This window comes from Chenopodium quinoa, unplaced genomic scaffold, assembly GCF_001683475.1.
Source record: "Chenopodium quinoa cultivar QQ74 unplaced genomic scaffold, ASM168347v1, whole genome shotgun sequence".
Lineage (NCBI taxonomy): Eukaryota > Viridiplantae > Streptophyta > Magnoliopsida > Caryophyllales > Amaranthaceae > Chenopodium > Chenopodium quinoa.
Genome location: NW_018742541.1, coordinates 1,364,054 through 1,508,232, shown reverse-complemented (window position 1 = coordinate 1,508,232; position 144,179 = coordinate 1,364,054). Strand labels below are relative to the sequence as shown.

The 144,179-nt window shown below is 34.3% G+C and overlaps 9 protein-coding genes and 2 pseudogenes across 11 annotated transcripts in view; 7 read left to right on the top strand and 4 right to left on the bottom strand.

Annotated features, from left to right (window-relative positions):
- Positions 1-4,005, top strand: part of LOC110720223 (protein FAR1-RELATED SEQUENCE 5-like) — a 22,216-nt gene extending 18,211 nt beyond the window's left edge. The window contains exons 3-4 of the mRNA XM_021899229.1: positions 3,674-3,805; positions 3,965-4,005. Of these exons, the coding sequence (XP_021754921.1) occupies positions 3,674-3,805; positions 3,965-4,005 (173 nt within the window). The remainder of the gene's footprint in view (positions 1-3,673; positions 3,806-3,964) is intronic.
- A 10,738-nt stretch (positions 4,006-14,743) lies between these two features.
- Positions 14,744-18,114, top strand: LOC110720150 (annotated as a pseudogene).
- A 687-nt stretch (positions 18,115-18,801) lies between these two features.
- LOC110720222 (putative nuclear RNA export factor SDE5) lies at positions 18,802-20,721 on the top strand. Its single transcript, XM_021899228.1, has 2 exons — positions 18,802-19,405; positions 20,699-20,721. The coding sequence occupies exons 1-2, from the start codon at positions 18,802-18,804 to the stop codon at positions 20,719-20,721; spliced, it is 627 nt and encodes a 208-aa protein (XP_021754920.1).
- A 1,254-nt stretch (positions 20,722-21,975) lies between these two features.
- Positions 21,976-33,554, bottom strand: LOC110720149 (choline transporter protein 1-like). 2 transcript variants are annotated; one of them, XM_021899154.1, is made up of 11 exons: positions 32,988-33,554; positions 32,182-32,351; positions 30,034-30,392; positions 29,717-29,862; positions 28,858-29,041; positions 28,627-28,700; positions 26,933-27,046; positions 25,795-26,151; positions 24,634-24,894; positions 22,759-22,986; positions 21,976-22,315 (listed from the first exon to the last, which is right to left on the bottom strand). In XM_021899154.1, the coding sequence occupies exons 2-11, from the start codon at positions 32,331-32,333 to the stop codon at positions 22,130-22,132; spliced, it is 2,061 nt and encodes a 686-aa protein (XP_021754846.1). In that variant the 5' UTR covers positions 32,334-32,351; positions 32,988-33,554; the 3' UTR covers positions 21,976-22,129. The 2 variants fall into 2 exon arrangements, with proteins under 2 accessions (XP_021754846.1, XP_021754845.1); XM_021899153.1 differs by having other exon boundaries at positions 32,182-32,348; positions 32,988-33,553.
- A 36,647-nt stretch (positions 33,555-70,201) lies between these two features.
- LOC110720148 (DNA repair protein XRCC3 homolog) lies at positions 70,202-74,709 on the bottom strand. Of its 2 annotated transcripts, XM_021899152.1 has the most exons (3): positions 72,744-74,709; positions 72,107-72,197; positions 70,202-70,482 (listed from the first exon to the last, which is right to left on the bottom strand). In XM_021899152.1, the coding sequence occupies exon 1, from the start codon at positions 73,857-73,859 to the stop codon at positions 72,918-72,920; it is 942 nt and encodes a 313-aa protein (XP_021754844.1). In that variant the 5' UTR covers positions 73,860-74,709; the 3' UTR covers positions 70,202-70,482; positions 72,107-72,197; positions 72,744-72,917. The 2 variants fall into 2 exon arrangements, with proteins under 2 accessions (XP_021754844.1, XP_021754843.1); XM_021899151.1 differs by having other exon boundaries at positions 72,107-74,709.
- Positions 74,710-83,680: 8,971 nt separating this feature from the next.
- LOC110720146 (probable F-box protein At1g60180) lies at positions 83,681-89,442 on the bottom strand. The gene is made up of 4 exons (XM_021899150.1): positions 87,796-89,442; positions 84,972-85,980; positions 84,582-84,755; positions 83,681-84,475 (listed from the first exon to the last, which is right to left on the bottom strand). The coding sequence occupies exons 2-4, from the start codon at positions 85,962-85,964 to the stop codon at positions 84,083-84,085; spliced, it is 1,560 nt and encodes a 519-aa protein (XP_021754842.1). The 5' UTR covers positions 85,965-85,980; positions 87,796-89,442; the 3' UTR covers positions 83,681-84,082.
- Positions 89,443-89,550: 108 nt separating this feature from the next.
- Positions 89,551-101,842, bottom strand: LOC110720147 (annotated as a pseudogene).
- A 6,467-nt stretch (positions 101,843-108,309) lies between these two features.
- On the top strand, positions 108,310-119,568 carry LOC110720145 (3-deoxy-manno-octulosonate cytidylyltransferase, mitochondrial-like). Its single transcript, XM_021899148.1, has 8 exons — positions 108,310-108,777; positions 115,353-115,398; positions 115,512-115,598; positions 115,725-115,849; positions 118,124-118,263; positions 118,351-118,402; positions 118,523-118,633; positions 119,079-119,568. The coding sequence occupies exons 1-8, from the start codon at positions 108,553-108,555 to the stop codon at positions 119,169-119,171; spliced, it is 879 nt and encodes a 292-aa protein (XP_021754840.1). The 5' UTR covers positions 108,310-108,552; the 3' UTR covers positions 119,172-119,568.
- Positions 119,569-122,823: 3,255 nt separating this feature from the next.
- LOC110720144 (thioredoxin 1-like) lies at positions 122,824-128,765 on the top strand. The gene is made up of 2 exons (XM_021899147.1): positions 122,824-123,374; positions 128,155-128,765. The coding sequence occupies exons 1-2, from the start codon at positions 123,134-123,136 to the stop codon at positions 128,466-128,468; spliced, it is 555 nt and encodes a 184-aa protein (XP_021754839.1). The 5' UTR covers positions 122,824-123,133; the 3' UTR covers positions 128,469-128,765.
- A 2,326-nt stretch (positions 128,766-131,091) lies between these two features.
- Positions 131,092-134,858, top strand: LOC110720143 (E3 ubiquitin-protein ligase RMA3-like). The gene is made up of 2 exons (XM_021899146.1): positions 131,092-131,482; positions 134,172-134,858. The coding sequence occupies exon 2, from the start codon at positions 134,174-134,176 to the stop codon at positions 134,762-134,764; it is 591 nt and encodes a 196-aa protein (XP_021754838.1). The 5' UTR covers positions 131,092-131,482; positions 134,172-134,173; the 3' UTR covers positions 134,765-134,858.
- A 6,386-nt stretch (positions 134,859-141,244) lies between these two features.
- LOC110720086 (expansin-A12-like) lies at positions 141,245-143,600 on the top strand. The gene is made up of 3 exons (XM_021899086.1): positions 141,245-141,454; positions 142,260-142,569; positions 143,172-143,600. The coding sequence occupies exons 1-3, from the start codon at positions 141,295-141,297 to the stop codon at positions 143,485-143,487; spliced, it is 786 nt and encodes a 261-aa protein (XP_021754778.1). The 5' UTR covers positions 141,245-141,294; the 3' UTR covers positions 143,488-143,600.
- The last annotated feature ends 579 nt before the right edge of the window (positions 143,601-144,179 follow it).

The following is a 144,179-nucleotide window of genomic DNA, read 5'->3' as shown; positions in this document are numbered from 1 at the left end:
ATGACCGAAGTCAGCACTTCCTTATATAGGCAAAGTGAGAAGGCGAAGGGTCGCTTCCAAATTCAAAATTTGGGCGGGAAAATCTCTCGGCCATTTGCAAGGTGACACCTGTAGCAGGCCGTCGCCTGTCACCGTGCGACACCTGTCACAGGTGACACGTGACCAGTCACGCGCCACCTGTGAGGGGCAAATGATTAGGGGATTTTTATCCTCCAATCACCGTTTGACAAGTGGACCAACCAGGTTCCGCCACGTGTCCTTCACGAAGGCCAATAGGAGCCTGCCACGTGTCAATCACAGATACGTCCTCTACGGACCAATTGAGACACGCCACGTGTCCACCCATGCCAAATGGGAAAACCGGCCAACAAGGCCCAATCCTGTCTAGAGGCCCGGTCAGCCCTAGGTTAACCTTAAACCTAGAGAGTGGCACGCTTCTCAAGACTATAAATACTTAATTAATCCTCATTAAAGGGGATCAAGCAATTAATCTCACCTGAAGAACGGAACAGAACAGAAACGTTACGGAAGACACTAATAACCGGCTAACCTCACTAACAACGCAGATTACCAACATTAAACACTCTCACCTAGAGAGATCTTATTACTTTAATTTCCGTATTAATTACTCCTTAATCAGGTACTAACTTGACCGTTGGAGGCGGAGCTCTCAGGAGTCTCCGTTATTTTGCAGGTACAGGCGTCCGGTTCCAGTCTCGGAATTGTAACTCTCCCGCAGGACATCAGAAAACCCCGAAACAAAAGCCATATCCATTATGCCTCATAATATCAGTTGCAAGCCACCACCTTTTACTGGCTTGCCTATATCTAACTATATGAGGAATCCAAGTATTTAAGTACCATAATTCATTCCAATGCCTACAAACACAATTACACATCGCTTGCGCACGAGGGGTGCATTTAGGAAAAATATACATGCATAAGATTTCAGGAACAAATAATGCATGTGGGGCATCCTCTAGAGCAGCCATGTAATGAGGGTCGTCTATTGGATCCATTTGAAATACTACGTTACAAATCTTACAATATACTTGAATTCGAATAAAAATTGAACAAAACTGATAAATATTCTTTGTTGAAAAACTGGAAATGGATTGTTGTTTTTAACACACAGAAGAGATATATGAAAGGGTGTATAGATTTTTTTTTAAAGTATGATGTTTGAAATACTTTATTTATATCAGTTTTCACTGCGCGTTTTCCCAAGAAATTAAATTCTAAATCATTTAATTCATCATTTCCTGACTTTTTATCTGCCCACGTAATAATACTCAGTCCTAACATAAAATATTGTTATACAATTACTGTTTATAATTCTATTTTCTGATAAATTTAAACCGTTATATGAAAATTTAAATCTATTATGTGACTAAATATATAAATTTTTACTAACAAGTAAATACCTATATTATTATAATTGACATTATTAATCTAATATCTGAATAAAATTTAACAAAATTGATAAACTAGAAATGAATGGTTTTTTTAACAAACAGAAGAGAAATATGAAAGGGTATATAGATTTTTTTGGGAATATGATGTTTTTTTGGGAGTATGACTTTAAAATACTTTATTTATATCAGTTTTTACTGTGCATTTTCCAAAGTAATTTAATTTTAAATCAATCAATACATCATTTCCTGGCTTTTTATTTTCCAACGTAATAATATTAAAATTATTGAAAAAAATAACCTATTATATGAAAATTTATATATACTAATATTTGTCCAACAAGTATTTTACTAAAAAAAATAAAGGCAATACATGAGAAACCAAAATAAAATCAAAGTACATTACTGAAATATACTTGATTTCATATACTATTTTGAAAAATATAATATATCAAAATAAAATAAAAAAACAAAAAAACAAAACCCTAGAATCTTAATCATCTTTTAAAGATTTTAAACTTGTTTTTTCATTTGATCTTCTTTTTCTTCTTCTTGTTTCTTCTTTTGTTGATCGTCTTCTTTCTTTTTTTTGTTTTGTTCTTCCTGGAATTTTTCTTTAACCCTCTTTCTCTTACTCAGTTCTTCGATTTTGTTCTTCTCAAAATTTTCATACAGCTTCATCAACCCATTCTTCACTCTGTCTCTTCTCTCAAGTAGATAATTTAATCTCTTTTCAAAATTATCAAAAACATTTTCTTCTGGGTCGTTTGATGAAGTAGAAGACTGAGAATTGTTTTCCATAATTGAGGAAAAAAGAAAAAATGTATGTTTTAGGAGAGAGAATATACAGGAGCACAAACATGCAAAATGTATGACCAATTCTTGGTTTTATAGACAAATATAAGAGATTAAAAAAATAATTTACTTTTAGAAAAATTTTCTACGAATAATTCTTATTTTTACATTTTTGTCATCTTTATCCAAAAGAGTTGGTAAATATCTTCATGTTAAATATCTTTATTTTGAATATCTTTATCCAAACCACAAAGTACTGAGAGCAACTCTAAGTAAAGTCAAACACTAGTAAATTTTTGCTTGATATAAGTTGTCTAATATATGAACAAAATGTGCTAATTTCTGTATTAAAAATGTTTTCCCTGAAAAAAAATCCTACAATACTTGATTTAGTTTATCTAATATCTGATTAAACAACTCTATTTCCTGACTAATAAATTGTTATGCCTGACAAAAATTTATTTATTACTGCCATTATATACCTAATATCTGACTATATAATTCCTAATGAATATCATGTAATTCCTGATAAATATAATCTAAACACTGATAAAAATATATCAAATTCTTCTATAATTGTTGAAGAAAATAAATATATAATTGACATTATTTGTTTAATATGTGATTAAAATACTTTAATTCCTGAATAGTAAATTGTTATGCCTGACAAAAATAGATTAATAACTAACTTGAGTTATATAATATCTAACGTTGACTCTTTAATTCCTGACAAAATTTTATTAATTTCTTCCATTATTTTTCTAATATCTGACTATAAAATGAAATTATTTGATTGTTACAGGTTTATCCAAATTCAAGACATAGGCTATGTCTATGGCATTTGCAAAAGAATTTTGTATCACACTTTGGAACTTTAAAAAACAACCCTGAATTCAAGAATATGTTTCACAAGTGCTTAAGTGGGTGTGATTCAGAATCAGAATTCGAAGATGTCTAAAACAAGATGGTTCAAAAATATAGATTAGAAAAAAAAGAGTGGTTTGATAGGTTGTTCGGGCTACGAGAAAAATGGTGCACTGCTTTGAGCAAGGATATTTTCTCTGCGGGAATCCTTTCATCTCAAAGAGTAGAATTAACAAACAGAGCAATTTCATTTAAGGCTAACAGAACCACTAAACTTTTGGAGTTCTTCCATATATTTGAAGCTACTGTTAGAAGATGGAGAAGCACTAAAAAGAGTGGCAACTTCAGATGTACTACTGAGAAACCAAAAACAAAAACAAAAATCTTGAAACGCGCTGCTGAAGTTTATACTCTGAACTTATACAAGGATTTTAAGTTGGAGTTTTAGACCAGCCTAGGAGCATATGCAAAGGAAAAGCCAACTTCAATGCAATACGTCAAATTCTTTGATGTTTCTCTTGATGAAGATTATATGCACACCTATCAAGTCATATATCACTGTCAAAACAATGAATTTATGTGTTCTTGTATGTGCTTCACAGAGACTGGATTGTTGTGCTTTCACATTATCAAGATAATGCAAATGTACAACATACATTCTATACCAGAGAGATACATTCTGAAACGTTGGACCAAGCTTGCTAAATCAAGGATATGGGATGAGAATGAATCAGGTACGTACATACTTTGTTATTTTAAAATTTTTTACTTTCTTATTTAGTATAAAATAAAAATATCTTTATTCCTGAACTAAATATTTTAATTACTAACATAAATAATTTCCTGACATAGAAATGCAACAGCTGACTTAAATAGTATAATACCTGTCCTAGATAATCTTATTCCTGATATATTCAATCTAATTTCTGATTGAAACAATTTTTTTCCTGAAATATACAATCAAATTCCTAAAATATTCAGCTTAATTCCTGATTAAAATATTTTAATATCTGACATACAGAGTTTAATTCATAACAAAACAAATCTAATAAATGACAAAAATAATCTAATTCATGAAGATAATTTACAATGAACAACATATTATAATCAGATTCAAATATTATTATTTCTGATAATCATAGTTTAATATCTGATACAGATATTATTATTTTTGATATAAAATCAGATTTATTACAAACATAATCTTAATATTAAAAAACTTAAACATTGCTACCATTTTCTGCTTCATTAGGAAGCTTTTCAGTACCATCAGCATTAAAAATTCTAATGTAAATGGTATCACGATCATGGTAAATATCAAGTCTGTCTCCAGGAACTATGTTGTTTGTAGCTACAAAGTTTTCCCATTCACGATCAACCAACATACCACCATACCCTGTATCTTGTGGTATGCTTATGACTCTTACTTCCCAAAATCTATCTTCTCTGCCATTATTTCCAGCATAGACTCTAACATGATGCCTGAATTTTAGAAGAAATAACTTCCATTCTGCAGGAAGTGGCTGAAATTAAAAAAAAAATGAAATCATTAAGTTTTTACTAAAACACAAAACAAATTTATAAATTTAAAACTTAATGTAAAATATATTTACCATACTAAGGCGATGAATTGTCTTGAAAGTAATAGTGCATTTTTCTTTATTTGCGTAGAAATCAGCCATTATGTTAGAACTCTTGATTAGATGAAGAAAATATAACTTATTGTTACAAAACTGTAACTTTTATAGAAACAATGTATATATTAATATAACTCTTTTAATAGAAAAAACTTGATTTAGAACAGACTTTAAATAGAGAAGATTTATGTATGAACAACAATAATTAATCTGTAATTTAACAGAAAAAATTATAATCTCAGTAAAATTTAAATGACTTTTTAATGATGCAATAAATTACTTTTTATAGATTAGAATGGCTTTTCAATGATGCAATAAATTACTTTTCAGATTTATAGAACTTTTTCATGACTTTATTAAATTTTGTATGACTTTTTTAAGAAATGCAATAAATTTTGTCAGAAAACATATGACTCAAACAGAAAAAAAAATATCATGGCATAGCTTATTGATGACTTTTCTGATACTATAATATTGTTTTAGCAGAAAATTATAACATTATTCTTGAGTAAAATTTTTTTTATTACAAAAATGTAGTAATCTGTTTTTTTTTTTTTTTTTGGTTAGGAAATTCAACTACAAATCATTCATTAATAAACACTCCTTGGAGGCAATCAATAACAAAGAATTTTTACAACCTTGTGACAATATGTCAAGGGAATGAAGAAGCATAAAAAATATGTGATGATGCTTTGGAACAAATGTACAAATCTGTAAGGAAAGTGTTCCAAACAAATGAAGAAAAAATTCGTGAACTTGATGAAGAAGAAGAGAGAAGAAATACAGTAAAAGATCCTAAACGACCAAAAACAAAGGGAAGGCCAAAGAAGAACAAAAGAATTAGAGGACATTTTGAAATAAGAAGAACATCAACAAGAGATCCAAATGAGTTTGGAACAATAACTCCTAATCCACAACTCATTTAATTCATCCCTATTGCTGCATTCTTCTATCATAAAGCCAATCTTCAAATTTTTTATTTTATTATTTAAGATAATTTTAAACAATACTATATTTTGGCATTTTAAGGTTTGATTACTTCTGAAAAAAATTATTTTATTTTCTGATTAGATCAATGTTATTCCTGACTAACCTTACTTTATTACTGACTTTAAAAGTCTTATTGCTGAGTAACTGAAGTTTATTCCTGACATCCAAAATTTTATTCCTGACTAAACTAATTTTAATCCTGATTTACACAATTTCATGCCTGATTTAATATCTAATAACTCAATTTTATTACTGACTATTACATTTTAATTTCTGATAACTGAGTTTTAATTCCTGAGTTAATTCTTGACTTCTAGAATATTATTCTTAAGTAAACTAATTGTATTACTGACTAACACAATCCCATTCCTGACTTTAAAAATCTTATTCCTGATTAACTCAAGTTTATTCCTGACTTACTCAAGTTTATTCCTGTCTAAATGAAGTTTATTCCTGATTAACTCAAGTTTTTTCCTGACTAACAAAATTTTATTCTTCACCAAAAGAATTTAATTGCTAACATAAATAAAATAATTCCTGAGAAGAGTAATTTAATTTATGACAAACATATTCTTCATTTTAAGTTTGATATTTAAAATTTTTAAAATTAACATTTGATATTAATTTCTGACACAAGTATTTTAATATCTGACTAATATATAGATGTATGATTAATAGAAATTTGATTTAATAGAAAATATATACATATATAAACCAAATTTATAAGTATCTATACAAAAGAAAACTAATGTCTAACTACAAAAAAAAAAATATATATATATGTCCATGTATGATTAATTGTTTAAAAAAAAAATCTAATCTTCCTCTTCATTTTGCTGAAGCTGTTGATCAATTTCCAATTGTTGCTGCTCTTTTTCTAGTTGTTTTTGCATCAACTTCCACTGCCTCTCTTTTTCCTTTTGAATGGCTTCCTTTTCTTTCTCATATTGGGCCTCTAGCTTCTTTCTTGCAGGTTGAGCTTTCCAAATTTTGTGCTTGTTAATTGAAAACTCAATGCAATCATTCCACAATTTCTTCCGCAAAAAATTCTCTTCTCTAGTAGCCATCTAATAAGCAAGTTGGCATCTATATATCTTCCGATTTTGCTTCTACAAATTTATATAAAAAACAAAATAAGAACACTAAAAAACAATAGGTATAAATCCAAAAACAAAGGAGAAAAAATACTTACATATTTTAAGTCAACAAGACCTCCAGCTATACCATTGTAATTTTTCATACACATTAATGCAAAAAGGCCACAATCCCCATTTTCATGGCTTGTTTGCCATGTAAACTTAGGTTCATGCCATTCCAATTGTTCCAAATTTGTGTCACCATGTCGATGTTCATGCTTTTTCAAAAAAATACCAACATCTCTAATCTGTAATTATAAATATATAAATTTTAAAATTTAAAAGCATCTAAAAGTATAATTTTCACAAATTTAATTTAAAATTATCTTACCAGCACTCTGTCTATTTCATTTAATTTATCTCGATCAATATCAGTCCTATTATTTATCCAATCTATTCTTGGACCAATACCATCAATGAAATTGAAAACCAGCAGAGTATGATGATTATCGAACGCAATGGGAAAGATTAGCTACAAAATAAATAAAACATAATTTTCACAATATGTAACACATTTATTAACTGACTAAAAGAAGCAAATATCAGATTAAAAGATCATAATATCTAAGTAAAACATTTATATTCCTGACTTACAGAATTTTATTACTGACTAACACAATTTATTTCCTGACTAAAACAATTTTATTCCTGGCTAAAACAATATTATTCCTGACTAAAACAATTTAATTCCTTACTATACAATTTTTTTCCTGACTAACACAGTTTAATTACTAACATAAATAAGTTATTTCCTGATTAAAGTAATATAATTCCTGATTTAAAATAATATAAAATCTGACTAATAAAAGCTTGTATCATACTAGGTTTAGCTTATTCCTGAATATACAATATAAAAAGAAGAAATAAAGTTAAAAATTTACCAAATCGGCTTCGGCTATGTTGAATGAAGGAAAACGCTTAACCCACTTGCAAATGCTGTCATAAATGTCCTCACCTTTATGCATATTCAATTGACAATCCATCTCCATTTTTACCAATTCCTCTTTACACTTATTATACTCTACTGATTTATTTTTCAAAGTTTTCAAAATTGCCTCCTTTTTCTTTATGTTAGCAACTTCTTTTCTGTAAGTTGCCCTTTTTTCTAAGTATCTCCATGTAAGATTCTGCAAAACAAAAAAATATATTAAATACAGTATATTATAAATAAAATTTATTTCTGAGTGAAGTAAAGAAAGAAAAAAAAAACTTACAGCAACTTCAGTTTGAAAAACAAATCTTTTATATTGAAAAACTCCTCTGTCAGTTTTTTTACTCTCTTCAATGTTGAGCACAGTAGCCCAAGTATCATGAATAGCAGAATTAACCCACTCAGACGGACGTAGGGAACAGAACTCCTCCTTTACCAAAATAAGATCACTCTGTTCAGGATCTTCAGTGCGAAACTGACAGATAACAGTACCTATATCTTCTACGTAAAGACTGTTGTTACGCCTCTTAACTCCCTCATCTTCACCAGTAGGATCTAACTCAAGCTGCTCAAAATAGTGCATAAAAAACAAGTAATCACACATGCATAGTTCATGTTCAGTCAATCTTTTTAGATACAAAGGCTTGTTTTCTTGCAAATTCCTACACACAATCTTGTCTTTATTTTAAATTGGAATCTTGTGAATAGGTGGTAGAACCCAATCTAAACCACCAGCTGCTACCAATCTCTCCTACTGCCTTTGTCTTAATTCATGAATTCTCTTCTCTTTTTTTCCAGAATATTTATCAGCTGCTATCATAGTAGATTCACCAGGAACATCCGTAGAACTAGGAATTCTATCAACATCAATTAACTCAATGTGTGTTTTGGGAGGCTGTTTTTCTGATACTATAAACTCATCATCATCAATACTAGGAGGAGCAGGAGTTTTATCTATTAGAATAGTGTCACCAGTAGCAGCAGTAGGAGAATCCAAAGGAATAGAATCAATAGGAATAGGAATAGATTCAGCAGCAACAGTTTTATTCCTCAGCAATTCTAAAACAGCACATGCATCTCTAGGCTGAGGTTGTTCTTCCTACAAGGAAAAAAAATATAATTATCAAACAAAAGTCTTCTAAATCATGACAATAATAATCTATACTACATAATATAAATTACTGACTAACACAATCTAATTAATAACAGTGACTAGTTTATTCCTGATGAACTCAATATAATTCCTGAATACAACAAGTTTATTCCTGACTAACTCAATCAAATTCCTAACATAAAGAATGTAATTCCTGATATAAGTAATTTAATCCCTGACAATGACAATTTTATTCTTGACTTACTCAATCTTATTCTAATTCACTCAGTATTCCTTAGAAAAATATATAATTTTTGACAAAAACCATTACCTGATGACCTTGATAAATAGCTAAAGCAAGTTCCTCTGTAGCTTTAGACTGAATAACATCATCAGATTTAGTAAAAACCTGAAAGCATATGAATAATACAAATAAAAATAAATACAATAATATAGAATAATAAACACATTTATTTATATAAAATATGATAGCTAAATACAATAACTATTAAAATAAATTCTTGAGTTAAAATACAAATATTACACCTTAGATGTGTTGTCATCTTCCTTGTTTTTATCATTTTCTTTTTCAGAAGTTTCTTGAACTTCTTTTTCAGTAACTTGTGCATTTTCTTCTTGGGATACTGGTGTATCTTGAGAAGTAGGAGGAGTAGTAATTAAATGAAATCTAGGCAAAGAAGTATCTCCCTTGAGGAAACTCCTCCCTTCTTGCACAAGCCTAGCCTGATTCTCATTCATAGCAGATGAATAAATTTCATTGAGTCCCTTGGGTTTCTTTGGTGTTCTTTGAGGTGATGTGGAACTAAGTAGACCTTCATTACTAATTGAATGCACCTCTTTTTCTGATGGTGTTGTGCCTTCAACTAATTCTGGTTCTGCGGTTGTGTCTTCAACATCACTTCCTTGAACATTATTCAAACCAAGATCATTTGCCTCATTCTCTGGTTCCGTGCTTCCTTGTTTTGCATCCTCTAAATTTTGCTCTGCATCTTCAATTAGATCTTTTTGCAAACCAAGATCAGAAATAACATCATTCACCTATACAAAATAAAGAATAATATCAAATATATATCTAATATGATTTTAATAAGTATAAAAAAATGATAATATATGTAATCAAACTTACAATTGCATCAGCCTTAAGTTTTATTTTATCAAACTGATCCAAATCAGTAGCTAAAGTTTTAGTCTGCATTGCAACTTCAACTATTGCATCAATTTTTGCTAAAAATTCAGCATTAGAATAGAAATCATCCTCTCCTTGAGATTGAGATTCTTGTGAATATGATTTTGCTTCATCCTTCAAATCAATAGCAAAGTCTATTTGGTTCTCTGATACAATCTTCAAGTCTTGACCAAATTTCATCATTTTCTTCTTCACAGGCTAATCAACAAATAAAATAAAAAATGAATAAGTAAAATGTAAGAAAGCAACATAATTGTTATTCCTGACTAATAGTTTCTTATTAGTAAAATGTAAGAAAATAACATAATTCTTATTGCTGATAATAGTAATCTAATTTCTGAGAGTGTTTATCTTATTCCTGACTAATAGTTTTTTATTCCTGACAAACAACTTAATTTCTGATAAAAGGAATTTAAATCCTGACAAACAGATACTAATCAAAATAAAATAATAGATGTAAGGATAATATTAGATAATGCTAATTTTTGATAGAAAAAGTATAATTCCTGATAATATGGTAGAAAATCCTGACAATAATAATGTATTCCCAAATTACAGCAATGTAAATAAATCAACAATAACCTTAATATATTAATTTCATTTCCTGACCAAATTTACCATATTCTTGACTAATAGTTTCATATTACTGACTAATAGTTTCTTATTGCTGACAAGTACAACTTAATTTCTAATTACTGATAATTCCTGACAAACATATACTATAATCCAAATAAAATATTAGAAAATGATAATTACTGATAGAAAGTACATAATTCCTGATAATATAATGTTAAATCCTGACAATAATAATATATTATCAAATCAACAACTTTAATATATTAATTTAATTTCCTGACAAAATTTACCATATTCCTGAATAACAGTTTATTATTCCTGATAAAAGTATTCTAATTTCTAATTAAAGCAAATTATACAAAATCTTAAAATATAATAAAAAGATAGCAGTTTAAACTTACATCGATATCCATATTATCAATTTCAGCATCAGTAGGAAACTCTTTAGGAATCTTGTACATTACATATCTAGCTTTGTCATCTATATCCTTCAATTCAAAGCTAGTAGATTGTACAACCTGATCTTCCTTCTTTCTTTCTTTTTTTTTATCCAAATATTCATCTTCATCACTGTCTTCAATTTTAAACTCAATACTGTCCAGCCTTAAACTTTTAAGAAGAGCCTGTTCAGATTTGCCAGCATATTGTTTTGGTGAGGCAGCAGGGTACAGTTTCACAGTACCATAATCCATATTTCCAGCAACAGACTTAATCCTCTGGTTCAAACTCTCACAGGTCCAGTTCAAAATAAACGGCTTGCGATGTAAAGTTGTCCCAAACTCAAACTTTTGTAAAAATGCAATTACAAAAGCAACTAAACAGCCATTTACTTGTTTAGATTTTGTTTTCAACTCCTTCCCTTCCTTTTTTTTAAAACAAAGGCTTGAAAATATGCTATTGACGCACATAAGAAGTCCATAACATAACCAGCCCAGTTGAAAGCCTTAATGAAACGCACATCTTCTAAAGATTTGATGATATTAAAATTAGGAGACTTATCACCAATTGGAGCCAAAAATGTAGACACAACAAACATAACAAACAACTTTTTAAAATCAGCACTACCATCTCTATATTTCTCAAACATCATCTTATAAGTAATAATATTCACATATGTCTTCTTCTTCAATTCTTCCTACCCTGAACTACTTTTTCTTCTGTTTTCGTTCCTCTTCTTTTGCTTCTGTGCTTCAGCTTCATTTCCCTGTTCAGAGTCATCCTCTATATCCAAACCCAAGAACCTCCTCCACTCTATCTTCAAATATTCATTAGGATTGATTGATTTCTTTATTTTAGAAATCTCTTTCACATGTATAGTAAAAGGAATACCCAACACATCAGCAATATCAGAACTATCAATATGAATTGCATGTTCCTTTTTACCAACAATAAGATTTCTAGCATGAGGATTAAAATGAGTTACTATATAGTTGTACAACTGATGACTGATATTGTCCTGCAAATTCATTTGAAGCAATCCACCAAAACCAATGTCTATAACATCCTTCTTTTGCTCGTCACTAAAATCTTCCATAATTGTACAAAGATAACTAGGACCAGATTTAGTACCAATTTCAAGGTCTGAAATATCATCTTCAGTAAGAGCACTGAAAAATAAAAAACATGAATAAGACACACTTATTCCTGAAAAAAATTATGTTATCCCTGATAACAGTAAACTTATTTCTTAGCATAATTATCTTTTAAAACATTTAATTCCTGACTATTATAAATTTTAAAACATATAATTAATGTATGTAATACTGATATTACAATTCCTGAGTATAATTATTTATTTTCTGACTAATATTATCTTAAACCTGACTGAGTTATAATATATGTGAATATTATTATCCTAAAACTGACTATCCATATTTATTTTCTGACAATAACTATCTAATTCCTGACTAATATATGTTAATTCCTGAGTGTTATAAATTTTTAAACATTTAATTACTCTATCTAAATATTGATATTAAAATTCCTGAGTATAATTATCTATTTTCTGACTAATATTATCTTAAACCTGACTGAGTTATATTATATGTGAATATTATTATCCTAAAACTGACTATCCATATCTATTTTCTGACAATAACAATCTAATTCCTGACTAATATATGCTAATTCCTGAATGTTATAAATTTTAAAACATTTAATTACTGTATCCAAATATTGATATTACAATTCCTGAGTATTATTATCTATTTTCTGACTAATATTATCTTAAACCTGACTGAGTTATAATGTATCTAAATATTATTATCCTTAAACTGCCTATCCATATCTATTTTTTGACAAAAACTATCTAATTCCTGACTAATATAATCTAATTCCTGGGTATTATAAATCTAAAACATTTAATTACTGCACATTATATTGGTATTACAATTCCTGACTATTATTATCTGTTTCCTGACTAATATAATCTTAAACTTGACTGAGTTAATTTTATTCCTGAATAATATATCATAATACCTGATCAAAAAAATCTAATTCCTGTTTAAGATATGCTAATTCCTGAGTATGATAAATTTGAATACAAACAACAACAACTTAATTTCTGATGAAAAACATCTAAATCCTGAAAAACATATACTATTATCAAAATAATATAATACAATTAAAGATAATATAATAAAATGCTTATTTCTGATATAAATAATATAATTCCTGACTATATAATAGTCAATCCTCAAAATAATCAAAATTACAACTAATGTAATTACATCAAAAATAACATAATCCTACACAAGAATATTCAAAGTAAAAACAACAATTTACATTTCATCGAACACCTAGCGTGCATCTGAATATACAAAACAATATTTTTCCGAATTTAAAAGCATTTATTTCGAATATCACACCTCACAGATCGACTTCTTTTAGAACCTTGTTTAGAACCACGCTTCTTAGGATGCTGTGAATCATCCCTACAAAACAAGAACAAGAATAAAAAAAAAATTACTGACAATTTTTTAAAAAAAAAACGAATAAGCAAAAAATAACTAAAAAATTTATTAACCTTTCTGGCATTTCAACTATCTTCGGAGGCTGTTTTGATGATCGTTTAGTTCGTTTCATATAAACTTTTAAAGGAGAATCATCAACAGGAGGAAGCCAGCCATTAATGTAGGTGAGGAAGACGGAATTTAGGGTTTATGTAAAAAAAAATAAAAATTAAGTACATGCAAGTAAAATATAAGCTAGAAAATGAAGGAGTGATGCGAAATTTTAGGGAAAATGTAGTTAAGTTGAGAGTAATGGAGTGTAATGGAGTGTAACTGCAGAAAACGTGGGGAAGAAGAAGGAGGAGAAAGGCGGAACGTTGGAAGACGTTTTTTTTTATAAAAAAAATCAAGAAATGATTGATAATTAATAGTCGGGCCGCGCGCGGGCCGAACTATTAAAAAACGGGCCGCACGCGGGCCTGTAAGTAGACCGGACTCACATAGTCCGTTCTACACAATATTTTTTCTTATTATTATTTGTCAAAAACAAAAGTTATACAACCTAAAATAAATTAGTGGGAAGCCGAGATATAATCTGGGCTCCCACTCCTCTAGCTATAGCAAAACCTACTCTAGTAAAAATATGAGCTGCAGCACGCGCCCCAATGTCTTGAGTCTTCGAGAACTTCTGGATCCACTTCAGCAATGCAATAACGTCTTTTTCTAACTCCCCAAGAGAAGAGAAAGGAAGGAAGCCATATCCAATTGCTAGACAACTGGATTCGTACTTGATTCGCTTCCGATTGGAAGCATCAGTCACTACCCGTCCAGGAACAAAGCCAGAAAGCCCAGATTGTGTCAATGGAGAAGGCCCTGTCAAGTCAACACAGACATCGCGACCATGATTAATAATAATAATAATAATAATAATAATAATAATAATAATAATAATAATAATAATAATAGGATAATGACTTATGCGAACTGAAATGATATGAAAAGAATATTTTAAGAGAAGGAAATTAGAAGGTGAAGTGAACTGAACTCTTTAGAGCTGAGCTGAACTAAACTGAAAATAATTATACGAAAACAAGTCTTTAGAAGGTTAGTTTTAACTATACTAGAAAATAAACACTAGTTTGGTCAATAATACATTTCCATGGTAAAATCAAACGCCTTGCAACTATAGAGATTTTTTGGCGGGGACATTTGTGTGTAGTATCTGAAATAAAATCCCGTTACTTATCTAATCTCAGCAACTAACCAAACACACCTTGTTCATCTTAATCCGCCATTTCTGCAAACCTTCAAACCTCCATTTTCCCCAAATCATAACAATGTCTCTCAATCTTCGCCAGAAACAAACAGGTATATAAATTCAAAACCCTAAAATCTCATTTCCAACTCCAATTTCATTTCAATTCAATCTACAATCTTAATCGATTTTTGTGTTTGATTTGCAGAATGTATAATCAGAATGTTGAATCTGAATCAACCAGTGAATTCACCAACAGGAATGGCAAACGAAGAAGTATACAAGATCTTGATCTACGACAAATCTTCTCAAGATATTCTCTCCTCTAATCCATGTCAAAGACTTACGTAAGCATGGCGTCACTCTCTTCTTCCTCATCGACAAACCTGGTCGGAAACCTATTCCCGATGTTCCCGCCGTTTACTTCATCCGCCCAACTCCGGCCAACATTCAACGCGTCGTTTCGGATGCTGCTGTACCTCTATACGACACGTTTCATCTCAACTTCTCGTCTTCGATTCCTCGTCCTTTGTTGGAGGATCTGGCTTCTGGGGTTCTCAAATCAAACGACGCCGTTTGTAGGGTTTCTAAGGTACATGATCAGTATTTGGATTTTGTTACTTTAGAGGATAACTTGTTTTCGCTTGCTTATAGTAATTGTTATGTGCAATTGAATGATCCTAAAGCTGAACAAACAGAAATTGAGGAAATTATTGACGAAGTTGTTGATGGGTTGTTCTGTGTTTTGGCTACATTGTCTGTGGTGCCAATTATTCGGTGCCCGCAAGGCGGGGCTGCCGAAATGGTGGCGTCTGCCTTAGATCAGAGGCTTAGGGACCATTTGTTGGCTAAGAATAACTTGTTTAGTGAAGGTAGGAATTTTGCCTCGTCGTTTCAGAGGCCGGTTTTGTGTTTGTTTGATAGGAATTTCGAGTTGGCTATGGGGATTCAGCATGATTTTAGGTATAAGCCGCTTGTTCATGATGTACTTGGATTGAGGCTTAATAGGGTGAGTGTGAAAGGAGAGAAGGGAGGGACTAAGTCGTTTGAGCTAGATGGGTCGGATCCGTTTTGGTTGGCAAATGGAGGGTTGGAGTTTCCGGAGATGGCAGTTGAGATTGAGAATCAGTTGACCAAGTATAAGAAGGATGTTGATGATGTGAATAGGAGGACTGGTGGCACTAGTGGGGCAGAGTTTGATGGGATGGATTTGATTGGGAACACAAAGCATTTGATGAGTGCTGTTAACTCGCTGCCTGAGTTGACAGAGAGGAAGCAAGTGATTGATAAGCACACTAATATTGCAACCGTGTTGTTGGGTGAGATTAAAGAGAGGTCCCTCGATTCTTATGCCAAAAAAGAGTATGATATGTTGGTTAGGGGTAGTATTGATATGAATGAGTTGATGGGTGTGTTTAAAGGGAAGGGTTCCAAGATGGATAAGCTCCGTTTTGCTATCATGTATCTTATTTCTTTGGAGACTGTTCCACAATCTGAAGCAGAAATGGTGGAAACGGCACTCAGAGAAGCTGAGGTTGATACTAGTGCATTTCAGTATGTGAAAAAGATAAAGTCATTGAATGTTCCTTTGACTTCTGCTAGTGCTGCAAGCAGAGGTAATATAGTAGACTGGGCTGGAAATCTTTTGGCTGCTGGTATGAAGAATCTTTTGGCAGGTGATCGGCAGCTGGCATTGGCAAGGATAGTTGAAGCTTTGATGGAAGGGAGACCTAACCCAGAGGTCGACTCCTATGTGATGTTTGATCCTCGAGCTCCTAAGTCTAGTTCAGGTAGCCATCTTAGAGGACCATTTAAGGAGGCTATTGTGTTTATGATTGGGGGAGGGAATTACGTGGAGCATGCAAGCCTACAAGAGCTTGTGTCCCTTCAGCAGCCAGCCAAGCATATTATATATGGAACAACAGAAATTCTCACTGGGGCAGAGTTTGTTGATCAACTTGCCTTACTGGGAAAGAAGATGGGATTGGGATTGGGAACTAATCCTGCACCTTCAGCTCATTGATAAGTGTGAGGAGTTCATTTGCTTTTCTGAAAATTGGCGGACTTGGTTGGCATCTATTCCCATCCTTTGTGCAGGGAATTCAATCTAAGCTAGAATACTTTTGATTTTTGAAGCATCAGTCATAATTGAATACAGTGATATTTTGAAGATGTATCGAAATAGTTATATTGTTTGTAAAAATGAGTAAATTTTTGCTCCTGAATACTCTTCATATTTAATCTCTTTTGATGTATATGTGTGCTGAACATGTCATTATTTTTTTCTTCTAGCTTCTTTTTATAATATTCATGTATTCTTTACATTTGGAATTCGTCTTGATTCAAGTAATCTTGAGTAAACGACTTCTAGCTTTAAAGGTGATTGTTTTTATTTTTTTTATTTTTGAACTTGTTAGTTCTTCACTCTCTCTTTCTCCATTGAAGAATCTCTATATTTTTTCTGTAAGTTCTCTTCAGTTTATTCTTATACTAAATTTTAAATCTTTAACTAATCTGCATTGTTCTTTTGTGTTGTTGATAATCATCTTTTTGTTGAATGTGATTCTTGTTTCTTTAGTTGATTTTTTTTTAATAATTTTTTTTGATGTTTGATTCTCTAAAATATTGCACATTTGCGTTTATGATAGAATTATTGGTTGATTATGTTGTTATTTATTACAAATTTTGTCTTTGGTTTTTGAAAGTTTTGAATTTTTAGGGTGTTTATTACTATTATTTTTTTCAAAATTTGTGAAATGTATGATTGAAATAGTTTGTCGTTAAAATTGTTTATTAGGTATGGTGCTTGAGCTCTTCATTTCACCTAAATTACCTGTGTTGGATACTCGACACTCTAAAATGGGCATGGACACTTAATTTGTGGCCAAATTTTATTGAGAATTTAAAAATAATTAGCCGAGTTGGAATCTTAGATGTTTCTTTTGTATTCAGAAATTGTATTATCATCTATAGTACCGTAGTTTTTTATTTATAATAGTTGAATGAAGTGATTATTTAGTTAGTTATGTTATGTGCTCGAGCTCTTTTATGAAAATCTAATTTGCATGACAAATTTCATAGTATTTTTCTTGATGTTTACCTTCCAGTATACGAGTAGCTGCTGATTTACGTGGTGGTTCAGGACTGTATCTGGTGAACTTTCGTAAACCTTCCATAACCATGTAAACCTCCTACTGTAAAATTGGCCTTTTCTGTCATTTGTGCTCCCTTGCTTGAATTAGTTTGTTCGTGTGATATGATACGCACAATATCTTAAATTAAAGGAATTTTTGTTGCTATATATTCTGATGGTGCATGGAGATTGAAGAACAATACTGAACTGAAAAAATACGTATTTGTTGATAATTGGTATTATGGGTTTACTAAGTGATATTTTGGATATTTAATTCTATTCTGACGACTCTTGAAGCTCTTGTTTGCTTGCATTTTTCCCCCTTCAAATGGTCATGACCTCTATGTATCTTTTTAGTTCCATAATTACTTTAATTATTACATGCTAACATTTGGTTTTGTGTGACTTTGGGGTGACGGGGAGAAAAGATACACGGAGACCTTTAATCCGTTATTCTAGTGGCTTGGAACTTTTTCAGAAAGAGGTGTCTACCCAGAGGGATAATTCTAGTTTTTTTTTAAGGTTAATGCTTGTGGAAATGTGATTAACTATTGTATGCTGCATTTTCTTTACTCATATGGCTAGCTCAAGCCTCAAGGCCGCGTGCATTTATATTGTGTTACAACTTAAATCCTGCTCACCCTTAGTTTATTCCACTATTAGATTCAGATGATGACGCTTTAACAAAATCTGGTAAAATTTCTGGATTGTTTTTGCATGATCTGGCTTAGGTTTCTTTAATCTAAAAGACCAGTCATACATCATGTCTTATTTATATTACTTTTTGAATGGTTTTTTCAATGTGTTATTCATTCCCAGACATGGAGGCGGCCAGCTCTTGCAATTCATCAATCAGAGATTGTAACAGGGATATGGAGCTGCTGCTTGAAGCTTTTGGGTCCTCTATTTCACTGGAGACTTTAGCTTCTGCTTACTCCCAAGCAAATAGTAATGTGGACTTGGCTGGTGTCATTCTTTACGAATTACAGGGAACTACTGCAGCGACTCGTGAATCCAAAGATGGCATAGATGCAACTTCTTTATCATCATTAGATTTATGTGCTGAAGGCGCCTCGAAGTATCTATGTATTGATGAAGGAAATAGTAAAGGTCGCGCAAACAACTATGTTTCTGAGAATTCTGGAGAAGAACGTCTGAAGTCATTAATGTCAACAAATGAATCTACAAAATTTCAATCATCTGAAGTTCCCTCAAATGAATGTATAAAAATTCGATCATCTGAAGTTCACTCAAATGAATCCATAAGAATGCGATCATCTGAAGTGCTCTCAAATGAATCATTTTCTGCCTCATTTAATAATACTGGGAAGGATGATAGCTTGCATGCAGACATGGAAGACTTTCTTTTCAAAATGCTTGGAGATGGGTTTCAACTTGACATGCAAATGATCCATCAAGTTCTTGGTGAGTTGTGTTTTCAGTTCAATCATACTCCTCTTGAATTTCTGACATATGTTAATCACATGGTCTTTTATTCTAGATGCTGCTCTACACAGCTCAAATGTCATTTTTTTCTAGAATGTTTATTGTATTAAAGGCTGGTTATAGGTGACGGTGGTTTTCTTTCTCTAAAAATTTATTGATCTCTAGTTTTGTCAAAAATCCCATTGTCCCACTGAATATCTTAACTCAGTGTAAAACACCTGTTTGAATTCAACACAAGAATATGAGGAATCTATCAATTATCCTCTATTGATAACTTCATGCCGCTTTGAATAACTAATGAAGACTAAAATTGATCTGAAGGCTGTGAAGAGATGCTTACGAGAGTTAGATGTGATTTCATGGTTTAATATTTGGAAGGCAATCTCTCTCTCTCGTTTTCATTCTCAACTTAAACCTACCTCTTGTTTATAGCATGAGTACAATGCTATTTTTCTTTTTTCTTTTTTTCTTTTCTCCTGAAGTGACTTGATACTTACTCCTCTTTCCGAGGTTCACTATTATATTAATTTGGTTTGCGATGAGGGATATATGATGTAGAGAGAATGCTGAATTTGCAGGGCTCTGTGGATATGATCTAGAAAAGATAGAGCCTTACATTTAAAGGCTGAAGATATAGATTTAAACTTCATCTTTTGATTGTCTTGTTAACATATTTAATTACTTGTATATCATGTTTATCAGTTTATGTAGCTGCCTGACCTTGTGGAAAACTATAGGTTTTGTTGCATCCAAGACCGTATTAACACCATGAATTTCTAAAGCATTTTGTTTCATTTACAGCCTCATCAAAACTAGTGCCCAAAGCTATATCTGATTATAATGTCATTACCTGAAATTTTCCTCTTTGCAAAGATATTCAGTCAATTCTTTCATCTATACCAAATTTCATTTTTTAACAAGCCATTTGAGTAGTAAAGTTAAAAATAAAGATTTATTTCATTGTTGCCCTTCAAAATATGGTATCATTGGTATGTAATACACTCCCAATAATTATATGCAAGGGGAGGATGGCTAACTAAGAGAGCCAGGACATAGGATCTAACTAGTTAGCTGCTGTCCCTTTTTTGCGAGAACTGAGATTTCCTTTGATACTGTGTAAGCTTAGGGAAAATTAACAATAACTAGTCTCTGATATATGGCAACCAGAATTGCATAAAAAGGGCCGCCCAAGTAGGCAGGACGAATGTAACTTGTGTCATTTTTTTTTTGTCTATCTGTTTGTTGATTTTGTTCTTATAATCTTGTATACAGGTTTTAAAACTGCTAGAGAATGAATCTATTCCATGCACTGAAGCAGACAATTGAAAGACTTTAGTCATTCAAATTGATGAAATCAATCCAAAGACCCTGAGCTTCGCCAAGAAGTTAAAATTTACAGTCTCATTCAAAACTTCACTATAATGGTTTTTAGGTCTTTCTTGATGGGGGTACTTATTTTTCACAACTTAGTTGGAATGTCTATATATTTGGGGCATGGGCACCCTGTTTTGAACTGAGTTTTGGTGCTGTGATCCAATAATGTTCACAGTAATAGTAAAGAATAGCCAATATCCTCATTGCATGTCTAAAATTTGGTGTTTGTTTTCGCAGTTTTTATGTGTATCTCATCTTGTTTATCTCTCTTATGTGGGTTAACAATCGGCCTCCCTTTAAAAATGGGCCATACTGAGACTTCGCAGAACTAATGAACAATCTAACCAGACTTGTGCTGTCGAACTCTGGGCTTAATATGTGATTTTTACTCCTTCAGTCCATTATATGACATCTATATCTATATCTATTTATACTTTGTATTTAAAAACACAAATCACACATTACTCATATGCTACATGTCACCACAAGTAACTCATATGCTACATGTCACCACAAGTCACTCATATGCCACATGTCACCACAAATCACTCAACCTTCTTTATCAAAAAAATAAAGTTCATGTGTTTATGCATTCCATAACTTGCAAATTTAAGTAAGGAAATTAAGTGTTTCAACTACAGCAAAATAAAGTCGTAGTCTTTCACCTCCTAAACTTTTTTTTGACACAGTCTTTCATCTCCTAAACTTAAAATAAAGTAATAGTAAAAAAAAAAAAAGTTGAGCTAATTAGTCCACATTATATAAACATATAAGGTACAATAAAACAATGCTGACTCGTATATAGCACAAATAAGCAACACATTACAAGGAAAATATTCTAAGTAATAACCCGTGCATGGAAGTATGGAACGGGCCAGAAGGCTAGTTATATATTTATATGGAATTATTGCAATTGATGATGCAATTGATGCGCCTCACCATTTTTCTCTTCTAGTCAACCAAATTTATCATTAGATTTGTGTCACATTTAACTCTCTTCATAGTTAATAGAAACTGTCCAAGCATATATTGGACAACAAAAGATAGGAGCTTAAAATTTAATTAAAATATCATCAGACCTATTTCAATTGTGTTTTACATCTTAATAGATTAATTAGTCATACCTCAAAATAAAGCTTTAGCCTTTGCTTTGATTGTATCTAGATCAAGGTTAGTTAACTAAGGAGTTGCTTTTCTAATAAATTCAACATATGTTTGAACAAGTGATGGATAAATGTTTAAAAGTGTAAAAGAAAAAATTTCTAACTATATTTACAACTAATACATAACATGCTTCATGCTTCAAAATTCTTGAGAAAAACCAGATGATCAATTTGTAAGTCTTTGGGTCTCGTTTTTGTCTGTAAGAGTCTCAAGCAGAAGGGGGGGTGCATACTGAGCAGTCCCTTGGTTTTCCTCAGCATCCTGGCAAAATGACAGAATAATACTATCGATGGACATCTCAACCACGCCAAAGAACAGCGTCGCAACAACATAACCCAGGATCCAACATGCCTGCAAAATAAAGAGCTAAAAATCAGGCAGTTGATGCAGCACTTCAACTATTTAGTCCCATGAGGAGGAATTACAATAATTTATTGTGAGTCAGCCTCATACAAAATACTCAGTCAGGTTTTCTTGAAGGAAAACAACAAAACCCTGGCACTCGAGACCAAGGATATATAATGGACAATTTATTTACGTCTATAAGATGGACAGTAAAGTAGAACATGCAGAAAAGTATCACCAAGGCAATAAGGTGTAGTTTAAACACCATCACTAGCAACTAGCAAAATAAAACAGGCACAACGATTTTACAATAATTGGATGTGTTTTTGCAAAGATAGCTTGTTAAGGTTTTCCATTTCTTTATTTGGATGGAGGTGGGTGGACAACATCTTAAGCCATGAAACATAAAATATTTATAACTTGAATCCTAGGTAAAAGATAAAACATACCAGCACTGGGAACAAAGGAGAAGTAATCTTCTTATGGGCAGACTTGTAGTCGTAAGTATCCAACATGAGGAATGCAAACATGGCGCTTGATAAGCTAACACATAATTTTCCAAGAGACAGAATGACATCTCCGACAACATTAACCTTCCCTATCCTCAGTATATTATTCATAATCAACTCCGTTGCAATAGCGGAAGACTTGAAGAAGCTTTTACCTGTAATGGCAATCTGCATATCACAATTGCCAAATATAAGCAATCGTACCATGCAAGAAGGTTTAAGGATCACAGATTCACAGTTATCAGAAACTACGCTACTCCCTCTGCTTTATAATATTCCCATGTTTTTCAAGGTAAAACTTTGACAATTAATTTCTCTTGCATACTGATATAAATAAAATATCAAACAAGTATTTTAAGTACTGAACAAAACAGAGGTATCAATATATTTCAGAAAAATTATGGTCATTTTAATCTTGAAAAGAGTTTTGCATTTTAAACCCTAAAAAGGAGGAAATGTATCGAATTTTCATCTCAAGCAATAGGTGTCAGATAAGGATACAAGGTCACAGGCATCATATCGAAAATCAAGCCTGAACCTACTGGGTGATAATTACTGATCTGATCTCTGGAAAAGGTGAGTGTAAGTGAGTTGTTGTTGTTGTTTTTTTTTGTTTTTTTTGTTTTTTTTTTGTTTTTTTTTTATTTTTTTTATTTTTCCCCCTCTCTGGGTGAGTTGTAAAGCACTGACTCGGATAGGTTCAAATTAATCATTCCAAAACAAGGATGTTAACATCCTGTATGGCATAATAGCCACATGCTAAAATAAAAGGCCATAAGCTACTGCTTTAGAAAATGTAACATTGAGATCTATAACCTGCTAATTGCTATTGGATTTCATACAGAATAGCCAGGCTGAAAAAAATATATTTCATTATTTATGAGACATTTGATGGAATCAAGAGTAACATCACACACATCGCTTAGCTACATATTAAGATAGCTTTGTAGGACAATTGACAGACATGAACCTGGCTTTAGAGGCTGATCTCTAGTATTTGGTCAAATGGTGACTTGGAGTTCATGACGTAACCATAATTCATTTGATAATGAATAACATCTAGAACAGTGAACAAAAGCATCTCCAGATACCAAAACTCATTCTAAAGACAGAATATTCATGAATTTCCTAAAGCTATTGAATAAAATTGGTAGCTTTTAATTTTTGCCTCTGTGATTTCAAGTTATATGATACAAGAATTTATCATGAAATTAAAATCTCATATTTATACAAGCCATTTTAAATTCAAAGATGGAGAACAAAACTAGAAACTGCATTTAAACTAGAAACTGCATTTTCTAGATCTGTCTTGGTTTTATTAGAGCTGAAAACTAAAAACTAGCATGAGTGCAATTTAAACACACACACACACACACACACACACACAAAGGGATGGTCATTCTTAATTCTACCAAATGAATATAACAGTATAACACAAGACATTCCTGTGAACAGCGATAGCTTCAGGCTTGACCCTTCTTTAATGTGTGGAGATCAAGATAAACAAGATTAATGTCACTGCAGAGGCTCTGAACGCATACAGAGTAGGAGGGTCAGACCCTCATGTGTATGTAGCCAAACTTTTAAAGCTAACAGGAAGGTTGTTTACAATTGATCCTTGAGCTGTAGGCAAACTTTTGCTATTTAATAAAACACTGCAGACTGTTTAATGAATCAGTTTCAGAAAGAGCATTCTACTAAAAAAAGGTAAAGAGGATTGGTCTTGAGCACTATCAGGGTCTTTCTAGGTTAGGCAGACAACTTAACAGCTTAAATGAAAATTAGAAGCAAACTGAAAAATATGTACCATCTTACCATTATATAGGCATTACGATTCACTGACTTGATGGTCCACTCAACGCACTTTAAGCAACAATTGGAAGAATTATGGACTATCTTCCCAAACCAATTATCTGGCGTAGTATAGGAAACCTTCAGCTTGCGTCGAATTGCCTCTAGTATAAAGCGGATTGACTCCACAAAAGATAGAACCAAAGAGCCAACAGCAACAGAACCCAAGTTGTATCGGACTAGCCTTTTCATTGAGGCAAAAACAGGTAAAAATGGGATTCTCGGCTGCAAAATTCATACAACAGTGAGTCTAAAATAAGTTTACTACAGAAATTTTAGGCTATCAGGAGATGGAATATCCCATGATACAATGCAGACAATTTTATATTTTTCATGCAATCCAGTCAGAACTGATTTTTTCTATGCAATTCATCTCATATAACACACATTATACCAAAGCAGAATGGCCAGTGTGACGTGCATAGACTGTCAGGCAGATATAATAAGCAATCATTTACAGCAAAATACCCCCCTTGATTGATAAAAGAACATTTCCTGAAGTTACATGGTAAACCATAGCATTTATTGGCGTATATAAATTCCAAACAAGTAAAAGCAACGAATGTAGAACAGTCAACACCAATTTGTAATCTCAATCAAAACAGACAAAACTACTGTACATCTTAGGAGATCAACAGACCATCCTTCAATAGCATGCAATGCAATGTGTGCTATGGTGGAGATAAACTCCAAACAAGTAAAAGCTATGAATGTAGAACTGTTAATATCATTTTGTAAACTCAATCAAAAGAAGCAACAGTACCGTACAAGTTAGGGGACCATCCTTCAAAAGCATGCAAAAAAATATGATTCATACTCACGCTTGCTAACTAGCACCCAAACATAATATTAACATATGAATTGAGCAACACGCCCCTCCCCCCCCCCCCCCCTCTTTCCAATGTGCATTAGAACACCACAAGGGCCCTTCCAAATTTAACTTTTAAAAAAAGTAAAATAACTGAACAAGAGAAGTTTAATTAAATATTTAAATAGGACATAAAACTGTATGTAATAAAGGACACAATGACTAATAATTTTCAAAGGGCATTCATATGTTCAAAGAATCACAAAACCACAAGTCTATAGCATATGCCTAAAAGAGTTTAGCAATCGATTGCTTACCGATGAATCACCACGAGTCCAATAATAAGAAGCAACAGAACCCGCAATGACAGTGGATGAACATGCTATAAAGAAATGTGTTGCCCAATAACCACCAAACAAGTGAAAGAGGATGGAGATTCCTATGTGAGGGGTATAATGAATGCTATAACCACAACAGCGCTCACAGCTGACCCGGCTTGAACTAAGGTTGTAAGCACAACAGTTGGATTCGCAGTTATTCTGATGAACCTCGCCAGAACTGAATATATGCAAAGCAGCAGATACCCATATCATGTAAAAGATGCCAAGTATGGCATATGGTATGACTGGAAAGGTCATTAAAAATCGAACTTCCCTTATAACTTTTGCAGCAACCTGGAAATAATTTAAACATGTCATCAGATAAAAGTGCAATATCAGGCATCACCTAGAACATCTACAGTTTCAGGTTGGCTTACCCTAGGTTAAAAACAAAAAAACGTATTTAAACTACCCATCATTTGATCTTTAAGCTAAAGTTTGTCATCTGCTAATCTAATCAAGTAGGCCACTTCCAGCAGAGTAATGTTTGGCAATAGAAGCAATGCATGCAGACTGAAAGTTCTTACTCAAGTTACAACTTTAGTATACATGTAAATACTCACTATTATGATATAGTGTATATTTGTAATAATAGTTCCCTCAAACTTGATGAAGATGCCTGATAATGCAGTGCATTTTGTGATTTTGGAAGCTTCCTTCACAGTGAAATCTAATCCCCTCCCACCCGAGATATAGCAAACAGACTAAGGTGCATAATCATTAACATGTTCCCCAAAGAATATCATGCTTCTTCCAACAATACATTCTTTAAACTTTGGCACGATAACCATAAACCCAAACCTCAAAAGTCTGCCTTTAGCTCAGTGTTCATAATTTCATTTCAAAGTAGAGCAAATAATGACAAAGCCAAATACATGTTAAAATCTGAAGACTCGAATTTCACAAGAGTGATAATTCTCTGAAAATTTCAGAGTAGTTTTGCATGAGTTCTATTTCTGGACCATTGTGACCCAAATATCCATCAAACTCAATCTTCAGGATCCAAGCATACAAATCAAATGCTAGACAAATAATAACTCAATCATAGCACATGAAAGCAGGTGATTATACTTGCCTTTAGGACTGACGTTGCCATAAGGATGCGTCTAACTATGGCAATTGATGCCAGGATGGCCATTCCCATAATGGCAGTCATCAAAATTGCAGCAACACGAAGGTGAGTCAACTCCTGGTGCACAAATAAAAAAATGTTCTAATAAGGAAATTATGCCAGCAACAGTAAATTGGTAATTACGGAATAACGAATAAGCCATATAGAGAAACAGCAGCTTGGTGCATCCTCCCTATCTTAGGCAACCAGAAGTTTGTAAGCCATCTAACAAAGCAATTGATAAGTCTTTATGCAGAGAAGAAGCTGTCTTGTTACCTTTATTCTTCCCAAGGTAGTAATGTAGTATAGTATCAATGTATCATCAAATTTTTTTTGCTATTTGCACGTTAGAAAGACCATAATATACAACCCAGTCAATTAATTTGGTAATTATTGTTCAATTAAGAGACAAATTTGTTACTTATACTCTTTAGAGGCAGCAAAGGACTATCATACCCAATATTTATTTGAAAATTTTGACACCCAATTCCCTTCCCAGATAATCCTACTCAATTAATTTCCAGAATCATTGAGTTGCATAGTGAGCTAATGCTAATCATAAGGTAAACACTAAGGCCTTGTTTGGCTGATGTAGGAAGTAAATTCCCACGGAAAATTCTAATAAATGGGAAATTACTGCCTTTATAAAAATTCCTAGGAATTACATAAAATTTGTAAATTCTAGGAACTGTGAATGACCAAGGGTGGGGTGGGTAAGTAACTTCCCATGTTTTGAGGGAAGTGGAAATTCCCATGAATTGTGACTTCCTCCATATTTGCTTTTTAATGTCAACCAAACAACATACCTAAAAGGAAATTCATGGGAGTTTTGAGTGCCTATGGAAACTTAAGGCAACAAAACAACACCTAAGTTCTGAGTTTGAGTCATTTCATTTTCCATATACACTTCATAAAATACAGAGTTCGTATAGTATTAAACTAAGGAGTATTTGTCGAATTAATTTACTTTGCTCACTGTGGGGGTTAGAGTAAAATGTTGTAATTATGAGAAAGGGATGAAAGAAGCTAGAAAACCATGAGGAGAGCACATTGGATATTAGTGAGAATGGACAGTTTGAAGATGTTGTACCCAGGGGTTGAGCCAACAAGTGGACTGAAGTATTAAACAGAATTGTTTTCCCCATCTTAGTGGAAGATTTTGGAGTAAAATCCCGTGTAGTGGAGGTTCTTCACTTCCAGATTAGGTCTGAGAAGTTTACCTTGATTAAATCTCTCACGTTCTTTACTATATCAATTAATCTTTTAAGTTTTGCAAAAGAGTAGAACCAACTTGTAGTATATCTTATGTTCAAACAATTTCTCTACTTGTAACATTTCACTTCTTTTGAACAGCTGTCAGCTCATGCTCTAATCATCTTATTTGACAAAATAACTGTTTAAACTTGATTTAGCCACAATTTTGATCACTTATTCTTGCTTCCACCATATGAGCCTGCTGGTGACATACAATCCCTTTGAATTGACAGTAATTGATCATTTGAAAGTATCATCTGACACGAGCCTTATAATCTTACAAACCCTTTAAAAGAGGATAGGTCATAGTAAAAGCAATTTAACCAAATTCTCCAAGTGATTTGCATCCCAAAACTCACATCTATAGGCCCAAAGTAAAGTCAGAATTTGGTAAAAGAACTTACCCTTCCATATACATGAACATATGGGTCATGAACGCCAACAATGGGTGTAACAGCATCATTTCCAATCCATCCAGCTGAGAACGACAAAGTGTGCTAATTAAATGTATGTAGTAATCAACAATAAACCCCCAATATAAAAATAAAACTCCAGAGTGTATAATTTGAAATATACTTAAGTTTTAGATTTCTGAACAGAAAAAGGGAGCAGTTTTCTAAAGATAGATCTCTTACCTTTAAGATAAAAAAGCATAGTAACTGATACTACGAGAATGTTGAAAAGTACAACTGTAATCCATGGCATCCCAGACACAAGATACCGGATCAACAGCAGCCAAATCCCTGACAAGAAAAGTGGCAGGAGCCCACCACAAACAAGGAGTACAAACCATGACTTTCCAATGTCAGCCATGTACCTCTGCAGAAAGCAGATATTTAAACAATTATTTGACCAAAAAAGGCCTGAATGATAAGTACAGCAGAGGTCACAACTCAAAAGGCATATATTAAACTATTATATACTTTTAAACACGTGTGAAGCCATTCACTACAAGCATTTAAGATCATGAAGACAGTCAGAACTCTGAAGTATTCTGATCTCTGAATATACATTTGTGTCAAAAGGTCCAAGGGCCACAAATTCACAATCACGGCTCACCTATAATAAGCAATTTTTGCTTCATTTATTTTAGGCCAATAGGTGTTAGACTGTCAGTCATGTCACATTTTGGCATCCATCAGACACAAGGAGCTTTTGCATGAAAACAAGAATACAAAAGTCCATGGTAAATTAATAATATTATCTTGGCATCTTTCATTCATAGACCTGATTAGCATTATTATTCCAAATACAAACAATTTTACACAAATCATTGGAAGATGTTCTTACGGAAACAATATCAATACCCACAGGTACAAAAGTTTACTTAATGGTTTTTAAATTAAAAGTATAACATAAAGATAAATAACGCTGAAGAGAAAGCCTTAAAACATCCTCATGTCAACAAATTGTGATGAGAATAAGGTGACTTTAACAGTGTCACGAACAGTCAAAAGTAACAAAAATCTCTGTAAATTATATAAGGTCCCTCACCTTTACGACAGCAGATCGTGAGTTCATTGTTTTGTGAATTGACTTGTCAATTTCAAGTCCCTCGTTGATGTTTACTCCCCCCATCTGCTGCCAATGCCGTAAAGACATGTTTGATGGACGAGCAATAAATTGGCAGCTCCAGAAAACTATTTAAAAAAAATAGTAAAAGCAAAGAATTTAGAGAAATATCCCTAAGTCCTTATCCAAGATATCTACAGCACAAGATAAAATGATCTCAACTATAGAGAAAATAAAAGGAATACATGACTGCATGAACAGTATAAAGGTCACACAATTAAAAAAAAAAATTAACATACCATTAACACTGGGAAATATGACAGGGTAACAAGGCCCTTGAAGTTGAAGTGAACTGTTTCTCATATCTGGGGTAAGGAACTCAAAATAATCATAGTTCCTGTCAATCCATTCATCTAAAGTGAGATGTATATCTCCATCAGGGTAATCACAGACCCAGTTAAGGGAATCTTCAGCTGGAATAGGGCAATCCAACAAACAAATGCTCCTTGCATCTGCCAGCTTGAACGCGGAGTTCTTTAATCCACTTTCATGCACCTGGTTAGGGTTTACCCAATATCTGAGTTCTAGTTCACGGAGATTTCGATGGGCATCTTTGTCACCACATAGATTTCCCTCATAGTCCAAACCATAGACTAACCTGAAAATGTAAAGTAACTACCACTTAAGGAAATAGAAGGAAATTGACTGGTTGAAACAATATACCTTAACATATAGAAAACAAAGATCAATTTACACCTTGTCAGGTAAGTTACAGAACTCTTTTTTTTTATTTTTTTGTTTGGGGGGAGGATTATTCAAGACTGATACAAATTATTGGATTGGCCACTATATAAAGTATTTAAAGTTAACCCATGCACAGGAATGGTGCACAGCGAGATGGGTATAACTTAAAATCCTAGACTAATTATCAAAGAGGAGCTGAGTAAGATTGTAGAAAGTTGTCGTTGTAGTCAGCTACACTGAGGAGGATCTTTATGGCCTACAGTGACTCAGCCCCACAAATTCACAAAACCCTTAAATTGCAGTATCCATAATATGAGTATTAAATGGCATAGTAGCTGAGTATTTTTGTTAAAACAAAAGTTCGAAGGTTTAAACAGAAAAAATTGATAAACTTAAGTCAAAATCCGCCACTGTCACTTGCAAGGTTGCACCATCTCCTCAAAGACCACATCATGCAATATTTCTAGATGGGCCAATTCTTCCCTGATTACTTCCCATTCTGTAGGGTCCATCTTTTGTACACTTACAATATCCCATGCTCATCTTACTCAATATACTCACCAGAGCACCTGGGTACTCTTTTTTAACATGCCCAAACCATCTACGCCTCCCTTTCCACATCTTTTCCATAATCGAGGTTCACAACTACTATTCATTTCATTTTCTTTGAACTTCATAAGAACACCTAATCTGCTGCATAAAGCTCTTCAGTTCTTGTTTCGTGCATGAATATACATTTGCTCCTTGGAGTAGCTACTGAATATTGGATTTTACACCAGATATATCACCTTCAAGGCTTCAAGCTTATTTTAATGTGAAAACTTTGTCCTAGTGCACATGGACATTCTATACCACTAATCGGCTCAGCAACTCTATGAACGCAAAACAAATTTACTTACAATGAAGGCTGCATAAACCTTTTATAGAATTCAAATCGTTGCCCCTGATGCAGTAGCTACGAGTCCTCTTAATTTTTTGTGTGTACAAAGCAAGAGCCCTAACAAATTTAATAATGGCAGCTTCATTCCAATGTAACAGCATTACTCCAGCTTCTTGAGTAAGCACACTGTATCTTTCTTAGTTTTCTACAGATTCTTGGTTATCCGGCTTATCCCACACAGCCCTTCCACAATCATGAACACTTTGATAGGCAGCAGGAAGATTTGACCAATGCATGTTTGCATAATTTAACATGAAAAAGTTAGTAGTTCAACTTTTAATTCTGTCCATAAACAGATACCAGGGGGTTGGCATTTTGCTATTGTCAATTTCCTTTATGAAGAAAAAACCAAGGTATTTGATAACTACCTAGGAATAGCATCTGACTGCAAGATTAGAATCATGATTTGTTGCATTTAACTAGACTTTACAAATCAGAAGAATATCATAGTAAGAAAACTGGGGAAAGGATGCTATAAATTTCCAATCTTTCCAGAATGAAAGGTGAATCTCACAGACCGTAGCCCATTCATGGCATTCAAGGCAAGGTCACAAAAGTTTATTCTTTACTCAGTTGAGCAATGACAAATGTAAAGATGAGATCTAAGCAAATTCAACAAAATCAAGGAACTTTCCATAAAAAGTAATAAAAGGGTCACATGACTCACATCACATGCATATCTATATTAAATAAGAAATATATAGAAAGTAAACCACTGAAAATATAACAATGAGAAAAGTCTTATGATAAATTTTTGTATTACCTTTTTGGGTTACCTTTGTTGAACCCAAAACTTGAATTGACAATCATGGCAATCCAGAATACTACGAAGATGACAAGGAACACTATGTCTCTACATTTCCTGTTCTTCTGTATAACTCCACCCAGCTGGCCGCCGTCACTTGATGGGTACATTTTAGGGAGAGCTAGCTGCTTAAGAGTGAATAATGGAGGCAGATTAAGAAGGAAGCAAGGAACTATTCAACATTTGGACTATAAAGCACAAATGAAAGTATTTTTTTATGCATTCTGTCTTTAAAATACTTATATTTCAAGGGCTTCCATAAATAACATGACTTCAGTACAAGTAAAACCAGTGGTAGATTTTAGAAATGGTAGGGCACAACGTACCAATCGACAACCAATTCATTAACTATTCCGAATTTCCAATTGTCAATGACAAATACTTAACAATTCCTTATCAAAGTAACACAAGCAAAGAATGGATTTGAATGAAACACTTCATTTGACAAAAAAAAAAAAAGAAACAAATATGGTCTAATTTCAATTCACAAGTTGACAAACAATTTCAAATTACAAACATCCTATTTCCAACTTCAATTCCAATCTCATTTCACATCAATTTCAACTTCAACTAAAAAATGCAAACTCAAACTCAACAAAAACAAGTAAACAAACAAATCCACAATTCAACATACCCAATTATTCACAATCATCTCAACAAAATACTAAAAACAACAATCAAAATCAACAACATTCCACATTTCAACTCCAAATCAACTAAAATTCAAATCAAATTTTAGAGCTACTAATCAAATGAACACTAACCCTTTAACAATCAACAATCTAAGAGTTGGCGGCGGCCGAAGCGGCGCAGATTGAAAATGGGTAAAGAACAACTCAACCCTTTTTTTCTTCTACTTTTATACAAGGGTTTTAGCTTTTTAAACAGGATTGCAGAAAAGGGTATTAATGGGGGAAGAATTTAAGAGATGGGTTTTCACTTTTCAAGAGAAAAAGCTCAGTTTTAAGAGAGAGAAAGCTCTGATTTTGGAGAGAGAAAACTCAAAAAACTGGAGAAAAAACAACAGTGAAAACAAAGAAGAAAATGAGGGAAAAGTAGCAGAAAAAGATTCTTAGCTTGGCTTAAAGAAGCAGTGTTTAATGGGTTCTTACAGTGTTACAGTAAACTACCAGTGGTACTAAGCTAAGTGTAGTGTGAAGACTGATGTATTACTTTTTTAATTCTTTAAAATTAATTTAATACGGAGTTTTTTTTTTTTTTCTTTTTTTTTTTTTTGCAAAATTTTACAAATTGCGTATTTTTAAGAGCTAAGATAGACAAACAGAAATAAAAGAAATAAACTCATATGAGAGCCCTTTCCCTAAATAATGTCGGGAAATTATCTAATTCCTTAATTACAGCTAGTCTTTTTTTAATTCCCACCATACCGTCCACGTTACCGGTTCAGTGGGAATTTTTTAAAAAAAACGGGTTTATTAGAAAACCGCTACTTCAAGTAGCGGAGTGCTACTGAAAACCGCTACTTCAAGTAGCGGTTTACATATTAGAAACCGCTACTTGAAGTAGCGGTTTGTATTTACTAATTACTGATTTACAGATATTTTGTTTTTAAAGAAAAACTTACAAAACAAACCCATGAACCGCTACTTGAAGTAGCGGTTTTAATAAACCGCTACTTCAAGTAGCGGTGTTTTGAGGAAAACCGCTACTTGAAATAGCGGTTTACAAAATTAAAACCGCTACTTGAAGTAGCGGTTTGTTGCTGGACCGAGAAAAAAAAAATCGATTTGTTTTCCTTAGCTGACGTGGACAGTATAATGGGAATTAAAAAAAGAGTAGCTATTAATTTGGGAATTAGATAATTTCCCAACATTATTTAGGGAAAGGGCTCCTCATATAATACGAGAAATATAGAGAATTTATTAATTAAAATTGAAAATAATACATCTAAATTAAAACAATCTTTATTAAATGTGTTGCATCTAAGAAAAATGGAAAAAGTACTTCCTATATTAGTTTTTAATTTGTGACAATTGACAAAGACTGTTAATTTTTTTTAACTTTTTTTTTTTTAATTTTTGTACTTTTCTTTGTTTGTTTTTTCTTGTTATTTTATTAATGAAGTATATTTAAAATTTTGTTGGGTATTGATCTTGATATTAAAGACAAAAGATATAGGGAATATGGGGTTGAGGAACCATGGACGACCAAAGTCAGCTTTGACAGGCGAGAGATGGGCAGATTTGGACATTTTCACTTTTTTAAATGAGTTTGATTGGTATTGCTTTCATTTTTGATAGATTGGTTTATTTATTTAACTAGATTAAACCCCGTACAATGAACGGTTTTCAAATAACTTTAATGACAATAAATTTTATCAAAAAAGAGTATAACTCAGGGCCTGCTCCGATTGACTGAACTGAGCTGAACTGAACTGAACTGAGCTGAACTGAACTGAACTGAACTTATTAATTAGTGATTTTTAACTACGGATTAGTAATCTTTGATTATTTATTGATTATTTATTACTATACATATTTGTATATACAAATGTACATATTAAAATATTTACGAAAAATATACTATATAATTATAATTATAAAATGTATGGAAAATATATTATAAAATGTATGGAAAATATATTAAAAACTTAAAACCTCTAAACATTTTAAACACATATACTATTTAATTTAAAAATAAAATAGTATTAGGACAAAAGAACACAAAACACTTACATGTATCTAACCCATTTAAACAAATTTTAAGTTGTGTAGTACTCTAATTTTCTCAATGAGATTAACATAAGAAATATGTATCAAAAAAATAGAACCATTTGAAAAATGAATTGTATCAATATTATTATTATTATTATTATTATTATTAATTATTGTGATTATTATTATTATTATTATTATTATTATTATTTATTGATTATTAGTATTATTATTATTATTATTGTTATTATTATCATTATTTATTGATTATTAGTATTATTATTATTATTATTATTATTATTGTTATTATTATTATTATTATTTATTGATTATTATTATTAGTATTATTATTTCAATTATTATTGTTATTATTATTATTATTATTATTATTATTGTTAATATTATTATTATTATTATTATTATTATTATTATTTTATTTTTTTTAAAACATTATTATTATTATTATTATTATTATTATTATTTTTGTTGTTGTTGTCGTTGTAATAAGAGCTTAAAAGAATGAAATTTGGCTTTATATCATTAGCAATATCATTAGACATAAATTAAGAGATGAGCTGAGCTGAACTGAACTGAATTTCTACGGAACTGAACATACCCTCAGTATTATCAAGTATGAAATATATTTTTTCAAAAAAGGGTATGAAATGTATTGTTTTTTTTTAAAAAAATGATAGGAGTATATATGTGAAAGAAAATAATTAATATATATGTAATAGTTATTATGGGCAATGTTATATTTAAAGAAGTTTGTTTTATATTTTGTACAAATCAATAGTCAAAATTTTGATACAAATATAAAAATAAGGCTTTTTTTAGTAAGTTGTTTTGGAGGGAAAACTCTTTATATTATATTGCCAAGTGTCATTTTAGGTTCGCCTTTAGTATAATGTAATTGATTAATTCTAACTTATTTATTGTTGTAATAAAATTACTACTAGTATAAACTAACCAAACCGACCTTATTTTTAACTACTAGTTAGAGAAATCCCAAAAAAAAAAAAAAAAAAAAAAAAAAAAAAAAAAAAAAAACTAGTTAGATTAGATTAGATACATTCATACAAACACAATAGATCAAGTTTTTGGATTTTAAGTTAACTATTTTTGCTTCTTAATTAATGTTATTTGTGTCATTTAGAAACAAATGAACAATAAGTAGGGAGCTTTTGTCAAAAAAAAAAAAAAAACAATAAGTAGGGAGGAAGAAAGTAAGGACATGTCTTTGATGAATTATTTTGATCAAGTGGAGTGTTGTTTATGATTGCTTGTGATTCAAATATAGTTTCTCCACTTGTTCTACTTATTAACTCTTAAATTCATTTAATATGTTTCATAGTGTGGACATAATACACGACTAACACGAGTCATTGTAAGTCATTAGGGTTGAATCTCTTTTAGGTAGAAAATCGGTGTTAGACTATAAGAACACTTATACCAATCTAGCCGAGGTTGGTCGAGTATTAAATGTGCTTTAATAAAATTCATAGAAGAATTTTTAAGTAAAATACTTCGTCCGTTCCATTTATAATAAAAAGTAGAAAATATTATTCCGTATATAATAAAAAAAAGTAAGTAATGATTTTTTTTTGGTATATGTGTATTTTATATAAGAAAGATAAAAAGTAAGTAATAATCATGTGCTATTTTTAGAAACAGACACAATATTTTGGGACACTCAAAAAGAAATACAGATACGAAATAATGGAATGGAGAGAATAATAGAAATTTAAATTATTAAGTGTATTAAATATTGAGCGATTTCTTCCTACTCCATTAGATTAAAAGTGGTATGGAGTACTATTATAATATAACTTAGATTAGTAAATTCTTCTTCAAATTATAAAGTTCATTATCTATATTCAAAACTTTGAATGTGATGCCAAATTAGCATTGAATACATCTAACTAACTTTAGTGTTACCTTATTGTAGGCACGAAAATTTGTATATTGCCACGTCGGATATGTACGGGTCAAAAGTCAAATTATTAACTCGGTGTTATGTGACTTTTTATTTGAATTAATTATTTTGGGTGAAATAAATTATTTTAACTCATTTTAATTATTTTAGTTAAATGGTTTATTTAATAGTGAAAACCTACTGAATGAGTTAGGGCATATTCTGATTTACTGAAATGAGCTGAACTGGACTGATTAGAGCTAAACTGACCTGAACATAATAGAACTGAAATAAATATTTTATGAGAGAAGGAAATTATGAACTAAATTGAACTGAAATTAAGCTGAAGAAAAAACAGGCCCTTAAGCTTTTTATAAGTAAGTCATGATAACCAAGTCAAAAACCCAACTCCAATGTATATCAAACGCACCCTGAGAGCACTATCACCAGGCCCGTTTCTGAGGAATTGGTGGCCTAGGGGGGAATAGAAAATATGAGGCCCTAATTAACTAATGTTTGAATTTATTATTATATTAGGAAAAAAAAAATTGGGTGTGCAAAATGAATAACTTACATAACCACTTAATTTAATGCATAAAAAATTATTAGCGCATAATAATAGTTTCTACATCAATATGCTCTAACGTATGTAATACTCCGTAGAAATTAAAGAATTATATTCCGTATCACCTAATCCTGCTAGTAGTAAAAATAAAAAAACCGTCTAATTAAATATTAAAAAAAATCAGTCACAAACTTTTTATTACAAAACGCAATGCGACAATGCAGAATGAGCAACACCTATAGTTTCATACGAGTAATTTTTAATGACACAAATTAGACGTTAAGTAAAATTGAGTTATACATATTTATAAATATAAATATAAAAATTAGAAGCCTATTTCTCTTTATTATGTGAGTGATAAATGCCTCTCCTCCTTTTTCTTCCTTTCTCTCTCCAAAACCCTAGCCTCCATTGTTGAATTTTGAAGGGGCTTCCATCGATTTTAATCGGTGGAAAGCCTTAATCCTTATTTCTTTATTGTTTCTTTAGGTTTATAATAATGCTTCCTCCTTTTGGGAGGAACTTTTCTCCCTCGAAACAAAGGGTTTCTGATCTCCTTCGAAAGACAAGAGTTTTTCGACCTCCTTCAAAAGACAAGGTTTTTCTCCTCTTTTCGAGGGAGAAATTTCTTAGTTTTGAATCTATGGTAGCAGATCTAACTGATTGTCGTGAAATTATTTCGTTGGTGAAAAAGTTATCAAGTCTTCGAATACGAACAGATGAATCAGAAGTGTTTCTGGAAACAGAATGCTCCTGGGAGTCTTAGGGTAGTAAAGGTGATCAAGATGTCCTAGAACTATGTCCAATGTATGTCCGAATTTCCCTCAGCTACGCCTTGTTGTCCGAGAGCTAGGCCTGCAAAAGAAAGAAGGTTAACTACCCCGGGGGTGTGACCCGGGAAAGCCCCTCCGATGCTTAAGTCAGCGAACGTATTTTCTAGTGAGAGAAAGTAGAGAGAGAAAGAGTACTTTAGAGAGATAAAGTAGAGAGAGAAGATTAGAGAATTAGGAAAAAGTTACCATCATCAATGATTGGAGAGCTATTTATAGATGTACTTTCAGGTGGCAGAAGTTGTACTTTATTGGACAGATTAGGGGTAAATCTGTACTTTGCTCTGACTAATGATGGGCTGGATCATGGAGGGGTATTTTTGTAATTCCAAGTCACTGGGCTTAGGACAATGGACTAGGCCCAAACATTTAGCCCCACGCGTGATGTGGGAATGAGATCGCATGAAGTTCGGATATCACGCGGAATAGAGATGAAAGAAGTTGTCACATATGTTGAAGTAAATCCCGAGGTGTACCTGAGGGCTAAAATGAGCCCCAAGGGTATCTGAGGGCTAAAAAGAGCCCCAAGAGACTTGCAAGGGTGAAGACCAGCCCCAAGCAATGCAAAGAAGGTACTTTAATTCAGATGATTGAGCAGTTTTGAGAGCTAAGCCTGATGATGGCTTAGGGATAACTGATGAAATTTCCATTTTCAGAGATATTTTCTTCAGGCCGAGCCCCATGTATTTTGCCAAGCATCACTTAGGCCCATTTGAACCAGGGTTTTGAGGAGTTGCCATCTCTTTAGCTTGAATCATATGAACTCCCATTGTACTTGCATTTGCTTCTCACTCCTCATTTGCCTTAGAGAAATCCTCAAAAAAAAATTCTCCCAATTTTTCTCCCAAGTTCTTTGAGAGTTTGAGTGTTCAAGTCACATCACCCAATTTCATATCAACAAGTTCATCCAAGTTCATCAAGATCTTCAAGAGGTATGTGAAAATTCTTCACTTTTGATTCGAATTTGTAGACCCCAAAGCATGTTTAGGTGTTTATGTACTTGAATTTCTGAATTTTGCAATTATTTTTTGGGGTATGCCTATGAATTTCGGCTATGAATGTTTGGATTTGGGGGGAATTTTCTTGGTAGGAATTTGAATTTCGATTTCAATTTGGTTTTCGAATTTTTGGGGGTATATTGAGCTGAATTTCGGGTTTGAGTGCGGTTTTATGTGATTGATTTTTTTTTTATTTTTTTTTCGAGGATATGCTTGGGTGAAAACTTGACTGTTAAGCAGGAATGCCGGGGGGGAGGTGAGAGGAAGGCACCCCGGGTTGGTTTAGGCCGAGGGTGTATATATGCGAATGCTGAGGGGTTAGCCTTGTGGCTGAGGGGCGTGATGGCTGGTTACCCTTAGGGATTCGGATTGTAGAGAGAGAGAGAAAGAAGTAAGGCCGAGAGTAGTGTCGATGGCTGAGGGATGTGCGAGAGAGGCCGAGGGGGTCAAGGGTGTGCCGAGGGGTAGCACACCGCACAGCCGAGGGGGGTGCTGTGCGGCTGAGGGGGTAGGCGCGCGACGAGAGAGTGAAGGGGTAGGCGCGCGACGAGAGAGGAGAGAGGGAGCTGAAGTCTTGGCTGGGCGTGCTTAGTCCGAGGGGGCAGGTGCGCAGGCCGAGGGGGGTAGTGCGCGGGTTAGCACTTTCCAAGCCCTCGGCATATGCGAGAAAACCCGAGAGAGCGCCTAGTCGAGAGAGGCGCGCAGCGAGAGAGTGCCGAGGTGGTTCTCACGCCCAGCTATCGGCTTTGATTCGGAGGGGTTTAACTTAGAATTTTGTAAGTTTTAAGGCTTAGCGGAGAGAGATAGAAACCAGCAAGGTCGGGGGGGGGGGGTATCTGCCTTGCCGAGAGGGTAAGGTGAATGCCGAATGGGTGGCATGAGAGATTGACGGGGTAGGCTTAGCCGAAAGCTTGGGGCGAAGGCTGAGGGCCCATGTTGCAAGGGCTGAAATGCTTTGCTTCGAGAAGCTAGACCAAGGATAATGCCTAGGACCTTGGGTGTTTGGGTCGAAAGGGTAGGATGCCTTGATCGGGGGCCTTTTGTGTCTGGCGCGACCATAAGGGTTGGAGGAATGCATTCACCACTCGGAATCCCCCCTTAGGAGAAGATGCTTTACTCACTCTATTTAATTAAGAGCAATTTGCAAGCGACTAGCCGAGGGGTTCAACATAGGAATTTTTAAGTTTATCATTTTTGAGTTTTGGATTTTGATGGGTAGGTGGATTGAGAGATTTTTAAGCTAAGTTTAGAGTTTGCAGGGTGGGGTAAGCCGGAGAAAGAGAGGTCGAGGGGGTTAGTGAGGAGAGTTGATGCTTGCTTTTGGCTGAGAGGGTCACTTGCTAGGCTAAGGGCCTTGGTGAGGGAGCATCGGGTTTTCTCTTTGGGTTTTTAAGCTAGGAATTTTTAGCTAAGCTAGGAGTTTTAGGAATTTCTCCCATACTTGCATGTGTTTTTTCACCTGGGCTTGAACTTTAATTTTCTAACTCTTAAATTCTTGTTGCTAATGCAGGAGTATTTCTCTCCGGGGTACACTTGATTTTGCCTCGAGAAATCCTTTCGGCCTCTCTGACCAGTTGGTGAGCCTTCAATACTTGGTTTTTATTCTCTAAGTATCATGTCTCCATGCTTAGTAATTGTGTGCCATTTTTTCCTTGTATTCTTGCTTGTTCCTCGGCTGCGCTTGTGATGATATTAGGCTTAGAGGTACGCCTGTTGTATTTTTGTATGTACATTGAGAATTCCTCGGGGTAGTCTTGAGTTGAGATATGCATGTATCATGAACGACCAAGCGACTTAATATTACCTTGACTCTCTCCCCGACCCTTCATCTTATGATTTGTTTAAGGAAATTTGGGCGGGGGGAGTGCTTGTAACAAATGTAATTGGTAGTAGCGTTGATTCTTCTGTTCTTTTGGGTGTGCCTTATCCATGTGTGCCATCCCCACCCCCGAGCATGATTTAGGCTTTGATTATTTTTTGCCTCCTTCCCCTTGGGAAGTTTCTCTTGCACGTGAACCGACTTCTAGAGGTTCTTTGAACAGATTGCTTATTGACGGAGTGGTGACAATGTCAAGTGAGGATGATACTTCGACTTCACTTGGGGCGTGGTGGCCTTTAAACCCCCTGTTAGGAGAGTTAGCCCTTCTATGTGTTACCCCTCCACTTCTTGGCTTAGGTCTTTGTCTGAGGGTACTAGACATTTGCAGACTAAGTACCATATTAGGGAGCCTTTTCTCATTTCCCCTCCTGGGGGTGATAGCACTGTAGATAACCCTCCCCCGGGGTGTATAGCTGTATATAGGCAATGTTTGGACAATGGGTTGAGATTTCCGCTACACCCTTTCATTGAAGAGTTGTTGATCGAGTATAACCTTAGCATAACTCAGCTTGTCCCTAACTCTTGGTTGACGATCAACGCGTACATAGCCACTTGTAGTTTACTTGGAGCTCCTTATACCATAACCGCCTTTAGGAACACACATAAGATTCAGGAGGTCCCGGGCAATGTAGATAGCCATGGGTGGTATGCTTTTCATGATAGGGAGTTCTATCTCACCATAAACACCAAACCCACGAGTCAAAAGGGCTTTCGCCATACCTTTCTCTTCATTTACCATGCTGGGGGTTGGAGGGTTCCCCGAGATCATAGCGAAGTGCCTAGGGTTGGCTTGAACTACAATGTTCCTGCCATGGAGGTTGATGAGGCCGTGACGGCCGTTTGGTTGCAATCCTATAAAGAAAGAGGGTCCAAAGAGAAGCTTCTAACCATGTGGATTCTGAAGGATAAACACTTTCAAAAAGAGCGGTTTTTGAGTGTGGTGGGCTTGAGCCGCACCTATGATAGTGGTAGGATTTATTTTTGTTTACTTATGTTTTTTCCACTTCCATGCTTTCTCCTGGGCTTTGTTGTTCACTAACATATTTATGCAAATGATGATTTCAGGCGTTGCTTTCAAGCAGTTGGCAAAGAGATTTCAGAAGAAGATGTCTGAAGTGAACTTTCGATCTGCCAAGGTCAAGTCTTCTATGAGTAAGGGGGACATGAGTGTTCCTCCCCCTCCCCAGGTATGCCTCCTTCTTTGAAGTTGGTTTCATGAAAAGTTGATTTTTTTTTTTAACTTTACTTGTGATTTGTTCTTTCAGAACCCGAAGAATTCCAAGCTGGGGAGGAAAACAGCTGGGAGGGGAGAAGGATCCTCCCAAGCTACCTCCAACATGGAGATAGATGATTTGGGGTCCCAGCTTGTCTCTCCGACCGGCTCCACTCATATCGAGCTTCTGGAGGCCGAGGGCTTTGGAGATCGAGGAAAGCAGCCTCAGGAGGAGGAGAGCGAGGAGGAAGGGGGGGAGAACTACGAGGACATGACCCCCTACTTCCCTGACTCTCTCCTCGGCATCACAAAGAGGGGTCGAAAGAAGACCGTGAGGCAAACCATGGTCCGATTTCCTTCAGCGAAGGATATCGAGGTGGTGGAGAAGGACCCCACCAAGGCTATCTACTCAGCCTTTGATGGCGTCTTGAAGGTATACTTTGCTAAATAACGTCAAATTTTCCTATCTTTACTTTGGTTGCAACTAACAATCATCTTCTTGTCTTTTTTGAAAATGTAGGCCGACATGACTTTGAGTGTGCTCGCCGAGAAGTACCGGAGGGGGGCCATGGAAGATGTTGAGGGTCTCCGTGCCGAGCTTTCGAAGGCTAGGACCGAGATCCATGGCCTTAAGGAGGAGCTCAACTCGGCTCGGAAGACGGTGAAGACGGCCAAGAAGGAGCTTGCTGATGCTCAGGAGGTCGGGACATCCCGCATTCAAGCCCTTGAGACCCAGCTCAAGGAGGCTAAGGAGGAGAAGGAGCTGATTGCCAAGGAGCTGAAGGAGAGGAAGGACGACCTAGCTCAGATGAAGAGCGACCTTGCTGAGGCTCAGAGGAAGGTGGAGCTAAGCCAAGAGGAGGTGATTGCTGAATGGAAAAAGACTCCGGCTTGTGCTGATTTCCAATCCGAGATTGGATATATGGCCTTTGAGGCGGGGATTGAAGATGCCCTGACCCATATGCAGGTTGCCTTTACCTCCTTCGGTCTCCAGGATTCATATTCAAAGGCACGTGACAGGGTAGAGTCGTATCCCCTAATAAAAAATAATTCCTAAGTCCTCTAACTAAAGTAGATAGGGAAGTAGGGTCGATCTCCACAGGGAAACAAGTCTTTTTAATTCTAATTAATTAATATAATCTAAATTATCTAAGTAACCAATATTTTAAATATGATTTCTATACTACGAAGGGTGAATTTAGGGAGAAAAGAATCAATAATAAAGAAACCTAGGGCACAGGTTCACCAATAATTAATATTCCGGGATAGAACGAAGTAATTAATAATTAACAATGCATAGATAATATGATTAACAGGCTCTCGCAATTTATTAACCAACATAGATTTAACAGGCTCTCGCAATTTATTAGACCTAAGTTCCTATTAAAAATAGCCTTTAATATTAAATCAACATCTGCTCGATTCATAATCTAATTGCAAAGAATTAAAACAATTCAATAGGAAATTATCATGCAATATCAACAATTAATAATAACAAACTATCCCCTCATATTAATTATGGATCCCCATGAACCCTAGAATTAAACTACTCACTAATCATAATAACTAATCCAATCAAATAAACAATTAAAAACATAAACAAGAAAATAATTAAAATAGCTGAAATTAAAGAGGGAAGAAATTGTACCAAAACAAATCTGGAATTAATGAAAGAATTAAGAACAAGAGTTTTGAGAGAATTCTAGAGAGAGAAAAATACTAAGTAGAGAGAGAAAGTCTAAGAGAAAGAGGTCATTAATTAACCGTACAAAACGAATATATATCTCTCCTAAAACACGAATTAAACAAAGCTTAATCAGGTTCTAACAAAACACGCGCCCGATCGGGCGAAGGGGGCGCCCGATCGGGCCCGCCTTTTTTCCTAAGCCCAGACTATTTTGCCGCGCCCGATCGAGCCTACGCTCACCCGATCGGGCGTGCCTCTCCTTAGCAGCTGATATGTGCGCAGCTCGCCCGATCGGGCGTAAGCTTGCCGGATCGGGCCCGACTTCATCTTGGAGGTTTGGACTTCGATTTGGGCTAGATTTCTCGGCCCAATCCATATTTCCTCTCGGGTCTCGAATAAATGGTCCAATTGCCTCGGGCTCCAAAAATGGTCGTGCTCCTCCAATGCTCGTAGTCGCTTCATAAAAATCCCGGGAAAATGCTCCAAAGGTGTAATTCCCTGCAAAACTTAACCAAAACTACGAAAACACTAGAAAACACATATTAGTAAAAAAAGTGGCCCCAAAGGGCAAAAACACTACTAATTATGACCAAGGGACGGGGGTAAAATACTATATAAAATGGACACATCAGTACGAGGCAAGGTCAAGGACCTCGTTCGGGAGGCCGAGGAGGAGGAGCAGAGGAAGCTGCTTGCTGAGGAGGATATGACCGAGGAGTAGCTTCTCCAGACCTTGGCTTTATCTTCACTTATTTCTTTTAGGATGTCTTCTTTTTTATGAAACTTATGATGTTTTTTGTTGGAAATTTTAGATTTCTATCTCGGCTTGTATATTTGCACATTTGACTTTTACTCGGGCTTTTCTTATTGTAGTAGATTTTATGTACTCAGCCTCCAGCTTGTTTGTCGTTTGATACTTGTTTTTTGCTTGCTTACTCACCCCTAGGGGCCAAAAAGAAGCCCCTAGGCTTTTCTAGTAACATAGGCGTAAATGAGGGCTAAAACGAGCCTTATGTTATTGTGATCATTCGGGGGCTAAACGAGCCCAAGTTATAATTTAACTAAGTAAACGGACTAGGAGAGCTAGGCTATCCCTGCTTGTTATAACGAAGTGAAAAACGATTTTGGGGCTAACATAAGCCCCAAGTTATAAGAGTTATGCTTTTTCAACCTTTTAAATTAGGCTGGGGGCTGAACGAGCCCCAAGTTATGAGTGATCTTTCGGCCAGGACACTATCTCAAATGATTGAGCATAGGCTAGCATCTTGCCCCAAACATTGGAACAAACTTTAGCGTTTAGCGAACCGAAATGCCTTATGCCCGGCATGCGGTGCTATGAACGTTGGTTATGCTAATGAGCGATATAGAAGTTTCAAAAAATAAATTAAGTAGAAAACAAATGCAAAATAAATGGGGCAAACATCCCAACCGGGGGTTTTTTCATTATATTAACAAAAATATGAAAGTCATTACAATGATGCGCTATATTGAAGTTGATCTCCTAGAATCGGCTCTTATTGCCCCTAGGGCATCATTGTGATGAAGATGCTTTAAACATAAAACCTCCGGAGGTTGTCTACATTCCATGGCCGAGGGAGGACCTTGCCATCAGGGGTTTGTAAGCGAAAGGTTCCCGGGCGAACTATCTCTGTAATCTTGTAGGGGCCTTCCCAATAGGAGCTTATCTTGCCCAATGCCGGGAGCTTGCCCGCAGCTTCACACTTTCGGAGCACCCAATCACCTTCAACCAGGGGCCTTGCCTTGACTTTTTTGTTGAAATAACGAGTTATCCTTTGCTTGTATGCTATAGAGCGAAGCAAAGCATCTCCCCTTATCTCTAGGAGTAAGTCCAAGGCCAAGGGCTTCAACTGATCATTCCGCTCGGGGTCATAGAAGGTAACCCTGGGGGATGGGATCCCAACTTCCACGGGGAGTACAACATCACTCCCATATACTAAGGCAAAAGGAGTCTGCCCCGTAGCTTCTTTTGTTGTGGTACGAATGGACCATAAGATCCCGGGCAAGTCATCCACCCAAGACCCCTTTGTGCCTTCCAGCATTGTCTTCAACCCTTTCAATATTGTTTTGTTTGCCGCCTCTGCTTGGCCATTGGAATGGGGTCGGCACACAACTGAAAACCTTGTCCTGATACCAAAACGCCCACAATACTCTATGGTTGGCCCGCTGTTGAATTGTCGGCCATTATCTGAGATTAAGATGCATGGTACCCCGAAGCGGGTGATGATATTCCTCCAGATGAACTTCTGAACTTGTTTATCAGTTATAGTTGCCACCGGCTCAACCTCAACCCATTTGGTGAAGTAATCCACCGCTACTATCAGAAATTTCCTTTGTCCCGAGGCTACGGGGAATGGTCCTAGGATGTCCATGCCCAACGATCAAAGGGTAGGACTGACTGAATACTTGTGAGAGCATTGGCCGGAACATGGGGCATGTCAGCAAACCTTTGGCATTTTTCACACTTCTTGACAATTCTGGCAGCATCATCCCTCAGGGTTGGCCAATAAAATCTGGCCCTCAGCGTCTTTCCAGCTATAGTCCTTGCACCTTGATGACTACCGCATGCCCCCTCATGAATTTCTCTAAGTACATAATCTCTCTCCTCCGGGGTTATGCATTTCAGCAACGGATGAGTGAAAATTTTTTTATAGAGGATCCCATCATGAATTAAGAACCACTCACTCCGCTTTTTGATCATTTTGAAGTCGGGGGTGTCTTCGGGCAGCTCCCCCTTCAAGCATTGAATGATTTGATCCATCCAAGTTTCCCCTCTATCAATGTCCATGATAGCAAGCTTTTGGGTACTTGGCTTCTCTAACACTTCCCACATGATGTTTCGGGGGTTTATCCCCTCAGCCGAGCTTGCTAATCGAGCAAGAGCATCAGCTTGCTGGTTCTCTGAGCGGGGAATGTGCCTGATCTCGAGCTTGTCAAATGATTTCGTCAAGCCTTCAGCCTTTTCAAAATAGGCCTTCATGTTCTCTTCTTTTACTTTAAATTCCTTCGTCATTTGCCCCACTATGAGCTGAGAATCTGAGCATACTTGAACGGATTTTATTTTCATGAATTTGCATAAGTTCAGCCCCAAGATAAGAGCCTCGTACTCAGCTTCATTATTTGATGCATGGAAGGCAAACTTTACTGCATATTCAAAACTTCTCTCCCTCCGGGGAAATGATGACTAGCCCAGCTCCACTCCCGGCCTTACTAGACGACCCATCCACATAAAGAGCCCAAGGGGCGGAGGTGTCTGTTGGAGTAGGCCTATGAGCGCATTCAGCTATGAAGTCGGCTAAGGCTTAGGCCTTAATGGCCTTCCGGGGTTCAAATTCGATTCCGTAATCAACTAATTGATCTGACCAATCTGTCATTCGGGATGAGTGATTTTTGCTCTCTAACACTTTCTTGATTGGTTGACTGGTGAGGACTTTGATTGGGTGTGCTTGAAAGTATGGCTTCAGCTTCCTACTCGCCATCACTAAAGCGTACACCACCTTCTCTATAAGAGTATATCGGGTTTCAGCTCCCCTCAGGGCATGGCTGACAAAATAGACAGGTACTTGGCCTTCATCTCTTTCAGCAACAAGGACCGCACTAAGGGCATAGTCTGATATGGCCAAGTACACGAACAACGTTTCCCCGGGGAGGGGACTAACAAGCTTTGGAGTATTCATTAGATGTTCCTTCAGCTGTTGGAAGGCTTTCTCAGCTTCCTCATCCCTTAAGAACTTAGGCCTCTTGAGGGCCTTGAAGAAAGATAGACTCTTGTCCGCTGATCGGGATAGGAATCTCCCCAATGCGGCTAGGCAGCCTGTAAGGCGTTGCACTTCCTTCACATTTCCGGGGGATTCCATGTCAAGAATAGCTTGAATCTTATTGGGGTTGGCATCAATACCCCGCTGATCAACCATGAAGCCCAGACACTTTCCACCTTGCACCCCGAAGACACACTTTTTGGGGTTGAGCTTCATTTTATATTTTCTAAGGGTTGTGAAGGTTTCCCTTAGATCAACTATGTGGTCCGGACTTTCCTTGCTTTTCACTATCATGTCATCAACATAGGCCTCAACATTCCGACCTAGTTGCCCTTCAAAGATTTGTTCATCAGGCGCTGGTAGGTAGCCCCGGCGTTTTTCAGGCCGAAGGGCATCACATTATAGCAATACACCCCTTGGCTAGTGATAAAGGCTGTGTGGGCTTGATCCTTCTCTGACATGGGGATCTGATGATACCCCGCATTGGCATCCATGAAGCTTAGGAGGGCGTGACCAGCGGTCGAATCCACCAACCAATCAATCTTAGGAAAAGGGTGATCATCTTTCGGGCATTCCTTGTTTAAATTTGTAAAATCCACACACATGCGCCAAGAACCGTTGGGCTTCCTAACCAGCACTACATTGGATAACCACTCGGTGTATTGGCATTCTCGAATGAAACCCGCTTCGAGAAGCTTTTTAACCTCAGCGGCTGCAGCTTTGTTTCTCTCCGGCCCGGCATGCCGGAGCTTTTGCTTGATGGGCTTGTAGCCCTCCTTGATGTTCAGCTCATGAGTCATTATCTCGGGGTCTATGCCCGGCATTTCATCTGCTGTAAAAGCGAAGATGTCCTTGTACTCTCTAAGTACTTGAATGATTTCTTCCTTGAGCTGGGGGTCCAAGTTCTTTCCCACCCTCACGGTCCGAGCGGGATCATCCCCTAAGGGTATGCTTTCATCTTCTTCAATGGGCCTAGGCCTACCATATTGCTTTGGATTTTCAGCCATGTAAATGCTCATGACCGGGAGCGGAGGTTCATCAATTTTCATGACTTTCCTCTTAGACCCCTTGTCCTCCTGATTGACGGAGCTCTCAGGTGTCTTCAAGCTATCTACATAGCATTTTATTCCCTCAAACTGATCTCCAAATATCTTGCCCACCGATCCATCATCGGTCTCGAATTGGAGGAGTAAGTGATAGGTTGAGATGGCAGCCTTAACCCTATTGAGAAGGGGTCGGCCAAGAATCATATTATATGGTAGAGGGGTATCCACAACTAGGAATGTATGAACCAAGCTTCTCCCCTTGTTCTTTTCTCCTAAACGGACGGGCAGCTTGATCGTTCCTAAAGGGTATACACGATGCCCCACGAATCCCACTAAGGGTTTCTCTAGGGGTGTCAAGTCACTTCTTCCAAAACGCATTTGTTCGATGCATTTCCATGTAATGATGTCCGCTGAACTTCCACTATCCACTAAGATCTTCTTCACCTTAGCATTGGCTACCTTCATATGAATTACTAAGGGATCATCATGAGGCCTTTGAATATTTTTTCCTTTGTCATCCCCGAATACCATGAGGGGGTCCTTCGGGGCGGATGAGGGAGTGTCGATGTCATAGATGGGCTCTTCGAGCGACCGCAAGTGACCTTTGCGTGCCATGTTAGACAAACCCCCGGAGGCAAACCCTCCAGCTATGACATTGATGCTCAGGTTAGTGTCATCTGAGCTATGAGCTTCTTGCACTTCCTTGGCGGCCTTGCTTTGCTTATCCTTCAGGGGGAGACTTGAGATATCTGTTAAGCTTTCCCTCTTCGGCTAGCTTGTCAAGGTGTTAGAATCCAACTCCTTTTGATGTATTAGATTCCATTTAAGTGCTTTCCTAGAGTTTAGGTTATGTTTTCTTAGCTTGAGGTCCCATTATTTTGTTACTGTCAGATCAGTGTTCACTAGGGATTCTCCTTATATGTCATTTAAAGCTCTTTAGAGGGCGAATGATTAATGAAATCTTAAAGCCTTCTACCAAGTGTTGCCTTGCTTTTATGCTTGTTTGTTGTTAGACCTTTATAGATATTGTGTCTTACTTGCATATTAGCTCCCCTCCAACCCAACTTGATGCGCTAAGGACTCGTGGTTCTGACCCGCTTGTGCCCGCTTTGAAGTATCGGCCGTCATAAGCCCCGACCACCCGCACTCCGTCGCCCAGATAGACGTGAGTGCTCCTGAGATTCTATTTCCCGCTTGTGTTTCTTTGTGCTCACAAGCCCCTCTTCCGCTCAAGACTAGCGTTCTTGCCGCCAAAAGGCTAGAGCGCGCCACATATTTCGGGGTCCAAACTCCCAGACCGTGACAGTTGGTATCAGAGCCGAGGCTCAAACCTCGTCGCAAGCAACCCGTGCAGGCACCAAGGAGGGCTACACGAAGATGGAATTCGTAGAAGAAAGGCTCGCTTGGCTCGAGGAGAAGGCGGACAAATGGGTCGAGCTCCAAGTCATTGTACACGAGCAAGCCGAGCAAATTGTGAAATTGATGGCTGACAGAGATGCCCTCCGCGAACAATTGCAATTTGTTCAAGAAAAGCCGACGAAGCACTTGAGAAATGTGCTACCTTAACGCGCACTGTGGGCAGAGACGCACTGGGTGTTGGTGCGGCGAAGATAAAGCCGCCCAAACCTCGCGACTACAGTGGCGCTAGAGATGCGAAAGAAGTTGATAACTTCCTCTTCGACATGGAGCAGTACTTCCGAATATGTCAACTGAGTGACGATCAGAAGGTGGATACTGCCATCATGTACTTGTCCGAAGATGCTAAGCTGTGGTGGCGCACCAAGCACGCAGACATCGAAGCAGGAAGGATCAAGATTGATACATGGGCGGAGTTCAAAGAGGAACTCAAAGAACAATTCTACCCCGTCAACACAGCGTTTGTTGCACGGATGAAGTTGCAAGAGTGCCGCCAGAAGGGTTCTCTTCGCGACTATGTTAAGGAATACTCGGCGATAATGTTGGACATCACAGACATGAATGAGAAAGATCGTGTGTTCAACTTTGTCAACGGGTTAAAGGAATGGGCGCAGCGAGAGATTTTGAGGCAGAATATTGATACCCTCGCTACTGCTATGTGTGCTGCTAAGAGATTGATGGACTACTCAGTCGGGAAGGGTCGTCAATCCGATAAGGATTCAAGTGGGACGTCAACACGCTCTAACAGTCCATCTCCAAGCTCTCCAAAGGGTACAGAAAACGGCTCACGAGTATCGTCCAACACCATTAATACATATCATAGAAGAAGTGGAGGAGGTGATGCCAAGAGACAAACATCTACCCCCTCCCACAACTCAGGAAACTCGAGGGCCGGCGCATCCTCGACAAACACAAGGGCGATAAACTGCATACTTTGTCGAGGTCCACACAAATGGTGGGATTGCGAGCATAAAGAAGAACTTGACAAGATCCAAAAGAGATTGTCATCCATGTCCGTTCAGGAGGCCACAAAAGAGACTAGCAGCAATGAGGAGCCCACATACAGGATGGGTTCCATACGACGCCTAAGTGCTATGAGAATGATAGCACCTCAAGAAGAACCACAAGTCCGATACCTTTCGGCAATGCGAGTGATGGAGCCTGAGAAGAAGGCAACATCGAAGAAACAAGCTCGCACCAGAAACCCAGAGAAGCGGGAGATGAAGCCCATGGAGTTGGAAACATCCCAAATACACACCCGCCAAAACCAGAATCAGTCACAAGGTTCGAAGCAAAGAGCGACGAGCCCAGAGACACCAAAGAGACACCAAAGAAGAACCTCCCAAGAGGGAGGAAAAGCAGTGGTTGAGCAAACAACGCAGGGCGCGTGCAAGGGATTACAAAGAAAATGGTCACCCAAGAGGCACCAGCCACAACTTGAAGCTCTCCACCACAGTCTCAAGGAAGCAGCTCCCCAACAGATGATGGTGGAAGCAGCTGTCCCCCTTAGTTCAACAGATTCCACTCCCAAGAGGAAATTTAGAGATGAAGCTCTCAACAAGATGTTCGAGCCGAGCGACTCCAGAGACAAGCTCCTCGTCAACAAAGAAGATCCAGCTCAAGAGTCAGATAAGATTCCAGAAGACAGCCGCACCAACGGCGCATCCGAAACTTGAGATAGTTCAGGGTTTTCTAATTTTGATTGTAACTTTTGTAAGTCGACGAGGTCGTCGACAGCTTAAGTGGGGGAGGATGTTAGAATCCAACTCCTTTTAATGTATTAGATTCCATTTAATTGCTTTCCTAGAGTTTAGGTTATGTTTTCTTAGCTTGAGGTCCCATTATTTTGTTACTGTCAGATCAGTGTTCACTAGGGATTCTCCTTGTATGTCATTTAAAGCTCTTTAGAGGGCGAATGATTAATGAAATCTTAAAGCCTTCAACCAAGTGTTGCCTTGCTTTTATGCTTGTTTGTTGTTAGACCTTTATAGATATTGTGTCTTACTTGCATATTAGCTCCACTCCAACCCAACTTGATGCGCTAAGGACTCGTGGTTCGGACCCGCTTGTGCCCGCTTTGAAGTATCGGCCGTCACAAGCCTCGACCACCCGCACTCCGTCGCCCAGATAGACGTGAGTGCTCCTGAGATTCTATTGCCCCGCTTGTGTTGCTTTGTGCTCACAAGCCCCTCTTCCGCTCAAGGCTAGCGTTCTTGCCGCCAAAAGTCTAGAGCGCGCCGCACATTTCGAAGTCCAAACTCCCGGACCGTGACACAAGGGATCTCTTAAGCTCTCTGCAATTCCGGGTGGTATGACCACACTCCTTGTGGTATTCACACCAAAGCTTCTTATTCCTCTGCTCTATCGGCGTGTTCATGGGGTTAGGCTTAGGAAGAATAGCCTTCTGCTTTATGTTCAAGTAGATCTCACGCCTGTCAGCATTGTACTTAAGTCCTTCATCATCACTCTCAGCCCTCCTCGGCCTTCTATTCCGGTTATCATGATAATTATCTTCTTGCTTTCTCTTCCCCTTGTTGTTTGCCACGGGTGCCTTGCACACCTCACTAGCTTCAATGATCCTTTCAGCTCTTTCCATGGCTTCAGAGAAGGTTCTCACCTTGTCATGGACAAGTTCAAACTTTAGCTTGTTAGACTTGAGCCCGAAGAGAAGGGCTGTGAAAGCAACATTGTCTTGGAGGTCGGGGATGAGCTGAGACTCGGTGTTAAACCTTTTGATATAGTCCTTAAGACTTTCATTCTCCCCTTGCTTCACCGTCATCAAAAGAACGCTAGTCTTTGTTTGCCTACTACCAGCGATGAAGTGATTTTTGAACTGAGTGGCTAACATGTCAAACGTCCTTATGCTCCCGGGGGTAAGGTTGTTGAACCATGTATGAGCTATTCCCTTGAGAGTAGTAGGGAAGAATTTACACCATGAAGCCTCACACCCGGTTTGGACTCCCATCTGTGCTTTGTAAGCGTTCAGATGGTCAGTCGGGTCTGTCTTTCCGTCATAAGGGTCCAATGTAGGGATCTTGACCTTAGGAGGAATAGGGGTGTTCATTATCTCCTGGCTGAAGGGGGTGATGTTCTTGACAATCCCGAGCCTCCGGGGCCTGGGGGAGGAAGGACGATCGGGGCTTTTGCTTACTGAACGAGCGGGTTGATTAGCTCCTCTTCTTGGTCTGGAGGTAGCCGAGTGAATCATGCTATCTCGGTACCTTGTTGACCCATGCCGAGAGTGAACTCTAGTTCGACCTCTCTTGGGGGGGGGGGGGTTGTTATCTTCCTTGGAGTTCTCCCTCTTGGAGTTGATTATCTCTCGGGCATCCAAAGTGTCATCCTTCAGCCTTCGGTCATTGATGATCTCTCTAGCATCTCTTGGCCTGCTTGGCTGCCTTGTCTCCCGGTGGGGGTCATGAGACTGATCGGGCTGAGAGCGGCGAGATGTCTGATGCTGAGGTCGAGAGGAGACTTGATGGACATGGGACACACGAGGAGGAGGATTAGGCTGTGGAGCGCTCCCCTGCCTGCCATGCCCCACTCCTTGGTTGATAAGTGCTCTGAGGCTTCCCTTCAAGTTTCTGTTGATTTGGGTTTCCAGCTGGTCCAAGTCTCGGCGAGTGACCACCTGGGGACTGTTCACTTCTCTCTCAGGCTCACTATGAGTCCTAGGTAAAATTTCTTCGACTGCGTGAGGGTTCCTAGCCGAGAGAATTGGGGCTTGCCTAATGGCATCTTGATGAGAGCTACGGGGACGCCTAGTGTTCACCATGACTTTTTGTTTGTTATCCCCACAGACGGCGCCACCTGTTTCTGGAAACAGAATGCTCCTGGGAGTCTTAGGGTAGTAAAGGTGATCAAGATGTCCTAGAACTATGTCTAATGTATGTCCGAATTTCCCTCAGCTGCGCTTTGCTGTCCGAGAGCTAGGCCTGCAAAAGAAAGAAGGTTAACTATCCCGGGGGTGTGACCCGGGAAAGCCCCTCCGATGCTTAAGTCAGCGAACGTACTTTCTAGTGAGAGAAAGTAGAGAGAGAAAGAGTACTTTAGAGAGATAAAGTAGAGAGAGAAGATTAGAGAATTAGGAAAAGTTACCATCATCAATGATTGGAGAGCTAGTTATAGATGTACTTTTAGGTGGCAGAAGTTGTACTTTATTGGACAGATTAGAGGTAAATCCGTACTTTGCTCTGACTAATGATGGGCTGGATCATGGAGGGGTATTTTCGTAATTCCAGGTCACTGGGCTTAGGACAATGGACTAGGCCCAAACAAGAAGGAAAATATCCTCTCGGCTACAAAGGATCGTTAGATTGTCTCTCCAACAAGGCTTTAATTTTCAGCGATATAAACAGGAGATGCTCCGCAGTGCAAGATCTACTCGACGATCGTAGTTTTTATGAAGGAAAATTTTATTTGATTCAATATCTTATGTATTTGTTAACGTCGAATCTCTGTTGTAGATGTTGTATGACTTTTAATTAATGAAATATTTTTGCTATTCAAAAATAAATAAATAAAAATAAATATAAATGTAAAATAGATTATTGTACTGGGAAGGAAGATGAAAAATCAGAAAAGTTAAAAGCAATGAAAGAAAAGATGAAAAATAAAAGTAGTGCTAGAATTAATAGATAAAAAAAAGATTATACGGGTAAAAAGAATTAAATAGGGGAATTAATTTGGAATTATCTACTTCCCAAAATTGAAGGAGCTATTTTCAAGGAGATGATTATATGTGATTTTAAGTTTCAAGGAATTAATTAACCTATGCGCTTGCACTAATTTAATTTTTAATTTTTTTTTTAAATTTTGGATTTTCATTAATATATTTGGGCTTCAAAATTTGGGGCCCTGGGCGGGCGCCCCACTTGCCCTAGCCCAAATACAGCCCTGACTATCACTAGAGATAAAAAATATAAATTCCCTCCTTACTCTCTCTCTCTCTACCTTTTCCCTCTCCTCCACATCAAATTTTTAACAAAGATTTTTTTGGGTGTTGCTAAACGTCACTCCCATTTTACAGGGTAACGCTCGCATTTTTGTATGAAGTTTCAATTTTACCCCTAACATTTAAATACGGGTTTTTCCACTATATGACTCACATTCTCACTATCTTACCTCATTCACTATCTCTCTTACTCTCAAACTCTCTAAAAAACTTGAAAATATAAATTTGAATTTTTTTTGTTAATAAAAAAAAAAAAAACAACAATCATCAAAAACACAAAAAAGGATGGGTGATTCGAGGTGAATAAGGCTTACATTCGGAGGGAGGATTTTGGGCGGCGATGGAGGCAGCGGCGGCAGCTTTGACGGCGAGCAGGTAATTTTTTTTTTAAAAAAACAAAACCTCCCGGCTTCCGCCTAAAATTTTCGGAAGTACCTAGCAGGATCCGGAAATTCCAGGCGGATCCTCCCAGGTCCATCCGGAATTTAAGGGCGGAAGCCTGGAGGTTCCGTTTTTAAAAAAAAAAATTTCCGTGAATAATATGCTTTTTTTTTTTCAAAAATTTCTGATTGGAATTATTTCTATTTTTATAATTGTTATTTTTAGTTGATTTTTGTGTTGTTATTGTTATTATTATGTTAACTATTATTTTGATGATTGTTGTTGTTGATGTTGTTTTTTTTTTTTTTTTTGGATTTTATTATTTTTGTTGTTATTTTGTAGTGTTATTATTATTTTTTTTTGAAGCATATTTTGTAGTGTTATTAGTAGTACTATTATTATTTTTTTTTAATTATGATTAGTATTATTAGTATTATTGTTGATATTAGGGTTTTTATTATTATTGTTATTATGGTTATTGTTGTTGTTAATTTTTTTTTTGTTGTTGTTGTTATTATAATAATATTATTATTATTGTTATTAGTAGTACTATTATTATTATTTTTAATTATGATTAGTATTATTGTTGTTGATATTAGTGTTATTATTAGTGCTATTATGGTTAATGTTGTTATTGTTAATTTATTTGTTGTTGTTGTTGTTGTTGTTATTATTGTTATTATGGTTATTGTTGTTGTTGTTAACTTTTTTTTTGTTGTTGTTGTTACTATTATTGTCATTATGGTTATTGTTGTTGTTGTTGTTAATTTTAATTTTTTTGTTGTTGTTATTATGATTATGATTGTTGGTGTTGTTATTGTGATTATTGTTATTACTATTATTATTATTATTATTGTTATTATTATTATTATTATTATTATTACTAAAATCGGATTTTGTACTTATTTTATGTAGATCGAGGGTTCTGGTGCTCGACATGCAATATCACGACGTCTGAATGCGTATGTTAGGAGACAATCATCTCGTTCAGGGCCGTTTCAGCCCGAGCAGCAATACGGGTCTACTAGTGGTTGGTCGGGAGACCCACAGTCTGGTAGTAGTCGGCCCTTGTACTCTGCAAGTGGAGCACCTACATCTGACGAGGAAGACGAATGCTCGGCTAGTCATGCTGATGACCGTGATGAAGAACCGGACCCTCGGGATTACCATACTGTATATAGGGGTCAATTTGGGAGATTTGTTGGTAGTGGATCGAGTCAGCCTACTACCAGCTCTTCAGAGGCATGGTTAGTGCACGAACCGATCCCGGGTGGTCCGGAGGATGGGACTGTTATCCCTAGTTTTGGTGGTCACGTGGCACGATATATTTGGATCGAGCAGGAGCGTAGTGTTTTGCGCTGTTTGAGTTGGACAAAGTTATGTTCTGACTTGTTTATTTGGCAAGGTCGTCAATCAGTGGAGAACCTCGGGGTGATTGATGGTAGTTGGTTGTCTCACTTGCCCGGCATGATGTTTAAAAGACTTGATTAGCCGCTAATTTATGATTTTGTTGAGAGATGGCAGCCAGATACGAACACCTTTCATATGCCATTTGGGGAGATTACGATCTTGTTGCACGACGTGTACAACATACTTGGGTTACGTGTCGAAGGCAATATGGTCACCACTACTCCTAGCACGGATATGTAACGGGACGCGTGCTCGATCACCATGGATATGACTCCAGAAGATTTGTCTGAGATTTGCGGCACAAAGACGATTTGGCAGGGTAGTGGGGTGTTGACTGATAAGATTTTTGAGTTGACATTGGCGGTTGACCGGGAGTTTAGCGATAAGCTTAATGGATAATTGTGGTTAGTGCTTGGAGGTACACTGTTTGTAGACAAGAGTGGTAACCGTACGCATCCTTCCTTCCTCCACGAGCTATGTTATATGGATATCCCTATTAACGAGTATGCTTGGGGAACAGTTGCACTGGCTTACTTGTATCGGCAACTGGGCACGGCATCACGGAAAGGTGCTGAGTCGATTACTGGTTGTCTCACGCTTCTGCAAGCGTGGATTTACGAGTACTTTCCGTGCTTTCGCCCACAGCAGGATACCTTGACCCGGGACCTTCAAATGCCTCGTGCGTCTGCTTGGGATGTTGGAGCGGGATGTCCTAGCAAGAAACTGGAGCGCCTGTTATCTTTTCGTACCAGAATTAATGCGCTTACTGATCGTGAGGTGAACTGGCTACCGTACGGAGCTGATCCTGCATTACGAGTGCCCCCCACTTTATTCATTGGCTGCATCCAATACCGTAACATCATTGAGCCGTACATGCCTGGTAGAGTGATGCGACAGCTTGGTTTCATGCAAGGCATTTCCCGTGAGATCATCAGGCCAGAGAAGGCCAAGAGGCCGACTAACTTGAAGATGTATCGAGTAGACTTCCCAACTGAGATGACATGTGATGTGGAAGAGGTTTATCCCTGGGGTATCTCACAGTGTAGTTTTAGGTGCCCTCACCAGGCTTAGTGCTGCAGCTCCTTCGGTTGCGCCTGGTTACATGCAGTGGTTGTACAAGTTTTCTCACCCGCGGGTATCTCCTGGTGCAGGAGTTACAAGCAACCTACCTGAGCAGACTAACACTGATTATGTAAGTACTTATGCTTATTATAATATTAAGAATGACTTCTACGAATTTTTGTGTATATAATATGTTATTGTTTGATTTGCAGTGGATGGGTCGGTCAATGGAGATTCACCAAAGAGCACTGGTTGAGTATCCTGAAATGTCGAGTGAGACTCGGACAATGACTGAGCAACTTGTATTTGATTGGAAGCAAAAAATGGGACTTTAGATTATTTTGATTAGAAGTCGTGTTAGTGGTTTTAATTACTTGTTGAACTGGTTTTTTTTTTTTATTTTTTTTAATGTAATGTAAAAACTGGACACTGATTTATTTTTATATTTTATGTTTTGTTGCATATCATGTTAAATTAAAATCAAGTACATTAAAAATTAATTTCATAATTCTAATTTTCTTACAAATGTTCAAAGTCAGTGAATTTACATTACAAACTACCTAACTAATGCATCCCAAATGTCCCTTCTAAAATCATATTGTTGATCCCATCCATTAACATTATCCTCGTGGTGTTCAGTCCACCAACCGGCGATCGGCGGGAGAGGTGAATCAGGTACAAGGTCAAGACGGATGAAATGTGATCCACCAACTATAGCAATCACAAACTCTTGACTCGGTGTCCGAACCTGATATATCCAATTTATATAGTGTTTTACCCCCGTCCCGCGGTCATATTTAGTAGTGTTTGTGGCTCCTTAGAGCCAATTTTATTACTAATTAGAGTTTTCTAGTGTTTTCGTAGTTTTAGTTGTATTTTACAGGAAATTGCACTTTTAGAGCATTTTCCCGGGTTTTTATGGATCAACTACGGAAGCTAGAAGGACACGGCCATTCTTGAAGCCCAGGATCGGTGAGAGCCGATGATTAAGGGCTCGGTATGAGATACCGGGGCTATTGGATCGATTAATCAAGACCCGATGAGGAAACTTAGATTGGGCCGAGGAATTGAGCCCAATCGAAATCCAAGCCTCGAAAAGAAGACCGGGCCCGATCAAGCAAGCATACGCCCGATCGGGCGGCTGCGCACATAAGAACTCTCAAGGAAGAGGCGCGCCCGATCGGGTGAGCGTAAGCTCGATCGGGCGCGTGTTTTTCTCAGAGCTGATTAGATTAGTTTTAATTTTTGTTTTGAGGAATGTTTAAGTACGAATTATGTACGTAATTTTGGATTACCTTCTTCTTTAGATTTTCTCTCTCTACTTAGGATATTTCTCTCTCTTAAATTCTCTCTCAACTTTTGTTCTTAATTACTTTTATTAATCCAGATTTCTTTTGGTAACAATTCCTTCCCTTTTAATTTCAGCTATTTTATTTACTTCTTTGATTATGTTTTGTTTTATTTATTTGATTAGTTTAGTTATGATGATGCTTGAGTAGTTTTATTTCTAGGGTTTATGGGGATCTAATAAATCATATGATTGTTAATTATCAATGCTTGGTTAATTTCCTATTGATTGATTTAATGCTATGCAATTAGGTTTGGCCAGATTTAATTGTATGAGTTTAGCAACATTAATTCGAGATTCGACAGATGAGAATTGATGTTTAGGCTTAGTTTCAATAGGCGGATTAATTTATAAATGGTTAAGTCGAGATTCGAAAGATGAGATTTAATACCGGTAAATTAACTCTGTGATTATAATACGTAGCGAAAGCCCATTATAATCTGATTAATCAATGCTTGATGATTGCTTATTATGATTTGCCCTGGAATATTGTTTATTAGTGAACCTATGCCCTAGGTCTTTTAATATTTGATTTTCCCCTATTTTAGTTCTTCCGACCTTATTCTTCGTAGTATATAATTTATTCCCAAAAATATTAGTTACTTAGATTATTTAGATTATAATAATTAATTAGGAGTAGAAAGACTTGTTCCCCTGTGGAGTTCGACCCTACTTCCCTATCTACTTAAGTTCGAGGACTTAGGTATTTAGTTTTGATTAGGGGATACGACTTTACCCTGTCAGAAGCCCGTTGTGTGCTCTCAGCGGTAAGACTGTGATGCATGGGTAGTAGTGTAGGGAATATTTCAAGCGTTAATCCCCTTAGCTTGAACCCCATTGTGATCATGCACTAAAGTACGGTGGCGTCCAAAAGGGAAGAAGATAGAGCAAAAGAGTCACCAACAAGTTTTTTTAGGAACTTGTAAACCGTTCACGAGGTGAAGGTTACACCCCTTAACGATCCAAGAGATCGTCAACTCCATAAGGTCTTGAACCAAATAGAGTTCAGGGATGAAGGTACAAATCCAACCTAAAAGAGATTGAACCTGCCCTAATAATAGGCCTCTACTTTATTCAGATCGTATTCATGTGCGCTTTCTGACTAACATGCAATCAATAGGATTAACCCTAAACCCGTTTATCTATGTTGGTTGAATATTAATGCACAAATAAATCTATTATTGGCGATCACTTGAATTATAATCAAATTAACCCTAAACACGATTATTAATTATCTTATTAAGCGTGATTACAAGTATAAATTCCCTTTAAACATCCATAAAAGGGTGTGATCAAGCAATAACAATAAATAACAAGCAACATAATAATACTCACAATAAAAATTATAATAATCATAATAATGATCAAAACAATAATCATCATAATAATAATTATAATCATAATAATCATGTTAAAGCATAATAATAGCAAGATCCTAGGCATGATACTAACAAGATTAATAATAAATCCTAGCATGTCACTAAACAATAAAAATCAAAGCTTTCACCCTAATATAATACTAACAATCATAAATATTAGGAAGAACATAGGAAGCATCGCAGGAATCATAATAAACATATTGATATTATAACCTTTTCCCTAAATATAATACTAGGAATCATTGTTGTTATTCAAAACATCAAGCATCCTAACATGATACTAGGAATCAAAATAACAACCTAAACATGATTTCTACATAATATCAATAAAAACCATTAAAGTACTTACTTTGATGCCTCGTACCACTTTCTAATAACAAAATACACACGTTAGTAACTTCAAGGAAAATAATAAAACCAAACAATTAAATCAAATAATGGAAATAAAGATTTGGGACCAAACCCTCAGAAATTAAACCTTTCACGTCTAGGGCGAAGGCAACTTTGAATATGGCTAGGTGTATCTAGATCTAATGAATGCGGAATTTTGTTATTTAAAGGCTAGTTTAGGAAAGAGAGAGAGAGAGAATTGAAGAGAGTTGATGAAAATAGAGAGAATCGATGATTGTAGGTTAGAATTGGTGATAATTGGTTAATGGAAATTGATTGTTGATGAATGAAAACGGAGTTTTACAACGTTATTTATAAAGAAAGTCAACCAAAAAGATAAAATATCAAAACAGAGTTTTGGCGCACATAAAATCTGAATTAGTGCCAACGGTGGCTATTGGCGCCAGACGCTAACATTAGCGCCAGGCGCCAAGCGTAGCGCCAGGCGCTACAGCTGGTGTTTGGCGCTGATTCAGAAATTCACGCGTTTTCTTAAAATCAGATAAAAATTGTCGTACAGAAGGATAAAATTGTATCTTCCCTCAAAAATGCTCTTTGATTTTAATTAAAACTCTGAAAAGTCAAGAAAAGTCAATTTATCAATGCTAATTGAATTAGGAATGATAAATCTATATTAGGCCCTCCCCTAGATCATTGGGCCGCATATAAGGCTCAAACCGGGCCTAGTTCAGTAAATTGGCCATAACTTCCTCAATATTCATCGGAATTGGGCTTATAATATATCGTTGGAAAGCTCTTTTCAAACCCCATCCAACTACACTACTATTGGACCCATATCATGGACCAACCAAACTGGGTTGACTGTTTTCTTAAAATAAGTTTTCAAAAACAGAGAGAAGAGAAAAGAAATTAAAACTATCCGCAACACTAGACTTTCCACACTTTCACTTCATTCGATTATGATTCGACGTGAAAGGTACTCATCACCGGGTTTGGTTTTGGGGAGACACAAATGGGTGTCTACATAGCAAGTTGGTACTAGGCCTACCCCGAGACAAATCACCCTTGCGTTGAACCACGTAGCAATAGGAAATAAATCTTGAATTGTAACCATCCAATGTCGCTCCCCGACAGCCCCACCATCCCATCGAATACACTCTACGTTCATCCAAAGTCGTCCAAGCCCGTAAATCCGTTCGTACAAATTAGGATGACCGGTGTAGACACCCATTTGTGTCTCCCCAAAACCAAACCCGGTGATGAGTACCTTTCACGTTGAATCATAATCGAATGAAGCAAAAGTGTGGAAAGTCTAGTATTGCGGATAGTTTTAATTTCTTTTCTCTTCTCTTCTCTCTGTTTTTTAAAAACTCATTTTAAGAAAACAGTCAATCCAGTTTGGTCGGTCCATGATATGGGTCCAATAGTAGTGCAGTTGTATGGGGTTTGAAAAGACCTTTCCAACGATATATTATAAGCCCAATTCCGATGAATATTGAGGAAGTTATGGCCAATTTACTAAACTGGACCCGTTTTGAGTCTTATATGCGGCCCAATGATCTAGAGGAGGGTCTATTATTAATTATCATTCCTAAAGCTATTAGGATTGATTATAGTCTTTTAGAATACTCTAAAAGGTTCTTTTAAATCCTAATGGAGTTAGGATTCATAATTATGTTTTAAAGAGTTTAAAATTGAATAAAACTACTCCTTTTAAGAATCCTTGTTTTGTACGGAGTGGAATATATTCAGATTTAATTTTCGCGCCTCATAATATTTATCCAAATTTTATATGGTTGGATAGATCTTGAAATTATATTTCCAATGATATATTATAATATTAAATCCGAGTTATAACGAAAAAGATATGAATGAGACATGAAACTTTATCCGAAACTGACACCCTTTCGATATTTTGGCCATATATTTTTATCTACAAAATATTTAAATCTGATTCTAATTGGGTTGGAAAGTAGACTTTGAGAGCTTTCCAACGACATATTATATGCCTTATTTAGACTTTCGGATCAAAAGATATGATGAAAACAAAAACGCGTGAATTTCTGAAATCAGCACCAAACGCCAGCCATTGGCGCCTGGTGCTAGCCATTGGCGCCTAGCGCCAATAGCCTGGTGATGGCGCCAGATCTGTTTTGCGTGTGCCAATCTCGTTTTACGTGCGCCAAGTGCTCTGTTTTGATATTTTATCTTTTTGGCCGATTTCTCTATAAATTACGTATTAAAAACTCCGTTTTCATTCAACTACAATCAGTTTTCATTCGCAATCATTAATTCTCTAATTCTCTCTTAATCATTCACCAACTCTCATCAAGATTTTCTTGATTATTCTCTCTCTCTCTTTTCTAAACTAGCCTTTTCTCAAATACAAAATTCCGCATTCGCAAGACCTAGAAACACCTAGCTATATTCTAAGTTGCCTTCTCCCTAGACGTAAAAGGTTTTAATTTCTGAGGGTTTGGTCCCAAATCTCTATTTCAATTATTTAATTTAATTGTTTTGATTATTATTTTCCTTGAAGTTACTAACGTGTGTATTTTGTTATTAGAAAGAGATACGAAGCATCAAAGTAAGTACTTTAATGGTTTTTATTGATATTATGATGTAGAAATCATGTTTATATTGTTCCTAGTATCATGTCTAGGGTAACTTCAATATTAAATATGATTTCTATGATGCCTTTTATTCTCTTCCTAATATTTATGATTTCTAGTATCATGTTAAGGTTAAAGATTTGATTTTTATTGTTTAGTGACATGCTAGGGTTTGTTATTAATCTTGTTAGTATCATGCCTATGATCTTGCTACTATTATGCTTTAATATTAACATGAACATGATTATGATTATAATTGTTATAATTTATGATGATTATGAATATTATTATTATTATTATTTTGATGATGATTATTTTATTTATGATTATTATCATGACTATTATAATGATTCATTATGATTATTATAATGTTGCTTGATTATTTATTTATTGCTTAATCACACATTTTATGCATGTTTAAAGGAAATTTGTACTTCTAATCACGCTTAATAAGATATTAATAATCTTGTTAGGGTTAATGTGATTATAATTCAAGTGATCACCAATAATAGATTTATTTGTGCATTAAATTCAACCAACATAGATAAACAGGTTTAGGGTTTATCCTAATGATTGCATGTTAGTCAAAAAGCGCACATGAATACAATCAGAATAAAGTAGAGGCCTATTATTAGGGCAGGTTCAGTCTCTTTTAGGTTGGATTTGTACCATCATCCCCGAACCCTTATTTGGTTCTAGACCTTATGGAGTTGACGATCTCTTGGATCGTTAAGGGGTGTAACCTTCATCCTATGAACGGTTTACAAGTTCCTAAAAAAATTGTTGGCGACTCTTTTGCTCTATCTTCTTACCTTTTGGACGCCACCATACTTTAGTGTATGATCACAGTGGGGTTCAAGCTAGTGAGATTAAAGCTTGAAATTATTGCCTACAACCGGCGATCTCGTTCGTTATTGTTTCCCGAGCGTCAAACCACAGCGCCTGATCGCCATAGAAGAAGTCGGCGACACAAAGAAAGCCACAGTTCCCATCACCAATGACATCCTTCCAAGACAAAATGTACGGCAACATTGGGCCTGGAAGCAAGTTCAAATACCTGTATTGACTAATGTCACTCGGATCTACTGCACATAATTAAAAGATAAATTATTAGTAAAGCTACAAGTATTAAGTTTACATATATTAATATTACATATATTTTTCAAAATCAATAGAATTTTAATATTACCTGGTTGTGGGTCACCACCACGTTGAGTGTGTTGACAGTTCACATGCTCGAAATAACTTCGATCACGCCTGGTGTCATTGTTCCTCGGTCGACCACGAGTGTTGAGGTTCACATGTGGTTCTTCAAGGTGTGTATGATCCGGATGTAGCTCCTCTTCAATGATTTGCGTTACATTTCGACGTACGGTCGGGTCACTTTCCATTACTTCATCAATTAGGGATCGAAAATATGCAACCTCCTCGGTCGAATCATTAACCACTTCGGGAATGTTAACACCATCACCAATAACCAATGTCTTCCAGAAAGAATGAATTTGGCTGCTATATAATCCTGTTTGTGCAACTATCGAATCATGTATCTGGCAAGCACATGGAAGACCATGGGTCACACGCATAGCACATCCACAACGTTCATAGACCTGGTAACTCAAATCCCGCATCCTTTTCGTCTCGTTATGCAGTTCTTTCAAGCAATGTTGAGACACTTTGCCATTTATACGTGACAGTGGAAACTGCCTGTACATCTGATCAATTTTAGACCTTGATGCCTCCAACTCATTACGAATTTGTATGATTCGATTACCGATATGGCATTGGACTCGGGCCCATACGGTATCCAAAGAACCTGCCAATGATTTAAATTAGTAAATACTTTTTAATTTTTTTTATTATAATTACAATTACGTAATAACGACAACAACTAATAAAATAAAACAACTAACCTGTGGATGATTCAAACCAAGTTTTCACTGCTGAATGTTGGCTCTCAACTCTACAGTTGGTGGTGTTACCAAAGTGAAGAACCTGGTTCATCCAATATGTCACAAATTTCTCCTTATGACAAAGCCATGTTCTATCAACATACTGAATCACTGCCGGATATCTTGCCCACCTCACTTGCATGGTAGCTAGAGCATGATCATACTCTGCCTGGGTTGTTGCATTCACGATTTTGAACCATTTGCCATTTTTAAAACTGGCACCAACCTTCTTGTTTCCGAACATCTTCATCACCTTAGCCTCCACATCTCTGTTGATGTGCCATATACAGAGTAAATGTGACGTCCCTGGAAAGACTTCTCTCAAATCCGCACATAGCCTAAGATCACGGTCTGAAATAAATACAGATGACTTTTTATCAAACCCATCAACTCCCTTAATCTCTACAACACCCACCGATAGCTAGTCGTGCACTCGTCACGCATGAAAACATATCCAACTAGAAAATTCTGGTTTGTTGGTGTCACACCTACTACCTCAAAGAAATGCATGTTATATCGATTGATCTTGTAAGTAGAATTCAAACCTATGACATGTGGGTATGTGCGGAGTATGTTGACCATGATCGGGTGCACCATAAATGCATGTTGCAAAACGTTGTGATCATCGTTCATGACCTAGTAAATTTAATTAATCTCTTTCGCCAGATGAAAAAATTGCGAAACAACTCCTCTTCCTTTGGACATCTCCATCCTGAAGTCATTCCGGCAATTGTAAATGTGTCGGATGTTTGGATGATCATCATGAAATTGCTCTGCAATAGTTGACATGATATTACGGGGCGCAACCTTGGACTTTGTCATGTCCCGCACAACCTGTTTTGCACCCGAACTCAATCCGCTCACTTTACGGTGACCCTCTTAATACACAATCATTGGGTGGTTATGTGTCCCGGTGTGATCATTTTTCGCAATGATCTTCCAACTGTCGGTGCTGACTTCATAATATATCTTGATGTAGAATGGACAACCATTAGCTTTGGTTTTTGTGTCCTTCTGTATCGCGTTCTCCAAATCTCTCGGCTTGCTCCTTCGTGACCGATCACATCGCAAATACCGATACGGCCGACCATCTCTAGTTTTGTTATAAGATGATTTCACCAAAATAAATCCTAAATTTATGGAAACACCATCAGCCCATGTAACTGCATCGTCAAATGTTGGAAATAACGTATCCGTGACAAAATTTTCACTATAATTCACACCGTCACCGACTTCTTCAGATTCCATATCCTATACAAATTAAACAAAACATGGTTTATGTCATTATGTAATTTTTTATAATATTAATTATAATATTTATGAAACAATATTACAACTATTAATAATATTAACATTAATAACTAATATTGCTAACAACAATCATAATAGCAACAACAATAATAATAACAAAAATTACAAAACAAATATACTCTAAAAATAATTAAAAATTACTACTACTACTACTAATAATAATAAGAATAATAATAATAATAATAATAATAAGAAGAATAATAACAATAAACAACAACAACAATGATAATAATAATAATAATATTAATAATAAATACAAAACACTAATAATAATAATAATAATAATAATAATAATAATAATAACAACAACAACAACAACAACAACAACAAATACAAAACAATAACAATAATAATAATAATAATAATAATTATAATAATAATAATAATATTAACAATAATAATAATAATAATAATAACAACAACAACAACAACAACAAAAACAAATACAAAACAATAACAATAATAATAATAATAATAATAATAATAATAATAATAATAATATTTATAAAATTATATTTCTATTAATTAATAATAAGAATATCAACAACAACAACAATAATAACAACAACAACAACGATGATAATAATAATAATAATAATAATATTAATACAAAACAATAATAATTACATTAATTATCAAATATTAATCACAACAACAATCACAAGACCACGAAAAAAAAAACTTAATTAACATTAAAAAAAATAACGTAATTAACATTTTTTTTAAAAAAAAAAAAAAATTAAACCTTGAAAGGGACATCTGCCTGAAACTTCCGAATGTCCCTAGGTGGATCCGCCTAAAATTTCCGGATCCACCATGGAACATCCGGAAGTTTCAGGCGGATTCCTCCTTCCGCTTGAAATTTCCAGATGTTCCATGGTAGATCCGGAAATTTTAGGCGGATCTACCATGGGACATCCGGATATTTTAGGCGGATGTCCTATTTCCAGAAAAAAAAAAAAAAAAAAATTACAAAATGTTCCGACGCATTTTCCGGCGTACGAATGTTCCACTCGTCGTTTATGACCCAACACCTGTCGGAAAATTTTATGATTAATTTTTTTTAAAAATATAAGAAATTAAGGTGGTCGTGGGGACCGATTTGGTTTTAAGGTCGTGGGGACCGATTTAGTGGACTCGGGATAGCAACGTCGTAATGTGAGGGGACCGTTTCATATAATGTGTCCAAATGGGGAACAAAGTCCTTTTTATAGCACAAATTGCATAAAGAGCATATTTGTCCATTCAAGTCAAAATGAGAGCGTTAGTATGTAAAAAGGGTGCGATGAATAGCAGTTCAGATTTTTTTTCATCCCACCAAAAATAAACCCAAATTTTCCCTCACCACTCTCTTTTTTACTTTTTACCTTACAAAATAATTAAAAATGCACAAAAACAATTAGAAACCATCACCTTAAGCCCACATGTGTAAGCAAGAAGGAAGTTGAGAAAAAAATTCTACAAAGAGATTTTTTTCACAAAATCTCTAGAATTTTTTTGGGGAATTTCTTTGATGGGGTATTATTTCACCCCAAAAAAAAAATTCTAGAAGAGATTTTCTTCTTTGTTGTAAGTACTCTAAGGTGTGTATTCACTCTATACTAAAGCATTCTCCCCATCATTTGGGGAGAGAAAGAAATCAAGAGAATAACAAAGAAAACTCATTAAAACTCTAAATGTACCTCTCCAAAGAAAACCTCTCATCAATTACTTCCACGAAGAACATCTCAAAACCTAGAAGAAGAACAACAAACATTCGACATGCCGTTGTACTCTAGAATATCACAGCCTGGACGACCTGAACACATACAAAGGAAGAACTTCAAAACATCAAGCGCGTCATCACAAGCACGTGTAGTTCAACCTCTACATCAAATAGTCATTGATCGAGAGATCAAGCCTCGTTAATCAACAATTCAAGTTAAAAGTCTATATCAAATATCTTTGATAGAGATCAAGCTTCGTCGGCCCTCAATCAACCTAAGTCAAAGTTCTGCATCAATTGTCGATCGAGATCAAGCCTCGACAACCCTTGTTCGAGAATCAAGTCAGCCCGTGAAACAAGTCAAATCTAAAGTGGAGATCGAATCAAAGGACAAAATTAGAGATTGTACCCAAAATTCTCAAATTAATAAAATTAACACTTTGTTGCATTTGTTTTGAGTCTATATTTTGCAGATTTAAAAAAATTTGTATTTACACTTATCAAATTAAGGTTAATGAATGGTAGAATTATGTATGAAATATATTAATTCAACTCGTTATCAATTGATCACCAACCTACTTCAATTACACCCAAAATGAAATACGTAGTAGATAAATCCACAATTTTTTTAATGAACAAATTCTGTGATATTCATCTTATAATCTCAACACTAGTTGCTTATTATATTTATTAGCCAAGTGGGTTAATTACAATTTTCTACAAGGTGTATATGGTACCTAATTTTTAACTATAAGAGCATTTATTTTCATTTCAACCCTATACATACTTTCTGTGTTTAATATCAAGAAAGATAGCCGGGATGTTGCAAACTTCCCAGAGAGTGTAGCTATAAGTAGTCAAGCCTATTTATGATTTCCAAGTATGCAAGCTTGGTATAACCAAAGATTTGAAGGAAACATGAGTAGAAGTGGATTTGTCGAATTTTTAGGGGGTTAATTATACTTAAAGGTTAAAGATGCAATTGAGTTCAAATAGGAGCTGGCCACACTGCTAATAAGGAGAAATTACTCCTAAATTTAATATTTGCATCAGTAAAACTTTCTCTTTCTATTTGTCTACTGTCTAACAAGGTTCAAGCAAATAGAGACAGAGAGTTTTCGATTATTGAAATTAATATCAAAAGCAAAGTAAATTTTGGCCAGGTAGTAGATTGAAAATCAACTTTTAGCACATCCATAAGTAACAAATCAAGTAATTTGGGCACTTGCTGCTGCATCACAAGTGAAGAGGTATGCATTCAGTCCGATGAACTCCAAGATACAATTCTCGATCCTGGCATTGTATTTTTTGGTGCACCCGGCCATATATTTTAATTCAGATAAAATATAAGTTGAAATTTTTTTCTGGATCCTTAATAAATCATATATTAAGATACTCAAACAGAGAATACGAAGTAATTAGTTAAGCAGCAACTCATCAAATTATCTTCATTGTGTGTGCTGCAGACAGACTATATATTACAAATGTAGCTTGTTAACTTTGCAGCTCATTGAACTTAGCAGTGCATTGGGGTATTAGGAAACCAATAAACGAACAGCTTAGGAGTAATGGAGTATAGGAATAACCAGAAGGGCTCTTGTAAGGAGTTGTAAGTGAACTTGACACCGGAGTTGCCATCCCAGACGATTACACCGTCCATGAAAACTGCTGATTGATCGTGCTAGGCATCCCATTGTTTGCTTTCAGACATTGTTTCTGCAACTGTATCAATCTGTGAATGCCCGATGTTCACAACCTCCTCAGATTTAGTTATGTTCAGAACAGCTAACTCGGCCCCTGCATGTATAGAGTCATGGAAAAATGAGTTATTTCAATACAATCTACAATCATAGCTAAAGAACTTGTGAGATGTACTTTCATCCGAAACATTGGATTTAGATCAATGCAAAATTACTTATTTATTCAAGCATTGCTAAGCCCATAGAATTTTCAAAAAAAAAATAAAAATAATTACACCCTTATTTACACCTTGATGAATGAGTTGTACTCAGAATAACAAGTGAACGGAGCCTCCTATCACAGCACGCTGCCCACCATTGGTAGACTACCATCAGTTGGATTGGCAGCACCACAGCAGTAAGTGCCGTTCATTATTGTTACCAACTAGTCAACTACCAAATTACTTCTACATATAGTTCTGCCAGTGACGTTCAATTCTATATAGAATAATAATCACTGTTTGGGGGAATTTAACTATTTTAGATTTTTCCTACTAATTCGGCATTTAGGTTCATAAAAGGCAGGATCTACACTCTCCGATAAGAAAATTAGAACATCCATGAAAGCCCCAACGTGTTAGAATTCAACCTTTGAGCACTCATACTGTGACACTAAGATTTGGCCACTACATACTCAGCTAGGATACAGCTGCAATCGGCAGAACTGCTACTCGTCTAACCACATTCCACAAAGGCTCTTTTCTAGAGGTTGAGGTTTTTGACTAAGTAAACAATTCCAAAAAAAGGAGCCATCTATCATATTAAGCGTCCAAAATCACACTACAGAGCATTTTCTTATGTTGACACTTGATTCTAATCAGAAATAAAATTGATCTTATAATCAACTTCTCAAAATTCAGCTTCAACCACAAGATGAAGGCTTTACATATTGATCTCAAGTCAAATGATAATCGGAGAGAAAAAGACAATGGTCTTTTGGTAAAAGTGTACAGATAAGGTTGAATGCCCTAGAGGCTACAGCAACTAGGTAGCCCAACAACACCAAGAACAATAATCAGTATGGATTTCGTCAAATTCAGATGCATGCAACCTTACCCTAAAGGCTAGACAATAATAAGAAAGTCCCACAGATACAACATTATGAACAAAAAAATTGAAGTGGTCCAAATTAGCATGAAATGGAGTAAATTTAGAATCCCTACACACTAAGTATTTCAAGTACACAAGTCCGCAAAGCTGGAAGGGATTCATGAAATTCATCTCACACATCAGTATCCTATTAATTGATCACTTTCCCACATCAAAAACATCTTCAATTAAATCTAATCATCAAATTTCCAAGAGTATTGTAATAAGCAAGCCCAAATAATTTGACCAAGAAATCTATGAATAGCACTTAATTACCAACTAGTAGTTAACAATCCCATCAGAAAAAACCTCATTTTCATACTGTCAGTGTCAGCAGTGCATAAATCAGAACAATCAATGAATCAGCAATAACAGTATTCCACCAAAAACCAGTACAAACTTCTGCTAATCCAAAAACCCATATCATATAATCCATAAAACTCATCATACATACCCATCAAAACACCCCAAAAATTGAAACTTCACCCCCAGAAATTAAAACATTACCGTAAATATGCAGGAAAAACATTGTTTTATATAATCAGAAATTATAAAATAAACCATAACACAAGATAATTGAAAAAGGGCATTACCTTGAAGAACATGATCTCCAGGGCCAATAGAAGAATCTCCACAAACATCACATACAACTCTGCCTTGAATTTACCAGTCCAAGCAATGGCGCTGCGAGCCAATACCAGTAGCAATAAAAAGAGTGTAAAAGTAGTAGCAGAAAGTTTGAGCTTATCACCAAAGATGGATTCTTTCTCCATTTTCATCCGTGTTGATTTTTTATTTTTTTTTTAATTATTATTTTTTTAAATGGAGTTCAACCACTTTTTAAAAGAGGTTTCTTGTTTCAATTTGTTGTGCACTTTTCTTTTGTTGACCTCTTCTCAAGATTACCAGTAAGTTTGGGTAGGTGGGAAAATTTGGACTCTCTATTGAGGTCATGTTAGCTCATATTGAAGAGAACAACTTCTTTATCATAACATTTATAAGGGTACCATAGAGAACAGTCTCTTATAGTCAATCTTATAGGCTATAGCAAATTAAATTTCCATATGCTTTGTAACAATTCTAGCTCATAATAAGAAATGAGACAATCAAACAACTGCACATTTCCACTCCATATCTATGACAAGCATCAAGGCTATTAAAACTTTAAAAGAGTGACGCGTCAAGGACAGGAGGTACAGGAGCAACAAATGCATTACGTAAATCACTGACCTCTGGAAACATCTTACTGGATGAGTACATTCCCTGGACAGCACAGGCAACGCTCATAAGATTATCAGCAAAAAAATGTCAGAGAAAACATGGCAGTAATTTGCCTTTAATCGTTTGCTATGAACAAACAACTCACTACTGACACATACTAGATCAACAGCACTCTCATCTCTATTATTGACTACTATTTGCAACAAACTGATCTCTACTTTCAACCCCGAAAACCCCTTCCCTTCGGATTGTGAATTCACACGAAGACGGTGGTAAATGAGGCGCGAAAACAACATGGATGTGTCTTCTATTACGCATATTAACAGAATACTTCCCATCTTCCTCAACAAATCCACTCCCCTCACCTACAACCTCCTCACTTCTCGATATAAACAACCTTGTATTAACACAATTAGCCCAAGATAAACCTAAAGCGGCACAAACCCGTCTCCCAGAAGTATACAAACACGCCAAATTCCCTATCCTCAACCCATTAATCCCCTCATTATTCCCCACAAAATCAACCACTTGATTGGTTATTACCACAGCCAATCCAAACTTTTCAGCTAGTGCTCTCAATTTCCCAGCAATCTTAAAAAAGAAAGACAACCTCCGCTTAAGATCAGCAGGGGTGTTATCAAAATCAGACCTGAAAACGGCAGCAATCGAATCAATGACAATCAGCTTAATCGGCCATTGGGTCTTATTCTTTTGAACAAGAAAAGAATCTAACTTGAGCAAAACGTCGAACAGGTGGTGTGCATCATCAACAGCCTGAACTAAAACCTTATCCAAAGGATCATATGATGTAGAACCCAAATGGGTATTGTAAGAATCGACGAAAGAGAGAGAAAGCTGCCGGAGCCGGCGATCGGGAAAGGGATATTCGGTGTATAAGTAGAGAGATGAAGCAGAGAAGCCGCCAAGCGAGACGGGGAGTTGGGCAGAGAGTAGGAGCTGAAGGCAGAGTTGGGTTTTGCCGGAACCGCTTTCCGCAACGATTTCAGTGATGGATTTGCAAGGAATGCCGCCGGCAAGAAAGCGGTCGAGGATCGGACAAGAGAGAGTTAGCTTTGGGGTGGTGATTGGCTGACTGTTGGGGTCAAGGAGGATGGAGGGTTTCATTGGAAATGAGAGAATGAGAAGAATAACGGTTGATTTAATATGCAGAAATTGAAGAATTTGGTCAAGTTTCTATGTGTGATGTTTTCATGGAGATAAAAGAGGATGGCGGGAATTATATGAGAGAGATTCAAATTCAACAAATGAGGTTTTCTTTATAACTGTACCTCGGAAAAAAAAAAAAAAAAAATCTCCATCCTCTTTTCCAGTAAAAATCTAAATCGAATAATTTTCAAGTTGATTTTGAATCAAATCGGTTGGATTAGGTTTTGACATCTCTAGGTATTATTTGTTTTATTTATTTCTTTATTTTTTTTTCTCTCAGGACTTCAAGGTGTAATATTCATTTTGTCTTTAAATTCATAAACTTTCATTAGTGATAATTTGGTTAACCATCCTACATTCTTACTGTCCTAGAAGGGTGATACACATACATTCAATGTATGTAGAGCCCACATACATTCCCAATTAGGTGATGCCACATAAGCTTGAGCCAAAAAAAATAAGAGGGATTATTAGGGGGAAAAATTTCACCCTCGATGACGCTAAGTAGTAACTTAAGCGGGAAAAATGGGTGGCGAAAATTCTTGGCGCCTAACCTCATTTAATGCACAATGAATCTTTGTTTTGTTTTTAATTTTTTTTATTAAATTTCTATTACTTTATAATTGATGGTATCACAACCATATTACAGGTTAATATGAAAAGGACGCCGACGAAGATGAGCAGGACGCCGGAGAAGATGAACAGAGTGGGTGAAGATTACGGAATCCAACACCGACAATAATTTCTCAAATGAAGTTATCCGAATTTTCTATTCGCGAGCATGTTTACTGGAAAAAAAATTCGATTTTGGACAATCAAAAATCCACCATGATCGATTTATTTCAAACATTTCTTTAATTTAATTAAAAAAAATTCACTGCACTTATCTATCACGCTTTTCCAATTAAACAATTGATGGTGAACGACTAATTAAATTCCAGTATATGATATCTATTTAGATAAAATATACATAATATTGAAATAATGTCATTCATTTCTCGTATTAAGATTTCTACTAATTTCCAAACTAGATTCTGAACTGGAACGGGTAATTAATTTTCAGTCACTGCAACTTTCATGGCTGAAACATAGATACATATATATTTAGTAACAAGAACAAATGTTTAAGTAAAATCCTATTTTTCCACTAATCATGTACAAATTCAAATGTGTTAAATTGTTTAATCAATTACTAATTAAATCAGTAACAAATCCTATACCGACCTTTATTAAGAAAAAGTAACTATTTTTATTAGCGTATACTAAGTATACTTAAAATAATTAACTATTTATATTAACAATTTGCACAGTACACCCTGAAACCCCGAATACAAATGGCTTGCTAGATAATTTTATAATTAAAAATAAATAAAACTAATCAAACAGTTGTTGTTACTATATAATAAAATAATAATAATAATAATAATAATAATAATAATAATAATAATAATAATAATAATAATATTAGTGAGCTATTGTTACTTAGGGCTTGTACCGGAGTTTATAAACTCTACTTTGCCTTTCGTACTTGTCCCCCTAGTACTTTGGAGGCGGCTCATCAGCACACTTTTGACGAGACTCTTCGATCTTCTTTGGAGTGTATTGTTACTGCTTCAGGACCTGGGTTTGGCGATTGACTGTGGCGGCTTGCCAATCGACCATTTGCGTTTGGAGGCCTTGGTGTTTATTCTGCAGGTGATGTTCGGCATTATGAGGTCGATGCCCCGAAACTCATGAAGAAATTGGCAAATATATATTTCACGAAGGTGACCGATTCTTCATTATCCACCTTTTCATTATCCCTCGTCTATCAGCATTTTGGAAATCTCGGCAGGGAGATCACACGTCTGCTTGGCTTCAGGCCGTTCTTATTTCAAGATTGGGTCAGACTATGAACGCAAAGACTTATAGATATCAAGTTAGATAAAATATACATTATATTGAAATAATGTCATTCATTTCTCGTATTAAGATTTCTACTAATTTCCAAACTGGATTCTGAACTGGAACGGGTAATTAATTTTTAGTCGCTGCAACTTTCATGGCTGAAATATAAATACATATATATTTAGTAACAAGAACAATTGTTTAAGTAAAATCCTATTTTTCCACTGATCATGTACAAATTCAAATGTGTTAAATTGTCTAATCAATTACTAATTAAATCAGTGACAAATCCTATACCGACCTTTATTAAGAAAAAGTAACATTTTTTTGTTAACTTCATTATTTTTGCCCAAGTATGACACTATGAAATCTTACATTAAATGATATTTTCAATAGCCAAAGACTTATCATTGCTAAATTATCCATTGTGTGTATAACTTATTTCATGAATAGGATCTTCTGTTACTAATAAAGAAAGTTATATATTCAAAAAAAAATTCAGACAAATGTATAAGGTTACTAATTAATTTACTAAAAAATTAACAAACATAGGTTTGTGGGGGGGGGGGGGAGGGTTGTAATAATAATAATATTAACAATACTACTACTACTACTACTACTACTACTACTACTACTAATAATAATAATAATAATAATAATAATAATAATAATAATAATAATAATAATAATAATAATAATAATAATAATAATAATAATAATAATAATAATAATAATAATAGATGAAGAAGATGAAAAAGAAAAATCATCACAATAACAAGTATTTTTCGGAAAACAATAGTAAAAATGACTTGACTTTGCTTTATGAGCTCATGATAAATGAAGACTTTAATTTTGAATTTAATTTTTTCCGTAGATGAAATTCAATAGGTCAATATAGGATACTAGTCTATTAAAGATTTGTGAAGAAATAATACACTTTTTATAATTTAATACTCCGTGAAATAGAAATTTGCTTTGACAAGTAAACTGACTCTCTTTACTGTTGGAAGGTGATCCGTCAAAATACATTTTACTGTTAACTTCATTATTTTTGCCCAAGTATGACACTATGAAATCTTACACTAAATGATATTTTCAATAGCCAAAGACTTATCATTGCTAAATTATCCATTGTGTTTATAAATTATTTTATGAATAAGATCTTCTGTTACTAATAAAGAGAGTTATATATTCAATAATTTTTCAGTCACATGTATAACGTTACTAATTAACTTATAAACAAAATTAACAAACATAGGTTTGTGGGTGGGGGGGGGGGTTGTAATCATAATAATAATAATATTAACAATAATAATATTAACAACAACAACAATAATAATAATAATAATAATAATAATAATAGAAATAATAATAGAAATAATAATAATAATAATAATAATAGAAATAATAATAATAATAATAATAATAATAATAATAATAATAATAATAATAGATGAAGAAGATGAAAAAGAAAAATCATCACACTAACAAGTATTGTTTGGAAAACAATAGAAAAATGACTTGACTTTGCTTTATGAGCTCATGACATGCTTATAATATCTTTCATCTAATTTTTTTAATAGGGGCTTATGTTAAACACTATTTTCAAGAGATAGAGATTTATGCCGTCTTTAATTAGTATATATATATATGAGATATGTCGCATATCAATACGGACTATATACAAATGAAGACTTTTCAATTTAATTTTTTTCGTAGAATGAAATTCAATAAGTCAATATGGGATACTAGTCTATTAAGGTTTTGTGAAGAAATAATACACTTATTATAATTTAATACTGCGTGAAATAGAAAGTTGCTTTCACAAGTAAACTAACTCTCTTAAATGTTTGAAGGTGATCTGTCAAAAAACATTTTACTGTTAACATCATTATTGTTGCCCAAGTATGACACTATGAAATCTTTCACTAAATGATATTTTCAATAGCTAAAGACTTATCATTGCTAAATTATCCATTGTGTTTATAACTAATTTCATGAATAAGATCTTCTGTTACTAATAAAAAAGGTTATATATTCAATAGTATTTCAGTCACATATATAACGTTACTAATTAATTTACTAACAAAATGAACAAACATAGGTTTGTGGGGGGGGGGGGGTTGTAATAATAATAATAATAATATTAACAATTATACTAATACTAATAATAATAATAATAATAATAATAATAATAATAGATGAAGAAGATGAAAAAGAAAAATCATCACACTAACAAGTATTGTTCGGAAAACAATAGAAAAATGACTTGACTTTGCTTTATGAGCTCATGATATGCTTATAATGTCTTTCATCTAAGTTTTTTAATAGGGGCTTATGTTAAACACTATTTTCAAGAGAAAGAGATTTATGTCGTCTTTAATAAGTGTAAATATATAAGATAAGTCGCATATCAATACGGACTATATACAAATGAAGACTTTTCAATTTAATTTTTTTCGTAGAATTAAATTCAATAGGTCAATACAGGATACTAGTCTATTAAGGATTTGTGAAAAAATAATACACTTTTTATAATTTAATACTCCGTGAAATAGAAAATTGCTTTGACAAGTAAATTGACTCTCTTTACTGTTGGAAGGTGATCCGTCAAAATACATTTTACTGTTAACTTCATTATTTTTGCCCAAGTATGACACTATGAAATATTAAACTAAATGATCTTTTCAATAGTTAAAGACTTATCATTGCTAAATTATCCATTGTGTTTATAACTTATTTCATGAATAGGATCTTCTGTTACTAATAAAGAAAGATATATATATTCAATAATTTTTCAGTCACATGTAAAACATTACTAATTAATTTACTAACAAAATAAACAAACATAGGTTTGTGGGGGGGGGGGGTTGTAATAATAATAATGATAATATTAACAATAATACTATTAATAAAAATAGTAATAATAAAAAAAATAAAAATAAAATAATAATAATAATAGAAATAATAATAATAATAATAATAATAATAATAATAATAATAATAATAATAATAATAATAATAATAATAATAGAAAAATCATCACACTAACAAGTATTGTTCGGAAAACAATAGAAAAATGACTTGACTTTGCTTTATGAGATCATGATATGCTTATAATATATTTCATCTATGTTTTAATTAGTGTAAATATATAAGATAAGTCGCATAGCAATACAGACTATATACAAATGAAGACTTTTCAATTTAATTTTTTTCGTAGAATGAAATTCAATATGTCAATATAGGATACTAGTCTATTAAGGATCTGTGAAGAAATAATACACTTTTTACAAATTAATACTCCGTGAAATAGAAAGTTGCTTTGACAAGTAAACTGACTCTCTTAACTGTTTGAAGGTGATCTGTCAAAAAATATTTTTCTGTTACCTTCATTATTTTTGCCCAAGTATGACACTATGAAATCTTACACTAAATGATCTTTTCAATAGCCAAAGACTTATCATTGCTAAATTATCCATTGTGTTTATAACTTATTTCATGAATAGGATCTTCTGTTACTAATAAAGAAAGTTATATATTCAATAATTTTTCAGTCACATGTATAACGTTACTAATTAATTTACTAAAAAATGAAAAAACATAGGTTTGTGGGGGGGGGGGGGGGGTTGTAATAATAATAATAATAATAATAATAATAATAATAATAGATGTTTGACAATTTGAAAACTTACACTAAATGATCTTTTCAATAGCTAAAGACTTTTCATTGCTAATTTATCCTTTTTCTTTATAACTAATTTCACAAACCAACATTCCATGTTACTAATTAACAAAGTTATATATTCTACAGTTTTACAGTAACATGTATATTGTTACTAATTAATGTACTAACCAATTGAACAAATATGGGGTGGGGGGGTATTAAAACTATTAATAATAATAGTACTAATAATTATAGTAATAATAAACATACTAATAATGGTCAAAATAATAATCTTATAATAATAATAGATGAAGAAGAAGAAGAAACATCATCACAATAACAAGTATAGTAAGAATTAAGCTTTTCAGTTACATTATTTACATTGAATTAAATTCAAGCCGATGATTAATTTTTCAAAGGAATATGTCAAATCGTGATGCTAGTTTTGTAAGGAATTTTGAAGAAATAAAACACTATTTACAATTTAATACTCTGTCACATAGAAAGTTCCTTGGGCAGGTAAACTAACTCTTTTAACTGTTTTAAGGTGATCCGTCAACAAATCTTTTAGTGTCAACTAGGGTTGCTCATGTATGACACTATGAAATCTTGCACTAAATGATCTTCTCAATAGCTAAAGAGTTATCATTGCTTAATTATTCATTGTGTTTATTAATAATAATTTAAACAGCTTATCTGTTACTAATTAACAAAGTTATATATTCTACAGTTTTTCAGTCACATACATTGTTACTAATTACTGTACTAACAAAATGAACAAAGATGGTTTAGGGGGGGGGTTGTATTATATAAGATATGATATGTCGCATATCAATAAGGACTATATACAGTATAAGACTTTTTAGTTGACTTTTTTTTACATAGTATGAAATGCAGGTCACTGATTATTTTTGTAAAGGAATTTATGAAAACGTGATCCTAGTTTAGTAAGGACTTGTGAATAAATAATACACTTACTATAATTTAATACCCCGTAACATAGAAAGTTGCTTTGACAAGTAAAATTTATAACGTTTACGTCGTTATTGTTGTTCATGTATGACACTATGAAATCTTACACTAAATTCTCTTTTTAATGGCTAAAGAATTATCATTGCTAAATTATCCATTGTGTTTATACCTAATTTCATGAATCAAAATTATCTGTTACTAATTAAGAAAGTTATATTCTACAGTTTTTATGTAACATATATAAGGTTACTAACTAATGTACTAACCAAATGAAAAAATATGAAAAAGCAAGAGTTTATGACCTGCCTTTGGTTTATGACTTCATACAAAAATTAAAACTGACTTTGATATAAGTCGTTTAATAAGGGCTCAAGTTAAACACTATTTCCAAGTGATAGAGATTATAATATTGATAAGCTCTTTACCGTCTTTTAGTATTTTATATAAGATATGTCGCATATCAATAACGACTATTTACAAATGAAGATTTTTCAGTTAAATATTTTATATAGAATGAAATACAACCCAATGATTATATTTCAGGGGACCTTATCAAATCGTGATCCTAGATTGTTAAGGATTTGAGAAGAAACAATACATTTATTACAATTTCATATTCCGTAACATAGAAAGTTCCTTTGACAAGTATACACTTTTTAATTGTTTGAAAGTGATCCGTCAACAAATTGATAACATTTACTTCATTTTTTGATTGTGACATATGACAATTTTCACACTAAATAATCATTACAATTGCTAAAAAAAAATCATTGCTTAATTACACAAGATCACTATAAATGTAACAAAAAAATATAATAAAAGGAAGAAACATTGCTTTAAAACATTCACGTTACTCGGAATCGATATGTGCTTACCAAATATAATTCCCTATGTTACTAAGATTTATAGTATGTTTTGTTTGTGTCATTTTTCAGACTTGTGTGTACCATGTATAGTTTCCTGAGTTACTAAAAAAATTTCTAATAACATTGTTCGAGTATTTTGGGGGTTTTCCACCATTGTCGACGACCTAACACCATTCTCAACCATTGCTGTTGTCGACTTTCAAATCTCCTAATTACTTATTAATCAATTTGGCCCTCGGTTACTTGTGTGCCTATAACAAATATAGTATTCCAACAAAATATCCAATTTTATTTGAAATCGATAGGACGAAGAACATACCCATTTCACTGCTTCAATTGAAAATTAGTATATTCCGCAAACATACTCATTTACAAATAGGAGACGATTAATGGAGGAAGAATAAGTCAATTAAACTGCAAAATATATAACACAATAGATTCTACAAATAATACATAAACGTTTACACAATTAACTGGAATATATCCAATTCGAAAACCCCCAAATCGAAAATTTCATAAACCTAATTAACTCAAATTGTTCAATATTTTCAGGTAAACAACGATTATTTTGTTCAATTAAACAAAATAATCTTTGCGGATGATGTTAATTTAAGCTTCTGCATGTATAATGAAGCAACTTCAAGGTTTTTTTGTTCATCTTCCATCGTCGCCCATATCGTCCTCTCTCTATGCGATGTTCATCGATGTTGCAGAAATGATTTTTTTTTAATTTTTTTTTTAGTGGAACTTGGGCTCCAAACAAACACCCAATCAAAGGCTGCCATGTCACAATGTATGTGGTTCTCACATACAGTGAATGTATGTGTAGCTTTTTCGTACTGTCCTACGCATGAAAACCACTATCAAATTAGTGTCATTCAACTCTTTTTAAAAAGAAAATTTTGGAAAATACAAATTCGTTTATCAAACCACTTACATTATTGGCTTGAGCCTAAAACTTTACAATATCTCTCAATAAGAGAGAGATTTGTCTATAAATCTTTATAAAAATAATATCCCCTCTGTCTCCTAATATAATGCCTCATTTCCATTTTTAAACCAAAATACCATGCCACTTTCTATTTTAACATTAATTTTTTTACTAAAATAATCTCATTTCTTATTATTAATCCCATATTTGTCCTTTAAATTTGGTGAGGTGTCTGTATTATTTTTGTGGAAGACTGAGCTAAGTCTTTAGGCATTAAATGTCTCAACCAACAGTATTTACTATCTCTCCTAACATTTCCACAAATTCTCAGATTTGTTTTGGTTGTTTTTAGATGAATATGTGTACTGTAAAACAATTAATTTGATGGGTTCTTTTATTTACATTAAGTGAATGTTATTGGTGTACTTACAATAGTATGGATTGCTGACATGATACTTAATTGGTGCATGTGCATCCTTTTTCCTCTGTCTCTTTTTTCCATCAGAATACTCACTTGTACTTCCAATTATTAAGTTAAAGTACTCAAATTTTTCCTTGATTCCCACGCTAAAACCAAAAAAAGCATTGTATTAGGGGGACGGAGGGGGTACTACTTAGCTATTTTATTTTTCTTCTTTTAAAACATTAACAATAGTCAAAATGCATAAATAAACTAAACAAATATGAGGAATTGATTTTCCTCAAACATCTCTCCAAAACCACAGCCTCCATTGTTGAAAGCCCCAATCCTTGTTTCTTTAAAGTTTTTTTTAAAGGTTTATAATAATGCTTCCTATTTTAGCGAGGAACCTTTCTCCCTCGAAAGAAAGGGTTTCCGATCTCCTTTAAAAGACAAGGTTTTTCGACCTCCTTCGAAAGACAAGGGTTATCTCCTCTTTTTGAGTGAAGAAATTTCTTAGTTTTGAATCCATGATATTGATCTAATGGATTGTCATGAAATTATTTCGTTGGTAAAAAAGCTATCAAGTTCTCGAATACAAACAGATGAATCAGAAGGAAAACATCTTCACAGTCACAAAAGATCGTTAGATTGCCTCTCCAACAAGACTGTATTTTCCAGCAATATAAGCAGAAAATGCTTCACAGTGCAAGATCTACTCGACGATTGTAGTTTTTATGAAAGAAAATTTTATTTGATTCTATATCTTAAGTATTTGTTAACGTTGAATCTCTATTGTAGATGTCGTATGACTTTTAATTAATGCAACATTTTTGCTATTAAAAAAAAAAGAAAAAAAAGAATTGATTAGTTGACAATTGTATATTTGTATGCATTACTGTTGTCTGTTGATGTAAAACTTACAAAGCAACATCGACTACCTTAACCAAAACACCTATATTAACCACAATACAGTAAACACCTCCAATGGTCTAAAAGGCAATCACTACAAATGAAAAAAAAAAAAAGGGGAATATTTGTGACAAACAAAAAAAATAAAAAAATAAATACATCACTTATATTTAAACTTTCAACACTGATTCTAAAATTGTCATTACCATAGATGCCTTAACATTGGTCTAATGGCCACATTGTTTAAAAACAAAATTGCATCTCCTATGCAACAGCATACAAGGTAGCCCCAGAACATGTAATTCAATAAATATGATAATGAACTCTACTATCACTCTTTCGTACACACGAAAGGGAACATTAGGAAATAAGAGAAAAGGGTTTAAAAAAAAAAACATAACGAAACTAGAGTTTCAAATTTCAGAGCCATTCCTCAGGTGGAAAATTTCACACCCCTTGTCTGTAGTCTAAAGAAAACTCAAGCACAAAGTTTGAACTAGATCCCATAGTACAAAGCATCATTCCAAAGGTTTACGCCTATCAGAGTCATTCCTCAGGTGGAAAATCAACACCAATCAGAGCTGGATGACATCTATCAGTAGGATTTCGATAGACACATGGCAAGTGACACTGATATAACTTTTTGAATGTGGACAATGGCTCAATACTGCGAAATTGGTCACTTGCAAAATGCTTCTGTCTAGTAGAAAAAACAACTTTTTTGAGATTGTCTGCATATGTTTTAAGATTCCATACCAGCAGCCTTCCAAAGTCAGATCCAGCAAAAAAAAGAGACTCATTGAAATCATTGCCATCCCAAGTTTGGTAAGTTGCAGCGTAGTTTTTGAATTCAATGGTTTCTAGCTGCTGCAAAATGTTGTCAAATTGTACTCCAGGGTTACCAACTTGACAGACTGTCACATTTTTTATGTAGTCATACTGCAGGAAGGAAAAAAAAAAATCATTGAATTGAAACAGATAGAATTAAGTGTTATTAAATTGCAGGTAAATATTAATCTAGCTTGAAAAAAGTAATAGAACTTGCATTCAAGTAAGCAGGATCCCTCATGACAATCTTGAGATTCTCAAGTTTGTAACAACCCAAAAGCATGTAGGCTATTCCCTGGAATTCCCATCTACACAGTCCGGTCTCTAGGATGAGATGACTGGCCTCAAAGGTTAGAGGTTCCCTAAAATTATAAACCTCCATTGATAGAACCTACAATTAAGGAAACACAAACATTCAATTCAAGTTAAAAATTGAAGAACAGGACATATCATATGAGTCACTGTTGAATTTAAGATTACAACCTACTTCATTTTGATTTGCATTCTAAAGAGCAGAAAATCGAGAGAGATGCTTACTAAAATAAACACAAACTGGGGGGAAAAAAGGCGCGCGGGGGGTGGGGGGGGTGTAAGAAGTAATGTATACCTGAATGCACCAGCTGCTCACTGTAAGTACTTTAGCAGTTGCTAGTTTTCTGAGAAGCCCCAAAAAATTCTTTGCATGATAGCCCTTAAGTCCTGAACTAAAGATTCTGATTGCTTGGAGTCTATGATGCATTTTATCCAGCCTAAAAATTGCTTCAGAACAGGCTAGAGTTCCATCTATCCGATAGCTTTTTCTAGGCAGGGCTGACGCAAATTCTATTGTTTTCACATTCGGAGCTCTAATACACAACTCTGTTGCTTTTCGGATGTCAGTAAACTCCTCGTTTACTACTAAATGAAGAAGGCCAGAGTTTGCAGCAACATTAATATTAAGGCCAGCAGTTGGGTTGCAATTGCTAAGACTCAGCATACCAAGAGAAGGACAATTGCTAGTAATCTTCTCCACTGAATCTTTAGTAAGCTTGACATGCTCAAGGTAAAGTTCCCTTAGAGCCTTGAAATGCAGAGGAGGAAGAGTACCTAGTTGTAGCGATATAAGAATTAATTTGACCAATGACGAACAAGGGCTATATACCCAATTAGGCATATCAACCAATGGGTACCGCCTCCTCCACTTGATTCTGTTGTCATTCCTATCATTGAAATCTATATATAGCTCTTCGAAATTTTTCAAACTAGCATAGGTCATCAATGACTGTACAATGCTAGACACATGGCAGTCATACGGAAGAGAGACTTTCATACAGTGAATATTTTGACCCTGAAGAGCATTAAAAATTTTCAACAATGATGAGAACAGAGACTTACCACAATTCTGAACCCACATTTGACCTAATTCAACATTCCTCTTATGCTTCCATAGGTCCTTCCAACTTTTCAATAAAAGGGAGGTCTCCATTGCTACTTCCATAGGAAGCTTATCTAGAATCTCTATGATAAGATTGTCGTGAAGCCTACCAAAGTAATCAGGCTCACTATTATCATCCAAGTCAGCTGAAGTTCTTGGGCATTTTGAATCCGGTTGGACATCCATTGATAATAAGTTGCAGCTGTTTAAGGACCAAACAGAATGCATCAGTAAAGAAAGCATGTAGACCACAAGACCAATAATGTGTGTTCTAAATGTAGAATTTAATGTATGAATTAATTCACCAACAAACTCATTAGAAATTTATCTCTCTCAATCAAGGTCTCATGATGGTAGACTTTTATTACCTGAGGACCTTGCAGATTTGTATACTTTAAAAAACATAAGCAAGGTCTCCATGATATTGGCATAGAAGTTTTATATATGAGGACCTTGAAAATTTTTATCCTTACAAATATGCATAGCTATGTAAGCTAACCCACTGTTGTTCATCAAAAGATGTATGGAAACTCCAAGCATCTTTTCAATCAATAATATGAATGTAGTAGTTTTCATCCCAATTCATTCAACATGGATAAGTAACTTCATCTCAATATAACTAAATAGGACATAATTACTACATTAGTACACAACAAATGTGATAATTCTGAACACGATGAGCTATCTACAAAATCCAGTAAGCTTTTTCAAAATGAATAAAAGCTTTCTAGACTATTGATTCTAGGCTTCATTTCTTCCAGAATGAATGACAAAAAAGCTACACAACTCAAAAGCATAATTGTTTCTCCTTAACACTATAACAGATTTCCAAAGCAAACTAAGACAAATCCCACAAAAGGGATATTTATAATTGATATCAACAGATGATTGAAAGATAAAGCCTTTTTTTCTTTTAACAGAGTTAAGTTGCACAAACACAGTTGATTTTTGTCCTATTGCATGCCACACCAACACCCATAGTCATCCCCACTTCATTCCTAACCCTTCCCCTAATCCTAAAAGTCACACAAAAGACACAACATGAGAACCTAGTCACCTACCTGTCAATTCGGCTAAATTGAAAAACAAAGTAATACTTGGTCTAGGGGTAAGGATTTCATTCACAGCCAAGAGGTTGGGAGATCAATCACCATTAGAGGCTAGGAGGCGGGGATTCCATTACCCTTATTTCCCACTCCCAAGAAGCCTTGCACGCAACCCAGCCAGGATGGACCTGCGAGAGGTTTCGACCTCATAAAGTGCCTTCTTCTTACCAACACAAAAAAAAAACAAAAATAAAGGAGGCTAGATTAGGGGTGGCAATTTAGGTATGCAGGTCAAGTTCGGGTCCAATTTCGGGTTGGGCTTAAAAACTATCAAAAAAGCGTAGAACTTAATATTATCACAAAATATGATATTTGGGTCAAATCGGATTGTTTGAGTTCGGTTCAAGTCAGGTTTCTCTCAGTAAATTCGGGTCAGGTTATTAAGTCGGGTCAAGATCAGTCCTAGCCAAGGATTGAGAAGAAAGTCAAATGGAAGTACCATCAACAGATCTCCGTTCTTGTGTGCTAAAAGAAGGCAAACATTAGGGTGACTGATACTACTTAGCCAATTATTAAGGAACTGCTCCAAGCGATATTAATAAAAGTGACTAAGAAAAAAAGAAGAATTCACCACAAATTCCAAAACAAAGCATAACAACATAAATACAAAAAAGAAACCAATTCCAACTATAATTTCAAAGAGATCTAGTCTCATTGGATGTTCCACAATTATTCGCCTTCAATTTACTGTGAAATTATGCCACATTCAGTCATATGTCTCATCACAAAATATGAGTCTACACAAGACCAGTAAATATTGTATCGATCAACATTTAAGCACATGGATAATGAACTACTATGCATCAACAAGGGTGAAACTAGAGTGACATGACATGAAACACAGGGTTGTTCAAATCAAACAGAAATCGACACAAACATCAAATGAATTGGATATGAGGATCGTGTCTTACCTTTGCAGAATTTGACCGTCGCCTCTTGATCAACAGTAACTTAAAAAAAAATACTTGATATCTGTACACAAATTCTTGTTTGAATCAGGAGTGCCGATCTGATTCAAAAACTATGAAATGAAAAGAGAGTATGTAAAACTTAGCCCATTATATAGACAGATTAATAAGTAATAACAATAATAAAATTAAAGATGCACATATAATTGGTGGCAGATCATATATGATTTATTTCCAAAGTATGCATTAAATCAAGACCGTTGGAAAATTAACGTTCCAATCCGATCTCCACAAAGGCCTTTAACACGTGTCGTCATTCAAATGTTGAATTTGAATTAAATTACAGATATTACAACATAATACAACTGAAGGACAGTCAGGATACACCCAAATATTGAGAATAAAGTTTGCCAAGTTATTCATTAAATATCTTTTGGAATCTGAAATACATGGTAATATGGGTTTGACAAACCTTCTTAGCCTCTCTTGGATGACGAAGCTACTAATAACCACCCTCTCCCGGCAAAACAAAAGAGCCAAACTGTTAAGGCATCTATCATCTTTCTTGCACGAAATATTACAAATATGACTCAAGGAGAGTTGAGCTACTAAAGGACCTGTAAAGTAACACACATATATTCCCCATTTTTGTTTTACAACTATTCCAAGTCCATTCATGACATACTGATGTTTGAGGATTCCACTGCCACAAAAGTAACATAAATAAACACTGTACAGTAAGCAAGAATCATAAAATCAACTACTACCAACAGCCACTTGAAGAGATTCCACTCACAATCTTGTGGCAGCAGTCATGTATAAGTCCTTAGATACAGGAAGATGGGAATTACAGATCTAACACCTGAAGAATCTACTGAACTTCAATAAACAAGTTAGTTGATTTACGCATCCATTAATAACCACGTATGGAATGTCAATCTGAAGGCTACCTTTAATTTATGTAGTTTGTTATTATAACATATGATCCATTCTGTCAACATAGAAGTAAACTTGCGTAAAATGGTCCGCAAAACGACCTACAGAAAGAATATATAAGTACAGAATCTCATTTCCAAACAATATCACTGTTTGGATTGCCCAACAACACAATTAATAGTGCAATAAAGAGTACTAGTCCATGGACATGAACAAATCCTAACATCTTGAAATTCTAGCAGATTTAGGATGTTTCAGATATGACATGACAAGATTTTGAAAAGCCATATATCTAACAAAGCATGAGAAGAATAGATATAAATTTTGACTTTGAAAAAGCCAAATTTAGCAGCTGTTTAAGGATGGAGGAAATAGTCATTTCGAGGGAATATTAATAAATTCATCCTATTCCTTGGCTTCTTCTTCGCCAACATCAAAAAGAAGGGAAAATTAATGCCTTACTAAGACGAATTTCATCACCAAAGAAAACTATAAAGAAGCTTGTTAGCAGCAAATATGTAATTCTCTTCCATAGCACAATTTGTTGACCAAATCAAAACCAAGTAAATACTCTGCAATAAACACTTATTAAAAAGGGCCAGTAGACCTGAGAAAGAGTGAATTTCTATTTCCTCCACACCCCCCCCCCCCTCCTTTCACAAATTGGGCTGAGAAGGAGGGGAAGACACACTTCTGAAAGTGTTTGTGGAGTGGAGAGGGAGACACATCACTGAAAAGCAGGATTTCCCTTGGCAAAAGTTTAAGCAACAAAATGAATGGCAGAAACAAAAGAACTTATTATAATGCGAAAGTCAAAATATATTATGGAAATACCAAAATAGTATAAGCTAGAAACACAAGACCTTACATGATATCTGTCTGCACATCTCTAAAAATAAGGAAATACCTGCCTCACTAATTTTAGACAAATTCATACTCAAGTAACCCAGCACTTTCAAATGTCTGCATCTTATTTCAAATAAATGTGCCCAATTGAAAACAAATACAGCTCCAAAAATAGATAAGCATCCTCACATAGAATTGTTACAAACTATTCTTATCTCTCGCCTGCAGCTCCAGCCCAACTACACCTCTCAGAATACTTATGGTAAAAAGCATCACACCTGCCAGTCAAAAGCTTCTACAAGATTTTGCTGCTTACATATCCTTTTCACATAGGAACATCAGGGTCCAATTTTTTTTGGATAGCAGTTGCTGCCTACAAATAAGTTCCATATTAGTGTCAGTAACAGGTCCAAGGTATACATTCAAAAAGTGCACTACAGTATAAAGAGAAGAATTGTCATTTATCACCTCAATGTTTCCGATTTTAAACAAATATGCCATTTCCTCCTTGAGCCGAACTTGTTCTATCATTGCTTGTGCCTAAGAATCCAACCACGAAAAGAAAAATATAGATATTATGAAAAAAAGAAGAAGAAAAAAATGAAATGCTTAGCAGAAAATGCCTGCTTATTAGCAAGCAAAAAATGTTTGTGCAACTAAGACTAACCATGCCACTCTTCATGGCATCCTTCAATGCTTCCACCTCTTGTTCCTTTTGTTTCTCGCGAACTTGCATCATCTCTTGTCTGCGATAGGCACATGGAATATGTATGAAAATTTTCATGTAAGGATATAGCAAAACAATTATCAGAGTGATACTGATTCCAAAGACCAGAACGATGGTGGAAAGTCACTTAAGGGTCATGCATGCTAACTTACACAGACAGCTATAAAGTTTTGGACATGCCTGAATACCATATTAACTACCATACCCAACTGATCCAAGGGTACAAAAAATGAAAGAAACAGGAATAAAAATATCCACTAGAACAACAATCTGTTGAGGTAAATACAATTCACAGGCACAACATACCGACGCTGTTCTTCATCATTAAATACAGTACGCTCCGTTTGCACGACCTTTTTAAAACCCTTCTTCATCTCTTTTTCCATTTTATTTCTGTGATATATATCAAGGTTATAGTACCTGCAGCACAATTGTAAACTTTGGTAAGAGATGCTTCATACATAACTCACGTCTATGGAAAATAGAAAAACCTTTAGGAAGAGAACAATGCACGAAGACAACACCTGGGAAGTGGTAGCGGATCAACCATGGGTTCACCGAATTCAGTAACTTGAAAAATATATATGCATATTAGAAAAGAGTTAAAAGGATAAATTTTGTCTTTCATTGGTGCTTCCAGATTTGCTTCTTATGTTTTTAAGGGAAGTAAGTAAAATTTTCCTTAGATCTTGTCCTTGTTATATGAAAGCATCTGAGTAATTGTATTTGACTATCAAAAATATGACATTTGTCTAGTTTGGTGATGATAACTTTGCATCCTTAGCGTAATCTGACTTGAGTCCAATTCTCTTTGCTTGCTTCTATACTGGTATGGTAGTGAATTTTTGTACATTTATCTTCTTATTAGTAGTTACTAGATTTCAGATACAACAGATCCAAATGATCTTAGAGACTAAACAGTTTCAAAGAGAACTTATATGAGTCACTCCTAGTTATAATTACATTCTAAAATTTAAATACAATTGTGTTATAAAGAGTCATTAACCTAATTGTATTATAAAACAACAAAAGTCTCATCCAATCATCCATATTAACCTCTTTTTGATTAATGAAATAAATATATTGTACACAGACTAATAAATGATTTTGTTAATTGTAACATTTTCAGGAAGTGAAAGGTTCTTATACGTTATTCTATACTCCCTTTATTTATATTAAGTTGTTCCACTTTGACATGACCCACCCAAAATGAGAAATGGGGCATTTATATAAGGACGTGAATATTAAGAGAAAGGGGGGAGGGGGCTTGTATAGTGACGGATGGAGTACAAAAAAATTGTATGGTTTGCCAAAAGTAAAAATCAATTTACCCAAACTTAATGATCTTAGATGGTTTAACATAGATCAAGCTCAACTAAATATCTCAAATAATATTTATGTATTTTCATTATTATAAAATTCCAGTGATTTCTTATTTTAATTTATTTATTGTGACATTGCATGCTTATGCATCACTCCCTATATTTTTGAAATGTTCTTTTTTAACATACAGCATAAAATGAGACATATAACACTGGCTGATCTTGTTAGATTCGCCTATTAACTAGTTTTAGATTGTATTTGCATCGTCTACGACACTTGTGATCCTAATGCTACCCATACAAAATATACCTTAGCTTTGTCCATACATAATACTTAGATCCACTAATATCAGCGTTTTCCTCAACAAGATAAAGCAAAGAAGTTTTTTGAATACTTCCTTACTTTCATTATCATGAACAACCATTGATTCAAGAATATCTGCCAATTGGCCTCTATTAATACTGAATCTCTGCTTCTGCCCTCCATATTCTTTATCAAGGTATGTCTTCTTTCCTCCGTGACCTTCAGCAAGGTCAGTCTTTTTGCTTTTCCCTCCTTTCCTATTCTCTTTCCCTCCTTCAACGTGTTCTATCTCCTTGCCTTTTGCCTTCCTTACTTTTTTCTCTGATTTAATAAGATCTTTATATTCTTCATAAAGGTTTATAACTAAATCACAATAGTAAGATTCTTTTTCAACTACCAATTTCTCGACTGATTTGATATTTTTTCCTCCAGCTGAAATCCCAAACAAATCTGCTACTTCATTGACACAAACCTCAAATTCTAATTCTCCAATGAAAGTTTTTGTAATTTTCACATAACTTTTGTCCAAGGACTGCTGAGCCCTCAGTAATGCCTTTTGGGATAAATTTGCCTTTTTTTTTACTTGGCAGCATAATTTCTGTGTTTCAAAAAATTAAAACAACTTATGTGCCCGATTGTCTTAAGATCCATGTGTGGATTATCTGCAAGATTGTCTTAAGCACAGGCTGCTTTATTTTTTATTTTATAAGCAAATGTTGAGATTCTTTCAATTCTTTCAAGCAAATGCCGAGAGATTCTTTATTTTTATGCACAGGCTGCTTTGATCAAAGAACAAATAAAGCAGATTCATTCACATGTAAGGTTTCCTTAACTCAGTTTGGATACATATTCATGAGAGAAGACATTAAAAATTTTCTTGACTCAATGAATACAAAGTTTTCACCATTCCTTAAAGAAATGTATAGTTTTGTAAATGAAGTAAAAAAAAGGCAAATCTATCCCAAAAGGCATTCTTGAGGGCTCAGCAATCCTTGTGCAAAAGTTATGTGAAAATTAAAAAAACAATTTTTTTTCATTGGAGAATTAGAATTTAAGGTTTATGCCAATGAAATAGCAGATCTGTTTGGGATTTCGAGGGAAAAGTATCAAATTAGTCGAGAAATTGAAAGTTATAAAAGAATCTTACTATTGTGATTTAGTTACAAACCTTTACGAACAATATAAAGATCTTATTAAATCAAAGAAAAAAGAAATAAAGGCAAAAGATAAGGAGATAGAACATGTTGAAGGAGATGGAGGGAAAGAAAATAGGAAAGGAGGGAAAAGCAAAAAGATTGACCTTGTTGAAGGTCACGGAGGAAAAAAGATTGACCTTGATAGAGAATATGAAGGGCACATGCAGAGATTCAGTATAATAGAGGCTAATTGGCAGATATTCTGGAATTAATGGTTGTTAATGATGATGAAAGTAAGGAAGTTTTCCAAAAACTTCTTTGCTTTTATTTTATTAAAGGAATCTTCATTCCTTCCTCAGATGAAACACTCAGGATAACACACTTCAAATTCATGGACAATTTGAGTGTTTTTGAGGAAATTAATTGGCCTTTAACTATTCTCGAGGATATCAAAACTGGAGCATCGAGAGCCACAGCAAAGAAAGGCTTTAGTGGTTGCTCCATAGCACTTGAGGCATACAAGACCTTCACGTAGTTTCTTGTTCTTTTTTTTAAAATCTACACATAATTTCTCACATAATTTATTGTTCTTGCAGACACTTGTATATGAGAGGGTTGCAAAATTGAAGCCAACAGCAAAAACCAAAGGAATTAGTCTTCCCATTTTGAAATATACATGACATAAGTATAGAGCTGCAATGTTGGACGATAGTTTTAAAAATTTGACCATTCATGATGTAAGTTAGTATTGTTTACAAATATTCTGATTTTGAATTCATTTCAAGATGATATCTTAACAATCCTAATTTTTTTAATTATGTAGATTTCGGAGTGCTCAACTATGTAACTTAGAGCTCGCATCCGGTGTTTCAAGGATCCAAATCCCAAAGCCGAATTCAAATGCCATTGCTCATAAGTATTATGACTACATTGTCAACTTATGTGGAGAGATAAACAAAACTAGTAACAAATAAACTAAGTTATTGAAGAATAGGAGGGGGAATATAATATCCCACATCTTTAACCTAGTAGATATAAGATTTGAGTTGTCAAAAGTCATAAAATAGGCTTACTATAATATTATATTATTATGTTCAGAGACTTCAGACCCACATGCTAAATATCCAGAATTTATCATTATGCAATGCTTCATAAGGATATGAATAAACTTATGAACATGTGGGATTGAGGGCTTTCCTGAAACTATTTTATCCTCAAACGAGTGCTTCATGGCTCCATACAAACAACTGAATATTAAAGAAAACATTAAGGAGATAATAAAATAAAATAAAACTCACTTTTTGGAAGGAAAGGTACCCGTATTGTAGTCCTCCATGTATCTGTTAAAGAATATGCAATTAAATTTCTGTACCACAGTTGGTAACTATCGTAGCATAATTATTAGAAGTATAAGTGTATAACTTACTCCTTGAACATTTTTTTCTCTTCCCAGTTCGGTAGGCTTTCAAGGTTCACCTAATAAAGAATCCAAAACGTCTAATAATTGAACCCAAGTTATAGAGTGTTTTAACTAAATGCCAATAAGACAAATTTACAGTACAATACTTCCATGTAGAGCACAACCTACATGGCTGTATACATGTAAACACATTACCAAATCAATCAGCATTAATAGCTCCTCAAAGAAGTTTTGCTTGGACCATGGATGATTCTGGTATGCATAACATAGAGGAAAAAAGAGAGGGGGGTTGCTTGGACCATGGATGATTCTGGTATGCATAACCATAGGGGGAAAGAGGGGGGGGGGGGGGGGTGCACCTTCAGTTTCAATCATGGATTGCAGAAGTCCACAAATCAGATCAACAGACCACAGTTTGGAATTTGCTCATTACTTTGATTCAAGACTCAAACATATTAACTGAGCGGCTGAAAATTTAAGCACAAAAGGTTAACTTTAGGCTTTAGCTATCCACTGTATGGTTATATTTTACAGATTTTGCCTCTCCAACTTCCATCACTGCTAGAAACTAAATAAAACTAGAAAAAATTCACATAAAAATATCTCTCACAAATGGAACCACAAACATGCACTAAGATAGGAGGCATTACTTTAGCAACAGGACTACAATTATTTTCAAGAAGAAAGCAAAGGAATTTATCATATGCCAAGAATGTGTTACCGCGGTTCTTTTTTGTTCTACTCGCTTACTGTAGATACGTAATTTAAGAAATTGTTGAAGAACATGAGTGGGAGTAAGATAAAGTAAGATGGAAAATGTAAATATGTGGGTTTGTGCAAAGCTAAGGTGAATAAAATAAGAAAGTATGAAAAAGTGTAAGTATTGTGGGGTTGAAGGGATAAGATGGTAAAAAGGGCATGCCATTAATAGAATAAAACAAAGTGAGTAGAACATAAAAGGGCCTAAATTGGAAAGTGAGTTCAACTAAAAAGACCAGAGGGAGTATTACAACAAAGCACTCTTTTAGAAATCTTCCAGCTAGACTAGACACAACAAAGGCAAAGATTCACATATCAGAGGCAACATATTGGGTGACCTAATCATCAAGAAGAAAAGAGCACAACTCAAATAGTTGAAAAAGAGAAATCGGCTTCTACCCTTTATTACTTTAATTCCTATTTCAAATCCCAATAAAAGAAGTTTTAAATGCAGACAAAAGCTCCATTGCCAAAATTAGCATCTCAGCTGAAAATGATACAATTACCTGCTTTACTTCAGCAAGCCATGCTGTGAATTCTGGTCGTTTATTCCTACAAACAGCAAATAATTGAATGACTCATATGTCATATTACAAACTGGAAACAGAATATTAAGTAAAGAAGCTTGAAAATGAGAGAATATCTTAGTATAACAGACAATTACAAGAAGAAAACTTGAATCAAATTAAAAAATTAAAGATAGATTTCATGCAGAGTATTACACTTGGCTGGTTTGGCCGATTTACCAGTGATTTTTTAGGTGACACAGTTTCTAGTACTCTCTACTTCCAGAAGTTGCGACTCAGCAATGCTACATTAGGCAGTATTAACACAAATATTAATTAAGGTGTTAAGCTCAACCAGCTATGATAACATTACATATTTTTGAGCCATTTTGGCTCAATATGAAGTGCCATGCGCTCATGCATACACACCCTTTTTGAATTATCAGGTATTTTCCATAGGTACCTAAGGTGAAATAAAGTATTGAGTTACACAAAAGCATTGTTAATCCCAAGCTTCATAATAAAATAATTGGGAAAAGGTGGGAGCAACATAAGAACATTATGAATTACAGGAGACAACTAACACTTTGGTACCTATTTATAAGAGTAAGAAAGATACCCAGGAATGTTAAAAACTTTGAGGGAAAAAACTTATGAGTCATGCCAGAGAGAGTGATAGAAGGTAGATTGCAGAAATAAAATAGCATCTTGGAAAACCAGTTTAGGTTTATGCTGTGACAATCTACCATAGAATCTATTCATCTAATGAGACAAATAATGGAGTATATAGGGCAAAAAAAGAGGATTTTGAATTTTATTGGTTTATAGCAGAACTATGACAAGGTTTGTGTGAGATGATAAAGTGATGAACAAGGGCCATATGTATGTATACTTGGGGTTGGCCTATTCCTATCTTTTTCAATATTTTTTCTGTTGTAGCCAAAGAAATCTTTCTTTTTATCATTTCCCTGTGAATTGATAAATTAGGTAGGTATGTAAAATTAATTCTTTGTTTTCTATCATTTTAACGTATAAAAACTACTGTGACATTTCATTTCTTACCAAATTGATGGCTTTTTATATATTGTGCTGGATGATTCCGGCATTTATAGTCGAAATAAGAAAAAGAAAACTTCAAAATATCTTGATTCCCAGAATAAGTAGGGCTATAATAATAGCATGCTTCTTTTAAGTGCAAGTGATATTTATTCTTTGTTTTCTCCTTTCCATTCACTCGGATGAGTCGGATCTGTCCTATTTCATCAAAATTGATTTTGTCCTAATACTCTTTTTCTTTTGTAAAATGAAAGGAGAAGAATCTTCTTCACTGAATCCCTCTTCTTCCAGTTTAGTCTCTGTCTCCTTTGTTTCAGAAGATTTTTTATTTCTATATTTGTTTCTTCCTCACTTTCTTTCGTAGCTGGAGTTTTGTTCAGTTTCGTAGTTAAAATAGGTGGCAGCATTCTGCCTAAATAGTAGTAGACTGACTAGACATAGGTAATAAAGAAGTGAATACACAAGATATGAGCCATAGAATTTCTCAAATTTGACACAAGGTATTTATTAGCTCTAGTAGAATGATTTTGTTGTATCCAGAGTAATACCCATCCAACATATTTCATATATATAATGTAACCAATTGATCAGCCAACAAAACTACTTGTTAAAAATAGCACCTTGTTGTTGCATCAAAACACATAAATGTTGACTACTCAGGCTAACATTGAACTTGGTAAAATGATATAGTTGAATAATCGTAAGTATCTCATATTAATTTCACATAGTAGAGATATTGTTTAGAAAGTAACTAATAGAACGAAGTGTAGATAGCTCAAGGGCATAAAAGTGACTGGTTAATTATGCGATCATAGCATTTACGAAACAGCATTATTGTGTGGGTCAAAATGTTCTATATGGGTCCATATGTTGAGCATAAAGGAGAATATTAAAAAGATGTAGCAGAAATGGATGTGTGGGAGTTACCTAGAGTGATAAATTTTGGGATAAAAAGAAAGATAGTTTTGCGGGTATTGAGGATAAGATTAGGGAGAATTAACTATGTTGGTATGGGAATGAGAAATAACTTGAAGATGCACCAGAAAAGAAAGCGAAGGATTGAGATAATGAAGATTTCAAACAAAACCAAAGGAGGGCCAAAATGAGTTAGCAAGTAGCAATGGATGAAAGAGAGTTAAGAGGTTTTATGTAGAGGCAACAGGAGATAGATTCTTGGTTCATATAGCCAACCCAATCCATTAGGGAATAAGGCTTTGGATTTGTCGATAGATTCTTGGTTCATATAGCCAACCCAATCCATTAGGGAATAAGGCTTTGGATTTGTCGTTATTGTTGTTGTTGAGAAAACAGGTGGTAAGTAAATGCACTTGCAAGATGCTTGATGCAATATTATCTGCGTTGTCATTTACACCAATGTTGCTGCTGCAGTCTTCAAGGAGTTATGACATTACAATTCTTGGCCTTAAGTAGCTAATCAGTCATCTCTCAAGCAGCTAAGCCAATATGGGCTTCCGTAATATATTAATATCTATACTCCTCACTCTTACAATTAAAATTAACTTCACCCCTTCATCTGAATTTGTTATCAAATATTGCTCCAGAAAAAAAGCACATAACTGATACAGCAAAAAGCCTAAGTTTTCCTAATTTTCTGCTTAACCCTTTCAATTGTTGCTAGCCAGGATTAGAAAAAGAGTAGTGATTCCAAAACTATTAAAAATAAATAAATTAACGTTCACATGGAACCTTTCCCCTCTTCGGCCTTCAAAGTTCTCATTTTGCTACTACCACCAAGATCTGCACCAACGGCCGCTCCGCCATGGCTAACAGGTTTTGCAGCGACCGCTGCACCCTCCTACTCATCGGGGCTTGGCACTTGCCCCGATGGCCGGTATAGGTCACGTGCTTCAACGCCATCCATTTTCGGGGCTAGTTGATTCGGCAGGTGAGTTGTTACACACTCCTTAGCGGATTTCGACTTCCATGACCACCGTCCTGCTTTCTTAATCGATCAACACCCTTAGACAATTCCTTTATTTATCCTCAAATCAACATTCCAATTCACAAATAATATCCAAACAGCTTATGACAATTCCTTTATTTATCTTCAAATCAACATTCCAATTCACAAATAATATCCAAACAGAACATATAAACCCACTGCACCCAGTTGACCTCTGAGGCTCTAGCAATCTACTCCAAAGAGACCCAAATAACTTACAAGGCAAAAACAACTGCCCAATTTTTCAATACCATAGAAAAATACACATCACGAGTAGCTAATTTTGGTTGCCAACTCTATTGTTGGACCCTCTCCATAGAGTTGATTATTTAGACAGTCAAATAAAGTTACTACGTATTATAAATCAATTAGTACAGCTTGTCTTTAAGCAAGCATTTACTAATACAATCACATAATTAGAGCTAGCAACAATTCATCATCTTCGACAATACAGTCGCACCGTATTAAAAATCAACATCTCCCAAAACTTTACTATCATCACAGAATCGAACCTAACGCAATAATCAACCACATCCATCACCCTAATTTGCACCATAGCAGTATCACACTCCTATCACATCAAGCTACAAAATCACCTAAATTTTCTCAAGAAACTTTACTATTACAGAATTGAACCTAACAACAATCTATCATCCTATACAACATTAACGAAAACTCCCAACTCCACAACAATCAAATAATTCCTACAAACATAAACCCTAAAAACCAACAATCAAATAATATCAAAACAAAATCATCCAAAACATAATTAGAATCATACAATTTAATTTAATAACATAATAATCACAAACCCTAACCCTAAATTGAAAATCAAAAGGACAGAATCAACAAAAATCATACCACATATCAGCTTCTCTAACAATTCCGTACTTTCCCCATGAACTAGTAACAGCTCCAGTCTTCCCCTTCTCCTTCTCCTTCTTCTTGCTCTTATCTTTATCCTTCTTCTTCGACTTCGACTTCGACTTCTTCTTCTTTTTCCCCTTATCATCATCATCACTATCATCATCATCTTCCCCTCTTTTCCTCTTCTTCCGCTCTTTCTCTCTCCTCCTCCTCTTCACTCTCTCTCCTCTCTCTTCCTCCTCTCTCTCCTCTTCCTCCTCCTCCTCTCCTCCTCGCTTTCGCTTTCCTCGGAACCCGACTCCGACTCCGATTCCGACTCCGATTCCGATTCCGATTCCGAATCATCATCACTGTAACGACGTCGTTTCGATGAAGTTGTTCGGTTCCTAGTTTTGGAACTACTGTGCTTCTTCCTAGGTTGTTCGTCTTCGGAAGCCATGGTTGATTCAGTATTATCCTCGGATTCCTCAGCATGTCGTTTGGATTTCTTGTCGATGTCTCTTCCTACGACGACATCTTTGTCGTGTTTCTCTCTCCTCGAATCTCTGTCTCTCGCCATTTTTGGGTTTTGATAGAGGAGAGGAGTTTATGAAATGAAGTGACTGAGAGGTTTTTTAAAAGGTCGGCCTTTTGCCGCGAGAATGTATGCAACTCTCAATCAATTTTCGGACTTGTTCGAGAAGAAAATACTCTAATTAGTACTTCCGTTTCAAGTTTAGTTGTAACATTGGGCAAAATTTCTTAATGCGTAATTAATGAATTTTTAAATGATACTTGTATAGTGAAAAGCCTGAGATGCACGAGTTTAGTTGTTACTTTTTTCTTAAGCATTGCTCAATTGCACGTTGAGATTGCTCATGGACTAAATTTATGCCTTAATACAATAGTACATGTGTACATAAAGATTGTATTTTAGTAATTAGAAAGTAAGCATAATGCAAGGTATCAGTCTACACCTTTAAAAAAATTCTATAACATAGTAATAGCAAACACTTTTACAATATTGGGATTTAGGAATCCAATATTTTTACAATGTAAAAGAAATTGGGACAATCGTAGGTATAAGCATCTAACTCTGACACTTATTCAACTTTATGATATGTATCTCTTTTTATGGAGAAAAGAAAAAAAACAACAATTCTAACCTATACATCTCAAATCAGCAAATAATACTGTAATTTGTAATACCGTGAACCCTATAATAATTAATTTTCTTCCCAAATCACAAAATTGACTTTGACATTGTAATACTTATTGTATTGTTCAAGGCTTCAAGCTTAGATAACCTGGATTGCTTTCTCGTTTATTTTCTATACACCCATTGGATTCCTTACGGGATGCCTTTTCCTTGAATAAGTGGCAATTAAGGACCCTAAAAGTATCAAAAATCAATTAGCAATAAATTTAGTAACAATAACCCCTAATATTTAAACCGTGGAAATTCAATTGCCAACAACATTAAACAATCATACCCTCATAAGCTTCACACTTCATCTTACAAAACTGGTACCAAAACAAAATACTCCAAATCAAATCTCAAAAATTCATAAAACATTTATTTAAAAAAACTTTTACAAAAATCTTAAATCAAACTCTTAAATCTATATTCCTATACTAATGTGTAATCTATTTCCTACACATGAAGAAAATGATAGTACAAATATTGAACTCGCATCCAATGACGTTATATATGCAAAACAAATACTATAAAGCAAATTCCACAACAAAAACTGTAGAGAAACATTACTCATATAAAATTGGATTGATCAAAACTACAAATTGAAGTAAAAATGGAAAAACTTCAATAATAAGTTAATAACCTGTGCAAACCGATCACCTACCTAGTCGAAAGCAATAGTAATTGACAAACTAATGATTTTTTTTTAAAAAAAAAAAGAAAAAGAAATTAAGAGCAAGAAACTAACTTGTTTCTGACATACAGAAGGAAGAGATTGGCTAGAATCAAGAGGACTTGGAGGAGAAGTATGAACACCAAGTTTTGGTGATTTAGTTGAGTGTGATAATCATGGAACACATACAAAATCACAGTACCTTCAACCGCACTTAGAGTTAAAGCACCAAATATGAAGGCTACAATCAACCACACTGAAATCATCACCATTTCCAATTCTTCAACGTATACCCAATTTCATTCATAGATTTTTGTATCTAATCTTTGATGCAAAAATTGAATATCTCAACCATATTATTATTTTACTTAACTCTGGATTATGAAGAATAATTACAAAGAAAAGGTAACAATTATAGACTTTATGTATATATATATAAATATATATATATACAAAAACATATATACAAATATATATATATATATATATATATATATATATATAATAAATAAAAAAACTGATGATGCAAACTGAATTTTTCTAGTTATACTTCCGTTTTCTTCCAACATAATTAAAAAAAAAACCAGATTAAAAATCAATCAATATATCTAATCAATAAATTCATCGAAATTGAATTTAATTGCACAATCGACACGAAAAAAATCATAGCCCAAAAATTACAGAGAAAAAAACATAACTTCGTGATATCAATGACAAAAATGGTAAACAAAAAATGCTAGAATTAGTATAGATTATGACATTAAAATTGTAAATTAGAATCGCCCCTCAATCCCATAATCAGAGTTCAAAGGACAAACAAAGGAATCGAAAATCTCTAACAAAATTTATAGACAGTTAAATTAAAATTTACTAAAAACATGAGAAATCAATGGGAAAGAAAATTATAACTAAACTTGAATAAATTGAAGAGATTATCTGGAAGGGAGTGAAAAAGGATAGCTCGGGTAAAAGTGACTGATTAGGAATCAATTTAAAAATCGTGTTTCAAAAAAAAAGGAATCAATTTAAAAAAATAGTGAAGGGGAATAACGTTGTTTGATAATCTTAGATAGGGATTGAATAAAGCGTTGTTTAGAAGAAATAGTAGGATAAACCCAGTAAAAGAATCCTGGAAAGAAAAATTAGTAAAAAAAAAAAAACCCCTAAGTAAAAAGTCGGCGACGTGGCATTCTATATTTTGTTTAAAGTTCTTATTTTAAAATAGGGTAATGCTATACATAGCCCTTAGGGCTGTATATAAGCATTGAATCTACTCTTGGAAAATGTATAAAGTTAGGAATTCATGACAAAAACACGCGCAAATCGGTGTAATTAGTGTGTTTTTGTCATGATTTTCTAAATTTAAACAATTTTCAAGAGTAAATTAAATGCTTATATGTAGCCCTTAGGGCTATGTATAGCATTTTCCTTTAAAATATAGTATAGATTATTAAGGGTACGAGAGAGAGTAGGGATATTTAATAATTCAAACACCACCAACAGTCTACTGCCAACACCAACTAGTCCACCACCACCTTTATCGGCGCCAACCACTTTATAGCCACCACAAAACCACCCCACTCACCTTGAAGGCTTGAACCACCTCGAACCCACAAACTCACACTTAAATACAATCCTAATGCAATTTTAACTATGAACAAACTAAACTAATTAATCTAAGTAAAACAAACCTATACGATTCAACCATATAAAATATTCTTTATATAAACAAATAGTAAGATTAACATCAGTAACCATAAAAAATAATACTTCCCCATTCTTTTATTATTGCACCATAGACGTTGACACACTTTTTTTTTGGTAGTGGGAAAAGGGAAGAGAGAGAGGGGTAAAATTACAAAGTTATTCATGTAAACTAGGCATAAACTAAAGAATAAAGTGGCAAAAGTAAGGATATATCGGGTATTTGTAGTGTGAACATAGATATTTTATTTCCTAAAATAGAAATGGTGCAATATTTGTGAAACATTCTTAAAAGGCAAGTGGTGCAATAAATAAAAAACAGAGGAAGTATTATAAATTCAAGGGTAGCCATGTTAGTTGGTCATCTTATTCCTTCTTTTTATCACTTATCAAATACTCCCTTTGTACCCTTTTTTATTGTCCCAATTGTCATTTTGGGGTGTGCCTAAATTTTTTAAGACAACTCCACCAAAATAATTTTAGCACTGGTAAATAATAAAAGATTAATTAGTGTTATAAAACAATAAGTCTTAGGATAGCTGCAACACGCCATATAATATGAACATTTAGTGTAAAAACTATGAACATGTCAAAAAAAATGAACATTCAGTAATAAAAAAATGAACACGTAAAATAAAAACGAATATTTAGTATTAAAAAGTGAACATGTTAAAAAAATGATTTTTTAGTATATTAAAAGTGAACATGATTATCATATAATCATAAAATTGTTGGGCCACCCATGGCCTTAAAAAAAATTTTGAACACGTAAAAATAAATTATCATTTAGTAATAAAAAATGAATATTTAGTAATAAAAAATATACATGTCAAAAAAAATATATGAACATTTATTATAGTAAAAATGAACATTTATCATACAATCATAGAACACCTATTAAAATTATCATTTCATAAAAATATATGCATACATTATTAAAAATGAACATTTAATACAAAAAAAAATAAACATGTAAACAAATTAACACGTTTAAAAAAATTATGAATATTTAGTATAGTTAAAATGAACATAATTTTCATATATTCATATGGGTTTAAAATCATTGTATATAATAATTAACAAAAAATAAAGATAAGATATACCGTTATATTATGCTCATTTTTTATATACTAATGTTCATTGTTAGTGTACTAAATGTTCATGTTATGTTCAAAAATTGAGCATTTTGTACAAAATGCTCGATTTTTAAGTATTGTATGTTCATATTTTTTTTTTATTTACATAACACAAATTCGTATTTTTTTTATTTACAAAACACAAATTTGATTGTAATTATATTATCTAAAATTTTGAATATCCACCTTAAATCTAATCTTAGTTCATCATAGAGACAATAATTACCGATCTATAACATAATAGTTTAGGAATCACAAATGCAAAATTGATAAAAATCAAAAATTTTACAACCTTCATATATTTATAATTAAAAAATTAAAAAAAAACTTCAAAATGACCTCAAATTTCACGATCGTGACGAAGATGATGATGATGTTGTTGAATGCTACAATGGTGATGAATTGAAGAATATCCAAATTAGAAAGACAAAGAAGTATAAAGATTGAAAGAAAGTGAGGTAAAAAAGAAAATTAACTTCTAAAAAAAAGGGGGGAAAAAGAGGAGAGAGAAAATTTCTGATTGAGTAGAAAACAGAGGAGAGAGAAAATTTCTGATTGAGTAAAAAACAGAGGAGAGAGAAAATTAATCGAGGTAAGAAAGAAGAAGAGAGAGAGTTAAGATATAAACAGGGTAAAAAACGTATTTTTGGATTACTATATGTTCATATATAGATGTAGTGGTGCAGCTAGCTTAGCTACACAAGTGTGTTGCTAAGAATTTGCGATTATAAAAAATAAAATAAAAATTTAAGGCCTGTTAGCCCACGGGCAAGCCCGACCCATTTAATAAGCGGACATGGACAAAGTATCAAGCCCGCATAATAGGGTTCGGGTTTGCTACATAAATCTACAAATTTTTGCCTACACCCCTAGGTAGGTAGAGCTGCCTACACCCCCACTCTTTCCTAATGACGTCATCTAGATTGTTTTTTCAGTACTGAATCACCGAAAATGTTCATTTTCATCATTATAAATATTCACTTATGTCTTATTAAATGTTCATTTCTTTGGAATAATTATTAAATGTTTAATTATTCTAATACGACATGAAATATTCTTTCAAAAAAAAAATACGACATGAAATATTCAAATTATTATATTTTTGTATTTGTGTTTCTAGATGACTATTTATAGTAGTACGCAAGGAAAAAGAAAACGTTCATTCCCTTCTTAATAAAATCAAATGAAATTGTATACCACCAAAAATTGAATAATTGGATATTAAATTAATGTACAATACAATTCCACATATATTATCTAACACAATAAACTTCTCGATCCAAATTGAAAAATTCAAGCTTGTACTGTGATATTGGTTCATGCTGCATGTTGACTCTATGCCTTATTGGTTTCCATCTTTTTGTCATCTTCCTTTTTTCCTTGGAGAAGTTTATTGTAATAGTCACTATATGCATGATTCTTTTTTAACTAATAAAAAAAATATTGTATTAGATTTGAACAAGAATAAATGTTGAAAATGAACTAATATTCATTTGAATATAGACATGGATATATGCGTATAAAAATTGACATGATCGATATAAAAATTAACATCTATTAGAATATAAATGAACATATATTAATATATAAATGAATATATGTTAGCGTGGAAATGATCCCTCTACTAATATGAAAATGAACAACCTATTAATACATAAATGAACATATTTACACATTACAATATGGATATGAACATCTATTGATATATACATGAACATATATATTAGTTTGAAAATGGCCATGAAAGATAATAATTGATGAACATATACATAAAGTATATACGTAAATAAACACTCTTGAAGCTATCAATATGTATGTGATTAATCATATATCTATATGAGAAATTAAAAGGCGTATATTGAAATTCAAAATTGTAATGAACATGGAATATTTGAAAAAGATGACAAAAACATGAACATTTATCAAAATTTTAATAATTGTATGCTAATATATGAAGTCGTGAATGACCATATACTATTATGTGATTGAACATCTACCAAAATAAAAATAAACAGTTATCAAAATATTTTTCCACTCCAAACTATGATAAAGAATGAACATTACGTGAATGACTATGTACTAATATATGAATGAACATTTATACGGAGTATATAAATGAACTTTTATATATAAATAAACTTTTATATATAAATGAACATTTATATTATTTTTCCATTAAAATGTTAATGACAATATACTAATATATAAATGAACATTTATCAAAATGAAAATGAAAATGAATTAAAAAAAATCACTATGAACTAAATTTATTAATACTTACATTTCTCCAAATCTTTGTTTTTCTTCTCTGAAATTGTTTCCTTCGTTCTGATACACTACAGTTCTACCAGGTAAAGTTTGTTTTTTTTTTTATTATTTCTTGCAAGAACTGATGTCGTTTGAGCTTTGGGACAAGGCAAACATACATAAAACAACCAACTTTGTGGTTCTTGGATCGAGGAGGTAAACTACCCGGAAGTGGGAGGAGCCTCAGCTCAAATGCTACTCACGAGTCACCTACAACAATGGTGAGCATGCTCACAAAAGGAGAGAGAGTAGTGAGTAGGGTGTGAGTAACCCCATTATGGGTGCTCTAAAGTATTGGTTTAATTTACTAGTTTTTGAACAAAAATTACTATAACTATAGTATTATACTTATATTGGTACATTTTTTAATGATTGATTTTTCAATTATATTCTTGAAATACAATTGCAACAAAAAATTAGTGAAACCTAGGAAGCTAGGATTTATACTATTTTCCGTTCCAAACTTGAATAAAATAACTTACTCTTTTCCAATTTCGCCTTTGATTTGATGAATTTTGAAGTGATTGAACAAATCATGTGATAATTTTGTAATAATTTTGCCATTAAGCTTTTGATGAAAGAGAAAATAGTTGAAAAATGGTTGAGGAGAGAGAAAATGGCTAACAAATAGTTGAGGAGGGAGAAAATAGCTTAGAATTGGATGAGGAGAGAGAAAATGTAAATGGAGGTTTTTTTTTTTTTTTTTTTTTAAAATATATATTGGGGGTAAAATCTATTAGTATGCAGTGGTCAGTGGATATGGATTATGGAAAATAGGGGATGGGGATGTAGGTAGAGCTCCCTACTCTAGGGTGTAGGGATAGATAACTCACATAAATCCCGTTGGACAAAAAAATAAGCATAAGCCTGGTCCGCTACCCGCCCAAGCCCGTAAGTGATCGCCTCTACCCGAGATTTTAGAGAGCCACGTAAGATTTAATTTTCTTTGCGCGCCATGTAAGATTATAAATTTTAGTTGTAGCCAATTAAATAAGATATTGTTAATTTCTTTTAGAATTAATTAATTCAAATGTCACGCAAGCAAAATTGGTGAATGATATTTTTAAGTTTAAATTAATTAAATATAAAATATTATCTTTTGATATTAGGAATTTTATCTAAATATGTAACAAATTTTGGCACATAATACAATTTTTTTTAAAAAAGGTAAAAAATTCAAACAAACCGTGCATCGTACGGGATTAATCTAGTATTGACATAAATGACACTTATCATTCGTCATTCCTGAATCGTGATGCCGGATCTATGTTTTATTATTATTATTATTATTATTTTTTAATAATAAAAAATGTACTATATTGCAAAGCTGACCTATCTATCTATTAACCTATACTAAAAGCAAATTCTTCCGTAACACTTGTCATTACCTTGTAAAAAAATTCCCCCCTTTTTCACTTTTTTTTTTTGTTGCAAAATCTTAGAGAAACTATTTATAACTTATGATATTTTATTTCCAGTTTATAAATCATATTCCATATATCTATCTGTTAACCTATATTAAAAGCAAATCCTTCCGTAAAACTTGTCATTATCTTGTAAAAAAAATTCAAATGAAATATTTTTGAATATCTTAAAATATTTAACAACCGTGCACAGCTGATGTTAACGTAGTAAAAGTAGCATTTACAATGCTTTGTCAGGGGTGGCAGTACAAACTACTCTGCGAAGTAATGAAATTCAAAATCACAGACACTCACTTGGAAATGGAGATATAAATACTGTGAATAATCAAACGACATGATTCGAACCCAGGTACTCTTTGCAAGGTTTTTTCGTCAACTATCTTTTCTCACTTTTCTCCCACAATTCCCAAATATGCACCGACAACCGTAACTGTATCATTATAAATCCCTCAACAAAGAGAGAAAAACTAAGAATTCAATCAAATCCAACGAACCCCATGTCAAATTCTTCATCTTCTTCGAGCTCCTCAAAATCGTGGGTTGTTCATGGATTGGTAGTTGGAGCAGCGGTTGCGGCAGCCATTGGTGCTCATTCATACTTCTACTTCCGTCGATCTCGGAGGTTTAGGTACCGGGTTGTCGGAATTATTCCCGCTCGATTTGCTTCTTCTCGATTTGAGGGGAAACCTCTGGTTGATATTCTTGGCAAACCTATGATCCAGGTAATTTTGATTCTTTTTAATTTGCCCCCATTTTGAATTTGTTTTAGTTTTGTTCTTAAATTTTAGTTTTTGATTGACAATTGGATCTGGGTTATGATTTTTGTTGATGTTACTGCTGATTTTAGTAGTACATTTTGATGATTGTTTGATAACCCTGTTATTTTGGGATGATGAATAATCATGAGAATTAAGTTTTAACACTAGTGTTTTTTATACATTTGTCTTATTATCTTAATGATTTTTGTTTTTTAGAATTTTGGTAAAAACCTATTTTTCCAATTTTGCAAATGGTTGAATTTTAGCTGATTTAGTGATAACTGTAAATATGTTACGATACACTCGTTGTATACAAGACCAACAGTAGAATTTATGATCTAGAAAATCAGTGAATTATAACTGTCCTAATTATACTACTGTATCCCACAAAAACAGTGAATTATAACTGTATAAGTAATATAAATAATAGTATTATATAATATTACACCCCTTCAAGATGGACTTAAGCTTGGAAGTCAAGTTGTTGTGTTGCACAGAATCACAGATAAAATAGCTTTTGTTTAACAAATCTGCCTTTAGTAGTTACTTGTTCTCTCACATAATGATAAATCCCTTTTTATATGTTTGGTGAGCTCATGAAACGTGGGATTATGTGCAATATATTCTGCTGATCTGTTATCAATATGCATGATGACGGAAGTGGAACTTCAACTCTCAAATCTTATAACAAACCTGCCATCCACACTAACTTACTTGCGGTAGCTGACATACTCCTATATTCAGCTTCAGCGGAAGACTTGCTTACTGTTTTCTGATTTTTAGTTTTCCAAGAAACTAAGTTTGAACTCAAGAAAGCACAATATGTGATTAAAGATCTGCTACTAATTGACATGAACTCCAATGTGCATCAGAGTAAGCACTCAAAACGAGATCAAAATCAGTAATAGAACAATCCCAAATCAGTAGTATGCAACTCCCTAGGACAATTGAGAAATTGAGATAAATGCGAAACTGATACTTCAGATCTGGTTTTGTGATTCCTAAATATAAGTCTGTCCACCAACCTTCTGTACACCTCAGGTTCTTTCAACACCTCACCTCACCTCACCTTACTCTGTTGAAAGCTTTAAACTAGTTAGAAGAGGAGCTGTAGTGGGTTTACAATCTTTTAACTTCAATTCTTCAATGATATCTCTAATATACTTTTGCTGAGAAAGTATTGTACCCTAGAAAGTACTTCAATTGTCCCAAGTCTTTGATAGTGAAAGCTTTATGTAATTGATCTTTCGCCTTAATAATCTGATTCCATCAGCTCCAGTATTAACCATATCATCAATATATCACTAATAGAATCAGAAAGACAGAAACTGATTGACCAATTCATTAGTGAACATAGAGTTAACTTGAGTGGATTAGACAAAACCAATACTACTCAATAACTTACATAACTCATTCCATCTCTTGAAGCCTTCAACCCATTAATTTTCTCTCTTCAGTTTACGAACTTTTGCTGCAGCTCAAGTGTATTTGGGAGGTGGTTTCATGTATATTCTTCCTCAATAACACCTTGCAAAAATGCATTATTCACATCTTGACACGAAGGCCACCTCATAATGACATAACTGCTGCTAAAGCAACTAGAACCTGTTGGTAATCTATATCAACAGACCTCCCCTTCAATATATCCACACTACCATCAGGATTAAAATACAGTAGTGTATGAACCCATCTACACCCAATATTCTTCTTTCCTTTAGGCAGATCAGTAATATCACGTCCTATTGACTTCCAATGCATCTATCTCCTCTTTCATACCCTCTTGCTACGTGATGTCCATTTGCCACTTCATAGGCAGTGGAATCCCTGACTATTCACATTTTCAATGAAAACTTAAATGGAAATCTATTTAAAATAACAGCATTGCAAGACTTTTTTTGTAGGAAATTTTCTAACAAGATCATATGGGATCTTCCATTTCAAAAAAGAAGAAGACATCAACATCCTAATACCCTCAAATCCTAATAAGTAGGTAATTTCATCAACATCCTAATACCCTCAAATCCTAATAAGTAGGTAATTTTCCTAACAAGATTTCATATAGGTCTTCCATTTTAAAACAGAAGAAGGCATTCTGTTAATCAAAATGATCACAGCCAAAATATAATCATCCCGAAATCTTTTAGGAATGTTAGCTTGAATTCTTAGTGTGCTAGTAACTTCTAACAAATGTTTATGCTTTATCTCAACTCTCCTATTTTGTTGTGGTACACCAACAATACTTCTTTGATGAACAAATAACAAATTCAAACATTCCTCTCTCACACTTTCAGTACCAATATCAGATTTTACTGCCTTAATATTCTTTCTAGACTGAATTTCAACATGATTACGGTCATGGTCTTATAAACTTGAACTTTATTATGTAGAAGATTAGTCCATGTTATTCTACCATGATCTTCAAAAACAGTCAAGAATTAAAAAGCTCCAGTCAATGTCTTAACCTAAAGCCCCCCCCCCCCCCACAGATCTCTATGAAATTAATCAAATAGATTTTCTGTTCTACTCAGTTTTGGAAAGGGGTAGTTTATGTAACTTTACAAATAAGCAAGTATTACTACCTTAACATTTCAATTTTCTACTATCACATTCTCTGACGTGTTTCATTTTTGGCAAGGAAATGTGTCCCATTGAAACAACTCTAATTTCTCAGTCTTATTTTCAGGAATATGTACAGAACAGTAGAAAATACAGTATAAGTAGTACTAGCCTCCCTTGTAGGCTTATTTCGAAGACCTAAAACTTTGCCTCCATACCTCAAGTAATATAGTCCTCCAATCTTCTTCCCTACCTCTGGAACTCTTCTAGTAGTATGGTCTTGAATAATACATTCTCATTAAATATATGATACTGTCAGATTGTAAGTCATAGTTATATTTGAAATCTTTTATAAAAATTACATCCTTCAAAATTAACCCAATTGGCAATATCACATCATCTACTCTCTATTACATTGTTATAATTTCCATCTGGCAAGCATGTAGGTATTGGTTCTTTTAACATTCTCATTTTAGAAAGTAATGAATCATCATAAGTCATATGATCAGTTGCACTTGTATCTGTAATCCATATGATGATAGGTAAAATTTTGTGATACCTGCACAGTGTGAAAAAGCAGATTAATATGAGTTGGAAGAACCAGAATTCTTCACACCAGCAATTTGCGTGTCTCTAATTGGCTTCACCGTTCCAAACATATTGCAGTAATCATGTTTATATCCATTTCAGATCCAGAATCACCATCAATAGGAGTTTCTTGTTTTACCTCACTCTGTACAGTAGCTACAAACTTCTATCCAGGAATGGAATTCTCACTAGCAGAACTATTCTTGTTTCCTCTTCTAGCAGTATACCAATCTGGATAATCTTCAATTTTGAAATGATTACCCATTGTGTCCCTTTGGCTTGCATTAAGTAAATAAGCAAAAATTTATTCGTCATCTTCTTCTTCCAATCCCTCTTAATACCATTACTACCAAAATATTGATTTTTTTTTTTTTTGCAGTTGAGGTTTCTGAAACTTCTGCACTGCAATAATGCTCACTTCATTTGTAGATTCAGCTTGACCTTTGATCTTTTTTTGTGTTTCAACTTGCTGTAGGAAGTAGAGGGTCTTGTTCACTTGTGGCATTGGGTCCATAGTCAAGATATTTGTGATAGTGTTATCATAACCACTATCCAACCCTAACAAATCTGCATTACCTTCTCCTGATTCTCAAATTCTGCCAATTTTCGAATATAATTGTAGGCACAATCCTTTAATACTCCACAAGAACACGCCGGAAATTGTCTCAAACTCTTCAAGAGTTTGATAGATTCTTCATCTTACTGTAATAAGCCATTACAATCATGTTTAGTTGTCTCAGATTACAAAGTTCCTTCTTCAACTGATCGATTTGTGGTCCATTAGTTTGATCAAATCTCTCCGCCACATCCTTCTATAAACTCTCAGCAGACTCAAACAGAGAAAAATCACAAGAAAATTCTGGTTTCCTTGAGGTCAACAGTCATCCAATCACCATATAATAATACCTTAGCCATTGATGATACTAAGGATCACTTTCTCCAGGTTTATTAGTGAATCCGGGTAATGCTATATGTAGCCCTAAGGGCTATATATTAGCATTAAATATAATCCTGGAAATTGTATAAAATTAGGAATTCATGACAAAAACACGCGTGAATCAGTGTAATTAGTGTTTATATTTTGATGATTTCTTAACTTTATATGATTTTCAAGTGTAAATTTAATGCTTATATGTAGCCCTTAGGGCTATGTATAGCATTTTCCATAAGATGAATCCTAATTTGTTTTTATCTCCTTAAGCTCCTTTAAGTTTAACATTTCTAGGCCAATTCAAGAAATTCTTGTCATCATATAGCAGTAATAGCACAGAAAAAAGAGGCATTGTTAAATTATCAGATGGTGCTACAAACAAAGGAATATAAAAGCAATTACTCATATTCAATGTCTGATGAGATGCTCTATTTTCTTCTCTTTGGCATGATCTCTGACTTAGAAAACCTTGAAAATTCTTCAAAAATTTCAAGAAGACTAGACACACTTCAATCTCTTCAAACACCACATGATCATGAATATCAACTCAAGATCAAACACTAATCCGAGAATTCCATCCGAGAATCAATTGTAAATTTTACAAATTCGTAAATGTGCTTATGTGCATCAAATTATGCAAGCAACAAATGAATTCAAGACAAATTCAACAGACTTGTTGAAACTCTTCAAGAATGACTTCAACAAAATTACTCCAGAAAAAATCGAAGAAAAATTGAGATATGATTAGATGATTTCAATCTCAATAAGAGAACAAAAAAAAGCAAAATTTGGACAAGGATATCAAAATTTTCTGCTCGGATACTATGTAGAATTAGTGTTGTTGAAACTTCAACAAAATTCCTCCAAAAATATTCGAACAAAAATTGTGATATGATTTGAAAATTTCAATCTCAAAAAGAGAATGAAAAAAAAAATCAGCAAAAGTTTGGAAAAGGATCGCAAATTTTCTGCTTGGATACCATGTAGAATTATCTCTGCTCGGAAAAATTATCTGAGAATTTCAGTTGTACAATTAATATAATTATATAAATAATGTTATCCAAATTCTTCCACTAGCTTCACTTTAGAGAGAGAGAGCAGCAGCAGCTGCAGCAGCATCTTAGGAAGACTAGCCTAGCTAAGCTAACTGAATATCATCTTTATTAGCATAAGATTAGTTGTCCTATTCCTACACTTATTTCTCGCTCAATCAGGTTATTACAGTTGTACAAGTAATATAAATAGTATTATCCAAATTCTTCCACTAACTTCATTCTATTATGAGAAATATTATGTTGAATTGTTCTTCATTTTTGTTTATACCCTTCCTTAATTATTTGGTTGAGTGTGCTATGAATTAACATAGCTTTAGCATCATAAATGGCAGAAAATAGGAAGAAGATGGTGGGTTTTTGACTAATAAAATGGACTGCAGCACTTTTGTATGATAATTCCACTTTCGAGAGGTGGATTCTCTCCCAGTATAGCTTTCTAAAGCTACCCCAAAACATTCAACATTATTCTACATAATTATCATTCTCTAATTAGCTCTATTCATATAGCTTTTCCTTAGCAAACAAATTACCTTCAAGCTACTATAAACTTAATTATATATATACTACGTAAAGTGCCCCTCTCCCCTAATATCAATTCATTGCAGAGTAATGTGAGATCCATTTTGAACTTGGTGTTGTCCATTATCGAATTGCACTCGTTACCCATATTAGTGTATCATCAAGGGTGGATTATGTAATAGACTGAGATTACAGCTAACTTACTCACGCAAATAACAGTAAAATAGAGAGAAAAGATTGGTTCTTTGATTAAACTAGATAATCTGATTTTTTGTAAATTGGTTAAATATGAAGAAATAATAAGATGGGAGCTTGAATATTGATTGGAAATGGCAAAAGGTTTACAAAACGATAGGTTTAATAGCTTTAGGCTGTTACTCTCAAAATAGCTTAAGGCTATCACTCTCTAACAATGGCTTTAGGCCATGACCCTCTAACAATGGCTTTAGACCATGACGCTGTAAGGTTTCCCTTGTCTCTGCCCCCTTCTCCTATTTAAAGGACCTAGCTAAATAGTACAGCTTTAATTACTAACTAACTACCCTTTGTCTTTATCCCAATGTGCCAACTAGTGGCTGCAGCTTTAAGTTGCTGCTGCTTGGTGTGGTTGTGCCTCGCCACCTTGGTTGAGATAGTGCTCAGAGGTCTCAGACCCTGTCCTTTACTCTGCTGGCTGCTGTTTGTATAAAGCACAGGTGGCTTGTTCTATTTCGTGACAGACTAGTAACGCAGTTGTTGCATTGAATAGTTTATTATTTTGAGGAAATAATCCTCTATTGTTAGTCATAGAAAAATTTCTTCTTTGTTGTTTATGTTATTCACACATTTGAGACTTTCTTGTATGTTGATTGTGTGTTTTTTTATGTCTACCTGCTGTTTCATTCTCACAGAGGACATATGAAAGAGCAAAGATGGCTTCTATGTTGGATCAAGTTGGTAACTTTCCTGACTTGGTTATTTAACAGATTATCTTGTGTTGTAGTTATGTATGTGAGAGCTGAATGTTGGTCTTCTGATGTTGAATATGATTAGAATTTTTTTCTGTGCAGTTGTGGCAACAGATGATAATAAGATTGCAGAATGCTGCCGAGGATTTGGTGCAGATGTAATAATGACCGCCGAATCTTGTCGTAATGGTATCAGTCAGGAGTTGTCTCATATTTCTTTTTTGGTTGGCAAAAAAATGGAGTATTAACTTTACCAATTTCTGTAAGGTCAAAGTTACACAGTGATTTGCTAAGGATGATGTGTATCTGTTGCAGGTGCTGAGCGTTGCAGTGAAGCACTTCAGAAGCTCAACAAGAAGTATGACATTGTTGTCAACATTCAGGGGGATGAGCCTTTGATTGAACCTGAGATAATAGATGGGATAGTAAAAGCTCTGCAGGTTTGTCTCTGTTATTCTAGCCCCCTGGAGTTCTCTCTGTCACTCTTATTGTATCACTCTTTTACTTGTTGATTGTCCTGCTTTTTTATCACAGATATTTTTACTATATGCTTAATGTTACTATATGCATTCAATGCTTAACTCTATTTAAATACACTACCACTGACCATTTTTAGTACTCCTCAATGTGCTTGTACGCCAACTATGACAATAAAGGTGAACTGAACAGGAAAACAAATTATTCACCTGTTATTGCTGCATGATTTCCCTTTCTTATTGTCATTGTGTTGATTTTTCTAGTTTCTTTTTATTATATATAGTCGATTAGGAATCAGCATTATGCTTCACCTACAGACATTTGCACGAATCATTCATTTCATAAAGTTCGATATGTACTTTACGAAATGCAGTGTGTGCAAACTAAAAGCTTGTTGGTGCATTCAAATCTGTGGAAGTGCCAGGTAGAAACCTAAAGTGAATGATTAATAGCTATTACTTTGGCTTCAGTATTTCATAGTCCCTCTGCTTCCTTGAGATGCTTCATCTCTTCCTACCGGAGTCTTTTTTGAAAATGTGTATCTGCCTCTTGCAGTTCCTTCAGTCTGTCTTTTCTTGGATAAACTTGCCTGTTACCCTTTAATGTGTTTTCTGCTTGTAATAAACTCAAGTACTGCTTACTTGCTCACACAATATGACTGGAAATTTGGGAGGGAAAGATTGGTTCTTGATTGCAAAGATTAAAGCTTTTTACAAACTAGTAGCTTTTGGCTACCACTCTTTAAGTTAGTGACTTTAGGTCATATAACTCCTAGAATTCTCTCACCAATTGCCTGCCTAATCATTTCTTCTATCTCCCTATGTATGTACATGAAGGCTAGGATGATTCTAGACTGAGAGTTGTCTCATCTCTCATGTGCACACCCTTTTTTGCTGATTGTTTTGTTGCTGTGCGGTGTTGCATTTCTCTATCTTGGTTGGGTTGTTTTTGTCTTCTTCTCCTAGTATATGTTAGGACCAGAGTTGGCATCTCTCAGTTCATTGCATATTCTCCCTTATTTATACTAAATTTAATGATTACTAACATTATTAGACTACCCGTAATGCCCCTCCCCTAGGCCGGTTCATTAAACTACTCCCAATCAAACCCTTGCCCATTGGGGTTTGGCTAGTTTTTTTTCCCGATTGGGCGGAGTTGATGAGAAACCCCAAAACAAGAAAAAAGGAAAATGGGGCAAACAAAAGGGAACAAAGGAGTAATAAATATTCCTTTTTTCCCCCATTTTCTTGTTGTCTGTTCACTCATTTCAAACTATTCAAAGTATTTTGCGTGTAGTTTGAGATTCAAATCACTGACATGATGTGAACTACTTAATTGGTAGCTTGTAGTTGCATGTTGCTGTAATGGACCTGGTTCTTGCACCCAAGCCACCAATACACGTTCAATATTGTAGAAAGGGAAAGAAAGGCAAACAAGCAGCCACATCACAGCAGGGAGGTGCACAGCTGGCGCAAGGGACAAACACAATTAATGTTTATAGGGGGATATGCAACAACCGGTAGTGGAGCCTGGGAGTAGTAATGTAATGCATCGTAGGATGAGACCAATAGTAATTAATGTTAGGGTATTCTGGTAGTATTGCTGTAGTATATTAAGAAAGAGGACTAGCCTTGAAGGGATAGGCATGAATTGGGTTATTGGAAATGGAGAGTGGCAGCCTCAAGTTGCTAATAGAGATTTGTAGGCTAAACCTACTAGCTTTGTAAGCTTTCAGCCATTCAATCAAAACATTAAGCTATCATCTTTATTCATTTGCTTGGTTTAATCCGAAATCCTAAGTCAGAAATTCAGTCTACTACAGTTGTCACCAAAAAAAAAAAAAAACCTCTAAATGGCTATTAGATTATAGTCTCTCGGGCATGTGGATAGATTTCTTACATCTTCAAGATCTAACATTAGTTTCTTGGGGTGAGCTGAACAGATGTCCACTATGTCTATATACTGACTGTAAAATCCACCTTAATTTCTTTTCCTACCCTCTGTGTCAAAAGCATTATTGTTTCTGAACATAGGAGTACATTATTGTTATTCTTGTGCACTAAATTCAATTCCGATCATCCTATTATTATGTGAATCTAGGGCATTCTTGCTCGTAAGCTTCCCTGTATTTGCTGCCACACTGAAAAATCTGATTCATATGCTTTCTTGGCCAAGTGATAATAAGCAGGCTCATATTTGTAAGGTTTGTCTTATATATACTTTCCTGATCCTTGCAGTCTGCCCCAGATGCAGTCTTCAGCACTGCTGTCACACCTTTAAAGCCTGGGGATGCTTTTGACACAAACCGTGTGAAATGTGTTGTTGATAATCTTGGTTATGCTATCTACTTCTCCAGAGGACTCATCCCATATAACAAGTATTGTTTCTGATCTATATCTTTTCCTAAAATTTCATAGTTTCTGTTTGCTCTATTAATGAACTTTTCTTGTGCCTGTTCTTCTAGATCTGGGCAGGTTAATCCGGATTTCCCATATTTGCTCCATCTTGGTATTCAGGTATGGCATTGATACGTTGAATTTGCCTTTCAGAGATGATACCGTTAGAGGAGTACAGACTAATTTAGATCCTTCTATTTCTGTATGTCTATGACACTTTTTTTTTCCATGTATTTACAGAGCTATGATGCTGAATTCCTCAAAATATATCCAGATTTGCCACCTACACCATTGCAACTAGAAGAAGATCTGGAACAACTCAAAGTCCTTGAGAACGGCTATAAACTGAAGGTTGGTGTGTGTGTGGTGGTGGTGGCTGGGGGGGGGGGTGGAGGAGGAGGTGCTCATCATGTTACAAATTCGTTTATATATTATAATCCATATTTTTGCTTAAGTTGATGTGTCTCCGTATCAAGAAATTACAAAATAATAACTGATTTAGCTTTTGATTCAAATTTGTCTTTGTTGAGCATGGACTGTAAATCGATTGGTTCAAGAGAGTGTATCTCTTTTCTAATATTTTCTGGTGTGCATCTCTTACAAAGTACTGGAGTACTAGAATACTATTAAAAACATGTACATTCAATTAACAATATCTATTGTTAATCTTTTTGTCAAAAGAGATTAATAATAAATACGACAGTGTTTGATGGGTCATTGTGTTATCACCCTTTTCCATTGCTGCATTCTGAGTTTTGAACTCAAATATTCATTCTTTGATATCTCTAATCCACAGGTTATAAAGGTTGAGCATGAAGCTCATGGAGTCGATGTTCCTGAAGATGTAGAAAAGATAGAAAGATTCATGCGTGAAAAGAACTTATCATAGTTTTACAAGAGTGCATCACAGAATTACAGACTGACTTGGTGTGATTTTAGTGAGGTTTGTTTTTCTTGCTGTCTTTATGCTTTAGACAATTGAAGAGAAGAACATACTTGTCGATGAACAACTTTGGATTTTTTTTTTTCACTGAATATAAAAAGTAAGATAGGTGAGAATTGTGTGAAGAAACCTTTTTGACAGTTTCTACTCAGCTTATAGTGGATTGCATAGCTTCTTGTTAGCTTCAATTCTATCTCTATACACGATGTAATAAAACCGTTTGAGATGGAGGTGTGTAATTTGTTGTCATTGATATGTTGAAACCCAATCAGTGAACAGGATTTGTAATGTGTTTCTATAAATCTCTTGAATGATTTTACTGCATTCTCTTCCGAAACATCTACCTTAAATTCATCAGTTATTATGTCTTTAAATTCATTCTGTTGTCGATAGACTTACCAACTGATTTATGTTTTGCTTAAGATCGTCATTACTGACATTAGACTTCAAGATACTCACCCGAGCAAAGCGCAAATCATTGCGGCCGAGTCCAAATAGAGCATAGGACCATGAACATCCAAGATAACCAACACACAAGTGCTCGACGAGTTAGTAAAAGGATAAGGGATAACATACCCTGAGACTCCTACAATTTTTCCAAGCAAAACTAACATCATCTAAAATGATCATGCACATGTGACATAACAAAACCAGCAAATTTATGTACCTTTCCTATCCAACAAAGTTAAAAAAGTTTGTGCTTTCAAAAATAAAGTAAAAAAGTTTTGTCGTTTAATAAAAAGGAGTAACTTGTTAAATTTGAACTTTTAGAATCAATTAAACAAGGATCATTAGGATCAATGGTCGAGCATTTTATGGAATAATTTGTTAGAAACTAATCCGTTTCAATTATAGAAACAAAGGTAAGAGCACTTGTGAGGAGGGTTATTAATATTCCTTTTTCCTTACCTTTAATTATTAGTGAATTTGTATTAATTTAGTTCGTATATATGATTATCTATAAGAAAATTTGTGGTACGTATTAATGTATCATAAGAATTTTTAATGCACCATACATTCATACTTTTGATGACCTCAAATAATTCAACCCTTTGGGAAGTAGATTGTGTTGTGTTTTTTTTTTTTTTTCTGAAAAAGTATATTATTTTGTACTTTAATGAGAAACACATTTTTCTAGCTACCTGCCAATATTAAGTTAAGTTAAATTACCCAAAAAAAAATGAAAAAAAGGGTGGTCCTATAAATTTGATTTTCTGAAATTTGATGCGTGCTAAATGCCTAAAATAAGCAAATAAATCTGATCTGAGTGTTCAATAAAGTCCAACATATCAGACAGTAGGTAAGTCAAAATTCAATAAATTCAAATTGAATTTTCTTATTTTTGAATGATTGACATAGCCCAATCATGAAATTTTAAGAGCAACGTTTGATATGGATACTTCACAAATCACACATGAGCTGATGAGCCAGGCTCAACCCAGCACCGTGTATGGACCAGCACAACTTTTATCCTTTTGTTGGCAACTTTTGTCCTTTTGTGATATTATATTATGAGCAAATGACAATAATAATACTAACAATGATAAGATAAATATTATCAAGACAATATCTAAACTAGTACAAACAATATGGTTTTTAGCGTTTAATCAATACAAATTCACTTTTATGTTACTAGTTATCTATACTCTACTACTTATATTTCATAATAAATCCTCTTTTCAAGTTTACTTCGCAATAATAACTGTTTGATAAGAAAGTTTTGACCAAAACCTGAACTTAGTTGGCAATAGAACCTCAAGCGTTCTTTAGCTTCCGGCTTTACCAAGATAGATAACCCAACCCTGCCTTCCTTACATCAGGCTCAACACAGATCTAATTCGTTTTCTACCTTAGACCGTAATCTCTACTTAAACAAGATATATTGTGTTTTTGATGAACTATTAAATAGAAAACCTCTTGAAAGAAAACTTTTTATTTAATAAGGAAAGATTACAACACTCATATCTTACAAATTACAATACACAAACTGAAAGCTTAAACAGACATAAACTAAACTAGAGTTGCTCTACTTTAAGAGAGATGGAGAACCAATCTCTCTCTTAAGGTGGTACTTCCTCCGTGTTTTTTTAAGTGTCAGTTTGATCGGCACATAATTTTAGGCAATTTAATTGACTTAAATAAAATAAGAGGTAAGTGGGATAGTTGGAATATTAAAAAAGTTGTAAAAGAAAGTAGTGGGGTTAATAGTTTATTAAAAAATAATGAATATGAGAGGAGAGATATAATAAAAAAAAATAGTAGTGGGTTTGGATGGGGACCATAAGAGGAGAGAGATATAATATTTTAAATGTAGCTTTTTGCCAAAAAAAAGAAGTGTAATACTTATTAAAACACGATCACATTTGGTAAGCGTAACACTTAAAAAAACACGGAGGGAGTAGTTTTTTCTAGAGGACTCTATGTATTATGAGAAATGTTCTAGCTAACTCCTTCAACTCTGTCTTTCTTCTTATTCTACCATCCTTTTTTTATTGATTCATAAATAAAATCATACGACATCTACAAAGAGATATAGATCTAATCTAATAAATACATAATAATTGAATCAAATAAAAACATTCCGTAAGCAAAGCTACGATCGTTGTTGCAAATTGTACATTCTTCATACCCTCTTTCATATCATCGTTGTGTTTTACAGCCTTCATCGGTGAGGGGGTCTATTGATCTGTTGTATCCGTGCAGAAATTTTCCACCTGATTCGCCGGATTGTAATCGAAATATTAACCACTTTTTCGATCCCGCACAAAATTTTACCCATGAAACAACTCTATAGCAATCCATGAAACAAAAAAGCAAATCCTCCCTCGAAAGAGAGAAGAAAAACCCGATCTTTCGAAGTAGCCAAATCCTCCTATAGAAGAAGAAAAACCCTGTCTTTCGAGGGAGAAATATTCCTCCTAGAAGAGTAAGAGTTATTATAAACCTAAAACAATAGAAAAAACACACAAAAACAAACGATTGGGGCTTTCCACCGATAAAAATCGATGGAAGCCCCTCCAAAATTCAACAATGGAGACTAGAATTTTAGAGAGAGAAGAGAGGAAAGAGAGGCTAGGGTTTTTAAATCAGGATTTATTCTACCATCCTTAATATAGCAAAAGATTCTTAACTTCTACCGGCACTCATGACTCACCAAGTTCATAGAGAACCATAACTTTTTACAAAGATTTTTTCAAAAGAAATACAGAAGATAAAAAATATGGCTATAGTAGATTGCATGATTGTAGTTGTGGGCTCAGAAATCCATGATCTCGTCCATCATCATATCTTGTAGACCACCCTCATTGTCTTTACTATCTTTGTAATGGACATACATAGGATTATCATCTTCTATGTCGAGATCTTTAACACATTTGGTAGCATATGATTCGTCCCACATCATGAAAGCTTCAAACAAATACTCACTTCATGCTTGTAGGTTTAACCCAAATATCACTTATTTTATCGTGGATTCGTGGTCTATTGTGACACATAATATATCACAAACTCATTAATCATGTCGAATATTATTTTACTTTTTCCAATAAAAGGTGATCCATAAAACATGGCTATTTAATATCTTATCGTAAACTGATCGGCCCGACCAATATCATCGTCATAGTCCAGGAAACCACTAATGATGTCAATTTCAACAGATTTGTCAAATTTAAAATTTTCCCTTCCGTTGCGATCGTAGAATCTGTAAATTTCCTGTGTGCTATTGTTAATTCCAAAAAAAACTTCCTTAAAACAGCAAAATTTAAATACCAAAAAAACAAACACAATTAATACCTTGCCTCATCCACTTCCCACTTACCACATCACATTTCCACATCCCCACTTTCTCTCTCTACACGCTGATCTCTTTCTCTCTCCTCCATTTTTCTATCTCCTCCATTTCCATTTTCATGGCGATTATGCTTGATTCTCTCCTTCTTCCTCGAGCTTCAGCTTTTCCTTCTGCTATATTATCTCCGATTTCTACTTCATCTTCTTCCTCAGTTTCTTCTCTCAAATTACCTGAGTTCAGAGGCTTGAAGATCAGCTCCGATTTCTCGACACGTGCTGTTAGATCGGTTAGTTCGCTCGCTAGAATCGTTCCTCGTTCTGGTCGAATCGTTTGCGAGAGCTCTGATACTGCTTTTCAATGTGAGATATAATTTCTTCTCCATTTTAGTTATTGTTTTTTGGAGTTTGGATTGATTGTTGCTAGGTTTTTGGTTTGGGCGTTTACGATGCTTTGAATGTTCTGAAATTTCAATTTCGATTCTGAATTTAGGAATTTTTCGATGAGTATACTGTGATATATGACCTATAGAATGATTTACAATTTCAATTTCAAATGTAAAAATTGATCGCTGAGCATAAATATGATAATAGTGATATTATGACCTAAATTTCAGTTTCTATATGGCCTGGAATTTTATTCTGAATGTAGATATGATATGGAAAGTATACAATGAACTGTGACCTAAATGTCAGCTCTAAAATGATCGAAAATTTTCAAAGTGAAGATTGAATGGGCGAGATTTAGCTTGAGATTAGGAAATGAGGACTGAGGAGTCAATAATTGATGAGAATACTATGATATAGGAATAGATTAATTCAATGTTCAATTGTGCTTCAAGTTTTTATTCTGAATTGATCTTGAGTTGCTGTGAGAAAACAATGTCAAAGTTATGGCTTCTTATTGAATAATATGTCCGTGTTTTGTATCAAATAATATGGAGGAATTGCGTTACATTCTTAATAATTAATATCATTATAGTTACGAGTAGAAATTAGACTAAGAGATATTGTTGTAAGCATTGGGAGTCCTTTGATAGTTTGACCATCCTGAAGTAGAAGGTGAAATATTGGACTCTGGCATAGGAAGACTGAAGTTGTGTTGTTGGAATTGATTTGATTGAGTATAAGCTGTACATTTCACCTGGTCTAGTTTTATGAGGTTTTGATGTGATTTTGTCGGTGTACATATAGTGAGAAGCTAATTTCCCTATCAATTATTGACCACTTATCCTTTTCTCTCTAATTCTGATGAAAGATTCAGCAATTGACCGATTGGACTATGTGTGTAATAGTAACATATGCTCCTATGATTACATTCCTACACTAGAAAGAGCCAATAATTTAATGTAGTGTTTGGTTAGTTGTTCAGCTAAGAAATGAAATGGAATCATTAGTATGAAGTATAATCTAGATTCCTCTGCTAGCAAAGGCATTAAACACAACAAAATAAGGTCCATATATTATAGTAAAATTAGGTGACAAAAAGATAATGTTCAACTAATTTGAAATTCAAATATGAAAGAAAGAGAGAAGTGGGACAAGGGTCACTGGGTGAGGATATATAGAGAATAGGATCTAAGGATGGAGATAGGAGGAGGGAGGTTTTCAGTTTAGAGGATTTCAGGTTAGTTTTAGGAATCATGAATTATTGAATTGTTACTGTCGGTGGAGGAATGACTGTAGTTGAGAGGAGTCAGATACCTTCAAGTAATGGAATTGGTTATCAATGTGTACCTACCAAACAGCAGATGAAGGAATTTGATCCCTGAATCCGTTTATTTTTGTCGTTCTAAACATGTTCTTAAAGTGAAAACATAGCCTTTGGGATTTTTGCTGAAAGAATAAAAGTGCCACATCTTCTCCAAGCTTGAAGCTTAAGTCTTGGGCACCTGAATAGTTTTCTTCATTAGATGATCAATAGTTGCCCACCTTCTCCAACCTGCCAACCAAGTAATTATTTATCCATTATAATTCGAAGTTGAGTAGTATCATGTGTTGGCTATTTACACCTTTTCTCAGAATATATATTGTAGATATATTGTGATAGTGACTGTAATAAGCTTATTGGAGTGCAATACTCAGCAAGTTCCTAGGAATATCTATGGTAACCTGTTAAAATGTTGTGTATGCAGAACTTGGATGCTTAAGAATGTCACAAGATTTCTTTTGTTGGGCATTATGCTATGATAAAGGACGTGCATGTTTCGTAGAATTGTAGAAATAATAGTGAAGGAAAACAGATTTATAGCCTAGTAGGAAAATGTAGTACCGTTGTACTAGAAACATGGCGAGTGGATGCTATTGGGGAAAGTAAATAGCAATTTTTTGGACATCATAAATTAGAAGTGTACCAATGTTAATCTTTCTTGAGCTATATGAACATAGGTCACTTGAGCTATACAAGAGTTCATTTGTTCTATTACTTAATCTTTCTCTCCCTCTCTTTCAAATTAGTAGTACTGAAGGGCCACGACTTGTCTTGATTCTTGATCTTTTCATGCTTTCTATCTTTCGTAAGGAAATATGATAGTTCTCAAGCCAAAAAAGATATTGTGTTCTTGAATGAAGATTCTACTTGAGTTATGGGGCCTTTGTAAATTTACTCTTTAGAACCATAAAATTTGGGAAGTTTGGCAGAATGCAATATCAAATTTCAAAGTATTACACTATTACCTATAATTTCACTGTAATAAATAATTACATATTTTCTTAATTTATCTATGCCATATTTTACCTTATATCTAAAATATTCCATGAATACCTTTTCTTTTTTCAAATAATATTAATACATTTAGACATCTACAATTATGAAAAAGATGTTTAATCTCTGGAGTTATTCATTAATTTGAATGTTAGAGAGAGTTTATATAATATATATTAATATCTGGAGATATCCATTATTATGAATGCTAGAGAGAGTTTATAATAATATATACTTATGGCATGCTTGGATTGAGAGGGATGCATTACTAAGGTAATAAAAGTCAAACTGAACAAAATGCAAGTAAATATAAAGGATAGAGAGTGATGGTGTGATTGTAAGAGAAATTATGTAGTGATGGTGTGGTGAGAGGTAAAGGAAGAAGAACTATTACCCCCATTTTCAGGGAAATAGTGTAGTTACACTAGGGGAAGGGTGGGTAACTATTACTCTAATTGTGAGAATAATGATTCCTCCTTTTCTCTCTTTTCCTCATGTCATAACTACTCTATTTAAACACCTTATCTTCCACAACACCATCTCTAATCACATAATTAAGCTTTTCCTAGTTTGACTTTTATTACTCAATTCATTACTCCCAATCCAAACATAACCTTATAGGAAATAGAAAATATGAAGTAATTCCAGCATCACTTGTAGCCTTGTAGGTACCATCTTATTACTCCCTTTGTTACAAGATAATATTAACAGGCCATCTTTGACGTTGATAGTTGAATCTTTTGAAATTTAATTGTAAATATCTGTCATCATATTATATTATATCTATCGAGTGACAGAGTGTGAATTTTTTTGTTAAGTACGCCTAGAAATCTTCACATTACAAAATAGGATACATCTTGGGAAATATTTTGGATAAAGTTAATGAGCTTTGCCCACCAAAACAAATGCAGTCTATTCTTGTGAGTCAATGTTAGTTTTTCTTTGATCAAATAGTGTTACAATGATGTTAGTTTCATACTACAAATGAATCAGGCAATACTTACTAGGTAATTTTGTCGCTCCCTTGCTATGTTGATTTGCTTAGCATACCTTACTATTTGTTATTCTACCGCTGCTAGAAGAAGGTTGAGTAAAATATTGGCATGTCTTTGAGCCTTGGACTAGGTGTTTTTTTTAAACCTGTTGTAGGTCTTTTGGGGGGATTCTTTTGGGCTGTGTTCTGTGTATGTTGATATTATTTTCTTATTTTTCTACTTGTTAGAGGTTTATGGGGTGATTGTAAGTGTCAAGTATGTTGGAGGTGTAATGCTCTTATTTGTAATATTTCTATTTCCCACTCTAAGGTTCATTTAAGCACTCAAACACACTTCCTAAGACATCTAACTGAAACTGATTCAAAAACTAGATAAATTGAAGTCACTTAATTAGACCATCTCCAATGGTGAGACTCAACTTTGAGTATTGAAATACAAAATGAGTTGTTTTTTACCTCCAATGGTGAGACCATACCCACTTCTCAATTTAGCAACTCATGTAAAGTCTAATTCCCCAATGGTGAGACTTTCTAAAATATACAAATGTTACTTTCAATTTATGGACCATCAATTATTGTAAGATTAAAAAATAATAAAAAAAAGTAAAACTTAAATAAATTACAAAATATATTAGAATATTGCCAAGGGGCCCACACTTTTTGTCAAATAAGACTCAAAGTTGAGTATCTAAACTTAGCAACTTTCTTTTGGAGTTGCTAAGTTTAGGTACTAACTTATTGGTATACATTGCAAAAAATGCTATCTCTTTCCTAAAAATACTTACTTGAGTCTCACCATTGGAGAGGGTCTTAGGGTTTATAATTTTTCCAATTTTTTGTTACCGGCATCTTTTCTTTCAACCAGGCTTGAGGTCTGGAGTATGTGGAACTAAATTGGAGTCACTTTATGGGTTGCTTTAAATGTTCTTCTAAGGTTTGCCTCTCTTTTTTGGGAAAGCAACCAGTTTAGTTGAGGGTTGATGATTATAGGCTTATAGCCTATTGGTATTTATTTGCAAACACAATTCTTTGCTTACAACCAATATCAGTTTAACTAATATCAGTGACCGATTCTTTTTTATTGCTTTTTTTCCCCATCTCTTCTGTACAAAGTTCCCTGTTCCTCACTAGTCAAGCAAGTAACTGTGGGGGAGGCTGTGGAGATTAAAAGATGTTGGGAACTCATTTATCCTTTCACTTAGATCCAGCAAATTACACAACACTGTAAATTTTCTTTTAAATTGACATCTTTAGCTATTGTATTGAATATTTGAGAGTATTGCTTAATAATATGCCCAAGTTTCTAAGTAAAAGATACGTGGTATTATGTTCTTTTTTTTTATTTTTTTTTTTTATTTTTTTTTTTTTATTTTTAACTTTGGTTTTAGTATATACTTAAAGAAACATCACCCTGTCTTATACTTCTTTTGGATGGAGGAATGCAGTGCCTTCTGTAAATGAAGAAACCTGGAAATCTTTAGTCCTGGAATCTGATTTGCCTGTCATGGTTGAATTCTGGGCTCCATGGTGTGGACCTTGCAGAATTGTCCAGCCTGTAATTGACGAGTTATCGAAGGAGTTTGCTGGTAAGCTGAAGGTGTTCAAAGTGAACACTGATGAGAGTGCAACCATCGCTTCTGATTATGGTGTCCGAAGCATTCCCACAGTTATAATCTTCAAGAATGGCGAGAAGAAAGAAGCAATTATTGGTGCTGTTCCCAAGTCTACTTTAACCTCCAGCATAGAAAAGTTCTTGTGAACGTGATGTAGTGGATGCCTATGCGGGATTCAAACTTTTCTAGTGTTTCATTTTTGTCCTTTTTTCATCAGGTATTATATGGTAATGCAGTGCTAGAACAATAAATTTCTGGTGATCCTGTATAGTTGATGCTATTGTATTTGGGTTCCTTGGAAGATCAAGTTAAATTTTCCGTAGTTGTGGATACATTTGTATCTGTTCTTATTTTTGGTCTTGCCTTGCCTATACATGCTTGCTAACAATCTACCATGTTTTCTTGGATCCAGATATAATGGGATATGGCAATTGTTTTATGAAGATCCATGCTAGATAAATTTTACTTCGTATTAGGTTTGGTTCTGCTTTTGAAGGTTTTGCAGGTATTCTAACCTTCATGCTACAACCTTAAGCTAGTTCATTCTGGATTGTACTCGATGATAAAGATATACTTACTTTGCAGTCCTTTAAAGACGTTACGCAAGTGCAGTTTGTTTACTCTACATATATGGGCTCCAAATACTGTGAAAGCAAAGTGACCTCAAGAGTCTTGGACTTGGGAGTTCAGCTCTATTTGGCTGTTTAGCTTGTTAGTGCTCTTGTAATACAGGAGTACGTAGTTTTGGTCATTGAGAAACGTTGAGGGTTGTGCACTTGTGGTTTAGTATTATATCATCGTACCCCGAATCACGTCTGAATGTTTAGCTGGTTACTGTTGTGAACTTGTGATTTACAGGTACTGCCAAAATACATACGAAGTACTTCATTTATTTTTCAAAGGTAATCATGCCATTTTGTAGCAATTGAATTTTTGATGGACCAATATCCAATTATGTAGTATTAAATGGGAACTTAGGAATCAGTAAAGTCATTTGCGTATCAATTATCCTTTGTTATCATGAACTTTGGCTTAAGTTTCCAAAAAAAAAAAAAAGAACTTTGGCTTCCGCGTCTTCGCCATGCACAGAATTGTAATAAACTAATAACTGAATATTGTTTTTTCGAATAAAGAAGGCCAAAATCACTACATCGAACCTAACATAATAATTTGGATTAAAAAAATCCAGTTACATGTGCTGAACCAATGAAATTCAAACTACAATTATAAAATGTGCAATTTTCAATCATGGGGGTGGGATATGGTTTGGATTAGTCACTCCTAGATTTGTCAATGGACTATGGAGAATACATTCCAAATGCGATTGCTAAACACTGTCAACAAAAATGATCACTACCGTTAATATTTAGTGTGAATGGATAATCATACCCTTACTATTTCACCACCCCTTATCCTCCAGGCGACTCACAACCTCTTCCGATCGTGATGACCACCACCACCACCCTGACCGGCGACCAATCACACCCTCCTCTATGACGACCCACCACCTCCCCTCGCCGGCGGGAAGGTGGTGGTTTAATATTTTTTTATTTCAAGCAACTGCGGTAATCGGAGTCCAAAATCGGTTACCGTGCATGGTAACCAGTTTTGGGCTCCGGTTATTGCGCACGGTAACCGGTCAGGGTGGTGGTGGTGGTCGTCGTCGCCGATCAATGTGGTGGTGGTGTTGTCGTCAATTGGGGTGGTGGTGTCAAAGTGTTAGTGATTGGTGACAAGAGGAAAGATAGTGGTGAAGTACTATGGTCTATGGGTATGGTTGTCCATTCACACTAAATGTTGGCGGTTTTGATAATTTTGGCGGTATTTATATTCCTATGATTAGAGTGGCTTTATGACGATACTTCCTCCTTTGATAAACAAAAAATTTATAAAGTTGATATTTTGAAAATGTATATCGTGACAAATTTAACAACATCCGATATGATTAGATTTTTCATTATGTATACTTTATAAAACCCGGTAAAGGAAACTGTAAAAATAATGCTACTGTCAATACATGTAAACTAAAAAAACAGAGCAAGTATTGCAAAATAGAACAGATTTAACGCTATACATTTCAAGTATAATCCTTAATTCTTAGATAAAATTATAAACTATATTATAAGTTTGCTCCCTCGTCATTATCTCTATCCTACTCTCAATTTCAATTCAATTCCCACTCTCACTCTCGTTTCTACTTTTTCAAGGGCCTCAACCAAATACGGGATTTGATTACTAATGATATGAAGTACAAGTATATACTTGAATACTTCCTCCGTATCACTCGCAACAAAGGAGTATTATTTGTGAGATATACAATATTTCTTTGTTGCGAATAATATGTAACGTAGGGAGTAATTACATCACATGCTCAGTTTCCACCGATCAATCTTTCTCACCCTCCTAACACAACAATCAATATTAAATAACTCCTTTTTTTACTTACTAATTCTAATTGTTACACAAAAATTAATTTATCTTAGGCCTCGTTTGGTTCACACGGGAAATAAATTCCCGTAGGAAGTTGTATTTCATGGGAAGTTATTATCCTCATGAAATTCCTAGAAATTTCTCAAAGTTGTTTGGTTATGACAATGGAAAGTTGAAATTCCCATGAATTTTGATTAACCAAGGGAAACCTTGGTAATTTTTTTGTTTTTTTATGTCAACCAAACAAGTATCCAATTTGTCAATTTCCATGAATTTTCAGTTGCTCCATTTTATTTTGTCAACCAAACAAGCTCTTTAATAAAAACTAAGATAAAGATAAGCACTAAAATTAATTTAACCGACATTACTACAAATAAACCCTAACATGGTTGGTGGAATGTACTGGGTTCTAAAAAAAAAAAATGGTTGGTGGAATGTACTTGCAATAAGATTTAAAAGTGTTGGTGCCCCATTTTTAATTAGGGCTAAAATTTCCACGCATCTTCTTTAATTATAGAGTTTGCTGGTGGGTTTACGCGACATAAACGGTGCTCATTACTCTTTAGATTCCTTCTTTCTCTCTCCAATCTCTTCATCCTATCTCCATTTTCCTCAATCCCCATTTATCTATATTAAGATATTTTCTTTTTCCTCAAATCATTGAAAAAAAAATATTAATTCAGATATTTTCTTCTGCCCCAGTTGAAACCCAATTGCTAGATTATTACAGGTACATTTCTCAATTTTTTTTTTTTTTAAAAAAAAATAGTTTTCCCAGTAGTTTTTCTGGTAAATTCCCATCTGGGTTTTTGTAATTGTTGTTATTTTATTGGATATTTGGATGCATAATACTCGTTTTTTTTTTAAATTGTATGCTTGATTAATTTTATTTTTATACAAGTGAATAGCAGTAGTTTTGTTTGATTTGGGGTTATTTTTTCTTTGAAATTGTTTGATTTTAGCTTTATTACATGAATGCTGTCGCAAAAACAGTGATTTAGAGAAAATGTGATTTCTGGGTTTGACAAATTGGAAGAGATTAAAACCTTTTGATGTTCATTTGAGTGTGTTTTGTACCTTATAGAAATTGCGAACTTTCTGTGTGATTTGTTGTTTGCAAGTTCAATTGAGCTTGTGAACGAAATTAGGCAAGTGGGTTTCATATGATATCCTCTTTTACTGGTGAAAGTGCAATATAATGTAGTATTGAGGAATTAAGTTGTTGTGCATATATATATCTTAGAGAGGCTAAATCGGTTAGGGTTTAGAGGTGGGCGGAGGAAATGATTTAACTTAAAAGACGGATTCATCTGCCCGAAGGTTAGAGAGAAACTTGTTTGGTCTTGCATTGCACTCACTCCCTTCTTAGGAATGAGGTTGAAGTTTTATTTTGACAGGCCAATAAGATATCTCCCTTTATATCTCGATGAAATTTTATCGATCCTGCTTTCTGCTGTTGAAAGTGTTCATTGTGGTGGCTTGTTCATGTATCATTCATTCCTAAAGAGTATGTTAGAGGAACTCGTGATTGATGTATCTGTTTGATCAGTATCGAAATGATTTAGAAAATGTTTGACAGAATAGAAACAATTTGATTAGGAATTTATGGTGTTGTAGAAAGCTGGTGAAAAGAATGCAGCTATGGTTTATTTTAACTTGGAGACCATTTAGTGTAGCGAAGGGGCATGCTATTATAATTGTCCTAACATTTTTTTTGTCTAATTGTTACCACGTGGTTAGCTATGATTGAAGAAGTTTTGTGAGTGTGGTTAGGCATTCATTTTATGCGACTATGTGAGAGAATAAGATTTTTCTGATTCTGTAGTTTTACTTGAGCACTTTTGATTAAATTCTTAACTTGAATGTCAAAGAGAAAGGTTGAACTTGACACCCCCTCCCCCCCCCCCCTCTCTAGACACTGGAACACTGCCAGCTGTAGGATCCTGTCTGTCCTGTACTGTCTATTGTGTTAGGAATCAGGATGTGTTCCAAAGCAAGTATAACAATTTTTTGGATCAATGTAGAACTTCAATATTTATTCAAGGTCTAAGATTGCTACCTGAATTAACTTCATCCATAAGACAGAAAACTTCTTTAAGTCTAAGATTGCTACTTGTTCTATAAGCCTGATTTTTTTAGAGTTTAATTGTGTCAATAAGATATTTGCAGTGCATTGATTTGAAGTACCAATGTCTGTAAGGGTTGTATCAACTCAATCAAATTTAATAATGGTTAATGTTTGTTTTTGTGGATTCTATTCAGATTATTTACTAAAGTTTGCCTGTGCTTTGCTCTTATCATTATGATGGTGTTGAGTTACTGTACAACATCAATTTTGATGTGTTATAATTAGGACTTGAGCTCAAGAATTAAAACTTAATAAATGACTCTGAAACTGTTGGCCTTTATTTTTCGAGCCATCATAGTAGAGTGGAGTTTGTATTATTCTGGATAAGAAGTCTCTTCTTTATCTATGCTTAAGATATTTGCTTCATTTAATCAGATGGTTGACTTATTATCTCTGAAAACTATAAAATTTTGCATTTGCTTTGTTGCTAACATCTCAAATGACCTTGGGCCGGATGTATCTGTTGAACCTTGAAGCTCGACAAATTTGTAATGTCTGCCTATTAATTCTAGGTCATGTCTTTGGGAATGTCTATGCTACATGGAATGTGCATGTTTAGATATTTAAAGATTTTTTCTTGTTATACAGATGTAGAATTTTAAAGGGCGTTTTCCCATCATTCTAATTTTATCAACAATCCTTATTCTGGACCTCAATAAGTCAGTCCATTCAGCTATTACTTGAACTAGGTTAGATCCCGTGCCATGCACGGTAATCTATAGTTAAAAACTAAATTAGCCCCGTGCGATGCACGACATAAAAATTTCTTTGAAATAAATATATTTTATATATGTAGCTCATATGAGAAAAAAAAAATAGAAACATAATCATTAATTGCAATGGTATTTAGATCTAAATAATTTTGAAGATAGTAAAAATTTAACCAAATTATACAATAAAGAGTACTCTTACACCAGGAGTAATTATATTTTGAAGCCAGATAGTTTTTTTTATAAATCCATAATAATGTAAAAAAATAAATAGAAAATAACATAATATAATAATTGTCTTCAAAAATTGAAGGCAAAATTTAAGAAGGTTTCAAAAAATAAGTAGAAATAAAAATAAGATTATGATGTCAGTAATTAATTTAGGAGGGAAATTTTTTTACCACAACTTGACATTTGTAAAATTTAAATAGGGGATGATGTCAGCGGTTGTTACTTAAGTTATATTTATAGATTGAAAGTTGAAATATAAGCTCTCTATCATGTTCTTGCATGCAAATCTTTCCTCAACACATCTTTTCCTGTTTGATTAGCTGATTTAAGGTTACCATATATCTTAATAGGGATGGACTTGATTCATAACTTCCAACAATCGGGCGGAGATGCAATGGTGAATAAAAGTTGTAATTCTGGTGTAGCTCCACCCACAGAATCTGAAAGTAGTCAAGGGTCTTTTGACTGCAATATATGCTTTGACTTGGCTCACGATCCTGTTGTCACACTCTGTGGTCACCTCTACTGCTGGGCTTGTATTTTCAAGTGGCTCCATGTCCAAAGCTCCTCCTCACAGCCAACTCAACAAAAGACTTGCCCTGTCTGTAAGGCAAACATCTCACAAACTTCATTGATTCCCCTTTACTGCCATGGCCCTTCCCGAAGTGAAGATGAGGTTAGGAAGTCTCAACATGATGTTATACCTCCAAGACCTGCAGCAAATTCTCCTTCAAGTCAACATCTTCCATCAAATCCTTTTGAATCGCAACACCCAGAGTTCCGTTATGCCTCAATATCATCTTCAAATTATGTGAGTCCTACTATGGCTGGGATTCTTGATAGGCGTGTCGCGTACCTAACAAAAATAAATCTAACTAGACCACTACTATGTAGACGGGCAAGCAAGGGTCTGATCCCAAGAGACTATGGTTCAACTAATTAAATAGACTCAAGCAATTACTAAGAAAGTAACCAAATCAAATGAATGAGAATTAATAATTAAATAACTAATTAAAACGATTAAATCAAAACAATATGACAAATCAATGCTAAAAACATTCAAGATCAAGCATCACCACGAATACAATTAATGCAATAGTCGTTCTACCCCTAACACATAATTCAATTGATTAATGAGGAAAAGTAATCCATGAATAATACCAATGGTCTCTCCCGAGTTATCAATGACTTCTCTAATCACAATCAAGCCTATTTCCGTGGAATCATGTAAATTAAAAACCTTAAGAACATTACTTTAACTTCCTAATCATCCATTCAACTACTCTCGTGATGAACTTCAAACCCTTAATTGATTTATTCAAATTCGTCAAAACCCAACTTCCGTTGCGATTAAAACAAAAGATTAATAACAATACCAATTATCCCTAATCTAGTATTGACATAAGCACAATCAATTAAGCATATCAATTACAATTATTATTAGAGAATTTAAAGAATTAAATCATGCATTAATCATATTCGGGTTCCGCTAGATCTTGGAATAAAGGAACTACTCACACATATTAATGAAAGCGAAGACAATATTCAATGAACAAAACATGATTAATAAGCAATTAAAAGTAAAAGAAGAATTAAAGATGAATACCAATTGCTTGAATGAAGAAAAGTACCAATTGTTGATGAATAAAGATTAAAACTTGAAAGTAGAATGTAATCTAGATCTCGAGAGAATATTAGGGTTCTAATGAATGTTTTAAAGTTAGAAAATAATAACTAAGTATCTGAAGTCGGGGTTTACAAAGGGTATTTATATCCCTTAATTAAGAAAACCCGAAAAAAATAGGAAAACGCGGTCTTCGACACTCCGCCCGGTCTGACCGGGCAAAACCGCCCGGTCGGGTGCGAGAAGCATCAAGTAGAAAATCTGACTTTCGGAGCTTATAATGTTGATAACTTCACTTGCCCGGTCTGCCCGGGCAACCTTGCCCTGCCAGGGCGACGGGGGTAAGATACATTTATGTACTACTTTACTCTTCTCTTCTCCTTCCTTAATTTCCTTCTTCGCCCTGGCTGCCAGGGCAATGTTGCCCTCCAGGGCGGACACGGGTAAAATTCTCCTCCATCTTAATAAGCTTTCGTGGCTATCCAAAACAAGTCCAAATCATTTGGAAATCTTCATATGCCTACAAAATCAATCAAATAGACCAAGCCACACTAGAGAGGAGGATATTAGCGAGAAATAGCTCCGTAGAGCTTAGAAATCATACGAACATAGATATAAAATGAGGGTAAAATATGGTATAGAATGTGTACATCAATTCTTAATCCCACAATTGGATTACTCGGAGAGTTGGTATACACAAGGATGCTTGGAAGCACAGGTACCAACTTGTTCACCTCTCCTCGTTCGAATTCATATGCTATCAATGGGCATAACAACCCTCGTATGCGGAGGCAGGAGCTTCAGCTAGATAAGTCCCTCGATAGAGTGTCAAAGTTTCTTTTGTGTTGTGTAGTCTTATGCCTGCTTCTGTTCTGAAAAATGTCAGTTTTTTTGTATAGTTGTAAAGATTGTAGAATACTACCACTCCACGTTATTGAGTTGTTGAAACTCCTTAGAAAGGAAGTGTAAAAATGAGCTTGGATCAGGTGTTAGTAATGCTTCCAACCATTCCAATGTACTGCAGGGTGTCTCTGGTTATGGAAGTGAACTTGGCAAAAATTTCATTCGAATATTGATTGTGAATAATACTACTGTCCGTCGAATAAATTACTGATTATCTGTAATCCCTCTCATGAGATTGTTCTTTTTGAGGTCAATAGTTCCTTGCTCATTAGATATTCTTTGTATTGATTTTAGCCTCCAGCTCCAGTTTAAGCTAATGTTTTATGCATGAAGTATAAAATATGTCTACTTTTTAAAGAGAATTTCAGAGTAGCAGTTCAAGGGTTGGTTTAAGAGTTTTGGGTTGAAAAGAGTTAAATTGGTTGGTGGGTCGGTTTGGTTATTTTTTTTGACATGATTTCAAATCGGTTCGGGCTATAATTGGGTTGAGTTGTAATTGAGCAGACAAATTTGGTTTCAGTTGATATGGCTAGTTTATAAACCGGTTTAGCCTGTTTATAGTGAGATTATGTTTATATCAGGGTTGAGTTTAAACGGGTCACATGCTGAAATGGGCTGAGCTTTACCGAGTTCATTTGGTTGGTGACTTAGCGGGTGGGTTTGAATTGGTTATAAAAAGTAGCAGATCAGGTGCGGTCATATTTGTATCCGGTTGAAGTGGGTCAGGGTGTAAACAGGTTTAGCCATGTTATATTGGGCTCAAGCTCTCAATTGGGTATAAATTGTTAGTTCATTTTTTGGTTTTTATTTTGCTATATTTATTCTTCGTTTGTTTTTAGAATTTTAGTTAACATGTTTCTTTAGTTATGTTTGTAAATGCATAAATTTAACCCTAAATATCATTAACTACCAATAAACAAAAATTATAAAAAAAAAATTAATTTTTTGAAAATTTATTCATGATGAATCTAACAAGATCTAATATGACTACATATATATATATATATATTATTATAGTAGTATATAAATCACCAAACATTATGAAAAAGAAGTGTGTAAATATTGTTAAATTCAAAACACGTCAATAAAAAAACAAAGGTTATATGTTGCAACTTGCAAGTGTAATCTATTCTAATATACTAAAGTAATCCCCAAAATAATTCTTACATTTCATGTGTCAACACTATATTAAAAATTTTCCCGTAATTCCAGTTATTAACGACTAAGTAAATCATTATACAAATTTTATCTTTCATGTTATGCATAAAAATAATCCAGCCATGTAAAAATTGAAAAACCTGAGCATAGCTCGGGCATTAACTAGTTCTAATAATTTATACTCTTATACATTAACAAACGTGATAAGATAAGTGTGTAACTAAATTATACTACATATTACTCCATCCATGTTTAAAATACTTGCTCCACTTTACATTTGCAGCCATTTTTAAATACTTGCTTCATTTCTTTATTTGGAAAGTTTTTACAATATTTAATTAGTTTATCTCACCTAGTGGACCCACCATGATTCATATTACGAAGTATATTAATTTCATATTTCCTCTCCAATTCTCTCCACTGCTATTCCTTTTTACAATTTTTTATTTTTCTACATATCCCACTGCCTCCATATTTTTATTATTTTCTCTAATTTCTTCAAAAACTCCGCGCTGAAAAAATGATCTCAAATGGAGCAAGTATTTAAAAACGGGGGGAGTATAAGATTATTAACCTGTATCAAGTTGTAACAATAATTGAGTTTTAAATAATGCTTCTATAATACTACGTACTTCGTATAGGACATGATTAAGTGACAACACTGATTGAAAATTGAAAACTACTCGTACTTGGTAGCTTTTAAAAGTTAAGAATTGAAGATCATGAAGTTGATACTACTACGCATTATTCCCGAAGGAGAAGTGGTGCATTGTTTTTTCTAAAAGAATTTATGGTGTGAATGAGGGAAGTTTTGTGGACGGATTTGCTTTGATGATTATATTTACAACTCACAATGTTGAAAATTTATCATATCCATGTTACATGACATCTGCATAAGTTGCTTTTGCTTGTATTTCTTCAATAATTTCTTTCCCTTTTAGTATTTTTTTTTTTTCATCGAACTCTTTTCAATTCCCTCAACTTTCTCAAGCCATCTTCACCATAAAAATCCCTTTTTATTACTTTACTTCGTATTAGTCTGTACTCTGTATTCTTTTTGTCTCCTTTTTCTCTTATTTGGTTTGCCTTAGCAGTAAGCAGAATCTTAGCACAAGTAGTAATTTGATGTTGATATTCACTATAGAGTTTGAGAGTTTAAAAAGTACTCGTAGTTGTTACTGTTTGTAATTTTATTTTTATTTAAAAGTTTTTTTTGATAGCCTAATTGTTACTTTTGGTTGCAAGTCTTGCAATTGATATCAACCTTACAATTTAATTTCTTTTTCCTTAAGATTCTAAATTTAATCACCCTATTTCTACTCATTTTAGAAGAACTAAGTTTAGTTTAGTTAACAAAGAGATTATGTAAGTTCAAATTATTTTTAAAAAGATTAATTAGATTTTTTCAAGTTTAATATACAATTTAAGTAAATGATGATAAAAACCATAGTCGATCTAATAATAAGATAATGTAAATTCATAAAAAGTTCAAATTAGTTTAGTTTGACCTGATAATCAGATCGTTTGGGTCGGGTTATTTCAAGTCATTATGCTATCGAGTTGAGTTTAGATCAATTTGGATTTCTGTTTAGGTCTATATTGATAATAAACCAGGTCGGTTGGGTTTGGGTTGAGACATATATGGTCAAGTTCAAATCTGGTCACTTTGTATACATCGGTTAAAGACTTTGGTCAAGTTCGGATCAAAAGTTTGAATCAGGTCATTTAGGTTCAGTTGGGTTTTTGGTCAAGGCTTTAGGTCAAGTTCAGATTGATTCATTTCTTTTGGTATGTAGCAGGGATCAGTAATATATCTCACATTTGTTAGCTTTAACCACGTTGTTATAATACAATGGAGTACAAGGAAGGAAGTTATAAACTCAATAGAGCAGAGGGGGGGAAGAAAAAAAATACTCAAAATATGCAATTTTTTCACAACATATTCCCCCCCCTCCCTCCCGGCCCCCCAAAAAAAAAAAGAAAAATGAAATTGAGTTGGTTTGGTTTCAAAGTTTATTCAAATCATATAAGTTGGATTGAAACTAGTTCATGCCATTTTTGGTGCTTGGTAATTTCAATTCGGGTTATTTCAGGTATCAAATTACTTTTAATTTGGGTTACTTTGGGTATCAAATATGTCGAGTCAAATAAATTAGGTTAAAATCAAGTTTGGTCATCACTTTGGTTATCTCGAGTAACTTGTGGGTTGGGTCACTTTGGATATCAGGTCAATAGGAAGTTCACTTAGGGTTGGTTGGGTCAGGTTTCGATTTAGGCCACTTCAACTCTTTACTTGGGTTCAGATCGGGTAATCGAGTTTGGGTCAATTTGTCAAGTTTAGTCCAATTTAGTTTAAATAAGTCATTTTGTAAAAAAAAAAAAAAGTTTAAATAAGTCATTATGTAAAAAATGGTTAAATAAATTTCATTTTTTGGATTTAAAAGTTGTATTTAACTTCTCTTTAACTTTATTGGCTGTCTGAAAATTATTTGAAGAAAGTATTAGTACATTACTTGTATAATGTCTTCTCTAGTTATGAATTGAAAGAACCCGAAAGTAATAAGACTAATAACTTAATTATTAAATCGCCTTGATGCATAATCTCGCAATAATTGATTGTATCGATCCATAATCAATTAACAGATACTTAAACAATATTTCATATATTATTCAATTCTGATTCTACTAATAAAATCTTGAACCTCTTCATCAAAAATTTGCTTGTTGGACAATAATGAAAGTGATTACATGCAAAATAATGTGGACAAGTGGGTATTCTATGCCGCATTTATATTTGATGTCTAAATTCAGTTTGAGGCATCTTTATATTAAGGGTTTACAAAAAAAAAAAAAAAAAAAAAGAAAAAAAGAAAAAAAAAAGAAGCTCACAAATTCACAATAGCTCCATTTTGACAACATAACTAGTTAACTCGAGACATACACAAAAAACAAATAGTTGTCACAAAGCATACACTTCGTACGTCACATGGATCTCTATTCTCTATCAACTACATTTGCTTGAGAGTATGGTGATGATTAAATTTCCTGATCTCTCTCTTTACTCTCAATTATATTAATCATATTGTATATTTACCTACGTATAGTAAAAGTTATTTAATGAATGTTTGTGACATGGGTGGTCCGACTGTACCGAAACTACATTTTATAAACAACAATTGATCGGACCATAGTATATCCGAAAAGTAGTTTAAAATAATTAATGATATTCGGCAAGTTGATAAGGAATAATTCTCATCAACTTAAAATTGCTAAATGCATATAATATATCTAGAAAAATCAAATTCTATTGCATTAAAATTAAAACCACCACATGCAAATGTTCTAACCTTGTTCTTAATTGTAACAATCTGCCGTATCTCTCCGTACTCATCGAAACTTCCTTACTCACCGTACTTTAAGGAATCTTCGATTCTACGAGCAAGAAAACGCGTTTAAAATTAATTAATTATTCCTCCATATTATTTATCAAATATCCATCATTCCATTCAATTTTTCTGACAAAAAATCAAAGTGCAAAATATGTAGAAAGACATATTTATTTATATAATTATAATAATATTTATAATTTCATGATACTATTCCGTATTAATAGTGAAAAAAGAATTGTGAAATTTTAATTTATTAATTGTTAATTCACCGACAACAACCACCTTTTTTTTTCCCTATAAAATGAAAGCTCAAGTATCAACTATGCAATTCAAGTGTTACGTACTAATTTTGGATTAATTCTTCTTGAAGAAAATAATCTAAACGTAATATTAATTAAAATGGCTAAGAAGGTTATGGAAGTTACATGTGTTTTGGTAATTTATTCAATCTTTTTCTTAGGAATTATGTTTGATGGTGTCAATGGTCGTCGTCATGCTAATCGTTGGTCTAATGGTCATGCTACATTTTATGGAGCTAATCAAAGTCCTGCCACTCTTGGTAAGCTTATTATTACTATCAAATATTCATTTAAATTGTTAAAAGTATTAACTTTCTAACAAAATTAAAGGCAATGAGACGTATGTAGCTAACTTGCTTGCCGTGGATTAAACTAATCTATGTATCGTTAATTAGTCTTTTTTTGCAAATGTTGAATCGATTAATAAATACTTTTGGCAGAACTAATGCTAGGTTATTATTCAAGTACATTCAACAACTATTGACTAACTAATGATAAACGTATTACATTATATATGTGTATATTGATATATTGAAACAAAGACATACTTACTACGATAATTAAACAACTAAGGTTATTATTTAACAATATGTTATCTGTCTTACAACTTATAATCTCAATGAGTATTAGCAAATAATAGAATTGATTTTACAAAATAATTGTAATCAAATGCTCTCTAGGCCAATCCATACATAAGTCGAATATAACAACATGATATGATTTATTAGTATTTGTGATGGTAATTTTTTTATTTTCATTTTAGTGGTCTTGATGAGTTAAAACCTAGCCTTACGATAAGCATTTTTAACTTAATTTGTTGAATAATGAAAGTTTATTAGGAGGATGTATGCCACGTGACACATAAATGTTTTTAGGAACAATTTTTAGAAAATAAAGTATAGATATAAATATGTCAAACTGATAGCAAGGAGTTCAATTCAAGCTTGAGTAATAATTTTTTATGGTGATAATTAATCAAGAAGATCACAATAATTTCAAAAATTATTATAATCAGGTACAATAAATAATATACTGTCTAATTTAATTTAATATCCCTACTACTAGGGGGAGCTTGTGGCTACGACAACACCATACACGCTGGATTTGGAGTCCACACAACGGCATTAAGCGGTGTGTTGTTTAGGAGTGGGGAGGCATGTGGAGCGTGCTACCAAGTTAAGTGTGACTATAAGGCCGATCCCAAGTGGTGCCTTCGAGGGCGAGGGGTCACCGTGACTGCCACCAACTTTTGCCCACCTAACAACCAAGGTGGGTGGTGTGACCCTCCTCGCCAACACTTTGACATGGCCATGCCTTCTTTCCTTCGTATTGCTCGACCAGGCAATGAAGGCATTATCCCCATCGTTTTCAGAAGGTATACTTAAACCTTATTTACATTAAAATTGAATACTTGATTCTTGTCAAAAAAAAAAAAAAATTGAATACTTGATAATGTTAGTGTATGTTGGTGCATGCATGTTCATCTAAAATAAATGTTACATTAATAAAATGTTAGTTGGTGTGATTTGAATGAACTTGTAACGTAAAAATCTAATCCAAAAATCCAAAAGAAGATTATAATATATACTTTCTCTGTTTTTATACTTGCAACACATACTTGTTGCACGCGATTTGAGGTCAAAATTTTATAATGCAAATGCCTAAATTATTCAATATAATTTTTATACATGATACCTAACTTTACTTTAATCCTCGTGTTAAAATTATTTTAATAAAAATGTTCGTTAATAAAAATGCTCGTTTACTTTTACTAATCATCTCCTAAAACTGCGTGCCTAAAAAGTTGCTAGTAAAAAGAAAAAGAGAAAGTATATGGTATATAGTATTTGGTTTCCTCATCTTTTGCTTACATACTATGGTCTTTTAATGTACATGCATGCCTTGTGCGTACGTGCATGGTAGTTAAAATAATTGTCTAGTAACTAATTTTGTATGCTTGATGAACATAAAATATAGGGTATCATGCCATAGGCGAGGCGGAGTCCGATTCACAATGAGAGGGCAAGGGAACTTCAACATGGTGATGATCTCCAACGTCGGTGGTAGTGGAGACGTGAAGGCGAGTTGGGTGAGAAGTTCCAAGGCCAAAAGATGGGTGCCTATGTCCAGGAATTGGGGTGTAAATTGGCAAAGCAGTAAAGACCTAAGGAACCAAATGCTCTCTTTCAAACTCACTTTGGTGGATGGCAAAACTATGACTTTTAACAATGTTGTGCCTTCATTTTGGAACTATGGCCAAACTTTTAGCGCAAAAAATCAATTCATGCATTAGCAATAAAAATTACTTCCTCTGTTGTTAAAATTTCTTCTTATTTTTATAATTTGTCTTGTAAAAAAAAAAAAAAATTGAGCAAGGGGAATCTTTAGAGACATACATTTATTTTAGTTACTACTCGTGCAATTTTCATATTACGGAGTAAATAACTATACAAAGATTTGATTTATTTGATGGCCAGGGTTTAATTTAGTGCATAGTCCATTGAACAATCTATTTGGTACAAGATCATTGCCTCATTATTGGACATACCTAGCTTTCCCAGTTGCTCTTCTAATACTGTTGTTTTATATTTATCTTATTTTTATTTAAAATGTTGAAAATTTGGTGATAATTAAGCCAAAGAAAATTAGGCGAAATTCATTTGTAAGCTCTCGTGTCCTATGGTGAGCCAAAATTTATTATGTAAACTCGTCATGTTGTTATGAATTTATGATGGAAGGGAGAGGATAAAAGATAATCCCTGATCTGTACACACGGTGTACCATGTGCATGGTACACCTGGCAAAAACGACGTCGTTTTCTTCATAAAAATCAGGCAGCAAATAACAAAAAAAAAAGGCGGAAAGAACATCATGTTAGTTGAGAAAGAACATGCATATTCTAAAGAACATCAAGTTAATATAAAAAGAATGCGAGATTTTCTCAGCATGAACCATTAACTACGGGAAAATATCTACCCATGACTC

Excerpts from the sequence above, each read along its gene's own strand:
- LOC110720222 (XM_021899228.1), top strand. The coding sequence starts at position 18,802 with ATGGAGGCGGCCAGCTCTTGCAATTCATCAATCAGAGATTGTAACAGG. Across the intron at positions 19,406-20,698 it reads AATGATCCATCAAGTTCTTG|GTTTTAAAACTGCTAGAGAA; the intron begins GTGAGTTGTGTT and ends TCTTGTATACAG.
- LOC110720149 (XM_021899154.1), bottom strand. The coding sequence starts at position 32,333 with ATGTACCCATCAAGTGACGGCGGCCAGCTGGGTGGAGTTATACAGAAG. Across the intron at positions 28,701-28,857 it reads TATGCTTTTTTATCTTAAAG|CTGGATGGATTGGAAATGAT; the intron begins GTAAGAGATCTA and ends TGTCGTTCTCAG. Across the intron at positions 26,152-26,932 it reads TGGCAACGTCAGTCCTAAAG|GTTGCTGCAAAAGTTATAAG; the intron begins GCAAGTATAATC and ends AATTATTTCCAG.
- LOC110720148 (XM_021899151.1), bottom strand. The coding sequence starts at position 73,859 with ATGAAACCCTCCATCCTCCTTGACCCCAACAGTCAGCCAATCACCACC.
- LOC110720146 (XM_021899150.1), bottom strand. The coding sequence starts at position 85,964 with ATGGATGTCCAACCGGATTCAAAATGCCCAAGAACTTCAGCTGACTTG. Across the intron at positions 84,756-84,971 it reads TGAGCAGCTGGTGCATTCAG|GTTCTATCAATGGAGGTTTA; the intron begins GTATACATTACT and ends CCTTAATTGTAG. Across the intron at positions 84,476-84,581 it reads GGGATCCTGCTTACTTGAAT|TATGACTACATAAAAAATGT; the intron begins GCAAGTTCTATT and ends TCCTTCCTGCAG.
- LOC110720145 (XM_021899148.1), top strand. The coding sequence starts at position 108,553 with ATGTCAAATTCTTCATCTTCTTCGAGCTCCTCAAAATCGTGGGTTGTT. Across the intron at positions 115,599-115,724 it reads CGCCGAATCTTGTCGTAATG|GTGCTGAGCGTTGCAGTGAA; the intron begins GTATCAGTCAGG and ends TATCTGTTGCAG. Across the intron at positions 118,403-118,522 it reads TGCTCCATCTTGGTATTCAG|AGCTATGATGCTGAATTCCT; the intron begins GTATGGCATTGA and ends ATGTATTTACAG.
- LOC110720144 (XM_021899147.1), top strand. The coding sequence starts at position 123,134 with ATGGCGATTATGCTTGATTCTCTCCTTCTTCCTCGAGCTTCAGCTTTT. Across the intron at positions 123,375-128,154 it reads CTCTGATACTGCTTTTCAAT|TGCCTTCTGTAAATGAAGAA; the intron begins GTGAGATATAAT and ends GGAGGAATGCAG.
- LOC110720143 (XM_021899146.1), top strand. The coding sequence starts at position 134,174 with ATGGACTTGATTCATAACTTCCAACAATCGGGCGGAGATGCAATGGTG.
- LOC110720086 (XM_021899086.1), top strand. The coding sequence starts at position 141,295 with ATGGCTAAGAAGGTTATGGAAGTTACATGTGTTTTGGTAATTTATTCA. Across the intron at positions 141,455-142,259 it reads TCAAAGTCCTGCCACTCTTG|GGGGAGCTTGTGGCTACGAC; the intron begins GTAAGCTTATTA and ends CCCTACTACTAG. Across the intron at positions 142,570-143,171 it reads ATCCCCATCGTTTTCAGAAG|GGTATCATGCCATAGGCGAG; the intron begins GTATACTTAAAC and ends CATAAAATATAG.